Consider the following 144179-nt stretch of genomic DNA (forward strand, 5'->3'; position numbering starts at 1 on the left):
GACCGTACATTGGCAAGGAAAATGCTGGGTAAAGAGAGCCGATGTGGTGTTAGCCTTAGCTAAGCGCTCAGTCCTCCGTGCCTCCCCCGCCATATAGGTTTGGAACGACCTGAGTGTGAGTAAATAATGTCAGAATTAAAAAAAATTTTTTTTGATGAACTAACCCTAGTTTAAAGGGCTTGGGTTTGATCTCATTAGGATTGACAAATTATGAAAAAAAATGTCATTTCCATGTAGCATTTGCTCAGGATTTCTTGCCTAAAGCATGTTGGTACTTGTTGAAGACTACACCCAAATTTGCCTGGTCTGTAAATCCTCAGAGACATGAACGTGGATCTGAATGTACGTAAATCATCCTAGCATCCTGCTAGCTTCTATTATCTCTTTTATTATATCTTGTGAAAATGTTTCATTATGGAATGATCTTAATGTTAGTGATTATGGCCTACACTTTCAATATATTTTTCAATACATTCAATTACTCAGCACAAATGTCTGACAGTAGAAGTTCTTGTAGTACTGTAACATTACCCAATAGTGAATATTCCCTACTGTAGGTTCCTGTAGGCTACTTGGTGTTTGTGGTTGTAGTTTCATTAGAGTTGGATGTCATATGCATGGTCACAAACCTGTAGGATTCGATATTGGTAAGCTCTTTCAAACATGTGTCCTCTTGTCATGCCATGTGGAATGCCGTGCCGTCTAATAAATCATGGGTTATGATTTTGTGTCAGTTCTCCATTAAATGTTTTGTCTATGTATTAAATAAACTCAGCCATTGTGACTATTCAATGTCTTCTGTTGTGCATCAATGTCTGTTTACTGTTTGTTGTTTGCAAGTAACTATTGCCTAGTACATCCTGTTGGATTGCTTGGTGGGAAGCACAGCTGAGAATGGCATTTTCCAGCTACTGTAGGCTTGAATCTTATGCAGTGGTTAAAAGAATTCAAATTATGACTGGTACTTCTGGTATCACTAACCATAACTGAGCATTTAGTATAGAGAATACCGGTATGTGCCTTTTATTATTAGTGGTGTTTTCTGAGGAAAGTGTCACTATTACTGTTGTTATTTAAGGTTGTGGATTTTAAGTATTAAACTTCAGTTGCTTAACTTGTTTGTGCTACAGACATGAATGAGACCTCAAATTCTGTGGCTTATTGTGGAGATGAGGATTTTCCCTGGTGGATGATCAAATGAGCCAAAAAATATCATAGATCTACACTGAAGGAGGGTTTGAGACCATAATATCAAATCTTCTAGACACAGCAGTTGACATTTCTGGGTCAGTAAAAAATCACCCCAAACAAAGCACTGTAAAACACCCAAGAGACCCTATAATATAATTTAAAGCGTTAAGACAAGCTCATTATACAAGGGAAATAATACAGATCTTGACAATTAGGGTTGCTTTATAGTAAAAGAATGTCATGCACAATCATTTAGTTTTATTTTTCAAATTTTTTGTTTTGTTGCCACAAATCAGTTTTGATGACTTTGCAATAATTACAAAATGTTAAAATAGTAATAAAGAAAAACGAGTAAGCCTAAATGTGTTCAATTTATGTAGGTAAGGAATATAAAAGCCTGACATGGAGTGGATATGCCTTATGGAGGTCCCTTATGGGGGTCCCGCTAACAACAACTTTAACCCCAGCCCCGATCTATGTGCTCTGCCACCAGCATGAAATATTCCAAGTGGCATTTGTGGGGGGAGAAATAAATAAATAAAAACCCAGCTTCTTCGACCATACGGGCAAGTAAAGGTTTTCTTTTACTGTTTCTTTAACTTGAAGGATTATTTAGAGCAGCTATTTGGCATTTCCTACTTTGACCCATTGTGTGTCACATGCTTAAATGACATCACTCACTATCTCACACATGACAAAGACATGACATGGGTCTGTTTCAGATCCCTTTTATTAGTATAAATATCCATTTGTATTTACTTTGTCCTACTGTAAAAGTCTCTCACACTGGACTCAGTCATGGAGGAGAGCAATTTTTTTTGCTATTTATTGGGATGTCTGTTTACTTTGGTGGGATTGTTACTGTTCCTGCTGGATATAGCGCTTGACATTTGGACTGTTGTGTCATTTTATCAGGATGGGGCCTATGTGTATATGGCGGTGATGATCTTTCTGCTGCTGGGCTCTTCAGTATTGTTACAGGTGTTCAGCTGGCTCTGGTACTCTGATTCCCTGGACAAGCTTGAGACTAAGGTGGAGAAATTTGCATACAGGCATATACTGTTAAAACCACTCCACTTCCTTCAGCTCGGAGTCTACCTCAGGTCAGTGACAGATTTGCTCATACATTTTTCCTGAATATAGTCTTGTGGGGGAAAAAATTTAACTTTAGCATATTTTTATAAAGAGAACTTGTATACTTTGATTATATACTATATATACGTATATACTATTTCATTAAAGGGTTAGTTCACCCAAAAATGAAAATTCTGTCATTAATTACTTACCCTCATGTTGTTCGACACACGTAAGACCTCCGTTCATTTTCGGAACAGAAATGAAGATATTTTAGTTGAAATCTGATGGCTCTGAAAGGCCTCCATTGGCACAATGGCACTTTACACTCTCAAGACCCTTAAAAGGTACTAAAGACGTCGTTACAAAGTCCATCTCACTACAGTTCTAAAATAAATTTTATGAATCAGCGAGAATAGTTTTTGTGCGCAAAAACCCCCTAAGTAACGACTTACATAGTGATGACGATTTCAAAACAAGGTACATGAAGCTTCGAAGCGTTATGAATCAGTGAGTCGAATCAGCGGTTTGAATCGCCAAATTTCAGCAGTTTGGTGGTTTGACACGCGATCAGAATCATGATTCGGCTCACTGATTCATAGCGCTTCGAAGCTTCATGATGCCTTGTTTTGAAATCGTCATCACTATTTAAGTCGTTATTTAGGGGTTTTTTGCGCACAAAAACTATTCTCGCCGATTCATAAAGTTATTTTAGAACCACTGTAGTGAGATGGACTTTGTAATGACGTCTTTAGTACCTTTTAAGGGTCTTGAGAGTGTAAAGTGCCATTGTGCCAATGGAGGCCTTTCAGAGCCATCAGATTTCAACTAAAATATCTTAATTTCTGTTCCAAAGATGAATGGAGGTCTTACGAGTGTCGAACGACATGAGGGTAAGTAATTAATGACAGAATTTTCATTTTTGGGTGAACTAACCCTTTAAGATTTGAAGTACAATTCAAGTGGACATTCAGAACAATTAAGTGCTCATTTTCACAAGGGTAATGCTTAATAAAACAAAATGATACACTTAAAGGAACAGTTCACCAAACTCTGTCTTTACTCCCTATCATCTCAAGCTTTATATGATGAATGGCTTTTATTAAACTCTGATCCACATATACATATAGAACACATAAAATATGTCCAAAAAGAGTTTTGTTCTCACGTGTCACGCAAGCATGTTTCAGCTTCCTCGATAATCAATGAGGTTTGTTCTCGTGCCATTAAAAATATCTTCATTTGTGTTTCAAATAATGGCATGAGGGTGTGTAAATGCTGACAGAATTTCAGTTTTGGGTAAACTAACCCTTTAAAGTCAATATAAAATCTAAATTAGTTAGAGTTAATTTGTTAATCCATTTGACATTTAATCATCTCTTAACAAATGTGAATGAGACCTGATATGGAAACAGTCTGGAGGCAAATTGTTTACACATCTAAGTAAAACAAGTACTTTTAATGTAGAAAAAATTGTAAAGTTGTAAAGCTATTGTAAAGTTGTGTTGTATTTAATGTTGCTTACGTAAATCGTGTGGTCACACAGGTATGCTGGGGTGATAGAGATGTCCACAACGCATTTGCATCATCACACTAAAAGTTTCACAGAGGGTGTGGCTGACATGAACCATGACTTTCAGATGCTTCGTCTATTTGAGGCATTTTCTGAAAGTGCCCCACAACTCACACTTATGATGTGTGTAATCTTACAGAGAGGAGAGCTGGAGCTTACTACAGGTTTGTCTAAAATCCAGAACACTTCAAATCTTTCTTTCAGATTATACAGTAGTTCTCATGTGGCTCTGAACCAATTAAAGTCACTATAAAAATCCAATTCAATCAATTTGACAATTTGTATTTTTTAATATCATATTGCAGTATTTCAATGATTTATCCATGTAAATTATTATTATTATTTTTTAATTCACCCATAGTCTTTAATCAAAATAATTCTAATGCCTCTTGCAGCAACATCTCATCTCTTCTCTGATGATGTTTTCTGGGACAAGGGCGGGACAATCTGTCACTCACATGAGATCACAGCAATAGCAAATCACAATTATTCCAAAGATTCAATCAATTCCCGATGGACAAAATCAAATCCTTTTCTAATTTTTTCTTGTTCACAAAGCCATTTCACTCTGATATGTCACAATAGGGAAGAAAAGAAAATTACAACTTAAAGTTGCATGAAACTACTGTGATGTAAAAAACGTAGGATGGGACTTGATTTTGTCCATCTGGAATTGATTTGATTGTTGGATCATTGTCGTTTGCTGATTTATTCAATCTTGTGAGAGTGACAGGTTGTTGTTTTTTATAAAAAAATACAAGGGCACACAAATAAATAAAAAAAATATAATATTGTGCATATATAGGCCTAAGTAATTTAAAGAAGACACTGCCAGATACCATTGAAAATCCGAATTTTCAACTTTGATTTAATGGGGTCTTTAAATTTGAAGAACTGTGAGAATAAACCTCATTGGTTCTTGTGTGTCAAGCATGTTTACTATATTTGATAATATGCTCAATGTCTGTGCGCTGATCAATTACAGTTGTGCTCAAAAGTTTACGTACCCTGTGCAGAATCTGTGAAAATGTGAATAATTTTAATGAAATTAATTTTAATAATTTTTTTATTTAGTACTGTCCTGAAAAATATATTTTACATAAAATATGTTTATATATAATCCACAAGAATTTATAAAAAATTACCCAGTTCAAAAGTTTACATACCCATGATTCTTAATACTGTGTGTCGTTGCCTGTGTGATCCACAACTGTTTTTTTTTGTGTGTTGTTCTTGAGTCCCTTGTTTGTCCTGAGCTGTTAAACAGCCGATGTTCTCCAGAAAAATCATTCAGGTCCTGCGAATCCTTTAGTACCTTTTCAGTCAGTCATGTTCAATGTTATGTCAGAAATGAACTGAAAAATTGGGATCTCGCCTGAGATAAAGCTATTTTTTTGTCTTGTGGACAATATATATCTAATGTAAAATATCTTCACAGATTCTGCAAAGGGTATGCAAACTTTTGAGCGCAACAGTGATGTGAATAAAATACTTCATTCATCGATTCATTCAGGAGTGGCAATGTGTGTTTCTCAGAGTCTCAGTTTCAGCATGGCTGTGATTATGTGCACTCACATATTCACAAGAACACTATTACTTGTGTGATATTGTTTAATAACATGCAATGTTTTTTCATTTCAGGTTTAAAAATCCTCATATCAGCTGCTGCAATAGCCAGTACTGTAGCCATGTACCATCGCAGCATGCGTGCCTTTCAAGAAAAACGCAAGATGAGCTGCATCTCCACTATCGTCTACTTCCTGTGGAACTTGTTGCTGATCATTCCCCGTGTAACCGCTCTCGCACTGTTTTGCAGTGTATTGCCATACTACATCATAGCTCACTTCCTGTCTTTGTGGATGCTGCTGGTTTTAGGGGTCTGGAGCCAGAAAACAGATCACATGGAAAGTCCTGGTTGGGAATGGCTCTACAGAGCTACTGTTGGACTCATCTGGTACTTCAGCTGGTTTAAAGTATCAACTGGAAGCATAAAATTAAAGACTGCTCTCTATTATGTTTTCATGGGGTTGGACACAATGATGCTGCTGGGCTTCTGGTGCTGGAAGGTGTTTGAGAATGCAGGCAGCTCCTTAAATCCTTACATAGTGATTCCAACACTACTAAGTTTGTACGTTGCTGGAATTCTATTGAAAATTATATACTACATATGTTTTCATCCTAACTGCGATGAACAGAAAGTACCTAAACCCAGTGAACAACAGAAGACAAGACAAGATGCAGGACTTTATAACATGGAGACAGACTCTCTGGATTCTTCTGAAGATACTGCAGCTCCTGTCACTGGAGTTCTGAAGAGAGGGAGGAACATGGCTGCTAATTTCTACTACTAGTTCTTGGTTCAACATTTCAAACTAAATTATTAAACGTAATTAAAGTTGTATTTATAAAAAAGTATTTATACACAGAATACCTTGTTTTGTACACAATTTTATTTAAACTTCCTGAAAAAAATAAATACAACAGTTCTCATATCTTTAAAGTGATCTAGTTTTCTATTACCTAAATAGAATGAATAATATACATTTATTGTTTGACCCATTCCTGCATGCAACATGCTTTTAGCTTTTAAAATGTTATTGTGATCAAATCATAGACATTTAATAGCGCAAGAATGAACTGATTCTGAATGACTATTGGAGAGCACGCTTCATTATAAACAAAAAAATCTGAAATATATGGTACAAAAAAACCCATATAAAACCCAGCAGATATCTCTATATTTCAAAATATTTTTCACAACATAGTTCACAAACTCTAGTTCATAATTAATATTAAAAGATGAGTAGATTTCTACTCATAGAGCAAATATAAAAAATGCTCAGTGGAAAAGATTCAGGTCTGAAGGGGTTAAAAAAATCGATGGGGTTAAAATATTCTATGTTTTCCTGAATGTCATGTGACCATTAACTAACATCATACCGTGAACTTAATTGTGTTATTATTTACTTCATTTTATTATTGACCTAACTTATCAATTAAATTAAAACTTACACTTACACTTAACACTTGTATTAAAATCTCAGTTGCTTTAAGCAAACATATTAGGTCAAAGAGGTTCAGCTGACAAAAAAATCAATTGGGCAATCCCTGCATTGCTTGTAAATAAGAAATGACATGAATTTGTACATTTTACAGTTATGTGTTTGTAAGCCTTCCAAAGACAGTAATACATGTACATGACTCACTGAGTGATAAATTAATGATAACGTGCTTGTCAGGAGCTGTCAGGAGTTTGGTCACATACTTAAAGGAGTAGTTCACTTTAAAATGAAAATGACCCCATGATTTACTCGACCTCAAGCCATCCTAAGTGTATATGGCTTTCTTCTTTCTGATGAACACAAGTTATAGACACAGAGTTATATTAATAAATATCCTGACACTTCACTTCATAATGGCAGTGACGGGGTCCATTGAATGTGGAAGACAGTCTGCCGGAAGCTATATATTTGACTTTATAAAGTTTTAAATATAGATATTTTTCTTACAAAACCCCCATCGATTCGCTTCAGAAGGCCTTTATTAACCCCCTGGAGCCGTGTGGAGTATGTTTATTATGGATGGATTTGCTTTTTTGAGCTTCAAACTCACCATCACTGCCATTATAAAGCTTGGAAGCGTCAGGATATTTTTTTTATATAACCCTGATCATCAGAAAGAAGAAAGTAATGGCTTGAGGGTAAGTAAATCATGGGGTAATTTTCATTTTAAAGTGAACTACTCCTTTAAGTGTCTTCACTCACTATCTCACTCATAACTTGTTCAAAGTCATGGCATGGGAGGAGTTTATATGTGAGTATAGTTGACTTTCTCTTTCAGTTCTTTTTTCACAGACGGAGGTTTTTGTATTTACTTTGTCATGCTGTAAAGCGCTCTCACACTGGACTCAATCATGGAGGAGAGCTTCCCTTTTCATTACTCTTTATTGGAATATCTGTTTACTTTGGTGGGATTGTTACTTTTCCTGCTGGATATAGCGCTTGACATTTGGACTGTTGTGTCATTTTATCAGGATGGGGCCTATGTGTATATGGCGGTGATGATCTTTCTGCTGCTGGGCTCTTCAGTATTGTTACAGGTGTTCAGCTGGCTCTGGTACTCTGAGTCCCTGGACAAGAAGCTTGAGACTAAGGTGGAGGAATTTGCAAACAGGTATATACTGATAAAACCACTCCACTTCCTTCAGCTCGGAGTCTACCTCAGGTCAGTGACAGATTTGCTTCTCAATTATAGTCAAGTACTTTACATGTACTTTAGTATGTTAGTCAACACATCAAAATAAGTGTACTTATTTAAAGACTTATTTAACTTATTTTGTACTTATTACAACAAAATATTATTAAAACAATTATTTAAATATACTTTAAAGTAAAACTTTGACGTTGTTACAATCTGCACTTTTAAAGTGTACCTAAGTGTGTTAAACAGTCATGAATATGTATAACTTTAAGTACACTTAAGTGGCCTCCATCTTTTTTAATATACTTTTAAGATTTGAAATAGAAGTGCACATTCAGTACAATAAGCACACATTATTCATAAAATTATGAACACTTAAAGGGATAGTTCACCCAAACTCTCTTTATTTACTCACCCTTTATATGATAGACTGATTTAATTGAGGCTTTTATTCACATATGATCAACATATACATAGGGCACATCAAATATGGCAAACAGAGTTTTGTTTTCGCAAACACTTTTCAGCTTCTGCAACAATCAGTGAGGTTTTTTCTTGTGTCATATAATTTGTAATTTGTATTTTGAAGAAACGGCATGAGAGTAAGTGAATGACAGAAAGTAATTTTTGGCTGAACTAACCCTTTAAAAATAAAAAATAAACAGAGCTATTTCTTAATCCTTATAGAGGGTATGCACATGACGTCACCGTCAGTCGGAGTGATTGCGGTTACAGCCCCTGAGTGGCAAAAAAACGAGAGCAGCATTGGTTTTCATCTAAAACAGCAAAGAGCTTTGAGATTGACTGTAAAAATAGATTTGACAAGAAATCTGAGCTATATTTTTAAAGACTGCCGAAAGCTACAGAAAAAAGACACAAACGGAACTACATGAAACTCATGTAACTGGCCACACCTTATTTCTACTCGTTACAAACTGGACTCCAGGCAGCGAAACATGGATTTGCAGTTATCATTTTGTGTCAATATTTTGAATTTTGGGTAAATCATACCCTTGTCATGAGTTGGGTTTGGTCTCTCTCTCTCTCTCTCTCTCTCTCTCTCTCTCTCTCTCTCTCTCTCTCTCTCTCTGTCTACATGTACTCAGCTGTTTGCGATCTCAATCAGCGTTTGTGCTGATTGCTCCGCACCTGCTCCTTCTCTACCCTAATTCTCTCTGCTATTTCACCCCGCTGTTCCCTCTGCTTCCCTGTCGGATTATTCCTTTCATGTCCTGTCTGGTGCTGCTCGTCATACCTGTTCTCTGCCCAACCATCCCGCTGTTTTGTGGCTGCCTGCCTCCCTGCTGCCGGCGGTTCGGTGTCTGACGCATGGGGAGATAGAAGCGCTATCAGCCTGTCCGCTATGGAGCTCTGATCTTGAATACTTTGAATATCGCGTCCTACCGTTCAGGCTCGGCAACGCTCCTGGAGTCTTTCAGGCTCTGGTTAATGACGTCCTGAGGGACATGTTAAACATTTTTGTTTTCGTTTATCTTGACGATATACTTATTTTCTCTGCTTCTCTTCAGGTTCATGTCCAGCACGTCTGTCGTGTGTTACAACGTCTCTTAGAGAACATCTCTTCGTTAAGGCTGAGAAGTGCACGTTTCACGCGAAGTCCGTGACATTTCTGGGTTCCGTGATATCAGCTGAGGGTACCCGGCGAAGGTGCAAGCCGTTACTGAGTGGCCCGTTCCCGAGTGGCCCGTTCCCGAGTCTCGTATTGTGCTCCAACGATTTTTGGGGTTCGCAAATTTTTATCTCCGCTTTATCCGAAATTTCAGTCAAGTAGCCGCGCCCTTATCTGCGCTCACCTCATCCAAGTTGTGTTTTTCCTGGTCAATGGTTGGAGGGCATGACGGTTCCGTTCATTGTTTGGACAGACCATAGAAACCTAGAATACATTCGTTCTGCTAAGCGATTGAATGCCCGGCAGGCTCGTTGGCCTCTTTTCTTTGGTTGTTTCAACTTTTCTATTTTCTATCGACCCGGGTCTAAAAACATAAAACCAGATGCTCTCTCGACAGTTCGGTTCGTCAGGGGCCACTTACACCAAAGAGACGATTTTACCCAATACCTGTGTGGTCAGAGCTGCCGTCTGGGGAATTGAATCGGTGGTTAAGAGAGCACTCACTGGTGTCGCTGTTCGTTGTCCCGAAGGAAGATTACCGTAAATCCTCTAATATAGGCCCGGGCCTTTATTTTACTCAAGCGCATCGCGGTCCAGGCCTTTATTGGAAGGAGGCCAGAATTAGAGGCAGGCCTCAATTTCTATTTGAGCAAATCAAACTACCAGTAGAATGACTAAAAATTAGATTTTGCGTCTATTTCAACCTATAAAATACTAGGTTCATTTATTGAAAACGTACAGTTACCATAACATTATGGTATGCATACAGAACATTAACAACAAATACCGGTAATTCAGGCTAAATTCCAGTGTAGAAATATGGTAACAAAAACGTAGCAAACATAGGCTACCGGTAGTGCATTGTAAACACTTAACCATACACGGTGATAATTAGGTTATTGATTCATAACAAAAGGCAACAGACACCTTACCGCTCCAAAGTTTAACCATTCCTGTCTCGTTTGGTTTGAAGTTATAAAAAAAAAAATCCTCCAATTCTGTTTAATCCTCGTCCTCCTCAGTTTCCTCCTCCTTTTCATCTCTCCCTGTAAACTCATCATCACTCGCGCCAGCCTCTACAACAAGTTAATTATTGTACAGCTCCTCTTCGTCCTCCTCATGTTCCGCTGACCGCTGCGCGTCTGTTCTCATCCTCGCGCCGTAAACGTTAGCCTACCGGACCCGGTGACTGAAGTCTCACGTGCGAGTCAAGAGAGGTGATCAATCCCAACCTGAAAAAAGTCATTTCAGGGAGGTATCTCTCCTAAAATTATGTAGATCACTTTTACTATTTACATAAGCTGCTTATACTACTATTTATGTAAACTGCTTTTATTTATATTTCATTGCAACTTTAAACAGGTCTAAGGAGTTTGTTGTTTTCATGTAGCCTTGGCAACTAGCCGACCTGAAAAATATGCACATGAAATGAAACTTGTTTAACTCAACCATAACATGTTAGTTACAAACTGTAGAGCGTGCAAGATTGTCATTATGTTTATACTTTATACTTTCGTTTTTTGGGGCGAGAGATAAAAGCCCGAAGAGATAAAAGCCCGCCCACACTGACAATTGATTGGTTGACTTACCGAAACAAGCCAATCAGGACGCTCTCCGTCTTACATGCGCTTCATTAGGTGCACACTAGCACACACACGTAAGGTTTCTCGCTCTCTCTCCCTCTCTGCCGTACGCGCGTGCACAGTTTGTGTCTCGCATGCGCGCTCTTGCTCGCTCGCTCTAGATTGCGGGAGAATTTTACTAATTTGCGGGCATCAGGGAGCTGCTATAAATATGCGGGAGACTTGGGATGTCTGGGTGATTGACATGACCAGTACCCTGTGGTACTTGCATGTTACTATCACATGCAAGCATAATGTTGAGGCCTGCCCAGAAAAACGTTGGTTCTAATAATAGCCCCGGCCGCTATTAGAGACCGGCCTTTATTTACCTTCGGTGACAGCGAGACCGGCCAATGTTGGAGACCCGGCCGCTAATGGAATACAGGCCAATATTAGAGGATTTACGGTATTCGTTCCCGATTCTGCCCATCAGGCGGTACTGCGCTGGGGCCTTTTCCTCCAAATTGACCGTTCACCCTGGGGTTAGGGGTACTGTAGAGGCCATCAATCAAAGGTTTTGGTGGCCCACAAGAGTACACGATATCCATCATTTTGTTGCTTCCTGTCCTGTCTGTGCCCAGACCAAGTCAAGTAATTCTCCTCCTTCTGGTCTGCTTAGATCCCTTCCTATTCCGTCTCGTCCGTGGTCTCATATTGCTTTGGATTTTGTGACGGTCTTCCTCCGTCTAAGGGAAACACGGTCTTACGGTCGTTGATCGCTTTTCTAAAGCCACTCATTTTATCACTCTTCCTAAGCACCCTTCTGCCAAGGAGACTGCACAGGCTGTTGGCAGCCATGTGTTCAGGTTGCACGGTCTACCCTCTGATGTTATCTCTGACAGAGGTCCACAGTTCGGCAGATTGAAGCCTCCGCTGGTCTGTCCTCGGGATTCCACCCTCAAACTAACGGGCAAGCCGAACGAGCTAACCAAATTCTCGGTTGTTTATTGCGCAGCTTGGCGTTTCAGAATCCCGCCACTTGGTGCGAGCTACAGTCCTGGGCAGAATACGCTCACAATTCTTTACCATCGTCCTCCACTGGCTTGTCACCATTTCAGTGTTGTCTGGGGTACCCTTGATCTCGTCTCAGGAATCTGCAAGCTCCGTTCCCTCGGTGCAGGCGTTTATTCTGCAATGTAAACGCACCTGGAGAAGGGTGAGAACCACGCTCCTTCAAAGCCATGAGTGCATGGTCTGCGGCCAGAAGGTGTGGCTTTCCACTCTTAACTTGTCCCTTCAATCCGCCTCTCGCAAATTAGCGAGATTGAACCTTTTTCCATTGTCAAGGTGCTTAGTCCAGTGGCTGTGCGTCTTAGATTACCCCGTTATTTACGACGGGTCCATCCCGTATTCCACGTTTCTTGCATTAAGCCTGTTATTCGTGCTCCTTCTCGCCCCAACCCCGCGCCAGTTCTTATCAAAGGTTCCCCTGTTTATAGGGTTCGTAAGCTGTTGGAAGTTCATCCCCGAGGACGGGTTCACCAGTTTCTGGTCGATTGGGAGGGGTATGGCCCGGAGGAGAGGAGCTGAATTCCGGCCCGGGACGTCCTGGACCACTCGCTCATCGAGGATTTCTTTCGCACCCGCCAGTCCTCCTCCTCGGGAGCGCCAGGAGGCGCTCGTTGAGTGAGGGGTACTGTCATGAGTTGGGTTTGGTCTGCCTCTCTCTCTCTCTCTCTCTCTGTCCACCTGTACTCAGCTGTTTGCGATCTCAATCAGCATTTGCGCTGATTGCCCCGCACCTGCTCCTTCTCTACCTCTACCTTCTCTGCTATTTCATCCCCCGCTGTTCCCTCTGCTTCCCTGTTGGATTATTCCTTTCGTGTCCTGTCTGGTGCTGCTCATCATACCTGTTCTCTGCCCAGCCATCCTGCTGTTCGTGGCTGCCTGCCTCCCTGCTGCCGGCGGTTCGGTGTCTGACGCATGGGGAGATAGAAGCGCTACCAGCCTGCCCACTACGGAGCTCTGATCTTGCACCCTCAAGTTAATGACTTTACATTCCCTCCAGTTCAGCGTCCTTCGCACAGCTGACTGCCTTTGTTTCCTTCTTCAATAAACTGTTTGAATTGCTATCGCTCTTGGGTCCTCTGTTTGCACTGACAACCCTATATATTGTATTGACAACTCATCAATTAAATATTTACCATCTTATATTCTGCATAATTAGATGTGTAAGAATTGGGATGGGAAGGTTTAAATAAAGTTAGATGGTACGCATTGAGAGGTTAAAAAAAGAACGAGAAGCGAGAGTACAGGGGAGTTAGAGAAGAGGTGATGTACGATGTAATCAGGTGGAACAATTCAGAGAGACGGTTAAGGAAATGTTGAAATAAACACTGAGTTTTGAGCAGAAGTCTTGGTCTGATTCCTCTATCCAGTGGCCACGACAGTGTAACGAGGTATGTAGATATGGGAAGGAGGCCGGAACCGGTGAATGTTTGCCGCGCAAACACATAATAAAACATCAACAAAACACAACGTAAAGTCCAGGCCTGGGGCCTCATTTATAAAACTTTGCGTAGGATTTGCGCCAGAAGTGGCGTACGGATGAAACATAGGACGTGTGTACGCACCGAAATATTCGGATTTATAAAACCGTGCGCACGCACATCCTACGCAGTTTTCCCTTAATAAATCACAATCAATTCTAAATGTAGCGCAGCTTTTGCGGCTTCATGTCACGCCCATTGTTGCCCATAAATAGTCCGTGAAACGCCCACAAGTTAATATTCATCGATTGCGAAATCATGGCAAACACAGAGAGGAAATCAAAAAAACGTAACTTATGAAATTATCGTTGGCGAGGTGGAAAAGAGGAGAAAAATATTTTTTGGAGGGCACAGTGTGGGCATTACTAATGCCAAAAAGGCACTTGAGGTGCAAAAGGTTGCAGACGCCGTAAATGCTGTAGCCTCACAACCTCGGACCGTGGCCGGAAAAAAAAGAAATGGTCGGACATCAAAGTCGAGGCAAAAAAGTGTCTAGCACTTCATCGCCAGAGTGTGTCTGCCACGGGTGGGGGAAAGGGGACACCGGAGCTGACCCCTCTTGATGAGAGACTGGCGGCAATTATTGGGGAATCCCTATTAATCCCTCTCCCTATTATCTACATGGAAATGGGAAATAGTTCAGTGCAAATGTAATTTCTTGCAGTTTTCTGAATGGTTGAGACATACGTCATATGTTATTTTATCGAAAATAAAACAAACTAAAGGCATTTGCATGAATACCATGATTCCGTAGCTGATGAAGAAATGTTTACTATGAAAACAACTTTCCCCAGTGGACAATTAATACATCTATCTATCTATTTATCTATTTATCTATATATCTCCCTAATTATCTATCTATCTGTCTATCTAATTGCATCTATATCTGCTCCGCCAGATGGACACATTGACGAGAATATCAGTTTTGTACATTATTTCGTTCTGTTTACCATATTATTTATGAGGATGAATTGCATAACATGCCAATATTGTTGCAGAACATATTTCACTTTTTTTTTTTTTTTTTGCATTTCTGTTGTAATTTTCGTTTGATTTTGTTTGTTTTACACTGCAGATCGATCAAACGGGTGTTCGTGTAGGCTGTTAATTGTAATACTTGCTTTGTGAAGTCTTCAAGTTATTTATGAGAGGCAGTATTTCTTATGGTTCGACCACTCGGTTCATGGACTCGAGGCTTCTGACCTTTTTGCCATTTCTTTTACACAACGGTCTACAGTTTCACACACTTTCACGTGTTTCTTCCATCTGCCGACGGTGTCGCCATTTCTCATTTCACCCGTTTTTGTGCGTACGCCTGGGTCAGAGCTTGCGTGAAGGACCGCACATTTTCCTGTCAAGTTTGCTTTTTTATAAATACCAATTATTGCGTAGGTAGCGGCGTACGCCTTCTTTTGTGCGTACGCAACGTTTATAAATGAGGCCCCTGGTCCTCTCTCGTCCTTCACTGTCGTCGTTCCTCTTATGCGTCCGAGCTCCTCCGTGAGACACAAGACCAGTTGGTGCGCAGCTGGCACTCATTATCATCACGCTAGAGCCCTGCATTTCTGCCTGAGCCCGACGGGCCCCGACTTTTTTAGGCCCTTGGGCCGGGCTTCGGGCCAATTTTCCCGTCATACCTCAAACATGGGCCGGGCTTAGGGCCTTTTCAGGCTTCTCCTTCATTTTATATTTTAGACAGTCAATAATTAAAAGAAACAATGAGGTGTGCTGCGCTGGTGGAAACAAAGAGACCATGATATCGCGAGTCCGCAACTGTCAAGACGCAAACTGCCACAAGTGAAACTGAAAATAAGCTAAGTCTTAGATGCTCAAAAACACAACCATCTTCATTTAAACTAATGAGACTAAAGGCTCTTACCAGTGCTTAGGTCGCTCGTTCTCATATTGCGGTCTTTGATGTTGAAATGAGCTGATGAATAAAATGCTCATATCGGTTGCTTTCGTTGACGTGAACTCCGTTAAAGGTCCCATGGCATGAAAATTTCATTTTATGAGTTTTTTTAACATTAATATGTTCCCCTAGCCTGTATATGGTCCCCAAGTGGCTAGAAATTTTGATGGGTGTAAACCGAGTTCTGGCTGTCTTTCTCTGCCTTTGAGAAAATGAGAGCTCAGACGAGTTGATCTGAAATTTTCTGTTATGACGTCATACCAGGAAAGGTTACCTCCCCCTTCCTCTGCTTTGCCCACACAGAGCACTCGGAGAAAATGGATTCAGTTTATGTCAGCACAGGCTTTACAAACAGACTTTACGATATGGATTCGACAGCACCGCCACAAACAGTGAGTAACAGTGTTCATTAATGCTTGATCTGTGATCAGTGATTTCTGATGTGTAGCTAGTCATTCAAGTTCACTCAGACTTTCTTTCTAGATTGTTTAATGATCGCCGTCTTGATGCCCTAAGCGTAATGCATCAGTGAATCAAGCCAGTGACTATCGTTTCGGGCAAACGATCGTTTCTGTTAGTAGCATGAAATAAATCCGTTTTTTAAGTGATTAAACGTCAGAAAGCGATCAAAGAACACTCTTTATAATGTCCGGAGCAGTCAATCACACATCGCGAGTGTATCTGCACACTTGCCCAAACTGCCATTATAATGAATGACGCTGTTATGCTGTACAAAGCTCTTACTGTATTCATGTCCATGTCGTGTTTGCTGTTTAGTTGTGGTGAAAGCATTTTGTGAGAGAAAACGCGTTGCAATGAGATCACTGCATTCACGCAATCAACAGACTGCCTGTGTACTCATTAATGCTCATCACTGCAGCTTTTCATGTGATAGGAATAGATCATAAAATAATGCTATAATCCACACTTTGATGATTCGTTCATCTCGACGGCTGTAATGGTACATTACATGTGTTACAAAGGTGGAAGATAGAGAGTCGACGTGACTGGGACTGTTCATTCTCAGATACAAATAAGCTCACGCTAACAGCACAGCGCTCTCAACAACTCAGTAGGCCTACGTTACAATAAATGTAGCGGACCCCGTCAGAATGATGGCTAGACTTCACTGATGTTTCAGGAGTTTATTGAAACCGTTTATCTCCAAAAATCAGCTTAACAAAAAACAAAGAAGTGCACATAAACACCTCGTACACAAACTCTCTCTCCATAGCATTATCAATAACAAACAATACAGCGAAATACACAAACATACTCATTACAAATGACAGTAAACAAGCACATACACACCTATTGTCTTTTCGGGGGGTGCTAAACAAACTGTAAACTTTAAATCTGCTTAAACCCACTGAATGATGAACCGCAAGCTCACACGAGCGCTCCCTCTTTTTTTAGAGCGCTCCCTCTTTTTTTATAGCGCTCTGTAGACTGCAACACCCGTCAAAATAAAAGTCCCTACTTATTTACACAGATAATACAGACCTAAAACCTATTTAAACGCACAGAAATGTCAAAAGTGTACACAAAAACAAATTATAAGATATATTACAATGAAGTCTGTTACAATAAAACTTCCTCCAGCTCTCCATGGTTCACCAGTGCGCAGTCAGTCTCTCTCTCTCATGAATGCAATGCCTGCAGTGCCTCGCTAAACCAAGCCCCCTCCACAACATAATCTAACACTCATTTCAAATGCAAAGATGTCAGCCAATCACAACAGTGGGCGTTTTCACTGAAGTCTCACAGCAGACACGCCCCTTGAAACAGAGCATTCAAGCCAGAGGGGTAATAACAGAATAGAAAAAATGCCTTTTATTTCTAAATTATGACATTTTTTTATGTAAAAATCATACTAACAATATTAGTACACAATAGAAAAATGCCATGCCATGGGACCTTTAAATGTGCATATTGCGCGGGAATTGAAGATCGGATTTATATTCATTTTGCGGAGAGGTGTAAGGTAAGACAACCTGCATGTTTTTTTTATTTTTATTTGTTTAGATTGTGTAGCCGTTTCGTTTGCGTGCGCCGTTGCGATCTGCCTGCCTCATCTTGTCAAAAATGCCTTTTTACTGTGATGGTGGTGATAGTAGGCTAAACGTTTAAACGATGCTTTAAGGGTTTTATATGGGTTTTATAAGCAAGACAAGTCAAGTGTTGGCCGCTTGGTCGTCACTTTAAAAAGTAAAAACTTTAATTTAATAAACAAAAAAAATGCTTCAAACGTTTTTCTAAATTAACTTAATAAAGAAACGAAACGAAATATAGCCTAACTACTTTGACAAGTGTTGATTTGAGAGGCTAAAGCGTTGGGTTAACTCACTGTCGGCCGCTGGCTGCTTGGTCATCACTTTAAAGAAGAAAAACTTTAATTTAACAAACAAAAAAATGCTTCAAAAATGTTTCTAAATTAACTTAATAAAGAAACAAAACGAAATATAATTACTTTGACATTAAAAACAAAACTGAACTATTTTAATGGCTGCAACTAATGTGTAATAGGGAGGATGAAAAAAAAACACGGGCTCCAGTCAGACTCGGGCTGATAATTTTGATGAGCTGTCGGACACGGGCCGGGCTAGGGCCTCAGCGTCTCGGGCCAGGGCCGGGCTAGGGCCTAGTTTTGAGTCCTGTGCAGGGCTCTACATCACGCCACCGGCCTCGCCCCGTTCTCACGGTCCCTCGGCCTCGCTGCTTGCCACAGACAGAACAGTAGAGGCATTGTTAGAGTCTCTAATGAACAGTGTTGTGCGTGAACGAGTTCAAAAGAACGCGTTCATTGAACACGCTCATTTTTTCGTGAACGTTGAACTGAACGCAACACATTTTTTTAATAAAGAACTTGAACGTGAATTAGTTCACATTATGTGTCATGAACGGCAGACATCACTGTAAATGAACGTTGGAATTTGTTTTCCATTGAAAACTGAGTGACATCTGTTTTCTCTTTTGAAACGCAACGAGAGAAAGTTCCTCCCTCCTGTATTCTCGCTGGTGCCGCTTAAATCATGTATCACCAGACAGAAATGGTTTTGACATTGTGTGCGCAATGCATTGCGGGCAACGTAGTGTCCGGCTGAGAATAGTTGAATAGCATACTGGCTTCCGCACAACGTTACCCGTGATGAATTGCAGCAGAGCGGGGTAGGCATAGCAACGCCGCGTAGCAGGCAACGACGAGAGCGCGGAGGGCTAGAGGAGCGAGAGAGAGAGAGAGAGAGACAGACCAAAGACGAGAGTGAGAGAAAGCGCTGCAATTTAAAAAAAATGGCTAGTGGAAGTGATGGCACGGAGACGGACACCGATTCTCCTTATGAACATTTAAAACAATTTTACACTCTTGCAAACCAAGACAAAATAAAGTTTTTTGTGCCTTTGAGTTTTGCCTTCATTACCTTCATTCAAGAGTTTTGCTAATTTCATACACACACATATGTATATATAATATCATATATATCAAATAATATATAGGCTACATATTTCATATTATATATTCTTTTTTTAATTAAATGCTGGTAGATTTCATTGCACTAAGTATAGAACTGGTCTACCTTGTCTGTACTGCTGCAAGTTTCATCACCTGGTAAGAAACCCACAATTGCAGTGTCATGAGCAAATGTCTACAATGAGCAGCTTCAAAGAACGTATAGTGATTTCTAGCTCGTAGTGTGAAAAAAAGTATTTATTTGAATATCTCACGAAAAAAGTAAAATGAACTGAACTTTGAACTAGTTCAGAATTAAAATTGTGAACTTTGAACGTGAACTGTTCACTTTGAGCATGTATGAACTGAACTTGAACTAGTTCAGAAAAGCTGTGAACTGGCACAACACTGCTAATGAATGCGTACTAGTTTCAGCTGTACCCACCTCCACTGCCGCCAGCACACCAACCTTTACCAGATGTTTCAACGGACAATGCTAGAGACATTTTCCCTGCACCATCCTTGGTACAGCCCCCCCGAATGCCAACTTCAATGGTGGGAGTACCTACTGGTGACCCACTGTCCCCTACCACACAGTCATCCACACCACATGTACATCCAAGGTTACGTCGAATGGCGGCTTACTTAAAAGACTTTCAATTGTACTAAGTGGTGTACTTTGAATGTACTGATGTGACATGTTTCTGCCATTATACAGTAGGCGTAGCATAATGTTTTTATTTATATATATATATATATACCACTACGTTGGTTACAGTTTTTTTTTTTTTTCGCTTTGGTACTATTTTCACAAGCAAGGTGTACATTTTCGAAACTCTTAGTACTAATATCAACATATAATCAAAAGTGCACTTTGAAATGAAGAAAGCTTTGTGTAAGGGGAGAGAATATACAGTTTGTACAGTATAAAAACCATTACGCCTATGTATACACTGTGGGTGTGAGTGTGTGTGTGAGTGAACATAGAGCAGAATAGAGTATAAGGGATGGATAAGACAGATGGCATCAAACACAGCATTTTACATTACAGCATGCATGCCATGTGATGTTGTAAAAAGATTACCATGGTAGAGACTGCTGCATTACTGTAACTCACCCTATACAGTAGATTCAGTCTTATGGTACAGTGAGAACAGTTAATGTATTGGCAGCAAACTCTCATGGCCATGTCGTAACTTCATCACACCTTTTGAAAAGATACTATTACAAACATTATGGATTCAATTACATAAGTTAGGTAATGTAAGTGTATTTCTTATGTGGCATCTGATCAGTTTGGATTTTGTACTAAGAGTCTTGAAAATCTACACCTTGTGAAAATAGTACCAAAGCGGATACAAAAAAACCCTGTAACAGTATAATGGGTTCATTGTTCTCAGGTTATACAGCTGGGGGAAAAAATACCCAAGTGTATATACACTCACCTAAAGGATTATTATGAACACCTGTTCAATTTATCATTAATGCAATTATCTAATCAACCAATCACATGGCAGTTGCTTCAATGCATTTAGGGGTGTGGTCCTGGTCAAGACAATCTCCTGAACTCCAAACTGAATGTCTGAATGGGAAAGAAAGGTGATTTAAGCAATTTTGAGCGTGGCATGGTTTTTTGTAGCCTGGCTCCGTCCTCCTACGTATTTCCGCGGTATATGCTTAGGTTTTCCTCTGAACAATTTTTTACCGGTCCAATCAGCGAACAGAGGGAGTGGCTGATAGCGATGACATTGATGTCGTGCGCTCGTTTGAGTTATAGTTCAGTAATGGCGGCGGTGAAAGATGCGAGTGTGTGGCACTGCTGACGAATGTCCAGAAGTTAAAGCCGGATTGTGGCGAGGTGGACGAGCGAGCGAGACATGGGAGGAGCGAGCGAGATCGGTGTGCGTGATTGAGAATGAGACACACCGGTCTCGAGTCCTCTCATGAGGGAGCACGGAGTCAAATAAGGACGAGCGACACCGGTGAAGGACGAGAGAGGACCAGGCCTGGATTTTAAGTTGTGTTTTGTTTACGTTTTGTTATGTATGTGCGCGGCAGTCGTCCGTGAGGGGCTGCCGCTTTTACTTTCATTTTGTGTTTATTATTTGATTAAAAGTTGTTAAACGTTCACCGGTTCCCGCCTCCTTCTTCCCTCCGTTACACGGAGCAAGAACAATCACTGCTGAGTTTTGTTGGTGGTCATGATGTTGGGGTCCGGGAAAAGGTTTTTTCAGCTCGCTCCATTAGTGGTGAAGGAGTTGGCTGAAGCCGTCCGTCTCCCACCACCCGTGAAAAAACCCCAGGCTGAATTACCGACTGCTTTTGACAAACACCAAGGTCGTGTGGTAATGTAATTGCTCTCTGAATCCACATCTCTGCGTTTTCAAGAATATATCACTTCAAAATTCACTGTTTATATCCTTTTAAGACCCCTGCAGAGCACCGTGCGGTTGTGTGCGCTGTATTTTGGATGCATTTCTAGACTTGTATTTCTTTAAATGCTGGCAAGTGTTTACAAGAGCAAAATATTTAATCACCGCTCAAAAAATAAAAGAAGAAAAGCACGTAAACATTTGAATTGGGCTGTTATTTACGGCAGCATTTATTCTTATCATACCAAGCATGTGACATTTTATGTACAGCATATACAATCATGTTATGATTGCACGAGATATGCACCACGAGAGCAGCGCGTTCCGATCACAAAACTCTCCTCTCCACCGTGAATAAATAACAATCCGAATGCACAAGGTTTTATCACTGACACTGTGAGAATCAAAGGCGAACGGCGCGTGACATACGTCACAACCAAACGTTAGCGATTGTTTAGGCAGATCCAGAGTGACTCTTGGCAGATCCAATAGTTTTAAACTTTAACAGAGTTCCCGCCTTCAAGGAAGTAAACGCTTGTCAATGGAGAGTGGCCAGACTTTCTGTACAGATGAAATGTACGAGAGTCTGGTAAGACCAGGAAACCATAAACCTATTATGGTGCCAGACGGGCCGGTCTGAGTATTTCACAATCTGCTCAGTTACTGGGATTTTCACGCACAACCATTTCTAGGGTTTACAAAGAATGGTGTGAAAAGGGAAAAACATCCAGTATGCGGCAGTTCTGTGGGCGAAAATGCATTGTTGATGCTAGAGGTCTGAGGACAATGGGCCGACTGATTCAAGCTGATAGAAGAGCAACTTTGACTGAAATAACCACTCGTTACAACCGAGGTATGCAGCAAAGCATTTGTGAAGCCACAACACGCACAACATTGAAGCGGATGGGCTACAACAGCAGAAGACCCTACCGGGTACCACTCATCTCCACTACAAATAGGAAAAAGAGGCTACAATTTGCACGAGCTCACCAAAATTGGACAGTTGAAGACTGGAAAAATGTTGCCTGGTCTGATAAGTCTCGATTTCTGTTGAGACATTCAGATGAATCAGAATTTGGTGTAAACAGAATGAGAACATGGATCCATCATGCCTTGTTACCACTGTGCAGGCTGGTGGTGTAATGGTGTGGGGAATGTTTTCTTGGCACACTTTAGGCCCCTTAGTGCCAATTGGGCATCGTTTAAATGCCACGGCCTACCTGAGCATTGTTTCTGACCATGTCCATCCCTTTATGACCACCAAGTACCCATCCTCTGATGGCTACTTCCAGCAGGATAATGCACCATTTTACAAAGCTTGAATCATTTCAAATTGGTTTCTTGAACATGACAATGAGTTCACTGTACTTTGGGATGTGGTGGAACGGGAGCTTTGTGCCCTGGATGTGCATCCCACAAACCTCCATCAACTGCAAGATGCTATAGCAATATGGGCCAACATTTCTAAAGAATGCTTTCAGCACCTTGTTGAATCAATGCCACATAGAATTAAGGCAGTTCTGAAGGTGAAAGGGGGTCAAACCAGTGTTGCCTCTGGCTTGGCGTGCTCAGTTGGGGACACTAAATTTTTCAACTAAACATCGAAATAAATCTAATTAATAAACTAAATTAACCATTTAAACTAAATTACTGATCTAATTATTGATCTAAAGCCCACACTGTCACTGTATGATAATTGAAATGAACTGATGACATCAGCGTTTTCTCCAGAATGGCTATACAGCTGAATAAAATTGCGCTGCATTATTTTCCTGTTTAACACTGTAAAGCTGCTTTGAAACAATCTACATTGTTAAAAGCGCTATATAAATAAAGTTGACTTGACTTGACTTCAAACACAGTATTAGTATGGTGTTCCTAATAATCCTTTAGGTGAGTGTATATATATATATATACAGTGAGGAAAATAAGTATTTGAACACCCTGCTATTTTACAAGTTCTCCCACTTAGAAATCATGGAGGGGTCTGAAATTGTCATCTTAGGTGCATGTCCACTGTGAGAGACATAATCTAAAAAAAAAAATTCAGAAATCACAATGTATGATTTTTTAACTATTTATTTGTATGATACAGCTGCAAATAAGTATTTGAACACCTGAGAAAATCAATGTTAATATTTGGTACAGTAGCCTTTGTTTGCAATTATAGAGGTCAAACATTTCCTGTAGTTTTTCACCAGGTTTGCACACACTGCAGGAGGGATTTTGGCCCACTCCTCCACAGAGATCTTCTCTAGATCAGTCAGGAGTTTGAGCTCCCTCCAAAGATTCTTTATTGGGTTTAGGTCTGGAGACTGGCTAGGCCACGCCAGAATCTTGATATGCTTCTTACAGAGCCACTCCTTGGTTATCCTGGCTGTGTGCTTCGGGCCATTGTCATGTTGGAAGACCCAGCCTCGACCCATCTTCAATGCTCTAACTGAGGGAAGGAGGTTGTTCCCCAAAATCTCGCGATACATGGCCCCGGTCATCCTCTCCTTAATACAGTGCAGTCGCCCTGTCCCATGTGCAGAAAAACACCCCCAAAGCATGATGCTACCACCCCCATGCTTCACAGTAGGGATGGTGTTCTTGGGATGGTACTCATCATTCTTCTTCCTCCAAACATGTTTAGTGGAATTATGACCAAAAAGTTCTATTTTGGTCTCATCTGACCACATGACTTTCTCCCATGACTCCTCTGGATCATCCAAATGGTCATTGGCAAACTTAAGATGGGCCTGGACATGTGCTGGTTTAAGCAGGGGAACCTTCCGTGCCATGCATGATTTCAAACCATGACGTCTTAGTGTATTACCAACAGTAACCTTGGAAACGGTGGTCCCAGCTCTTTTCAGGTCATTGACCAGCTCCTCCCGTGTAGTTCTAGGCTGATTTCTCACCTTTCTTAGGATCATTAAGACCCCACAAGGTGAGATATTGCATGGAGCCCCAGTCCGAGGGAGATTGACAGTCATGTTTAGCTTCTTCCATTTTCTAATGATTGCTCCAACAGTGGACCTTTTTTCACCAAGCTGCTTGGCAATTTCCCCGTAGCCCTTTCCAGCCTTGTGGAGGTGTACAATTTTGTCTCTAGTGTCTTTGGACAGCTCTTTGGTCTTGGCCATATTAGTAGTTGGATTCTTACTGATTGTATGGGGTGGACAGGTGTCTTTATGCAGCTAACGACCTCAAACAGGTGCATCTAATTTAGGATAATAAATGGAGTGAAGGTGGACATGTTAAAGGCAGACTAACAGGTCTTTGAGGGTCAGAATTCTAGTTGATAGACAGGTGTTCAAATACTTATTTGCAGCTGTATCATACAAATAAATAGTTACAAAATCATACACTGTGATTTCTGGATTTTTTTTTTTTTAGATTATGTCTCTCACAGTGGACATGCACCTACGATGACAATTTCAGACCCCTCCATGATTTCTAAGTGGGAGAACTTGCAAAATAGCAGGGTGTTCAAATACTTATTTTCCTCACTGTATATATATATAATCACATGGGTATTAGGTAGATAGGTAGATCAGGTAGAACAAAATCCTAATGGCCTCAATGTTGGCTATTGTAAAGTTTTGTTGCATGAAGTGTTGCTTAAGTAAATGCATGTACCTTGTGGTCACAGGTATGCTGGGGTGATAGAGATTTCCACAACGCTTTTTCTTCAAAAAACGAATAGTTTCGCAGAGGGTGTGGCTGTCTACCTGAACCATGACCTTCAGATGCTTCGTCTATTTGAGGCATTTTCTGAAAGTGCCCCACAACTCACACTTATGATGTGTATAATCTTACAGAGAGGAGAGCTGGAGCTTATTACAGGTCTGTCTCAAATCCAGAACACTTCAAATCTTTGTTACTTTCAGATTCTATTTCTCATGTGTCTCTGTCTCTGAGCCACTTAAAGTCACAATGAAATCAAATTTGCAGTATTTATTATAAACGATTTATCCATGCAAATTATTAGTATAATTATTATTATTTTAAATTCTCTCGTAATCTTTAATCAAAATAAATTCCCCTCCCTCTTGCAGCAACATCTCATCTCTTCTCTGGGGACGTGTTTACTGGTGTGAAGACGGGACAATCTGTCACTCACATCTATATGCATTAAGAAAAAAATAAATAATGTGCATGTATAAATCATTTACAGAAACCACTGCAATATAAAAAAAATCTGAATTGTCAATTTTGATTTAACGGTGACTTTAAATTTTAAGAACTGTGAGGACAAACCTTGTTGGTTCTTGTGTCAATCATGTTTACCATATTTGATGTGCTCTATGTCTGTGCGCTGATTATATGTGAACAAAAAAAAAACAAATTCCAAACACTGATTCATTCAGCAGTGTCAATGTGTGTTTCTCAGAGTCTCAGCATCAGCCTGTGATTATGTGCATCAATCGCATACCCTTATGAAAAATAAGTTTATTCAAGTGTTCTATTAGTCTACTTCTTTTAAACTAAAAATAAGAAAGTATACTTTCAGTGTACTTTTTGTACTTCTCAGAAAAATACTTAACATTGCACTTACATTTACTTGACTTCTAAATTTAAAAACTTAAAAAGTCGAAGTATATTTGGCCTATACTTGTATTCAATTTTTTGATCGTGATATACTTAAAAGAACAATTAAGTATTTAAAGTATACTTGACTTGTAATTGTGTTTAATAATTTGATTGTGTAGCCTATTAAATATACTTTTCTTTTTACAGTTTTACATACAGTCATATCAAACTTACATTGGTTGATAATATTGATTAGAATATTGATATAAAACAGTTCCTAATTCTGTGTATCTGAATTTTTGTGTAGGCTAGTCCACAGGTACTGTACAAAACTGTGTGATATAATATGTTAAATGAAATGTCGAACCCATGAAGAGGAAACTTATGTGAAGCTTTGGGGGTGTTGTTGGACTTAATCTACTCCTTCTGTGTTTTGATCATCGTTCTGAATCTGATCAAGGCATAGTCTTTGACAAACATGCAATTTTCTCAACTTTTTGTTTAAAATGTTGACTTTTCTTAGTTCAGACACAGTACACATGAGAAACCTATTTGTGCACTTAAAGTTTACTATACTGTTACACTTATAGTACACTTAAACCTATACTTTTATATACTAAAAGTGGGCCAATTTAGTCCCAAGCAGTTTTGAAATATACACTGTAAAAAATAAAAACGGAAAATGTACTGGTAATTTTCTACCAGGACATTATTTTCCGGAAATTTCCATTAACCCTAATACACAATATAATGCAATGCGTCATTCAAAATACAAGTAAAACACCTGTAAAAAAAACAATTCGGAAAATTCCTTCATATTTAAACAGTAAATTGTGCCCTATTTTTACAGACTTTTTTTTTACAGTACACTTAGTTTACTACTAGTACATTGATATTAGTATACTTACTACATAAAGTATACTTAAAATATACTTGAACATTACTTAAGTATAATTAATAAAATGAACTTGAAGTATACTTCTTTTTCGTAAGGGGAAGAACAGTGCTTGTATGATATTTTTTAATAAAATGCAATGGTTTTTTGTTTCAGGTTTAAAAATCCTCACATCAGCTGCTGCAATAGCCAGTACTGTAGCCATGTACCATCGCTGCATGCGTGCCTTTCTTCCTAAAAAACGCAAGATGAGCTGGATCTCCACTATCGTCTACTTCCTGTGGAACTTGTTGCTGATCATTCCCCGTGTAACCGCTCTGGCACTCTTTTGCAGTGTATTGCCATGCTACATCATAGCTCACTTCCTGTCTTTGTGGATGCTGCTGGTTTTAGGGGTCTGGAGCCAGAAAACAGATCACATGGAAAGTCCTGGTTGGGAATGGCTCTACAGAGCTACTGTTGGACTCATCTGGTACTTCAACTGGTTTAACGTATCAGCAGCACGCACAAAATTAAAGACGGCTCTCTATTATGGTTTCATGGGGTTGGACACAATGATGCTGCTGGGCTTCTGGTGCTGGAAGGCGTTTGAGTATTCAGGCTGTTTGAGGTCCTTAAGTCCTTACATTGTGATCCCAACACTACTAGGTTTGTACGTTGTTGGAATTATTTTGAAAATTATATATTACAGATGTTTTCATCCTAACTGTGATGAACAGAAAATAGCTATACCCAGTGAAAAACAGGAGACAAGACAAGCTGCAGGACTTTATAGCATTGAGGGGACGGATGACATAGATGGTAGGGCTGCAGCCCCTGCTCAACATGTCACTGGAGTTTTGAAGAGGGGTAGGAACATGGCTGCTAATTTCTACTAGTTCTTGGTTTAACTCAACAAATAATAAAAAATTATTAATGTACATTTCCTCCCCCCCCCCCCCATTCCTGCACGCAAAATGCTTTTAGCTTCTTGTTTGCTTTATGTTCAAATGCTTTTTATGCTTTATGTTCAAATCATACACGTTTGATGGAGCAAGACAGGTAAACTGAACTGATTCTGAATGACTATTGGAGAGCACACTACATTATAAACAAAAAAAAACAGCATCTGTGGTTTCCTGAACATTTTAGGTTTTATGGAATTAACCCTCTATGGTACGGTGTTGCCTCCAGGCAACATAGTCTATTTTAGTTTATTTTGAATAAAAAAAAAAGCAATTTATTGGTCAAACCTATCTCTGGGAAGAAGAACTCAAATACTAATCAATGAAAGTGCAAAAAATTTGTCACATGACCCACAGGGCTCCATTTTGTGTCCTGTTTCAGCACATGTGCACAGGTCACATGGCTCCATATTTTCTCCAATGAAAAGTGCATTTTTCACTAATTTCTGGCCAGTTAATCACCCACAAAAAATATGAGTCACATTCACTGGTAAGTAAAGAAGTATTTTCAAGAACTTTACATTATATATCATCAAATGTTTTAGAGTAAATTACAAAAAACTGTGTGTTGCCTCAAGGCAACATTGTACCATAATGGAATCGCATAAGGCCATACCAGACACACTAGGGTGGATACAAATATAGTATATTTGTAAGGAAAAGAGCTAGAATTCTCTACATTTATTTGCATTTTTGCATGATTTTGTAATGCACATATACGATTAGTAATTCACATACTATAACTGCACATATTGTTGATCTGTACATTTTCTATAGCATTTAAAAAAGGTATATAACACAACTGTTGAGGGTGAGGATGAGGTGTCATGTGATGAGGAAGATGAGGTCATAGTGACAATCCGGCAGGGAGAGATCGAAGATGGAGATGAGGATGAAGATGGATATGATAACTTGATATGATAACTTGACACGATAACTTGATATGATAACTTGACATGATAACTTGACATGATAACTTGATGTGATGGTTTGGTAATACTTGTGTTCCACGATGGTACAATGTTGCCTGAGAGCAACAGCTGAATTTGAAATGTTACTTTTTATTAAATGACATTTGTAATACATTATAAACTGGACAAATGTGTTTGTTCAGGTGTCTGGTTAAAGAAATTGATGTTTTAAATAAATATATTTCTTTTTTCTACATGAAAATGTCAAATGTTTAAATTTGTCCGTTGTGGTACAATGTTGCCTTGAGGCAACAAACGTAAAAAATAAAAAAAATAAAAAAACGTTATGAAAATTTTTATTGTTATTGTTATAGTGTCCTATTTTAAGCAGGAAATACACCACAAATATTTTTTTTCTCATTGAAATCATATTGCGTACCATAGAGGGTTAACTTACATTTACAGTTAAAAAACAAACAACAACAACAAAATACTATTCACATTTTCAGATGCTATCGGTGTAAACTATACCATCATTGAAACATTGTGAAAAAGAAGTGCAGTTAATTGATAAAATCTTTAAAAAATTAATAAATCTGTATTTGCAGATATTATATATATATATATAAGAGATATATATAAAATAAGTCAAGTGTACTTAAAGATTACACTTTCATGATTACACTTCTTAGCACTTACTGTAACACTTTTAACAAGTGTTTTAGTAATCTTTTGTCATGCTTTAAATAAAGTACATATGAAAGACATATTTAAAAGACAATAATTATGAATTCACATATAAATATATGTACCGAAGTCCTAGTGAAGTTCAGATAACTACATTTAATATAAATTCTAACTATAATACGTTTGCATTTAATTGCAACTAACATGCAACTAAATCCAAAAACATTACACGGCTCTTTTAAAGTATATTACTTCTGTAATAAGCATTTAATGAACTTCACTTACACAAAACCATAAACAGTTTAGGTACAGATATTTGCTTCTTCAGCCAGTTTCAGTTTGAATATGCCAGATGTTCTCCTGCTAATCTAAAAGCGTAATTCCAGGGCTAGATCGAGCACTTATTCTCTGGCTAAAAGAGCCATTATATCCCTTGATTGCCTATGCATTAGTAACAAATCCCAAAATCTCATGATACAGTCACATATCTTCAATTAGGTGTAGATAATAGACAGTATACAGGGAATAGATCATTGTTTTTTTCCTTAAAAATAGAGGACATAGAAGAAGAAAAAAAAAAGCCCCAGGAGAGCATTTTTGAGATTCATAATAACAGAATCTGATTGGCTGGGTTATGGAGGAAAATTATTCATCCAGAGATTAAATCAGCGCACATCATAATACCAAACTTAAAGAAAATGACAGATAACAGATAACAGTATTGGCCTATGAGTCAAAGTTAACACTTCACCAGAAAAACAAACAATACAAACATATGTTTGTCATATTACATATGTGACCCGTGCTGGCAAAATGAGTCACAATGATTCAAAATATTTTCCAAAATGTTATTTTTTTTATTTTTCTTTTCTATTAAAAACCTTCAAAATGATGTATGATTTGTAGGAAAAAATTACCCAGCTACACCTGTTTGAAGTCGATATAGTCAGCAGAGTCCGTTTTGAGTTTTTTGAAGGTTCCAAAACAAAATCACCTAGCAACCAAAAATTGGCACACACCAAGTCAAAACCAAATATCTACAGGAAAAATATATATTAAACTTTTTTCCATGATACCACAATTATTTGATTAACATTAAAGGCACAATATGCTTCATTTTTGTAATAAAATATCCAAAAAAACACTAGCACAGTATGATATATTTCATGCAGTTGTGTACCTACAATTTCCCAAGGATTTGTAAATACAGAGAAATTTCAATTTTAAATAATGTCTCGTCCCTTGTCATTGTCAGTGACATAATATCTGCACTATCCTCGGTTTCTGCTTGTTGAAACCATGGCAACACACATGGACAAATGTGAAAGTGGTGGTTATACAGCATTTAGCACGCCGCTGTTGTGTCGTCATCATGGATCACGATTATTCATTGTCGAGTACAGAAAATTCCCCCAAAAAACATAAGCGTAGATCAACTAAGGCAAGCAGGCTTTGAGACAATAACATAAAACAAGGATCAATGTCGGTGTAGCGTTTTCAAGAGAGAGCTTCGGGACAAACTTGGACTTGTTTTAATAGACAGGTAAGCAAATATTTTTGTAATTCCATGTAATTCTGTGTGGGTTATGCTAATGAAATTACACATACAGTTAAATTGCACTTTTTTTTCGAGTCCAACTCCATACCGAGAAAAGAGATCCTCTGCCTGGGGGAGAGTTTGGGAGAATCGAGACATGGAAGTATGCGTCCTTCTGGTCGATCGCTACAAAACAGTCTTGGGGTTGAATGCATTCGAAGATGCATTTCTGTGTCAACATCTTGACCGGGAGATTGTGAAGGGCCGATTCATGGGCGCAGATCCAAGATTGGTCGTAACCCATCACCTTTCTTGGGCGTCTGCTAAATGCATAAATGGAAATGGAAATGGAAATGGAAAATGAAGTAGGGGCTGTAAAATCCTGTCTTCATTTTGGCTGGAGGGACCAGCTCTATTGCGTCCTTCGCCAGTAGGACTGCGATTTCTGCCCGTAAGACAGGAGCATCTTTGTCCTGCACTGAGGTGAACTGAATGCCCCTGAACTTGAGGGGGGCGCCTGGTCTGTCCCTCCCGTCCCGCCCCGCCCTGGTCAGTCCCTCCCATCCCGTCCCGCCCTGGTCATCTGCTAGGGGTTTGATTGGCCGGACCAGCCCTGATGTCTCACTCCCTTCCTGGTCCCTTCAAGGGCTTTTTGGACTTGCCCACCTGCTTTGTCTGTTCCCCATCTTCCTCCTGATGTGTTTTGTGTTTTCTGGTGGAGCGTCTGGTAGCCGCTCCGCAAGGAAGGGGTAATGTCACATGTCTGTCTTGTCTTGTGTAGCACATGTCTTGTATTTGTCATTTCTGGTCATGTGCTTGTGTTTGTCATGTTTGGTGTGAGCACATGGCTTGTCATGTGTTCCTTGTGTCATGTGCTCTGTCTATTGTCTTGACCCCACCCCTCTTGTTATCTGATTATTGGTTAATTTGTCCCACCTGCCTTCCCTCATTACCTGCCTTGTTTTGTTCCCTATTTAATCACCTTGTGTTTGCAGTCCTGTGCTGGATCATTGTTTTCTGCTCCCTGCTCCCTGCCTTGCTTCATGTCCTGGTTCCTTGTGTATGTATATTTTGGTTTTCCCCCTTGTGGGTGTAAAATGAAAGACCGATCCATATTTAATCTCTGGAAGCCGGGCTAAGTGAGCAAGCATTGTTACTGCACTCCTGTCAGGTAAGGGGTGTGGGATGCCTCCAAAATCCAAACACATAACTGAAATCAAGTGTTTAGCGACACATCAGACATCCCTAGGCCAGACCCTTAGTCAGGCACGTGCAGAGGGGGGGGCTTTGGGTGCTCGAGCCCCTGCCCTTTTTCAAAATGAATCAAAAGTGCCCCTCTCAGACAAATATCAATGATAATATCGTGGTCAACAAAACTAAATAAATGTGATTATTATAACATGACAATGTATACAATAGTAACGAACGGCTCAAAAGTCGGACAATTTCTGTTGAGGCGTTGCCATAACGCGTTGCTATGGATCGCGTGCGTTTTGATTGACAGCTGATTTTCCTCTGTTCGGAAGCGGCTCTCGAGCCAAATATGGTCCAGAGAGTGTGTGGCCTTACGGGGAAAAAGTAAACCAATATTTTTTTTCATCCATAATCAGAGCTAATGTGTTGATTTAATTACAAATCTATATATTATATATTTTAAAGTATTACACAATTCACCAATGCCCGTTTGTCATGTATATACACCAACCAATCGTGATCTGGCAAAGCAAGTTCAAAGTCCATTGGGCGATGTGAAGCGGTAATTTTCTGTTCTTATTCATAAATCGGTTGAAAATTACATGGACAGAAGAACTAACGTTTGTGGAACGATTTCCTGCGGTTTGTCTCATTTTATAAATTGCATCACTGACAAAATGGATTTTAACAGACAACAAACAAATCCCTGCACAAAACCACAGCAGCAGCAGCAGCAAACATCGCATTAATGGTAAGTGTTAAATTCACTTGTATTTATGTATATTGATACACCGTTTACCATTTCATGAAACTATCAAAGTTAACAAAAACCAAGTGCCACCGGCATACAGGCCTATTATGTGAAGATACGTGAAAGGACTTTATTATATTACCATTTTTGAATATTATGCAGCATTATGAAAGTCTCTCTATGTTCATTAAGCCTGCATTTATTTGATAAAAAACAGCAATATTGTGAAATATTATTAAAATAATGTTTTTCTATTTTAAAATAATTTAAAATATAATTTATTCCTGTGATCACAGCTGTATTTTCAGCATCATTACTCCACTCTTCAGTGTCACATGATCATTCAGAAATCATTCTAATATGAGGATTTAATGTCAATGATTGAAACTGTGATACTATTTTCAAGATTCTTTGATTAATAAAAAGTTAAAAAGAACATAATGTAATAAAATTTCACAATATTAGGCTACTGTTTTTTTCTGTATTTTTGATTAAATAAATGCAGGCTTGATGAGCATAAGGATATATATATATATATATATATATATATATATATATATATATATATATATATATATATATATATATATATATATATATATATATATATATATATATATATATATATATATATATATATATATATATATATATATATATATACATATTGCCCCTTTTTTACATTTGAGCCCCTGCCCCTGAAGAACTCTCTGCACGGCCCTGCCCTTAGTCACCACTCAGAGACCAAATACAAACTTTAGAAAACATTAAAGAAGAAACTATTGATTAAGCAATATCATAACTGAAAAGAATCATTAAAAATAGTTATAATAATATAGGAGGATAAATATTGATTAAGGCTTTGATTATGCATTTAATTCGGATATACAGTATATATAGGTTTATTGAAGTGGCAGTGGATTTCAGAATCCAACCTTTCATTGTCCTATATCCTAACAAACCATACCATCAATGGAAAGCTTATTTATTCAGCTTCAGCTTCAGATTTGGTATAAATCTTAATTAAAAAAAATGTACCCTTATGACCGGTTTTGTGTTCCAGGGTCATATCTAGATTCAGTAAAAATGAAACGTGATCTATGGTAAACCCTGTAGCTACCATCTGAAAACAGATATCAAACAGGCCACATCTGTGATCCGTTTTAAGAACTGAAATAAATGCATAATTTTTTGGCGGCATCTAAAAGCATGTAATCTGCCATCTCATAAGTACCAATATCCTGACCATTGGAATGAGCGCAAGTCGAAATGATTCCAACTTACTTTTCAGCCCATTAAAAAGAATGCTAAATGGTTGTTCCTTTTGTGAATCCAGTTACATTGAAGATGATAAAGCTACATCCTTTTTCCAAGAGAAAGATGCAGTGAGAATGGAAGACAGAGTTTTCCTCCTTTCCGCGCATATAGTGGTGTTTTGTCCCAGTGAAAGGTTCAACCTAAGGGGAGGATAGACCAATGGTTCAACCATTGAGGGAGTGGAGGGCTTGTGAGATTGTGTCGTGTCACAGATAAGAAGGACTCCTTATACATGAGAACAGGGAATGAGACGCAGTGAGATTGTGTCGTGTCACAGATAAGAAGGACTCCTTATACATGAGAACAGGGAATGAGACGCAGTGAGATTGTGTCGTGTCACAGATAAGAAGGACTTCTTATACATGAGAACAGGGAACGAGACGCAGTGAGATTGTGTCGTGTCACAGATAAGAAGGACTTCTTATACATGAGAACAGGGAACGAGACGCAGCGTCTCGTTCCCTGTTCTCATGGAACTAAGGCTACATACGTAACAGAGACGTTCCTTTTCGAAAGGGAACTCGCGCTATGTCAGCTGACACCATTAAAGCGACACATCATATGACAATTTAGGTGGCAGGGTTGGAGCTCTCAGTGTCCTCTCCCACCCAGATGCGAGATTGCAAACATCCCGTTAATCGGCGGCGACGACACATACCCATATTTTCTCATCCTCCCAACATCAGCGACATACCGCTGATGTCATACCGCTGATGTCAGTGAACATGAGCCAAACATGGGTTATTCCATGCCCCCTCGATCTAAATAGGAAAATCAGGAAGGAATGAAACCCCAACTGAGCCGATGATTTATGGCTGGGGAGAAATCGATTGTTTAAACGAGAGATCTCTCCTCTAACGCGCCAACGTGGCAGCCGTAGCCCGCCTGCAGTGCGTTTCAGAACATTCAACGGTTCAGCATACACAGTCGGGATGGCTGAGAAGATTAATCTCCCTTCACACCGCCATCCCAAGAGCACTTGCAGATAAATCTCGTCAGCCGCCAGATCATCAGAGGGAAGAACGCCTTCCCGTGACGATCAGCGAGCTCTATCCGAGAAACCTGTGACGTGCGTCCGCGCTCAGCCTCGGCATGAGCAGGACCGCATCTTCAGTCTCGGATGCCAAACCCTCTTCCCTCAGGAAGAGAACCAGACAAGAGCGGAGCGATCTCGGATTGACAAACGCTCACATTATACAGACAAACAAACAACTCCATAAGAGCTGACTGTGCATGCTCTTGATCCCAGGCAGAAAAACACACATGTGTATAAAATAATGAATTTGGATTACCTTCAGCATTCAGACAGAACAGTCCCTGAAGATGAAAAAGTGGTGACATGTTTGCATGTTCGCCCTTATATACTTCCTGGTCGCACCTTGATAACATCATAGGCTGTCGCCGGTCAATAGGATTGCCATGATTCGATAGTAGTTCAGACACCTGTCACGCTGGAGGCGTTCCCCCGTAGAACATTCAAAAGTAAGTCAGTAAGAATAAAAAAAAAAATTATTATACTTTAAACTGATCTAAAGCGACAGTAAAGACATTCATATTCATGTGTTACAAACGATTTCTATTTCAGATAAATGCTGTTCTTTTGAACTTTCTATTCATCAAATAATCCTGAAAAAAAGTATCACGGTTTTCACAAAAATAGGAAGCAGCACAAATGTTTTTAACCACGATAGTAAGAAATGTTTCTTGAGCAGCAAATCAGCATAGACATATGATTTCTGAAGGGTTATGTGACACTGAAGACATGATGTAATGATGCTGAAAATTAAGCTTTGCCATCACAAAAATAAATGACATTTTCTACATGTTTTCAAATAGAAAACAGTTATTTTAAATTGTAATTATGTTTCAGAATATTCGTTTTTACATCAAATCAAATAAATGCTTCCTTGGTGAACATAATAGAATTTTCAAAAATATCTTACTGACGCCAAACATTTGAAAGGTACTGTACCTCAGTGGTATTTTTTGTAGCTTGACAGCCCCTGGTCACTATATAGGAAACAGCAGTGTGAACATTCTTTATTCTTCAACATTCTCCTTTTGTGTTCTGCAAGTCTGGACCATCTGGCTTGGGAATGACATGAGGGTATGAATTTAAATTTTTGTTAAACCAAAAATGCCGCTGTAGATATTCTCAATGGGAAAGACGTCACCAAGGCCATAGAGAAGCACTTTAGCTAAAGCAGGAACCAGTTGAGTGGTGGTAACCAGAATATTCATACATCTGCCTCTGTGAACAAAAACCCACAAAAATGAGACAGATGCAGTAGGGCTGGGTATCGGTACAGATGTCAATTCAATTTTATTCCAATTGAGAAGAATTTAATTTCTATTAGATTCTCAATGTGATTCTCAATTCGATTAAATACACCGCCTGGCCAAAAGACAAGTCGCTGTTTGGATTTAAATGCTAGGCAAGCGTGTCTATGATTGGATCATTATTGCAGTGATTATTATGTTTCTATGTTATATGTTTGGCAACAGTTCTTCTAACCCTAATTGACTAGGTGTGTAGCTTTTCATTTCTTAAACCAAGACACATCATGGCCACATTCCAGGATGACAATGTCAAGATGCATCAGAATCATTTTCACACATGAATTGGCACCTCTGAGTATAGACCTTAAATTCATTGAAAGTTTTTGGGATGTGTTGGAGTAGACTTTACAGAGTGCTTGACTGTTGCATTGTCAATACAATTTCTGGATGGAAATAAAAGTTGTGATGTTATTTTCATCAGAGGGGCATCATATATTTTTTATTTTATATATTATATATGATATGCAGTCATTTAAAATAACTACTGGACTTGGTATAATATAATATTGCTTGTTGTGAAATATATATATAAGAAATCAAAATTGGATTAGTATATGCCTTTGTCCTAAAAGTTAATCAAATTTAGATGTGCCAACTGGGGGAGAAAAAGTTTGGTCTCCGTTCATGTGTCACTGTTCTGTTTAGTTAGTTTCATTTTCATGGACATGTTATGGCTTTATGTGAGGAACAGGCCCAAATTGAAGTGGTATTGTGTTTTTTTTTTTACTTCACTCAAGTTGTAGCACTCACATGAAGCACAACTATTATGGAATCTGATTCAGTGAACGTGAATTTCAAAAAAATGCCAAAACTATTTGTATCTTTTTTAGTTGTAATAAGTTTAATCTATTGAGTTTACAGGGTTTACATAACGAAGAATCACAGAAGAAAGAAGATCAAAGAAGAATCCACTAAGAATCAATACTACTTTATTAAAAGAAACTGAAAATGAAACCATCCTATCTTCGGTTCGTAATAGGAATGTTCATGCAAAAAATAAAAGTTCTGTCATCATTACTTACCCTCATGTCATTCCAAACATGTATGACTGTTTCTTCTGTGGAACTTAAAAAATATATACTTTTTAGAAATGCCTCAGGTTTTTTTGCCCAGTTAAGAAAATGGTAAGATAATGTGCATTCTTGTGTATTTATTTACTTCATTTGTTTCCGAGTATAAGCTTGTTCTGCCTGTTTGGTTGCTTGACAGCAGACTGTATTGACCAAGATTTATAGGAAGCACTGCTAGGCATACAGCTACTGTTGGTTTAAACCTTATGCACAGTGTTCGAATTGTGTCAAAGCTCTTGGGGGGTATTTGATTGTAGCTGAATACCACGGAAAAAAATCAACACGCTACACTTTCTTCATAAGTTGAATACGGAAGGCAGTCCGCTGGAAGCTAGTTTTTTTACTTTATAACGTGTTAAATATGGATAATTTTTTTGACAAAAACCAATCGATTCGCTTCAGAAGGCCTTTATTAACCCCGTAGAGCCGTGTGGATTAGCCTACTTTTATAATGGAGGTGTGCACTTTTTTGGTCTTTTTTGGCCATTCACTGCCATTATAATACTTGGAAGAGCCAGGACATATTTTAATATAACTCAGATTGTATTCGTCTGAGAGAAGAATGTCATGCACCTGGCTGGGTTAGTAAATTATGGTATAATTTTCATTTTTGGGTGAACTATCCCTTTAAAGGTCCCATGGCATGAAATTTTCATTTTATGAAGTTTTTCAACATTAATATGAGTTCCCCTAGCCTGAATATTGTCCCCAAGTGGATAGAAATGTTGATCGGTGTAAACCTGAGTTCTGGCTGTCTTTCTCTGCCTTTGAGAAAATGACAGGCCAGACGAGCCAATCCTGAAGTCTCCTGGTTTGACGTCCAAGCAGGAACGGTTACCTCCCTTTCCTCCGCCCAGAGAATCTGGCACGCCCATGCAAACGCTCGCGAGATCATGGGTTGTGAACGAGTGAATGCTGGCAGTTTCTCAGTGTTTGGATGTACAAATGAAAACAGAAGTCTTTCTTCAGTTCCTTCTGATCTGTGATCAGTGATTTCTGATGTGTAGCTAATTATTTATTATTCGTGCACACAATGCGGCTTCTCTCTCTCCCGACAGAACGGTGTTTTCGTGTTTTCTATCTTGTGAGTCAGTGTTTTTGTACGTCCTCGTCGCGTCTATCGGTTCTAAAATGTGCATACAGTCGTTTCTGCTCAACATTAGCAGAGTAACATCTTTAGAGATAAACCTCACACACGCCGAAGCTCGGGCTGCACTGGCCGGTGGCCTTCAACATCCCCGACCCCCAGTACTGCATCTGGCCCGCAGCGGAGGCACCAAACGCGGCGTGAGATTAAGCAGAAGGGGGGTAAGCGTGAGCATATCCGGGCTAGCCAGCCTAGCCCCACAATAAACTGGATTACATTCGATTACTGCTGTTGTGTCTTTGTTTGCGCTGTGTACTCAACACTCAACACATTATTTTAAAAATAATGGTATTATCAACACTTACTTTTAACTCGTTCATCTCGACAGCTGTAATGGTACTTTGCATGTGTTACAAAGTTGGTAGAATAATGATGAAGACGGACTCGGTGTGACTGGGACTCGTGTTTATTCAGAACTCTCAGATACAAACACAATAAACTCGCGCTGACTGACAGCGCTCTCATAACTCAGTAGTTACTATAAATAACTTTGTTAGCAATCGCTGAGCTCAGTCTCTGGTACATTAGTGATGTCCGGTTCGCGAACGATCTTTCTTTTGAACCGGTTCTTTTTAGTGAACCTAATTAGTTCACCAAATCGGACTGAATCGTTCTAAACGGTTCGCGTCTCCAGTCAGCGCTGATCCATAATTTACTAACTTTCTGACATGAGTGACAGTCCCTCCGACTAGAAATAGACTAATAACCTGAAGTATATGCTGTAACTACAACAGTTCAGACATGCTGAGAACTGATGTGAAGTGAACTCAGGTCCATCTGTCTCTCTGGCAGCAGCTCGTGCCTGCTCGTGCCTCGTAGACCTCGTTAAACCACGCCCCCTCCGCTCATTTAAAATGCAAAGATGTCAGCCAATCACAACAGTGGCCGTTTTTACTGAAGTCTCACAGCAGACACGCCTCTTGAAGCAGGGCATTCAGCCACAGGGCAAACAGCAGTATAGAACAAATACCTTTTATTTCTAAATTATGACATTTTATGATGTAAAAGTCATACTGACAATATAAGTACACCTCAGGAAACATTATAAAATAATAGAAAAATGCCATGCCATGGGACCTTTAAGTTATAAATAATAACAAAGAAAAAGAAAAGAAGGCACAGTATTATAGCTTCTTTAGTACAACAACCATTTGGGCAAGTAAAGGTTTTATTTTTCCGTTTACTTGAAGGATTAGAGCAACTATTGGAATTTCCCACTTTGAAAAATGGTGTGCGTGTCTAGTCACATTCCACTCATAATAATCATTCAAAGACATGACATGGGAGGAGGAGTTATGTGTTGGAGTATAATTTACTTTCTCTTTCAGATTTTTTTAACAGAACATATATATATCCACGTGAAAAGGAGGTTTTTGCATTTACTTTGTCATGCTGTAGGGGTCTCTCACAATGGACTCAATCATGGAGGAGAACTTCCCTTTTAATGTATTGGAATATCTGCTTTCATGGGTGGGATTGTGCTTTTTCCTGCTGGATATAGGGTTTGACATTTGGACTGTTGTGTCATTTTATCTGGATGGGGCCTATGTGTATATGGCGGTGATGATCTTTCTGCTGCTGGGCTCTTCAGTATTGTTACAGGTGTTCAGCTGGCTCTGGTACTCTGAGTCCCTGGACAAGAAGCCTGAGACTAAGGTGGAGGACAAAAAGCTTGAGACTAATGTGGAGGATAATAAGCTTGAGACTAATGTGGAGGATAATAAGCATGAGACTAATGTGGAGGGTAATAAGCTTGAGACTAATGTGGAGGGTAATAAGCTTGAGACTAATGTGGAGGATAATAAGCTTGAGACTAATGTGGAGGATAATAAGCTTGAGACTAATGTGGAGGATAATAAGCTTGAGACTAAAGTAGAAGAGAATAAGCTTGGGACTAAAGTAGAAGAGAATAAGCTTGAGACTAATGTGGAGGATAATAAGCTTGAGACTAATGTGGAGGATAATAAGCTTGAGACTAAAGTGAAGGATAATAAGCTTGAGACTAATGTGGAGGATAATAAGCTTGAGACTAATGTGGAGGATAATAAGCTTGAGACTAAAGTGGAGGATAATAAGCTTGAGACTAATGTGGAGGATAATAAGCTTGAGACTAATGTGGAGGATAATAAGCTTGAGACTAATGTGGAGGATAATAAGCTTGAGACTAAAGTGGAAGAGAATAAGTTTGAGACTGAGGTGGAGGAATTTGCATACAGGCATACACTGATCAAACCACTTCACTTCCTTCAGCTCGGAGTCTACCTCAGGTCGGTGACAGATTTGCTTCTCAACTTTCCTTGAATAGTCTTGTGGGATAAAATGAATGTAATGTTTTTAAACACTTCACTGCATGTTAATTGTAATTAAATGAACATCCATTATAGTTTAAATTTACATAAAATCTTTTTTCATAAAAAAAATGCATAATTATTTTTTTATTTGTTTGAAATATGGTTAAAGTTTACTGCTGAATGTTCTGACAAGCCTTTATGGCAAACTAAAATATACTTTAATGTCATTTTTATTAACTTGAATGTCATATATTTTAATATATTTGTAATTACACATTTGGGTAACACTTTAGAATAATGGTCATCAATAAGTAACTATGCAAGAAGTAATGCAGGACTCATGCGTACTACATTAACACTGCAGCTACTACTATTAACTAATATAGAAACAATCTTAACTAAAGTACAGTAAAATACCATTACATTACAGTTTTTGGAGGTGAAAAAGAACGTCATTGTAAATTGACATTCCCAGAATTCCCTGCGTGAAACTTTACATTTGACTTATTTTTTTTTTTTCGAATCAGTTATGAACATTAGGGTTTCATGTTATCTAATGTTGTTAAATTAATGTTTGTTGCAATTTCATTTTACCATGATGGTGTTTAGTGTTTGTGTGAATGACACCTTCCATTTATTAATATTGTCCTTCTAAAAGCTGCATGTGATGGGCTTTTGACTCTCATAACCAAGGTTTGGTGGTTGTTAGTATCAAAGGTACATAACAGATATTAGTATTTCAATAGATTGGTAATTTAACATTATTTCAGTTAATGAAATATGTTTGGTTTTTTTTACCGTAAATTTAACTTACATTTTTACAGTGTACACGTAATTATTACAATATAAACCTTTAAATTATACGGTTTTGAACTGTTAAATAGACAGTCAACTAAGTGCTGTCCTGTAAAACCTAAAATGTTGCTACCGTACAGTTTTTTTTACAATGTAGATAACACTTGAGTAATTAGTGATGCATTTTATGACCACTTGAGAGTAAAAAAAGACAATTGCTCACATGTTGTGATTAGTAATTAATAAGTAATTCTTTATAATTTGTCATAGCTATCTAGTGTCCTTAATGATGCCAATCTCATTCAGTAATTGATTACCTTATATTCGATATTACTTACTGATTAGTTAAACTTGTTTCCATATTAGTTAATAGTAGAAGATGAAGTGTGTAGTACTACTCAATAGTCCTGCATTACTTCCTGCATAGTTACGTATTAAAGACGTACCATTATTTTAAAGTGTTACCCACATTTGTAAAGATGAAGTTTCAATTTAGCAATATTTAAAATATATTAACTATGTTGAATAACACACTACAGTTAGATTTATAATCAAGTACAAGGTTTGTTTTCATGTCATTAGAAATATCGTCATTTGTGTTTCGAAGAACAGTATGAGGGTGAGTAAATGATGACAGAAAATCATTTTTAGGCGAACTAACACTTTAAAAATAAACAATAAATCAAAGTTAAACATAGCTATTTATTAATCCTTATCGAGAACAATTAATACAATCTGGAGTCAAACCGTTTACACATTTAAATAAAACAAGTACTTTGTAATGTGGGCCTAGAACAAAATCCAAACGGTGGCCTCAATGTTGGCTGTTGTAAAGTTTTATTGTATTTAATGTTGCTTAAGTAAATGTAAGTATCTTGTGGTCACAGGTATGCTGCAGTGATGGAGATTTCCACAAGGCATTTTCTTCCAGAAGGAAAGAGAAAGGTTAGGGCTGACCCGGACCCTGACTTTCAGATGCTTCGTCTATTTGAGGCATTTTCTGAAAGTGCCCCACAACTCACACTTATGATGTCTATAATCTTACAGAGAGGAGAGCTGGAGCTTATTACAGGTCTGTCTCAAATGTCCAGAACACTTAAAATCTTTTTTTCTTTCAGATTATAGTTCTTATGTGTCTCACTCTAAAAAAAAAAATGGGTTATTTGGAAACCCAGCGCTGAGTAAATATTGGACAGAACACATGCTTCATATTTTAACCCAGCTTGTTGGGTTTTATACACTAACTCATTTGCTGGCATATTTTTTGACATAGTGGGTCAAAATTTTATATAATAAAAATATCTGTTTTATATACAGCTCTGAAAAAAATTATGAGGCACTTAACATTTTTTTTTTTTCCAGAGCTGTATATATATACAGTATATATTAAAAAAGTTACATCAAATGTCTAGGTTACTAATGTAACCCCCATTCCCTGGGGTCTTACCTGGGAGCCCAATCACCTCCAAGTGGTAACAAAACGAACCAAAGGACATTGGCCAGTGAGATTTGCATACATACGGGTATAAATAGTACCAGCATTACTAACTTAATGTTGAGGAGCCGAGAAAGGGATCCCGGTTATTCAGCAGTGGTTTAAGGTTGTGGCAGGGAGACAAAATGTAACAGGGTTACATTAGTAACCTAGACGTTACATCGGACTGGCATCATGGGTTCCATATGGAAAGTGCCATAGCCACTGAACTGTGTTGCATGCTGGCAAGCTGCCGTGTGCCCTTTTGGCAACTGTTTTCACAATGTCCTAACCTACCCAGCGCCCCATGTATGCCAGAGGAGGTAGTCCTCTGTACCGAAGGGGACGGAAGGGATGGGATTTACACTGGGGATGGTCGAAGCTGCTGTTCCTACCCCAGGGAAGAGTGCTTCCAAACTCAATTCCCAACGGTTTTCAGCCATGACAAAAAGGCTGATGAAGCGGGGCAGTGCTACATATGGAAGATCTCTGCGGTAGGTCCTATCTAGCCAGGGAGGAGCTACTACCGAGCAGAGACATGCCAGAGCAGAGCCGCGCAGGGAAAGACAATACACATATGGGATTACCGAGTGGGTATCACATCAGAAGAAATCGGCTCCACTCAGAGATTGTAGAATCTTGCAAATGTGTTAGGTGTCGCCCAGCCCGCAGCTCTGCATATGTCTGCCAGAGAGACACCGTGCGCCAACACCCAGGAGGAAGCAGTGAGCTCTCACCCCAAGGGGACATGGCTTGCCTTGGTACTGATACGCCAAGGTGATGGCATCTACTATCCAGTGGGCCAACCACAGTTCGGAGACAGCCTTTCCCTTCTGCTGACCTCCAAATCAGACAAAGAGCTGCACTGAGCATCTGAAGCTCTGTGTACGGTCCTCCTGGGGGAGCGCTTGAATGTCCACCACCAGGTCCCGAAAGGGAGTGGTGGGAATTTTGGGCACGTATCCCAGGCGAGACCCCATGACATCAGTCTGACGTAATGTTGGACGTGACTGACTGAATGGGCAACAGCTTTACCTTGTGCCATCTCATCTGTCAGACATTCAACCCGTCAAACGCATAGCGCTACAACAGCCACATAGCGCACTAGACCAACAGGGCTCCTATTGTAGTCAGTGGCGTACACGACAACTTTTGTACAAGACAGCAATGTTGCGTCGTGTTTCTTTCATCCCTGGTTGCGCATTTGTTTGGCGGGAGATGAAACTTCAATGGTGGCGCCTCGTCAGATATTGAGATATTGTTTAACAACATGCTATGATTTTTCGTTTCAGGTTTAAAAATCCTCACATCTGCTGCTGGAATAGCCTTTACCGTAGCCTTGCACCATCGCAGCATGCGTGCCTTTCAAAAAAAATGCAAGATGAGCTGGATCTCCACTGGCATCTACTTCCTGTGGAACTTGTTGCTGATCATTCCCCGTGTAACCGCTCTCGCACTCTTTTGCAGTGTATTGCCATACTACATCATAGCTCACTTCCTGTCTTTGTGGATGCTGCTGGTTTTAGGGGTCTGGAGCCAGAAAACAGATCACATGGAAAGTCGTGGTGGGGAATGGCTCTACAGAGCTACTGTTGGACTCATCTGGTACTTCAACTGGTTTAAAGTATCTACAGGAAGCATAAAATTAAAGACTGTTCTCTATTATGTTTTCATGGGGTTGGACACAATGATGCTGCTGGGCTTCTGGTGCTGGAAGGTGTCTGAGTATGCAGGCAGTTTGAGCTCCTTAAATCCTTACATAGTGATCCCAACACTACTAGGTTTGTACGTTGCTGGAATTCTATTGAAAATTATATACTACATAAGGTTTCATCCTAACTGCGATGAACAGAAAGTACCTAAACCGAGAGAACAACAGAAGACAAGACAAGCTGCAGCAGTTTATAACATGGAGACAGACCCCCTGGATTCTTCTGAAGATACTGCAGCTCCTGTCACTGGAGTTCTGAAGAGGAGGAGGAACATGGCTGCTAATTTCTACTACTAGTTATTGGTTCAACTTTTCTAAGACCCCACCCCAATTTTATCATAAATTATTAAATGCAATAAAGTTTTATTTAGACCAACAGTATTTATACACAGAATACCTTGTTTTGTACAAAAATAGCTAATTTTATTTAAACTTTCTAAATAAATAAAAAATTCTCATCTCTTTAAAGCGATCTAGTTCTTTTTTTTATCTAAATAGAATGAATAATATAATGACCTATTCCTGTATGCAACATGCGTTTAGCTTTTAAAATGTAGTTGTGTTCAAATCATAAACTTTCAATAGAGCAAGACGGGTAAATTGAACTGATTCTGAATGACTATTGGAGATCCAACTACACTATAAACAAAAAAAATCTGAAATGTATGGTACAAACAAACATACAATAAATAAACAAACAACTGTGGTTGCCAGAACTTTACTGTAAAAAGGGTAAAGCAACATTTTAGGTTTTATGGTTTTAAATTAAATTTACACTCAAAAAACATCTTTCAGGTATAAATAATAACAATGGCATCAATTTTGCCATACCAATTCGAGCCCGATTCAGACCCTGAGAATGTTTATGAACAAAAATGTTTTTTTTTTTGTCCTTTGTTTACATCATAGCAACAAAAACCTTATAATTGGAACAGTTAAAGGATTAGTTCACTTCAAAATGAAAATGTCCTTTTAATTCACTCACCCCCATCTCATCCAAGATGTTCATGTCTTTCTTTCTTCAGTCCAGGATTTTTCTCCACATAATGGACTTCAATTTTAACCAACGGGTTGAAGGTCCAAATCAATGCAGTTTCGAAGGGCTTCAAAGGGCTCTACACGATAGCAGTTGAGGAATAGGGTGTAATCTAGTGAAATGATCGGTCGTTTTCTAAAAAAATATATATATATATTATATACTTTTTAACCACAAATGCTCGACTTCGGTGGTCTGCTTTTGCACGATGTATGACGTCAGTACGTCGTAAAGGTCACGCCCATGACGTAGGTGGAAGTACCGTCCCAGTGTTAACAGGGTCATGAACTGGCTTTTCAATTTTTTTTATACTGTTGTCTGAGGTCAACTTATGACGTTCACGTGGTTTTTACATTCAAAAACATTATAATGAATAAGTAATAGGCTATTTTCTACCCTGGTTTTGAGCCTCTCTCATGGAACGCTCGGTTTTTATGGGCGTGCTGCGCTGAAGACTTGGAATTAAACACCCACTGCTATGATTGGATAACAGTTTTGCATAATAATGAGTTTAGACTCCCCCGCGAGTACACGTGAGGAATTGTTTTGAAGCATGTGGGGAAACGTCAATCGGAATGATTCGCCCACAGGGCTCGCAAAATGTCTTTATCAAACAAACACAATGATTTATCTCTCATCCACCCGCAATTAATTAGAAAGTTCTTTTTTACTACTTGGCCCGCCCGATCGGTGGATATAACAGCAAACCGTGCATCACTAACACACGCACACACGTACACATGCACAAGCCTCACTGTAGAGTCAGACAAATCGGCATGATCAAAACTTCCGCAATTGTATTTTTCCTTCAAATATCAAGGCAAGAGAGTGAACGATGCACATCAAGAAAGGAATGTTATTTCACTATTTAAGATAGCCCGTCAGCAGACCGGTGATATGTTTTGGTTGCCTGTCTGGAAAACACAAAGCCCCGTCCCGGGCTTTGCAAGCCCTGGCCCAAACATGTCCGAGTCTGATCACGAATCGCAGCACAATGAACCAACACCTCCTCAAATAAAGGATTCTCCAGCCTGTGACAGCATACTAAGTTATGTTCAGTTACACACTTACACATAGTCAATAAATATCAAACGATATGCAACAATGCATAAAAAAAAGTGTGGTGCTTCATTCATTCATGTAATCTCCCCCTGTCTGCAAATCCAGTTCACAAAATCTGTGGTGAAATGAAGGAACAAACGCGCAATGTCTTTTTCACGTGAACTGGATATTCATTATGCATTCATAATATTGGAATCCGAATGAAACTTATGCAGCATGTTTATTGCTTGGAAGTTCAATATGGGTTCAATAGGTTTAGCTCCACGTGGGCCCATGTTATTTATCTATAACATGTCAGGCACAAGTGTGTGGGCGGGGCTACAGAATCAGGCGTTCGGCTTGTTTGGTTAAGGCGGCGTTTCACCACACTCTTGACGTCACAGCTTGGCACATTCTGAGATTGAGCGTTTGCTGTGTCTATAAAAGCTTTTCTTTGGCTAACAAGAAAGTTTTCAGCTCTGAAACTTACAGGATATTCTTTTATTACCATGACCTTTTATATATCAAAAGCTCAAGGGAAAGTTGATTTCTCAATTCATCACCCCTTTAATAAAGCCCCACACAACACAATAATTATGATGCTAGTAGCACAATCTGATAGGTATAGCATTTTTTTGCCTGTCGAATTGTGCTACCGGCATTGTACTCTTAGGCTCTATAAGTTTGTCCTCCATAAAATGTGCAGGACAAAGATATAACAACACATTTTAACCACGGTTTTCTAAGTTTGTCCGCATTAGGAACACCCAACAAAGGGGTGGAAAGAAACAGTGTCTCTTTGACATGGCAACAACACGCTACTAAAGCAGGTCATCTTTTTCTTCTCTAGCAGCTCAACCAGGCCTCATCCCCTTTTGCCTATTCCGTGGGCGTGGATTATTATTTTAAATGAGTGACATTGCGACTTCACAAGATCCGGAAGAAGTGTGTTGTAGTCCCAACAATCCGTTTGTTGTAGGTCTTGAAAAGCGCTTTCTGTTAAAGTGAATATCTCCCTTTGTAGTGGACTTTGAGTTTTGTAACCTTTGTGATCTTTTGTTATGCTCAAACAGCAACATTACACACTAACTAAAGTTGTAATTTGTAATGTAATCGAGATTTTAAAAGTAATATATTTTAAATTACAGTACACTTCATCCATATTTCAAAGACAATAATTATAAATTTACATTCAGTGGGGAGAACAAGTATTTGATACACTGCTGATTTTGCAGGTTTGCCCACTTACAAAGCATGTAGAGGTCTGTAATTTTGATCAGGTACACTTCAACTGTGAGTGACGGAATCTAAAACAAAAATCCAGAAAATCACATTGTATGGTTTTTAAGTAATTAATTTGCATTTTATTTTATTGCATGACATAAGTATTTGATACATCAGAAAAGCAGAACTTAATATTTGGTACAGAAACCTTTGTTTGCAGTTACAGAGATCATACGTTTCCTGTAGTTCTTGACCAGGTTTGCACACACTGCAGCAGGGCCTCCATACAGACCTTCTCCAGATCCTTCTGGAGCAATACGGTCTTTCAGCTCCCTCCAAACATTTTCTATTGGGTTCAGGTCTGGAGACTGGCCACTCCAGGAGCTTGAGATGCTTCTTACGGAGCCACTCCTTAGCTGCCCTAGCTGTGTGTTTCGGGTCGTTGTCATGCTGGAAGACCCAGCCACGACCCATCTTCAATGCTCTTACTGAGGGAAGGAGGTTGTTGGCCAAGATCTCACGATACATGGCCCCATCCATCCTCCCCTCAATACGGTGCAGTCGTCCTGTCCCCTTTGCAGAAAAGCATCCCCAAAGAATGATGTTTCCACCTCCATGCTTCACGGTTGGGATGGTGTTCTTGGGGTTGTACTCATCCTTCTTCTTCCTCCAAACAGTTTAGACCAAAAAGCTCTATTTTTGTCTCATCAGACCACATGACCTTCTCCCATTCCTCCTCTGGATCATCCAGACGGTCATTGGCAAACTTCAGACGGGCCTGGACCTTTCGTGTGCTGCAGGATTTTAATCCATGATGGCATAGTGTGTTACTAATGGTTTTCTTTGAGACTGCCCCACGAGGTGAGATCTTGCATGGTGCCCCAGACCGAGGGAGATTGACCATCATCTTGAACTTCTTCCATTTTCGAATAATTGCGCCAACAGTTGTTTCCTTCTCACCAAGCTGCTTGCCTATTTTCCTGTAACCCATCCCAACCTTGTGCAGGTCTACAATTTTATCCCTGATGTCCTTACACAGCTCTCTGGTCTTGGCCATTGTGGAGAGGTTGGAGTCTGTTTGATTGAGTGTGTGGACAGGTGTCTTTTATACAGGTAACAAGTTCAAACAGGTGCAGTTAATACAGGTAATGAGTGGAGAACAGGAGGGCTTCTTAAAGAAAAACTAACAGGTCTGTGAGAGCCGGAATTCTTACTGGTTGGTAGGTGATCAAATACTTATGTCATGCAACAAAATGTAAATTAATTATTTTAAAAATCATACAACTGTCTCTCACAGTTGAAGTGTACCCATGATAAAAATTACAGACCTCTACCTGCTTTGTAAGTAGGAAAACCTGCAAAATCGGCAGTGTATCAAATACTTGTTCTCCCCACTGTGTATGTACTGAAGTCCTACTTAAGTGGGTTTAAAAAGCATCCAAAATTTCAGATAACTGCATGTAATATAAATTTAAACAATAGTACATTGACATTTAATTGCAACTAACATACAATTAAGTGTCCAAAAACATTACACTGTGCATTTAAAGCATATTACTTCTGTAATAAGTATTCTTTTTAAAAAATATGCTAAAGAGATTCTGAGTCAGAGATAAACAAGTAGGCCAGCCTCAAAATATTTAATGAACTTCACTTACACAAAACCATAAACAGTTTAGGTACAGATATTTGCTTCTTCAGCCAGTTTTAGTTTGAATATGCCAGATGTTCTCCTGCTAATCTAAAAGCGTAATTCCAGGGCTAGATCGAGCACTTATTCTCTGGATTAATAGAGCCATTACATCCCTTGATTGTCTATGTATTAGTAACAAATCCCAAAATCTCATGATACGCATCTTCAATTAGGTGTAGATAATAGACAGTTTATAGGGAATAGATTTTTTTTTTTCCTGAAAAATGCAGGGAACGAAGTAGGACATAGAAAAAAAGCACCAGAGGAGCATTTTTTGGAGATTCAAGTGAAGAATAACAGCATCTGATTGGCTGGGTTATGGTGGGAAATGATTTATGCAGAGATGAAGTCAGCACACATCAAAAGTACCAAACTTAAAGAAAATGACATAACAGCATAGGCCTATGAGTTAACACTTCACCAGAGAAACAAACACATGTTTGTCATACTTCAGCAATTCCCTTTAAGATAATACATTTACTGAATGGTGATTATATTTAAAAGGCACAATATAAATATGTACAGGAAAAGAAACACACAGACACACACACATCTATGCAAACAAATGAAGAGTACACATTCTTAATTGTCAAAGCTGCTTGAGTAAAAATGCTTTTTCTTCAGGCTCAGTAATGTTCAGTCACAATCTCACAGCAGCCGGGAATATTAGACCCAACCTGCTCGTAAAACCACCTTCAACCAACATTGAAACAATCATTTACCACTGACCAGAAATGTATTGCACACTATCACACAGTTTTTTTTCCCAAACATGTATGAACTAAAGAAAAAGGTCACAGGCTGGGGCCCTGTAGCTTCAAATCCATGGGTAATTTTGGCTTTATGCAAGAGGTAATATTACAAAAATCTCACTCATCCACATGACTTGCCACGGGACAAGAATGCAGTTAGTTCACGTGGCTCGTAATTGCATTATTGACATTTAACAGATACATTTCTAATGGGATGTATAATTCCAGGAGTTTAAGTTTCCCTCAAAACAACACCTTTATATTGGATTAAAAAAAAAATAGCTCAAACAAAAATTCTCATAATTTATTCAAACAAATGTCAAATGTCGATTTAAACATATATAACTTTCTTCAGTGAAACACAAAATAGGTCTTAAGCTACTCTTTTCCATACAATGAAAGGGAGTATAGATTTTGCTACTGCAATCCAAAAGTCTTTTGAAGTCATCAACTGCCTCAAATTTAAGAAGAAATTCATTGAAAATCCTCCCCTCTGTCATAGCTCTGAAATCTCAAATACATTTGTGTCCATACAAATACAGCATGTCAAGAAATGTCAAGTTTGAGCCATTGATTCAGTCTCATAACTGAATTAGACTTGAGAGCTACAGCAAAGGGGAAGGCTGTTTGTGTATAACTTAGGTTAGTCATAAAATGAAATAGGATTTAGGCATGTTGCTCATCAAATGACTTTAATCATTTTACATGCTAGACATATTTGACTTATGATCGTTATTTTATGGTGATTTTTGGAGTTCAAAAGCCCCCATTCCCATTTAAATGTCATTGTATGGAAAAGAGCAGCGTGAACATCTTCCTAAACATCTCCTTTTGTGCTTCACGACAGAAAGTCAGTAATACAGGTTTGGAGCAAAAGTAACGTAAAAGGTGACAATTATCATTTTTGGGTGTTTACATCTTTCAAGAAAAAGGGACAAAATGTACAGAAAGAAATGTGGTTTCCATTAGGCACTCTCTAATTTGTAATATTGCCCAATTTAAAGCAGAAATGAAGTGTGTATGAAGGGTAAAATGCATGTAGACCCCTGGAACTGAGGAAAATTCATATATAGATACAGCAAAAATGAAATGTGATCTATGCTAAACCCTGTAGGTACCATCTGAAGACAGACATTAAACGGGCTACGTCTGTGATCTGTTTTAAGAACTGAAAAACTGCATAATTTCTTGGAGGCGTCTAAAAGTATGTAACCTGCCATCTCATAAGAACCAATATCCTGACCTTTGAAATGAGCACAAATCAAAATTACTACAACTTTCTTTTCAGCCCTTTAAAAAGTTTGAAAAAAAAAAACTAAACAAAAAAGAGACAACTAAGTTCACTCCTAAGTTTCTGTGCCAGTGCAGACTTTTGGTCATGGGTTGTTCCTTTGGTGAATCCAGTTACATTGAAGATGATAAAGCTACATCCTTTTTCCAAGAGAAAGATGCAGTGAGAATGGGAGACAGTGTTTTCCTCCTTTCCGCGAGTACGGTGGTGTGTTGTCCCAGTGCAAGGTTCAACCTAAGGGGAGGATAGCTGCCATTGAGGGAGTGGAGGGCTTGTGAGATTGTGTTGTGTCACAGATCTTCTTGAGTGTTTGTCTATGACCGCTAATGTTCCAGACTCTACTTCAGCTTCTCCACGGATGCAATGGATAAGGATGGGTGGATGGGACTGCTGATGGGTGCAAACGAAGAGATCCATGTCTTACCTCCAACTCCATCTATAAGAAGTCCAGTTCAAGAGCTTGGTGAAGGGAAATCAGGTCTCCATGAGAAGAGATTCGCCAAAATGGCATGTTGTGCTAAACAGTGATAGTGCAAACTGATTAGATCACAAATACATAGATCAAATTTAAGAGAATTGCCCAATAAAAACTTATTAAAGTGTAAATCAATATAATTAAGCAACACTTGTGAACCAGTATATCAGGCCTATTGAACTTGGAGTCAAAATATTACTTAAAGGGATAGTTCACACAAAAATGAAAATTAGCCCATGATTTACTCACCCTCAAGTCATCCTAGGTGTATATGACATTCTTCTTTCAGACGAATAAAATCTAAGTTATATTACATAAGTCCAGGCTAATCCAAGCATTAGAATTGGATTAATAGTTGCTGTTTTTGAAGTCCATAAAAAGTGCATCTGTCCGTCAAATAATGTGCTCCACGCGGCTCCGGGGTGTTAATAAAGGCCTTCTGAAGCGAATCGATGCGTTTGTGTAATAAAAATATCCATATTTAAAACTTTATAAAGTAAACTGTCGGCCGACTGCCTGCCCTGTTCAATTTATGGAAAAATTGTTGAAAGTTCCCCTGCCGATCGAAAGACTAACGCGACCAGGTCCGCTCGTCATGACGTCGCGTGCACATCTTGAGTTTCACTTTCAACATTCAACACTTTTCCACGGAAGACGGTCGGCTGGAACTTTACTTGATAAAGTTTTAAATATGGATATTTTTATTAGACAAACGCATCGATTCGCTTCAGAAGGCCTTTATTAACACCCCAGAGCCGCGTGGAGCACGTTATTTGACGGACAGATGCACTTTTTATGAACTTCAAAAACAGAGCAACTATTAATCCAGTTCTAATGCTTGGATTAGCCTGGACTTTTGTAATATAACTCCGATTTTATTCGTCTGAAAGAAGAATGTCATATACACCTAGGATGACTTGAGGGTGAGAAAATTATGGGCTTATTTTCATTTTCGGACGAACTATCCCTTTAATGCACTAGCATTCAAAAGTATGGGGTCAGTAAGATTTTTTTGGCCCTTTCAATCAGCACAGATGCATTACACGGATCAAAAGTAAAGACATTCATGATGTTACAATAAAATATTGTTTAAAAATTAGGTCTGTCAAAAGACTAATCACGATTAATCGCATCCAAAATAAAAGTTTGTGTTTACATAATATAGATGTGTGTGTACTCTGTTAATTATTATTTATATATAAATACACACACAAGCATGTATATATTTAAGAAATATTTGCATGTATATACTGTATATACATTTATATAATCTATAATATATATAAATATAAATGTTTTATATATAAAAATAATATTTTTTTCTTAAATATATACATGCTTGTGTGTGTATTTATATATAAATAATAATTAACAGAGTACACACACATATATTATGTAAACACAAACTTTTATTTTGGATGCGATTAATCGCGATTCATCTTTTGACAGCCCTATTAAAAATAAATGCTGTTCTTTTGAACTGTCTATTCATCAAAGAATCTTGAAAAAGTATCACGGTTCCCACAAAAATATGAAGCAGCCCAAATGTTTTCAACCACGATAGTAAGAAATGTTTCTTGAGCATCAAATCAACATATTAGACAAATGATTTCTGAAGGGTCCTGTGACACTGAAGACATGAAGTAATGATGGTTTTGCCATCACAGGAATACATTACATTTTTAAATATATTCAAATAGAAAAGTTATTTTAAATTGTAATAATGTTTCACAATATTACAGTTTTTAATGAATTTTGCAATCAAATAAATGCTGTCTTGGTGAACATAATACTTTTCAAAAACATCATACTGAATCCAAACATTTGAAAAGTAGTGTAACTCCGGGTGTACTTATGTAAATAATTTGGATCAGAATTAAAAAAAAAAAAGTTTGAAAACCCATGATTTGCAGTATCATCACTTCAAATTGTGATGTGATTACATTGACAGAATTATGCAATATATCAAAATGCTGGTATTGTACCTGCTTTGCTGCAAACTCTTCATCACGGCCGTCCCCTATAACAACATAGGTCACTTTCTTCCCAAAGCGAGCGATGATGCGTTCAAAGCAGCTCTCTTTTCCTGTTAAGAGAAGAGTCATTCAGAGTTACTCTAACAAACGTGAGCTATACTACGTGTAAATTTACCCTTGTGCTCAGTTTCAGTTTGATACCACCGATTTTAAAAAGGAGAGTTCACTCAATGAACATACTGGCATCATTTATTATTAACCCTCATGGTTGTTCAAAACCATATGACTTTATACACTGGAACAACTAGGTGAAATTTCAAAGAATATTGTATAATGGAAGTGGATGAGCCTTTATTCCAAGTGCTATGTTTTAGGTCTTCTGAAGACATATGACATCTTATGGTATTCGGTCTTATTCCATACCCATGTTTTACAGAGATTTTTTTTTTCTTGTCAAATGGAAATATGCGGAAAGGATTGTTTTCAAAGTTTTGACAGCTGAAGGTTTGTCAAAGCGGTTGTGGTTTAGTTTACATTTTTTGGTATAGGAAACAGTAGTGTGAACTAGTGTTAATTTCGTCAGACGAGACGAGACTAAATATGTTCGTTAACGACCTTTTTTTCCATGACGAAGACGAGACGATGACGAGACTGCACCAATGTCCAAAAACACTGACTAAGACTAAATTAACATGCATTATTGTTGACGAAAAAGGACGAGACTAAAATGTTTTGCATAAAATAAAAACTAAGATAAAATCTCTCTTCATTTTCGTCTACAATTGTCTCTACTTTTTCATCATGAGATGAATATTCAGCTGTTCAAAATATTCCGAAAGAGTTCCCGCTGTTGCTGGAGTACAGGTCTCTCTCTCAGACTCCGCCTGTCATCTCGCGGCCGCGCGCGTGTGGTCACGTGGTTCCCGGAGCGCTCAACACTTCTAGCGCTGTGTCAGTATATTTGAATGGCTTAAGCCGCGTAAGTTACACAACAGCTTCACTTTACAGGTGTTTGCAGCAATTTTTGGTAAACCGTACAGCATAGTGTGCGTCAGCCACATTTACAGTATCATTTTATTAGGGAGAGTGGTAGAGATGCAACATTGTTAACATTAATTTTAATGTTTTTCTTGTATTTAACCCTCAGGTATTCTTTACTAATTAAGTCACACTTATACTCATTGGTGGTCAAATGTGACCATACACCTTAACTATTTTAAAAATAAATAGCCTATATTTTAATTCAATAATATTTATTGAATATTTTGAGGAGATCTTTTGGTACTAAATACTATTTGTGCAATACTTATGGTCCATTAATGACCACTTAAAATATTTTTCTTCTAATATTTTTATTATTTATATTACAATTAGTGTGTTAATTAAGGTTAAAATAGAGAATTCCACTGCAAAGAGGTAAATTAGAGCCATTTTGTGGCTGGAAAAATAAAAAAATTCACTTGTAATGCCATTACCCACTGGGTGCCTGTATGGCTCTTTAATAATACACATGTAGTCTAGTTGCTCAAAAAAGTATTGCAGATCATAACTGCTTACTTATTTGTGAAATTTTGAAATGTTAATAATAGTGAATAGTAAAGAATGCAAGCAAATATAATATAACCCCAAAAAAGTGTAAAAAACGTATTGTTCCTTATATGTACAGTAGGCTATATACATATGAATTCATACTGAATCAAGATCGAAATCAATATTTGTGCCCATCGTCTCATAAGCTAATGCTGATTTTAGGTATGTATGCTGCAAATCAACCAGTTAGCTATGGTGTTGTTGCACATTATGCAGGTTATATATATTTTATGTAACTTATTTTGCCACAAAATATATTGAGTTTTCCTTTGACTAAAGCTAGACTAAAATGACTAGACTTTTGGTCGACTAAAACTTGACTAAGATACCTTGAGTTGTCTTTTGACTAAAACTAGACTAAAATGACAAGACTTTTAGTCGACTAAAACTTGACTAACAAAAAAAGATATGTGAATGACTAAATATGACTAAAACTAACAAGGACATTTGGCACAAGACTAAGACTAAGACTAAATTAAAAATAGGTGACAAAATTAACACTAGTGTGAACATTCTTTATTCTTTGACATTCTCCTTTTGTGTTCTGCAAGTCTGGACCATCTGGCTTTGGAATGACATGAGGGTCTGAATTTTTGTTAAACCAAACCGGTTACCTATTTTAGTGGCGCTGTAGATGTTCTCGATGGGAAAGACGTCACCAAGGCCATAGAGAAGCACTTTAGCTAAAGCAGGAACCAGTTGAGTGGTGGTGACCAAAATATTCATACATCTGCCTCTGTGAACAAACACCCCCAAAATTAGAACATTGTCAGCGTGTACACTACATTTAAGAGCCGCACTGAGAAACCTGTTTAGCGTGTTGCTCTAGCACTTCACAAACAGCAAGCCTAGAGGAGGATCTGAGGATTTCCTATGAATCATACATGTTCTGAGAACAGAGAGAGGTGCAGTAGGGCTTCGGTACAGATGTCAATTCAATTTGATTCCAATTCACAAAATCTCAATTAAATTCTATTCGATTCTCAATGTGATTCTCAGTGTGATTCAATGAATATACACTGCCCGGCCAAAAGAAAAGCTGCAGTTAAAAGTCTATGATTGGATCATTATTGCAGTGATTATTATGTTTCTAGCATGTTATATGTTTGGCAACAGTTCTTCTAACCCTAACTGATGGAGTGTGTAGCTTTTCATTTCTTAAACAACCAAGACACATCATGGCCATATTCCAGGATGACTATGTCAAGATTCCTCAGACTCAAATTGTGAAAGAATGGTTGGGAGGGAGCGTGAAGAATCATTTTCACACATGAATTGGCACCTGTACACACCTTAAATTCATTGAAAGTCTTTGGGATGTACTGGAGTCGACTTTACAGTGTGCTTTGCATTGTCAATACAAGACCTTGACCAAAAATGTACACACCTCTTGATGGAAATAAAAGTTGTGATGTTATTCCCATTAGAGGTGCATCATTAAAAAATAAGTTATTTGAAAAATGTTACCCAGCCCTAAGATGCAGGTTGAGTGAGTCGTACCTTGACTGAATGAGCAAGAGAGATTTGAGGGCAGTGCTCCGCCAGGCATCTGTAATGGTCTCGATCTCGGAGCGCAGCCTGAGCAGTAGGTCTCTCTTCATTGGGCTCAGCAGACCTACAAAAACAGCAATGTTGCCTTTAAAATAAATTATATATGATATGTAGTAATTTAAAAATACTACCAGACTTTGTATATTATAATATCACGTCACAAAATTGGATTAGTATACTCCTTAGTCCTAAGAGTTCATGGTGCTGACTAGGGAAAAAAATTTTGGTCTCTGTTCATGTGTCTAAACACTGTGTAAATTGAAATGTGAATATCTTGTATACACTGCAACTACATTTACTGATGTGACCAAGGTAGATTTCAGTATCTCACATGTACTGGACAATAAAGAGATTGTGAAATATACTTTTGGTAGATGTAGACAATTAAAATGTAGGCTTGCAGTGGCGCATACAATATCTACCCCCAATTGAATGAATATGTCCTCCATTCAGTTTAATATAATATGATGATTTGCTGCTCAAGAAACATTTCTTATAATTTTTGTATTATTGTTGAAAACAGTTGTGCTGCATAATATTTTTATAACCCTAACCCTTTTTTTTTCCAGGATTGTTCAATCAATGGCAAAGGAACAACATTTATTTATAATAGTTACAGAATTAAAGTGTTAATTTATTTTAAAAAATCATATTGACCTCAAACTTTTGACTACTAGTGTATATATCAACAAAGTAAATAAGCAGCGCTTCATTTCATGGGGTCAATGAACTGAGAACACACAGCTAATGCTGCATTCTCATTCCCACTGTGGTGTAAAACACCGCTATGGCTTCAGTCAGTGTTCTGTGCATAAGCTATAGCATGCTGGAACATTAAACCAGTTATTCCACAAATGTCCCACTGTCAGTTCAATCAGACAGCACACATGAGGCTGTCATGAACTTCGTTCCAATATTCTTGATTAGATATCAACCAAATATGAGGAACAAGGCAAGACAGAGGAACTACTACTCAACTAAGTAAAGTAACAGCACCACCTTGTGCATGATATCTACATGGTTTAAAAAAATAAAAAAAACACATTTAAGGCTTTCTAATGCCTGCATAAATACAATTAATACTGTATGTGTGGGGTAGGGCAATGTCTAACATCTTAAACCCTAAAATGACATCATGAAATGAAAAACAAAAAGTTTTATGAAATGAAAAACAAAAAGTTTTATAAAATGATAAACATAACATTCAGCTTTAAACCAGTTGTAAGAAAAGGGATAAGTCAAAATGATAAATTATTATATTTAAAATATATGTTTAGATTTTCAGAAAGCACATTTTCTTGAAATGGTAATTAAGACTTTTCTTATACCATTGAAAGATATTTAAGATAATGATAAAACTGAATTTAAGACTTTTTTTAAGGACCCGCAGGGACCCTGTCTGTGTGAACATGCAGGGGTGAGGGGTTTGAAATAGAGATACAAGACACACTCTCACCTCCCACATTTCCTTGAAATCCGTTGTAGATCTCTTTGAGACGACGATATCTGAAAGCCAGCTTACGCATCCACTCTACTCCTCCCTGAACCGCTGCGGTGGAACCCGGACCACCACCCGCACTAGGCCCGCTAAAGCCATCGCTAGAGAAGTTGTAGTTGCTAAACCAGAATAGATGTGTTAATATAGATTCTGCAAAAAAATAGCTTTTACACGTAGCCTTTGTCATAAATGTAAAAGCAATATGCTTGTTTTGAGGATATAAGTAAAACACAATTGAAAAGCAATTTACTGGTGTAAGAAGTTGCTGGAAAGCTCATCACAAAATCTGTTTCATTACCTCAAATCCTGTCCATTGTCATCCGAGGCAACGTCATCAACATGGACTTGATCACATTCCTGTTTTGACAGCAGAGGTTATTTAAATGAGCAAACTGAACAGACAGCAAACTGACCTTTGTGTTACTCTACACTTACCTCCAGATCATTAAAGAAGAGATGCGTGTCTGCAAGCTCAAAGATCAACTCCTCCATCTGAAGACCCAGATTGAGAACTGTTGCTGGGTCCTGAATAAATAAAACCATCCCAGAAAACAGCAAGAATGTGTGATGAGAAAAAAACCCAGAAGATCAACAAATCAATCTCAGTAGCTTATATATATATATAAAAAGGAATTTGCTGTACCTTGCCAAACTTCTGTGCAAATGAACCAGTAAGAAGAGAGTGGAAAATAATAATGGTTTCATCCAGATCCCACAAGAAGATACGCTGAGAAAATAAAAAGAGTACTTTTTCATGATTGTTGCACTTGGCTTCAAATTTTTGGCTACGCATATTCTTCAAAATATCTTCTTTTGTGTTCAGCAGAAGAAAGAAATGCATACAGGTTTGGGTGAGATATCCCTTTAACGGGTCAGAAAGCAATGCAAGTAAAAGTGAATATTTCAGTGCTTTTGCAAGGGGTTTCTATTTGGTTCCTCTTTGGCATACCTTTTTTAGAGGTTAGAGTAGGTCTTTAAAACAATGCAAGTTGCTGCATTACCTCAAGGTCATTGTCTGTGGACTGGGAACCGTCTGGTTTCTTGGCTTTGCCTTTAGCTTTGCTAGGAGGGTTTTTGCGGTTGGGCTCGTCCTGGTCTTGTGCTCCTGTGGGAAGGGCCATCCCAGCAGGCAGAGCCACACCAGTTGGGAGCGTCACACCTGGGGATGCATCTGAGGGAAAGAGCAAAATTATGAACTGCAGTGAGAGCCAGAAAAATGAGGGGCATTAACAATGACAACATGATCTAGACCAGGACTGTACAGAGCAACAGGAATTTACTATTAAAACGTTTACTGGAAAAAAGGTTTACTCAGAGGGAAGATAACACACCTGTTGTGTTGGGCAGGTTTGCAGAGGCACTGCCTTCTGTCTTAATGGCTGGATACCCAGGTGCCACTACACCTGCTCCATCCCTATCATTGCTGGGCAGCCCAGCGGACAGGTAACTGGGAGGAGGAACATAGTACTGGGAGAACTGACTCTGGTTAAGAGAGTTGTAATTTGAAAACTCCTAAAAAAAATAAAAAGGGGACATCAGAAATGCGACCACTCTTAAGAAATAATCTGCAGCGTTCATATAAATTACAATCAAAGTTCATTGTTTGTTCAACAAAAAGCAACCAAAGCAGACTGATAGTTTCAAGATTTTCTTTCCAAATGTAAAACAACCTACTGTTCTGAACCACAGTCTAATAAGTCTGTCACAATTTACTGGTTGAAATGCTTTTTCTATTTTTGAATCACTTTTTGAATAACACATCATAATCATGATGATTTAGCATTTTTAATGTAAAAACAACTTGTTCTACACAGTATAATGTCTTAGTCATGATATCTCCCACATACCTCAGCTAACTAAATGAGCAGACTTCTACAGACTTACGGAAATTGTTGCTCAAGTGAGACAACCTGTGTAATTCAATCTGTCTTCAACTTAGGTCAAATAAAGTGTTCATCTAATCCAAGAAGCATCAACAGCATCCTCATAAGAGTATCTCTGCCCTCTGTCCAGTATTGAGTTTCTTCCTCCCTCAACTGCAGATGAACTCACCTGATGTGTGCCAGTGGCTGTGGTCACGGCAGTTCCTGGGGGGATGTTAGTGTACACACTGGATGTAGTGAAACAGGAACCTGAGTTGGGATGAAGAATAATTATACAGAATGTCAAAAAGTCATGCAGTGAACAGCTCAGTCCTACAAACTATTGGCAATCATGATAAATATCACAGAATGAAATGCCGTATGAGTGTTAATGAAAAGGTTTTGGCGGATGGAACTGGACAGGTCTTTGTCCTCAACGGTCCCATATTGATAAGATTGTGAGGTGCAGAGAGCATGTAGAGACACACAGAGCAGTAGCAGGCTTGCCTTGGCTGGGGTAGGAGTAGTGGATCTGGTTGGGTTGGGTTGAGGTATAGGCTGAGCTGAAGCTGAGAAACCCCGTCTGGCCAACAGAGGGCGCCTCGGGCAACTGCGACTCTGTCTTTAAGCCCGGCCACATGGAGCCTGAGGCCGTGCATGGATAGATGGCAAAGAGAGGGCAAAGAGTGGAGGAGGGAAGGGATGCAGAGACGAAAGTGGTGATTAGAGGGAGGTTAAGAACAGGATGTAATGTAGACGTGAAGTGATCTGACTGCCAGCGTCCAGTGTGAATGCAGAGTGAGGGTTTAAGTGGAATGAGTTTGGGTGAAGTGTTCTAATTTAAAGCACAGACGGCAACTAGGTGAAGCACAGACCAAATGGTGGCAGTCCGTACGTCTGGCCGGACTGAGGAAAGCCGCTGTATACGGTCGACTGGCCCAGGGAGGGGAAAGCCACTTGACTGGCGTATGCAGTGACAGCCGTGCTGAAGAATAATGGAGGAGAGTTAATAGCTGAACGTTCAAAAACACTACTGTATTTAGGGAGGCTGCTATAGACTTCAGTCTGGGTAGACAACATATTTAATTTGACGAAAAAAAAAAATGAAGGTGCAGTCCGTTCAATATGTGGTATGATCTTAGTCAACATGAATTCAAAACTGACACTATTTACTTTCTCAATACATGTTCCTGGTATTTTGACCAATTCATATGTGCATGTTATTTTAAAGAGAAAAAAATGTGTTTGGCTTTAAAAACTTTCATTAAAATGTCATAACTTTCACCTCATTTTTTTTTTACACAAAATTTGCTTGAAGGGGTGATGAATTGAGAAATCAACTTTCCCTTGAGCTTTTGATATATAAAAGGTCATGGTAATATAAGAATATCCTGTAAGCTTCAGAGTTGAAAACTTCCTTGTTAGTCAAAGAAAAGCTTTTATTGACACCAGGCCCATCAAACGAGAGATCTCAGAATGTGCCAAGCTATGACGTCAGAGTGTAGTGAAGCACCGCCTCAACAGAAGAAGAACAACGCCTGATTCTGTAGCCCCACCCACCGACTCGTGCCACTAACAAGACACAGGCCTACATGGAGCTAAACCGGATAAAATTTCTAAACATACCGCAAAAGTTTAATTCGGATTCCAATATTATGAATGCATGGACTTTATTTTTAATGAATATCCAGCTGACGTAGGGAAGACATTGCACGTCTGTTCTTTCATTTTACCGGATTTGTTTGTAAACAAGAGACTGGATTTGCAGACAGGATGAGATTAACCACACTTATGTGAGTAAAAATGGTTTGTGTGATAGTATTGCATTGTTACAGATCGTTTGATATCTATTGATTATGTGTACGTGTCTAACTGAACATTAGCACGCTGTCAAAGGCTGAAGAATTCTTTATTTGTGGTGTTGTTGGTTCATTGCGAATCGGGATCAGACTCGGACATGTAAGGGCTAGGGCCCGCAAAGCCCAACGTCCCGGGGCTATGTGTTTTCCACATGGGCTATCAAAACGTAAGCCCGGCCTGTCCACGGGCTATCTTAAATAGTGAAATAACATTCCTTTCTTGATGTGCGTTCACTCTCTTGACTTGATATTTGAAGGAAAAATACAATCTTGGAAGTTTTGATGTGTGTGTGTGTGTGTGATGCACGGTTCGCACTTATATCCACCGATCGAGCAGGCCAAGTAATACACAAAATAACATTCCAATCAATCGCGGCTGGATGAGAGATAAATCATTGTTTGTTTGAAACAATTCCTCATGTAGCCTACTCACAGGGGAGCTGAAGCTCATTAAATATGCAAAACTGTTATCCAATCCTAGCCGTGGGCGTTTACTTTCAAGTCTTCAGTGCGGCACACCCATCAAAACCCAGTGTTTCTTGAGAGAGAGAGCCTCAAAAGCAGGGTAAAAAATAGCCTATTACTTATTCATTATGATGTTTTTGAATGTAAAAACCACGCAAACGTCATAAGTTGACCTCAGACAACAGTATACATTTTTTTTTAAAAGCCAGTTCATGACCCCTTTAAAATATTTTAGGCAAGCAAAGAGGGTCAATTATGATCCCATATTAATTCCAAATGACAAGCTTATTAAACACTGACTGACTGTATTTAAAAAAAATTCCTAACCCGTTTTAAGATAACTTTCAGTACTTACTTGCTTCCTTGGTAGATCTGTGAGGTATATTCAGCGGCTGTGGTTGTGGTGAGGTCTTTGCTCGTCACTGCTGTTAAAAATAGGGATGTTTTGGTACAGCGGCATTATGCTTTAAATAATGTCGGAGCAAGACATATCCTGTCCTGATATAGTAAATGGGCCTTACCATTGTGAGTATATGCATTTTCTGTGACACAGCCCTGAGATCTTGATATCGTCTCTTGATTGGACTGTTCTGGACCCCCAGGCACTGCTGGAGACATTGAGGGTGCGGATTATATTTACATGTCAAATACATGTAGGGGGCACTACAGTCTTTTGACAATCCTCAACATCTCTAAAATAACAAGTGTTTCAATCAGAGGAAGTAGCCATCAATTCAATAAAGCAATTATAACTGCAAAGTATATTTAGAATGTGTAATATAAAAAGCAAAACAGTAAAAATGATCAAAGTATGTTTTCACACCGTTTTTATTTTAGTATATAATTTTAGAATTTATTTGAACCAATATAATGCATAGTAATAAACAGCAATAGTTACATGTTTTTTTACTAAATGATTATGCAAAGAAATTTGTATTTTGAACCAATTAGATCGTATGACAGTATAAAAAAAACTTAAAAAACATAGATTGATGATGCCTTGATTTCGCAGAGCTTTTATTAAGCCGCAGATGACCGCTTCCGCTTCTTCTGCTCATGCGTATGTGGAGTAACACAGTGCTGTTTTATCATATTAGATACATTTGAGTGTGTTGAAAGCAGGGCTCCGAACCGGTTCAAGGAATGAAAACGAAAACCGGAAACGAACAAAATTTTAAGAGGAACAAAAACGAAAACGAAATCAAGGCAAGGCAAGTTTATTTGTATAGCACATTTCATACACAGTGGCAATTCAAAGTGCTTTACACAGAAATGAAGTTAAAATAGTTATAATTGAATAAAATAAAAATATATATAGTATAATAGTTATAATAGGAATTAAAAAGGAAATTAAAAGGAAATAAAAATAAAGATGAAATCCCCTATCTGGGGTGGAAGATAATGGAGAGTCAGGTTTACTTTAAAAATATTTGTCAGGTAACTGTTTTCAGACAGTACCCTTACAGACAAATCTTCTTGGCCTAACTTGAGGGCGTTCTCTAGATGTTTTACCCGCCAGAGCAGATCTAAACGGGTCTTCCTCGCACCGGAGGGAGTACTCAAAAAATATTTCGATTTATCGCTCCCCTGTCTCTCAAACTCTTCCACCCAGACAGCCTTAACAAAATAAAAAATAATTAAAAATAAAAGTATATATAAAAAAAAAACTAAAAATAGAACAGGGTTAAAATTAAACACATAATTAAAGTGCAAGCAGTTCGGACAAAGCACAGAGCTCATTGAGTAAATGCATAAGATAAGGTGCAATCAGTCGGATGTACAGTGGCATAGCTCATTCAGTAAATGCACAGCTAAACAGATGTGTTTTGAGTCTGGATTTGAAAGTGGCTACTGTTGGAGCACATCTGATCTGTTCAGGAAGCTGGTTCCAGCTATGGCTGGCATAATAGCTAAAAGCAGACTCTCCTTGCTTTGAGTGAACCCTTGGTATTTCTAATTGACTTGATCCTGATGATCTGAGTGATCTGTTGGGTTTGTATTTAATCAGCATATCTGCAATGTATTGAGGTCCTAGGTCATTTAGTGATTTATATACAAGTAATAGTACTTTAAAATCGATCCTAAATGTAACTGGAAGCCAGTAAAGATCTGAGGACTGGTGTGATATGGTCATATTTTCTGGTTCTGCTCAGGATCCTGGCAGCAGCGTTCTGTATAAGCTGCAGTTTTCTAATGGTCTTTTTGGGAAGGCCAGTGAGAAGACCATTACAATAGTCCACCCTGCTGGTGATAAAAGCATGAACGAGTTTCTCTAAGTCTTGCCTGGAAATAAAGCTTCTAATTCTTGCAAGATTTTTCAGATGATAGTAAGCTGATTTAGTTATTGCTTTGACATGACTACTGAAACTCAGGTCTGACTCCAAAATCACACCAAGATTCCTGACTTGATTTTTTGATTTTAGACCTTTAGCCTCAAGATATGCGTTCACCTTGAGAATTTCATCTTTGTTTCCTAATGTAGTGATTTCAGTTTTGTCTTTGTTTAACTGAAGAAAGTTTTGGCACATCCAACTGTTAACTTCATCAATGCATTTACATAGAGAGTCAAAAGAAATCAAAATCAATTTGAATCGTTCTGAACAGAAACGTTAATTTGAAATGACCATTAACCGGTTAATAACGTTATTTTATCGTTGTCTTTAATATTTTAATTTGCCAGTGACCAATCATGAATTGAGTAGTACGGCATGTGACGTTGACGGATCAAGCGTGAGTGAAATGCCCGCGCACCAGTCATCTATGAATCTACCAGTAACGCAAGTCAGTATGAGCGCGCATTTTCATTCCTCAAGTACATTTCTTTCCCCGCTGAGGTCTACTATGAAAGCGCAGGTATTGGAGGACATTCTTTTCGTATGTTTAAATAAGCAGTACGGACTTTAAGCTCAAATAGACTGATTTAGGAGTTTGTGGATTCTGTTTAAGCCTATCCAAGTAGGCTATAGCATCTATCAAACATTTTTCCTATAACGTTAGTCTTTCAAATTGCCAATACAGCTCAATGTTTTCTCTATAGATGGTTGATGCTTCGTATTAAATGGTATGTTATAGGGCTGCACGATATGAGGAAAAACTGCGATGTGCGATAACATTGTTTAATATTGCGATGACGATATGACTTGCGATAAATATTCAAATGTGAATGTTAGCTATACTGTTCCCATGTCTTAGTGCTTTAATAGGTCGTGTTCAGTGTTGGGCAGTAACGGAATACATGCATCACGTATTCAGAATACATATTATGAGTAACTGTATTCCGTTACAGTTACAATTTAAATAGTTGATATTTAGAATACAGTTACATTGTTGAAATCAATGGATAACATTAACCATAGCCTACTTCTCTGTTTCATGAGTTTATTTACTCTCTAAATAAATTAAGGCAACTCAATGCATTTCTCAGAACGCCCCAATATGAAAACGAAAAAATGCACGGTTTGCGTGATCAGTCACAATGGAGTCGGAGAGGAGCAGCGGGAGCTGGAGGTAGAGTTGGAGCCAGAACAACAGAGACAGGGCAAGAAATCGTTTCTATCTTGGAAATTCAAACAGCATTTCATATTAAAGAAAGAGAAGGGAGAACGAAATATAACACGGCAGTGCAACTGTGCAGTGCGGCTATACACGCACGCACGTACATCTATATATTTTTTTATATAGCCTATATTATAAAGCTATATAAATTCGTTATATATTCGTTAAATATAGCTATTATTCATTTATATTTTTTATTTATAAAAAATATAAACGAATAATAGCTATATTTAACGAATATATAACGAATTTATATAGCTTTATAATATTATTTACGAAAAACGAAAAAACTAAAAAAATTATATAGGTATATCTATATATAAGGCTCAAACATGCGTGTTTATTTTAGTAGGCCTACTCCCGTCAGTGAAACAACAAACTACAGTCTGTAAAACATTTAAATAAATATCTGTAAATAATCGAAATATAAATAGTATAAGTTAAATATTAGTTAAAGAAAAAATTTGTTTATATTTCCTCACAGACGTGCGTCATATGCCTTTGCGCTGAAAGGGATGACACGAGCAGGAAAGAAGCATCGTTTTCTAATATCTTAATGTTTTCTCCTGATGTTCCAAAACTGATCGGCTACTTGTAGTAAAATGTGAAGAACGAAATTATCTTCCACAGGGTCAAGAACTGAGGCTTTGTTTGATTATGCGCTTTGAGAGAAAGCGAAACTAAAAATCTCCGGCGTGTATGAAATACGCTATACACATAAACTTGACCAAGTCTAATAGCAGCACAAACTGTGTTAAATAAAGTAAAGTTTGAAGTAAAATGTATTTGTCCTACTCCGTTTTCTACTTTACCACAGTAAATGATGCGAATATAGGCTACTCCTAAATTAATCAAACGAGGAAGACACGTTTAATCCCCTGTGAGAGACGTAAATGAGGATTTGGGGAAACAAATAAGAGATTCCATGTCCTGTAGAATAAAATGGAGTAAGCCTATTGTTAAATCCGAGGAAAATCGTGTGACCAGATAGCAAAACGCAAGCTTCCTCTCTCGTTCGGCATGAATCCTTATGTTTCCATTGCTGCGATGTAACATTTAATTGCAAACATATTATTTATTTTGTAAATGAAGCTTTGTGCTTCACTCGTGTCAGTAATATTCACGTAAAACAGCATTCACAAACAAAAAAAGGTGTTTTGGCCGAACACTGCCGGTGCTTCTGCTTAGTTGACGTGCAACTTTCCATTCTCCTATGCGCTGATTTACCAGCCCAAGAGCCGATGGCCCCGTTGACGGCAGCTAAATATTTTATAATATATGTTTAGTAAGCAGGATTTGATGGCCGCATTCCTAGACTTATAAAATGCAATTCAATGTGGAAGTAATCCAAGTATTCAGAATACGTTACTCAGATTGGCGCATGTAATAAACTTTTTTCCCTTATTCATCGTTTCAGGCTGTCGGTTGCGATGTGTTCATCGCGCGAGTTCATATCGTGATGACGATGAAAATTCGATGTATCGTTCAGCCCTAGTATGTTATATTGCATTAAATGATCAATGAATTTGATTATGTGATGCAAGGACGTGTTGCGCAGTGTTTGCTTTGAAAATACCAGTTGCGGTGCATTAAAAGAGCAATGGTTATCCAGTTTATTTATTCTTTATTCATGCAATTTTTAAAACAAGTAGTGTTGAAAAAAAGTTATGTACAAAGAATGTTATCACTCTTCTGAAAATAATTAGGCATAAGAGGGCCACTTTCAATAGTCTAACGCTCCATTAAAACAGGTCAATATTTGTCCCGCTGTTTATGCTTTGTAATTAATGCATGTATTTCTGTTGTGGTTTTAAAAATGTTATGAAATAAATATTCAAGTTTAATTACCATGTTATATTACAACGTTATATTATTATTGAGTGAAAATAAGTCTATTCATAGTTCTATACATATTTGTTTAAAGTATAGGCTAACTTAAAATAACGTTATTAACCGGTATTTTTTAAAATCAAACCGTTTTCGGAACAGTAATGTTTATTGAGGAACGCAAAAACGGAAACGCTATAATATCGATTCTGCTCGGAGTGAACCGATTGATATTTTTTTCCGTTTTTAAGCCCTGGTTGAAAGTTATGTTAATGCTACTCTGTGCGTTCACTCTGCGGCTACAATGAGACACTTGTTGCACACTGCAGTAAGCTAGATCAATATTAGGCATAGTAAAACTTGGTAGTCGCGGTAAATCAAGAAAACGAGATTTAAACTAAGAGTAACTGTGTTGCGCTATACAACGATTAGTTTTCTGTCAATGAATTCATCCAAACAGTTGCTCACCTGTCTAATAAAACACATAATTTATTAAAGTGTCTTTGGTGTTTCAATGGTTTTTACAAAATAAAACTCGAGGGTAATGCGGGTATGATGTCATTGATAGGAGATGCACAGACACGGTCCTTGTCCTGGTTAAAATTGCTTATTTCTCTGGATTTAAACATTCTTGGAAACATTTAGGATAATGAAAGTACACAAGTCAACAAAATATATAACACTGTTCTAGTGGTTTTTGGATATTGTAATCCAAAAATCTTACATATTGTGCCTTTAACATTCAATACACATGCATTAAGAATAAAACAAGAAGGGTATAGGCTTATGAAATAAAGACAAAACTTGAACATTGCAGTTGCTTGCATTTCTCTGCGATTGGCTTGTCAGTATTGCGTTATTACAATATTCTGGTTATTACAACAGCCCTATAAAGAGTCAACAAAATATATTTTATATAATTGCCCTGCCCAACACACACATGCATCTTGTACCACCCTAAAATAAACTAAGTATGATGAAAGCAAATAACCTACTTACGTAAGTGCAAGTGAGCAACAGATGATGGTGGATATGAATTGACTTCTGACTGTGCTGTTGATTCGTCTCGGTTAGGGGAGTCACTGCAGTCATTAGCAACCACACTGCAAAAAAAAAAACGACTTTTAGAACCTTGTCCTGTTGTTCTTTTAATGTATAACAACACATCAATGAATAATGAAATGAGCCTCTAAATTGAGGTTTGAAAATTGTCTGCTTCCAGAATTCTTTAGTTCTGTGCACAACTCACAAGTGGTTAAAATACACAGTGACTGTATCCATTCTGATACTAAATTCTGATTCTGTCTGACATTTTGTTAGATAATGAATTGTGACTGAAGATTGGCACTTATCCAAAAAAATATCATGCTTTTAACTCTGACAAGACACTCTTTGTTCTTTCTCTTTCCCCTTACTTGTTCAAGGGCACAACAGTAATAAGAGCAAGATTATGATCTTATATCCAGTTCCTTGATCTGTACTGCTTAGAATGGCATCTTCACATCCTAGCAGTCTAATGGACTGCATTTATATAGACTACCTTAACTACTATGGCAGAGCCGATATGCAGACAGGCTACATATAAAAATCTGAAATGCACCACACCTCATAACGAATATGCATATGAACTTACTGTGAATCACCCTCCTGACTCACTTCTGGATCATGCCGAGCTTTCTTAGTCTATTCAAATCAAAACAACAGAGAAAAAGAGCATACATTTATTATATCAGGCCTCTCATCAGGTTGGTTTACAGTGGTTGATAGCATTTGACATTATAATGTGAAGCACTTCATGCAGTGACAGCAGCATCCTGCAGTCTGACATGCAATACACAATCTCAAACTATTAATTTAGGGATGTCCGCAACAACTAATTTCATTAAAGTTTAAAGGGAAATTTTACAGACTGTACTGGACATAAACATGACTGCAGTGAGCACCTTTGATAGCGCCTTACGAGCTAAGCTTCTTGTACGTCTTATTGCAGACTCAGAACTCCAATAATAACCAACTGCAGAACCGCAGAGCCATACGGTTGCAACAGGACAGCAGTGCCAGGCCAGCAACACGGCACAATATCAGCTTGTGATTCCATCCGCTGAAGAGGTGCTTTTCTATGGCAAGGAACTTCTGTCAGGCTCGCCCCACACTTTGAGAACCACTGATTTAAACAACGTTCGCCATTAAAGATATATTTATTCAAATCAACTGAATCAATAGGCAGCGCAAGACCAATACATTCAAACCTAATAGCCTATTTTAAACAGATTTCTTCAAATAAAAGTTAGTCCACATTGGCCAGCACGTTAAGGTAATGTTGTCCGTTACCAAGGCAGCCACTTGCGTGTCCAGATTGGAAGGCGCTTCTAGTATATGAAAAGTATCTGTACACATGACAGGCAGCAAATACAATATTTACATTTGTTTTTACTAAAAACGTTAAAGCTTGTAAAAACAGAATTTTTAATGATTATGCAAAGAAATTAGTGTTTTGAACCATATGGACAGCATGAAAGAACTGCAGTGTACTCACAGGTAGCTCAGGTACCTCTTGCGACTCGTCCATGGCTGTGAAAGAGGACGTCTTCACCGTCCGCCCTAGTAAATCTGCGCCGTCAGTCTCTGCAGTTGCCGCTGCTTCTGCTTCGGCCAAGGCCCTGAGTGAAAGACATAAGCCAACATCGTGAGACATCTTTATATATGCTCTCCACCTCACTGGGGTTGATCCTTGTCAGTTGAGTGTGTGCGCGATCACGGTGCTGAGCATCATGGGAAAGTCAGGGGGAAAAGTGTGGCTTGCGGGGCCTAATCCCACTGTCACCCTCGTGGCAGGTGAGCTCGGCACCGGCACGTGAGGCGCCCCCACAAAAGCACCAGATGTTTCCCCCGTACCCTCCCACTCTCCAGCGCACATGCCTGGATTATATGGCCGCCTCTCCTTACATGTATACTAACCTACATTTGGTGAAAACTAGGAAGCTTGTATTCTTTCCTGATTGTATCAAAAAGGCATTAGGTGTTTCTGCACAAGCTGTCACATCCAAAGCGTGGACAAGGATAAGATCTAACCTAATTTTATTCGCCTCATGCCTTTGTTTGACTGCATTTATATAATTGGTATATGAACCAGGAAAGGGAGAAAGCAGGTCAGACTCTCACTTACACTTGAGCCAATTTAGCAGACGCTTGCTAAAGCTTCATTCATGTAAATATGAGACTACAATGTTTAGTAAAACACGTGAAGCCCTACGCGATGCTTATGCAATGTCCAGCCTGATGTCCCAGGAACGTGATGTGTAAATGGAAAATGTGGAATAAAACAAGAACCAAAAAACTTAAACACTTTTTGAAATAAATTTTGAAATTTGGTCAACTTACACAGACCATCTATAAAGGGATTGTTCACCCAAAAATTTTTATTCAGTCATCATTTAATCACCCTCATGTCACTCCAAACCCGCTTATGACAAAAATATTCTGTCGTTGCTCTTACAATAAAAGTCAATGTCCAAAACAACATTGGACCATTGACTGTCACTGTACAGACAAAAACAAACAAACATTATTTTATGCTCTACAGAGGAAAGAAAACCATACATGTTTGGAATGGCATAAAGGGAGATTGGTTATTGACAATTACATTTCAATTACATTTTATTCTTTTTTTTTCATGATTAAATGTTTTAATTATTACTATATTAGTGCAAATAGAGGAAAACTTGTAAATATCATTATTCCATGTGTTCATTTTGTAAAAAAAAAAGTTTATTTGTACCTACATTTTACTCTATCATACTTGTATTAAAGGGGGGGGGGGGTGAGCGCGCGCGACGATAGCGAGAGAGCAAACGCTCGCCCGTTAACGCACTGTGCTCGGCTTTATGGAAGTCATCGCCTGCGCGCTGCAGTCACAGGAATTCACGAAATCAACTAGGGCTGCAGCTATCGATTCTTTTTGTAATCGATTAATCTAGCACTTAATCGATCGATTAATCGGATAAAACATTTGTGTGTGTGTTTTTAAACAACCAAAACAAATAATGCATAACGAAAATGAAGAGAAAAGCAATTTAATTTATTAATATGCAAAACAGGTTTCATGCTGTAATCTAGCCCTGACATCAAAGTAAATATCTTTTATGTAGATTTCTACACCTGCAGCATTTACCATTAGGATACTAACAAATAATATATAATTTCTGGGGTGAGCCTATTCGCCATGGTAACCTAGCAACCTGTGTGTGTGTGTGTGTGTGTGTGTGTGTGTGTGTGTGTGTGTGTGTGTGTGTGTGTGTGTGTGTGTGTGTGTGTGTGTGTGTGTGTGTGTGTGTGTGTGTGTGTGTGTGTGTGTGTGTGTGTGTGTGTGTGTGTGTGTGTGTGTGTGTGTGTGTGTGTGTGTGTGTGTGTGTGTGTATGCACGCGTGCCGTGTGTGAGGCTTCATTGCAGTTTGGTACGGCAGAAATACATACATTCATTTTCAATAGAACGCTGCATTTGGCTTGCATCACTTGCATTGCAGTGCATTTTAGGGGAAGCATACGTTCGAAAAATCGCGTCACAACATAACGTCCCGGTGTATACAGTGAATGGATGCTGAAATTATTGTTGTGTGGCTACAAAAAAGTTTAAGCTTATGTGATACATTGCCACGATTGGTCTGACTGTCGCGTGAGAGAGACGAGGGTGCATGCGTGTGTGTGTGAAGGGGTTCTTTTTTTGGGCTATACTCTCTTGTAATTGAACGTGAATACGTTTACTACTTAAAAACATCAAAGCTAAACATCATATCTAGTCAAACCGCATCACGACATAGCTACAAATACAGTATGGGATAAAAATCAGCGAACATCAATGTATAGGCTAAGGCTACGTTACCATTGAAGTCGTACTGCTGTGGAATGCCAGGTCTACTTTGCAGTAGACACATTGCACCTTGTTCTCTTCTTTTTTAAGAATGTAATGATCCCAAACTTTAGACATTCTCTGCCGTTTATGGATATCTTTACTCTCCGCCATCGCGCCAACTAAATTCAAAATGTATCACGAGCTATGGTGTGCTTCCTGAACATTGAACAGCGGTCCGTGTGAATCAGATCCCTGCACGTATAGTGCGCGTCATAGGAATTTAACGAGGCTTCGAGGCAGAATTTTTGCCTCGAGGAATTTTTGTAATCGAGTTAATCGAGTAACTCGATGAATCGTTTCAGCCCTAAAATCAACAATGTCACCAAAGATGTGTGTTTTTAGTTGTTAGGGCAAGACAACCCTGAACAGCTTCCCAAAGAACTCAGCGATAATGGGACAGTGGATGGAGTTTGTTTTTCCGGAGCAGCAACAGAGTTGTGCAAGTGCTTTTGTTTGTTCCCTGAATTTTGGCGACGATTGTTTTATAAATATAATAAAACTAAATACTTTTGATATTTTTGACAGAGATATGAAGGATGCAATACTACTCTATAGGCACTCAAGATTGACATGAGATTGACTGAAACTGAGTGTTTCACCCCCCCTTTAAGCATTTTAATTTAATTGGCAATAATTACTTTTTGATCAAAAAATCTTTAATTAAAGTTTATATAATTGGCATTGTACACAATAAATATTGTTGGTGCGATTATGAGTGCACAACACACATGCACGCGTGTTCACAAGAGCACCACGACACATGCGTGTTGAGCTGACGCGAGAGCAGACGTTGCGTGAATGCGTGTTGGAGATGAATGTGTTGTAAATAAAGTGGCAATTTATGTTTTTTGTGCAAACAAAGCATAAAATTGAGGTTAAACCACTTGGATTACTTTAATTATGTCTTTTTACTACTTTTCTGAGGCTTGTAAGTGGTAGTTGCGTAGGATGTCAATGGAGGGACAAAAAGCTCTCATTTCAATAAAAAAGATCATCATTTGTGTTCCGGAGATGAACAAATGTCTTATGGGTTTGGAACAACATGAGGGTGAGTAATTAAGGACAGAGTTTTTATAAATTGTAATAAAGTTTGCAATAAAAATCTAAATACAAAAACATAAATTTAATTTCAGCTTCAGGCTCCTAGTTTTCAATACATCTCAGTCAATGTTTACATAAACTATTACTTATGCATGTATAAAATCAACTTAATTTAAATAGTTTGCTATCTACAGTTAATAATTAATTTATAATTAATTTAACAAATTCAATCATTACAAGGCTAACATGATTGAATTAAAATATAAAGAATGTAATTACATTACCTTTTGAGTTCAGTAACATTTTTGTCATGTTTTTGAAAGAAGTCTCTTTTGCGCACCCGGACTGCATTTATTTGATCAAAAACCAGAAATTCATTTATATATTTTTTTTATTTAAACTGTCATATATATGATCATATGACATGATCCCTGTAATATTATAAATGGCTTTACTGTATCTTTTCATCTTTGCTGAACAAAATAACAAAAACAATCTTACTAACCTTAAATTTAAAACATATACCACTTAATCTGCATTTAGAAATTATGACAAAAAGCAATTCGTATTTTTGAATCTTACGGTTTTATGCATTTTACTTAGCTTTAGTTTTTAAAACATCTAGGGTGTCAGATATACATATATAGGTCAGCTCAGCTAGAATCATTAGACTGTATGAGCTGGCGGATCTGTAGGCATAGAATTGTGCTGACAGTACACAGTAAAGCATAAACCTATCAAACAAAACACAATAGTAGGAGGATAACAATAGCAGGAGGCTTTAGTAATGTAAGTTTAACGACATGCTCAACATACATTGAACAACAGTGACTCAAGGACGGCTGTCCAGGGAAGGTGGGGTTCTCACATCTTATTCTCTCTAGTAATGCGTTACAAAGACAACATTTTGCTCCCATAACGCCGAAAAGTGCTGCCTAGGTAGGAAGATCAATAGTATTTGAGACACAGCCAATGTTTCTCTCCAAAACTGTGGCTAGTTCACCGGAGATGTCCAACATACCACACACGTTAAATGTGGTCATGTTTGGACACACGCATATCCCTGCTGGCGCACATAATATAAGAGAAGAAACATAAACTGTTTTCCATTGGCCGCTGTGTTCATGTAGCGTTTAGCACAGTTTGAGCAGTTAGCCAACGTGTGTTATTTAGCTTGCGGCTCACTGACCTTACCATTTCACACTAAACCGCTCATTAAAGCACTCAAATTCACAGTGCATGACACACAAATGGGAAAGAAACTCTTACCATCTCACCAAGTGCTACTTTCGAGGAAACTTTATGTTTCCTTGAACTGAAATTCCCTCGGTGGGGCGCCGTGTGTTGTTAGGGACAACTATTTGGCAGGAAGTCGCTACAATGCCCAACGCGCATGCGCATAAACGACAAGCGCTCCTTCTTTAGAACACAGTAAAGAACACAATTGTGTGTGGGGGGTCACATGATCAACAAGTGTTGCCTTAAAGGGTTAGTTCACCCAAAAATGAAAATTATGTCATTAATTACTCACCCTCATGTCGTTCGACACCGGTAAGACCTCTGTTCATCTTCAGAACACAAATGAAGATATTTTTGTTGAAAGCTGATGGCTGAGAAAGGCTTCAGATAGGCCTCCATTGGCATTCCGTACATTTACACTCCCAAGACCGATAAAAGGCACTTAAAACGTCGTTAAAATGTCCATCTCACCACAGTGACTCTACAATAATTTTACGATGTGACGACAATAGTTTTTGTGCGGAAAAAAAAATCGAAATAACACCTTTATCCAACTTGTTCTTGTCTTCCGTGTGTGCCTCCACGACGCATGCGCGAGAATTATTACGCAGATCCGGCGTTCGGACACATGACCCAGAAGCGATTTGTTTACAAGCAGAGAAAGACGCGCGTATCTAAGCTGTTGAATTCTACATTGATCGTGCTTTAGGTCTCGGCGTAGTGCTCAAAATGGGGTTAAAGTGTGCATTTCATGGATTCCCGAACCCCGGCGCTACGTCATATTCCCGCGCATGCGTCGTGGAGGCACACACGGAAGACAAGAAGAGGTTGAATAAAGTCGTTATTTTGATTTTTTTTTGCGCACAAAAACTATTGTCGTCGCATCGTAAAATTATTGTAGAGTCACTGTGGTGAGATGGACTTTGTAATGACGTTTTAAGTGCCTTTTATGGGTCTTGGGAGTGTAAATGTACTGAATGCCAATGGAGGCCTATCTGAAGCCTTTCTCAGCCATCAGCTTTCAACAAAAATATCTTCATTTGTGTTCCGAAGATGAACGGAGGTCTTACGGGTGTCGAACGACATGAGGGTGAGTAATTAATGACATAACTTTCCTTTTTGGGTGAACTAATCCTTTAATCAGAGATGGCTCTCCTTCTTTCTCTTCTTTGCCCTCGTTGTCCCCTGCCTCTCCCTCCTACTCCTCTTGCTCTCTAGCATCCTTTGTTCAAAACAGGTAATCTGACCTTTGTATAGGCAATTAGTGTTTGCACATAATGAGGAGTGTGTGTGACCTGGGGCACGTTCAAAGCTCAAACCGGTGAGCAACGTTTTGCTACGGTTTCCGGTTGAACGTCATGTTTACTGGAAACGGTGTGCAATGGGTTTGAGATACGTTTTCTCTCGTTTGGTGGGTGTGTCAAATATGTCAGCCCAATCAGCAGCAACATGTATATAAACCATGCGGTATTAAAGAGACAGCTCGCACAATGGGTCGAAGTAAAGTTGTTTACAAATGTGTCCACTGCAGCTCAGTATACCCAACAATTGAAGATATTAGAAGACGTGATTGTCGTTTTATAGAGTTTTATAGTACAAATATAGCATATCAACATGATGATGTAGTTGTTTATATTTTAAGCTTCATTGCAAGGCAAGTTTATTTATATAGCCTACCAAATTGCATACACAATGGAAATAAGTGCTTTACATAAAAATGAGAAAGAAAATACAAGGTATTAAAAAGTAAGAACTGGAAATGAAATGATTTAAATTAGAATTGATTACCAGGAGATAAAAAAAATGGGATGGGGATGTTCTCTTTTATTCTTGACGGCAAGGGCAGTGATTGCATGTATTTTGCAGTAGCTATTAAGCACGTATTTATATCGATTTCATCAGGCTCCGAAAATTCTTCAAAAAGAACAAAGAATGGCCTTCTCAGCTGCCATTGTTGCAACACTTGCGTCATCAGAACAGGGTGTTCAATGCTGCACCGTTTCCGTTTAAAAAACGTTTTGCAATGTTTTGTCGGGGCCGAACGCAGCCCTGGTGAATAAGTATTTTGATTGGTTGTGTTTAGAAAATCAAAGCAAGTCACTTCCTGTTCGATTTTTGTGTTTTAGGTAGAGAATTGTGTGTAGCGTTTTGAAAAGTGTTTTATGCAATTGAAAACTGAGTCAAAGGCTGAGAAATAGCGTATGGTTTTGGAGATATTTATGTGTAGTTTTGCACATTGAGTGAGGGGTTTCAAAAATCGTGTGACATGAAAAGATTTTGTGTGTAAGCAGTTGGAAAAAAATGTAATATAAAATGCTTAAGGATATCCATTTTGATGCACTGGTTTTCCCACGGTACCAGAGGAACTCCAGACATTTCCGGCAACCTGGTGCGCTATCTGGGATGTTCCTGTGTTGACAAATTAACAAACAAAAATAACTTTATTCAACAATTTCTTCTCTTCCGTGTCACTCTCCTACGTGATTCATGTAAGCACCGCAACACATGCATGTGGTGCTCAGCCAATGGTGAGCCGCTGTTCTGCTTTAGAACCTGGGAGTGCTGCACTGTTAATAGCACAACAACTTGAATAATGTAAGATTAGATTAGATTCAAGTTTATTGTCATTACACATGTACAAGTACACTGCAACGAAAAGAGAGTGACAGGGAAGAGAAGATATTGTTGAATAAAGTCATCATTTTTGTTTGTTTTGAAGTACTGGGATAAAAGTTTATAGTTCAACACTGATGTCTATGGTAATAGGGCTCGGGCGTATGACGTCATTACTTTGCGTGGCGGCCATGTTGATGGCCTCATTTGCTGCTACTCGGACTACTGCGCACTGTTTATAGACGTGCTCCCTCTCAGTCGTGTGTCTTAATTTGGCGTTATTATTGGAAACCATGGTAAACCGTCGGCTCGCTTGGATCGCGCTTGTAAGACAAACTGTTACCTGGGGATATGGTGTTGGCTGATCGCGGCTTTGACATAAGACTTATGTGTGCCGAGGTAAAGATCCCTGCTTTCACAAAAGAACGCTGTCAGCTGGATGCAAGAGATGTGGGGAGCACAAGAAAAAATGCCCACCTCCGAATTCACGTGGAAAGGGTGATTGTAACCGTCCGCAACAAGTACACTATTTTGTCAGATAAAGTACCGATTCACATGGTGTTGCCAAGCAAGGACGAAGACATGACATTCCTCTATAAGATTGTGTATGTATGTTGTGCTCTGACAAACATGAGCCCTAGCGTTGAAATAAAATAAATGTGCATTAAATACAGCCATAAGTGTCTGTTGCATCCATATCCACAATCTTCAAAATAAATATACTTAAATCAATATAATGTGCAAAAGCAAGAAGTGTCACACAATCGCAATAACCGTGTAATGTGCAAAAGCAAGAAGTGTCACACAATCGCAATAACCGTATAATGTGCAAAAGCAAGAAGTGTCACACAATCGCAATAACCGTATAATGTGCAAAAGCAAGAAGTGTCACACAATCAGATATTTTTCAGTGTTTATTTGCAAGTAGTGCAACCCGAGAACACAGAACGGTGCAGAATGCTTCAAGGTAAAAGGTTAACGTTACATAGGCTTCATGATCTGCAGCTGCTGAACCCATCCATTTGTGAACTGCAAATTTCATATAAATCCAAACCGTTAATAGTTCCAATTTTGTCCATATACCGGTCCCTGGCTTCCCTATTTAACGTATCCCGGTAAATTCCACATCCTTTTCGGGATTTTAACATAGTTTTTCTTTCTCCCAACTCTGCTTCTCCTCGTTCGATTTGCTGTATGTTTACATTCGCGAGGCCATCAACATGGCCGCCACGTCCCAGAATGCAACGCAGCGCCCGAGCCCTATTATCAAAAAAGTTATCACCTTTTGAAAACGGCAACTGTATCGATTACATTGTTTCGCCACTAGGTGGAGACAAATGAAGGTATCTATCTACCGACTGTATCTATCTACAGTCTGTAAGTGTATGATTCAACTTTTCCCTATGCTCTAGTGTTGAAAAAGATCACAATCTTTTAAAGATGAATCGTGTAATGTTAGTCCTGCTGTCTTATACTCTATCTCTCTCAGCACTGATATCTGAGGCCAAGTTTTTATGAGTAGCGCGAGGGCTTTTTAGTGCATTCATTACTATATGTTTAATAAACAAAGTTCGGGAGGAACACGTTCAAATTGCCTATCCAATCAGTACGAGATGAGGCCTACAGCCAACTCAGGTTCCTCAACAGTTTCCTGCATCCCACCACCACCCGTCTCCTCACACTTTCTTGCACTATCCTAATCAGAAGATGTAAACCAATCAAATGCGTGTGTCTCACGGCCAATGCGTGAGAGTTGGCAGCTCTGAAATCTAATCTAGAAAAATGCGTCTGACACCAGCAGAGAGGTGTAACGAGAAGCATGCAACACCAGCAGAGAGGTGTAAGAGTACTCCAGCGCTCCACCATTTCGGATGTAAGGGAAGTATACACCTGTTTCCTCACTCATAACTCTTCAGGAAACTTCCTTGCTCCTCATTCCTTGCTTCCTCGTGGTACAATTAGAGAATTTAGATGGCTGAGTTTAATTGGTTTCCGGGTCACGGGCTGGAGTACGGGTTTGCTTATATCAGAGGTGGACAGAAGTTACACACTTTTATTCCATGATAATTCGTGTCACGTGACGTAATATTCATTCATTGATTATATGTGGCTGCCCACCACAATATCATTTTCTGAATGGTTTAGATTTAAAGCAGCACTAGGTAACTTTTCAACCTTTATAATATATTTTCAAACCTCTTGTGATGATACATCGACTTACAATAGGTTGAATGACACGTCTGCCATAGCCTGACGGGGTCTGTATCGTTTTTAATTGTCCTTTTAAACTTCGGGTTTCGGGTAGTAACCCGCGAACAAAAAGATGTATAATCAATTTGCTCTATTAGACAAAACCATTCCTCTACATAGTGCTTTAAAATTGTGTGTGTGTGTGTCTGTAGGATATACTGTATACAAAGCGTCATAAAGATGCATTTTGTCTTAATAGACAGAATTAATTATCAACCTTATCAAAGGCAAGAAAGAAAAAAAAAAGAAAAAAAAACAATACTACTCAAATGCTAATGCAGAGAGAGTGTTTTCTGTGATGTGTGTGTGTATATATATATATATATATATATATATATATATATATATATATATATATATATATATATATATATATATATATATATATATATAATATATGATTATTATTTATTTAATTTTTTGTTGTTGCAATTTTTGCTTTGTACGCGGCAAAATTTTGGTTGGCCCCACCAAATCTCACTCTAAGTTTTTTTGAAAAGTTGGCAGCTCTGCTCGTCTGTACTTTATGGATGGAGTTAGGCTGGCTGTTAAATTGCATCTGTACATGCAAGGAGAACAGTACAATGGGTGACCCTCTTTTAGCGCATGTCATTATGGGCTTTTTGAGACTGACACCTGCAGACTCTTTTAACAAATGTTTATTTAATTATAATTGCCTGGGGACAGTAAGGTAATGTTAAAGGAAAGTAATGGATCAAAAGTGGAAAGACACAAAAGATTTCTATTTCAGATAAATGCTGTTCTTTTGAACTTTCTATTTATTAAAGAAAAAAAATGTTTAATAAAATAAATGGGAAACAGCAAATCATCATATTAGAATGATTTCTGAAGGATCATGTGACACTGAAGACTGGCGTAATGATGCTGAAAATACAGATTTGATCAATAAATTACATTTTAAAACATTCAAATACAATTTTTTTTATTTAATCATTTTACAATGTTACAGTTTTTTTATCTAATGTAGCCTTGGTGAGCAAAAAAAAGACTTATTTAAAAAAATACTACTGAACTTTTGAGTGGTTGTGTGTGTATTAATTATTGTCATATATTAATAAAAAAAATTATATATATGCACACAAATTATATAATTATTACAATTATTTTGTTTGTGTATATAGTGGCTTTACTGTCATGGTAAAAAACAAATATGTAAATGTGTACAGACAGATTTAACGGTGCATATGTATATTTGAGTAGAGTCTGCTGATGTGTAAAGTGTCTTTCTCTGTCCATCTAGACGCTGTTTTCTTCAGTCCTTCTGTAGCAGCCGTTGACATCAGTAATGACAAGTCAGTGATGCTGTTATAGATGTTTCCCTCAGTGAAGAGAGCTTGATGATTTCTACACACACATACACAAGTTTCCTCTTCTAAACTCTTTGACTGAACCTGTTCATTGGACAGTCTGTTCATAACCGGTAGATCACGACCCTGAAAATGGGCTGCAGGTCGATATCATGTTCAAAACGGAGCACTGAATCCAGTTTGAGAGTCTAAAGCAGATCACTCTTTAAACTGGCCTTCAGGAAATCAAGCTCACAGTTCAGTCAAAAATGAAAATTGTCATAATTTACTCGCACACATGTCGTTCCAAACCTGCAAGAAGATATTTTGAAGAATGTTTAAAAATGTTTGTGTCCAGACAATGAAGTCAGTGAGGTCCAAAAAACATTAGACCACATTGACTTAAAATGGACAGAAAAAAACGCCACATTTTTCAGAATATCTTCTTTTATGTCTGGTGAAAGATCCCTTTAATAGATCAGAATAATATATTGCCTTTTGTCTTTATATATATTAAAACATAATCAGACATTAAAAATGAAACTCAGACAAATGATAACTTCAATAAAATGTATTTATTGTAATTGTATTGTAACATTTTGAGAGTTTTGAGATTTGATTGTTGATTAGATTGAAAAAACTAAAGCAATGTTTGATATATAGGTTTAGTTTTTCAGTATGTTTCATTTTTATTTTAGTAAGGCTTTGTTTGAAAAATGTTAAAACTTTGTTACATATTTTGGTTTCTTAAATGCGTTTAGACACAGAAGTAAATATAGATTAATTTCAGCTCTTTCTAAATGTGTGATTTTGCGTAATTACATATTTTAATCAACTCACAGCTCTAGTTTTTATGTTTAACATGCAGATTTTGATTATTGAAACACAAATAAGTGCATTATAGAGCTTCTTTTTTATTAATCTCTGGTTTATGAAGTTCAGATTACTGTGACAGTGTTTACATGTTATGAATAGTAATGGTTGTATTTAAATAATTTAATAATTTTCTCCGCTCTAATCGCCAGTGTTTACATGATCATGATTTATTTCATGCATACAAACTTTTAAGAAATTATATTATATTAAATTGTCATGTTATATTATATTATATTATATTATATTATATTATATTATATTATATTATATTATATTATATTATATTTCATAATCTTCTGCTGCTTCCCTCTACGGTCCAGTCCTCAAGTCTTCTGTTCTCCAACCCTGTCTGCAAAATAGAGAATAGTTAACCTCCAGCTAAGTCATCTACTACCTGACCGCTGATATACTCACCATTGACTCCATCTCCGCTGTTCTCCAGAACCTGCAAATAAAGAACTGTTTTGCTACTCACCTTGTTTGTCCTCTTCTGTTACATGACTATTATATTATATTATTTCTGGGCCTCAAATTTGATTGGCTTAGTGCTGTAGAAAGAACGCAGTTTTGTCGCACACCTTCACTAATATTAAACCAGTCTGTGTTTCCTCATTCTGTTCGATTACTTCCACCGATCCTTCTGCGACTCCCACATATATAATCAGTGTGAAGTTTCTTCCATTCAGATGATTGAGATGATGTTGCCGTTGTTGCTCATGAGACTGTGATCTTCTGCCAGGAACATCAGGCCAATCTGTCCAGAATCAGGTGGTTTGTCTTGGTCTGGCATCTCAGCTGAGACCTGTCCACTATGAGTGACCCTAGCAGGAGATCTGAAGTACCAGTGGTGTAGCTCTCAGCATCACTGATGCACACAAGCCCTCACAGCACGTCAAGCTGCAAACCATGTGAGGGACCCTAACCTACCCTAACCTTACTGTTTAACAGCAACCGCATATCAACCGACCAATCAAAACGTCCTGACAGCCATGTAGCAATGCACAAAAAAAAACACTCCGAAAAGTCCAGCAACTGCACGGCAACACGCTAACAACAGCTCAGAAAACCTTGGCAAATGCATTCCAACACACAGGAAACCACCAAAAACATCCTGACAGCCACTTAGCAACACATTAAAAACCACTTGGAACAACCTTGGAGGAGTCGCATAACAACACAATGACCAAAAGCATCTTAACAATCTTACAGCAGTGTGCTAAAAATCACTCTGCAAACTATAAACGTACTATTTAAATATAAACTTACTCTATAACTATATACAATATTTACATACGTAGGCCCCGCTGTGCGATACACCAGCCTCCATGTGACACTGGGATGACTCAGTGTCTGGGCTTCTTTCTTCGGGGTTCCTCGGGCAGCGGCTCTTCACTGATGTCCACGTGGATTTGTGGAGCCAAGCTTCTACCGGGTGTTGAGAAGCTCTCAGTGATGAGGATGCGTCCATCAGGCTGCTCTGTCTCCACCATCGAAGGGCAGCTGAGGGTCTCCCATAGGCGCTGCTTGATCTTCCTTCCCAGCGCAAGACTGTAGGGACGGCGGCGACCACCGCTTGTCTTCATCATGGGCTCCACCACAGAGCGGTAAATCTCCTTGTAACCCTCCACACTGTAGCCATGGATGGAGATAGGCTCTTCCTGCTGACACAGAGGTACCGGGCACACTTCCACCGAAGACACTGAGGCTGCTGGGAGGATGTCGGGAAGGACAGCGGCGTTCTTCAGGTAGCGCTCTTCTAAACCCCTGGGTCTTCGTGCTTTCACAGAGATGGAGCTGTAAGTGTGGTCCAACCTGATTACAGCTGCCAGCTGTGAAAGCTCACTGGGGTCTTGAATGGAAGAGTCGCCCTCCACCCTCAGGTGTGCGGGAAGAGCCCTTGTTCTTCTCGAGCGACGCTGTTCCATGCTGATGACTGAAGAGCAACTTCTCAAATTAGACAAATTGATCAAACTTGGAGAGTTGTGAAGAGCTTGTAGCGAGTATGATCTTCAAGGCTTCAGCAAAAGTTGTGTTGATTTCAAAAAACAACAGTTGCTGTACTGACAATATTCAGGCTAATTTAAATGTAAACAACACTTGATATCAGCAGTATATATATATATATATATATATATATATATATATATATATATATATATATATATATATATATATATATATATATATATACCTCACCAAACTGATTTCGAACAGGCTTCTTAGGCAGCGTAATAGTTTAATGATCTACAACAATATAGAGTGAGTTTTGGTGAAAACTAAGTGAATATTTAATACTACATTAGTAATTTCTTGCTAGAAATTGCATAAAAAATCATAAACGTTGGTCAAAAACTGGCACAGAATCACTGAAAAAAATAAAATCAGGTCTCCAATTGAAAATGTTCTATTGATCACATCTAAAATTTTTAGTTGGCCAATTTGAATTTCTTAATCAATTAAATTGCATCAATTCACAGAAATTCAGTTTGGCCAACTAAAAAATGTAGATGTGATCGGTCAATAGAAAATGTTCAATTGGAGACCTGAATTCTTTTTTACAGTGTTGGAATGCAGAGGATTGTGGGATATCAAAGACAGCGAAGGATAGATCTATGCTGCCTTTAAAAATCAATCAGATGAAGGTATCGCAGGAGATAGGAAGTGAAGGTATTTTGGATCCGGATGTTCCTTGATGCCTTCCTACCCTGGATTGCATTTCTGAAGACAGCATTTTTAAGTTTTCGGACGCAGCCGTGGTGTCTGTAATTTGTGATATCTGGCAAGTGGCAAACTTTCATCTGGAGCTTTAATAAGGAGAACATGCTCTCGTTTGAGGGAAGAATTCAGTAGAGAGAAGAAAGAGAGCAGCACATGTATGCAGACTAAGCAGCAGCTCCTGTTAATGCCAATTGTTCAGGAGTTATTAAAGTTTGGATTATACACACTAACCGCATTTTTATTTTCCTTTATTAGCAATATATCAATGCTGACTAATAGGGCTGTGAATCTTTCTGAACCTCACTGTAAGGGAACCCGCGGTGTATGTAGTTAGAAATGGCTTATTCTAAGGTAATAAAAACATAACGGTTCATTATGTAAGGTCTTTATACACCACTGAATACATTGTTATGTATATTATATTGTATTTCTGTCAATAGATCCTCATAAATATTACACACTGCACCTTTCAAGGAGCTTTTATAAACATACCTTAGAAGAAAAACATTACTGGTGTGCTTCTTGAGACAAAACAATAGCACTGACATATTTTAAGATATGTCAGTTCAAGTTGATTTCAGTTAAAACAGCTCAAACATGTATTTTATATTATAATTAATATTATAATTTTTAGAGGAATTAAAATATAAATAGTCTAGTGGGGTGGGGCATCTTACCCTGCCTTTTAAGCTACTTTTGTAAGGGTAGGCCTACACAGAGGCTGCACACAAGTAGGCTATGTGTAAAATAAATGTAGGCCTACAACAAGCGTCAACGCTAAAACAAGGCCTGCATCTCAATGCGCATACTATCCATCATAGTATGTGACATTAGTAATATTCAATACTATATTTAGGGCGGACTTGAATAAAATGTAAATTTTTATTTTTTTCTCACCTATGTAACAACATTCTGAAAGCACAGGGTTACGCTGTTTTAGTTTAGCGTTTATAGTTTTAGTTTTTCAGTACAAATTGTTTTTATTTTAGTTTTAGTAAAGCTTTGTTTGTGCACAATTTGGATGCACATTTGGATGCAAATAAGTTTGTTACACAGCTCCTGCTTTAATAAACTCTGGTTTATGTGATCATGTGCCTAAATTTAGTGAAAAGTTGAACTTGGTTACAAGAGTGCAGAAGAAGGAATGCAGCCTTCTCGTACACATACTAATATCAAACCATTCTGTTTTTCCTCATTCTGTTCGAACAGTTGCTTCCAATGATCCATTGATGACTTTCCTCATATATAATAAGTCTGAAGTTTCAACCATTCAGGTAATTCTGGTGTTGTAGCTCTGGTCACAAGATTGTGATCTTCTTCCAGGAACATCAGGCCAATCTACGCTGTCCAGAATCAAGTGGTTTGTCTTCGTCTGGCATCTCAGCTGAGACCTGTCCACTATGGGTGTTCTGCTTCAAGTTTACTTGTCACTTGTATTTTGTATATTTGTTCTAGTTTTGGCGCCACCTAGTGGCAGTTCGCTAGAAAAATAAGTGATCACATTTCACCAGTTAGCATCTCCTCAATCTTTGGATGTGATCCTTTGTTTTGCGTTTGTAGAAGCATCATCTGTAAGTTAATTCTTCATTATAAAATGCTTGATGTTACGTATTTGCATATATTTGTGATAAGTTTATTCAAAGCTTTGATTTAGTGTAATTTGTGATAGCCTTTAGCTATTAGCTTAGCCTTTGTCTGATATAGCACTTGATGTGTTAATTTCAGTCTACTAAGATGACTACTCTTTGGCATGAATATCTGTATTTGTTGCTATTTTCTTGGTCATCTGATAATCCCATTTATGTAAATTGATTACAATGGATTAATTTGGGGTATTTTCAGACAAGAGTTTGAGAACTACATGAATATTCTTTAGTCATTGGATAATTGTTCTGGTTATTGTTTATTTGCTGTTTGTTTACAGTTTTACTCCTTATTCATAATGTACTTGGCATCTTATTAAACGACAAAGACTAAGATGAATCCTGACTCGTCTGTACTTTATGGATGGAGTTTGGCTGGCTGTTAAATTGCATCTGTACATGCAAGGAGAACAGTACAATGGGTGACCCTCTTTTAGCGCATGTCATTATGGGCTTTTTGAGACTGACACCTGCAGACTCTTTTAACAAATGTTTATTTAATTATAATTGCCTGGGGACAGTAAGGTAATGTTAAAGGAAAGTAATGGATCAAAAGTGGAAAGACACAAAAGATTTCTATTTCAGATAAATGCTGTTCTTTTGAACTTTCTATTTATTAAAGAAAAAAAATGTTTAATAAAATAAATGGGAAACAGCAAATCATCATATTAGAATGATTTCTGAAGGATCATGTGACACTGAAGACTGGCGTAATGATGCTGAAAATACAGATTTGATCAATAAATTACATTTTAAAACATTCAAATACAATTTTTTTTATTTAATCATTTTACAATGTTACAGTTTTTTTATCTAATGTAGCCTTGGTGAGCAAAAAAAAGACTTATTTAAAAAAATACTACTGAACTTTTGAGTGGTTGTGTGTGTATTAATTATTGTCATATATTAATAAAAAAAATTATATATATGCACACAAATTATATAATTATTACAATTATTTTGTTTGTGTATATAGTGGTTTTACTGTCATGGTAAAAAACTAATATGTAAATGTGTACAGACAGATTTAACGGTGCATATGTATATTTGAGTAGAGTCTGCTGATGTGTAAAGTGTCTTTCTCTGTCCATCTAGACGCTGTTTTCTTCAGTCCTTCTGTAGCAGCCGTTGACATCAGTAATGACAAGTCAGTGATGCTGTTATAGATGTTTCCCTCAGTGAAGAGAGCTTGATGATTTCTACACACACATACACAAGTTTCCTCTTCTAAACTCTTTGACTGAACCTGTTCATTGGACAGTCTGTTCATAACCGGTAGATCACGACCCTGAAAATGGGCTGCAGGTCGATATCATGTTCAAAACGGAGCACTGAATCCAGTTTGAGAGTCTAAAGCAGATCACTCTTTAACCTGGCCTTCAGGAAATCAAGCTCACAGTTCAGTCAAAAATGAAAATTGTCATAATTTACTCGCACACATGTCGTTCCAAACCTGCAAGAATATATTTTGAAGAATGTTTAAAAATGTTTGTGTCCAGACAATGAAGTCAGTGAGGTCCAAAAAACATTAGACCACATTGACTTAAAATGGACAGAAAAAAACGCCACATTTTTCAGAATATCTTCTTTTATGTCTGGTGAAAGATCCCTTTAATAGATCAGAATAATATATTGCCTTTTGTCTTTATATATATTAAAACATAATCAGACATTAAAAATGAAACTCAGACAAATGATAACTTCAATAAAATGTATTTATTGTAATTGTATTGTAACATTTTGAGAGTTTTGAGATTTGATTGTTGATTAGATTGAAAAAACTAAAGCAATGTTTGATATATAGGTTTAGTTTTTCAGTATGTTTCATTTTTATTTTAGTAAGGCTTTGTTTGAAAAATGTTAAAACTTTGTTACATATTTTGGTTTCTTAAATGCGTTTAGACACAGAAGTAAATATAGATTAATTTCAGCTCTTTCTAAATGTGTGATTTTGCGTAATTACATATTTTAATCAACTCACAGCTCTAGTTTTTATGTTTAACATGCAGATTTTGATTATTGAAACACAAATAAGTGCATTATAGAGCTTCTTTTTTATTAATCTCTGGTTTATGAAGTTCAGATTACTGTGACAGTGTTTACATGTTATGAATAGTAATGGTTGTATTTAAATAATTTAATAATTTTCTCTGCTCTAATCGCCAGTGTTTACATGATCATGATTTATTTCATGCATACAAACTTTTAAGAAATTATATTATATTAAATTGTCATGTTATATTATATTATATTATATTATATTATATTATATTATATTATATTATATTATATTATATTATATTATATTATATTATATTATATTTCATAATCTTCTGCTGCTTCCCTACGGTCCAGTCCTCAAGTCTTCTGTTCTCCAACCCTGTCTGCAAAATAGAGAATAGTTAACCTCCAGCTAAGTCATCTACTACCTGACCGCTGATATACTCACCATTGACTCCATCTCCGCTGTTCTCCAGAACCTGCAAATAAAGAACTGTTTTGCTACTCACCTTGTTTGTCCTCTTCTGTTACATGACTATTATATTATATTATTTCTGGGCCTCAAATTTGATTGGCTTAGTGCTGTAGAAAGAACGCAGTTTTGTCGCACACCTTCACTAACATTAAACCAGTCTGTGTTTCCTCATTCTGTTCGATCAGTTACTTCCACCGATCCTTCTGCGACTCCCACATATATAATCAGTGTGAAGTTTCTTCCATTCAGATGATTGAGATGATGTTGCCGTTGTTGCTCATGAGACTGTGATCTTCTGCCAGGAACATCAGGCCAATCTGTCCAGAATCAGGTGGTTTGTCTTGGTCTGGCATCTCAGCTGAGACCTGTCCACTATGAGTGACCCTAGCAGGAGATCTGAAGTACCAGTGGTGTAGCTCTCAGCATCACTGATGCACACAAGCCCTCACAGCACGTCAAGCTGCAAACCATGTGAGGGACCCTAACCTACCCTAACCTTACTGTTTAACAGCAACCGCATATCAACCGACCAATCAAAACGTCCTGACAGCCATGTAGCAATGCACAAAAAAAACACTCCGAAAAGTCCAGCAACTGCACGGCAACACGCTAACAACAGCTCAGAAAACCTTGGCAAATGCATTCCAACACACAGGAAACCACCAAAAACATCCTGACAGCCACTTAGCAACACATTAAAAACCACTTGGAACAACCTTGGAGGAGTCGCATAACAACACAATGACCAAAAGCATCTTAACAATCTTACAGCAGTGTGCTAAAAATCACTCTGCAAACTATAAACGTACTATTTAAATATAAACTTACTCTATAACTATATACAATATTTACATACGTAGGCCCCGCTGTGCGATACACCAGCCTCCATGTGACACTGGGATGACTCAGTGTCTGGGCTTCTTTCTTCGGGGTTCCTCGGGCAGCGGCTCTTCACTGATGTCCACGTGGATTTGTGGAGCCAAGCTTCTACCGGGTGTTGAGAAGCTCTCAGTGATGAGGATGCGTCCATCAGGCTGCTCTGTCTCCACCATCGAAGGGCAGCTGAGGGTCTCCCATAGGCGCTGCTTGATCTTCCTTCCCAGCGCAAGACTGTAGGGACGGCGGCGACCACCGCTTGTCTTCATCATGGGCTCCACCACAGAGCGGTAAATCTCCTTGTAACCCTCCACACTGTAGCCATGGATGGAGATAGGCTCTTCCTGCTGACACAGAGGTACCGGGCACACTTCCACCGAAGACACTGAGGCTGCTGGGAGGATGTCGGGAAGGACAGCGGCGTTCTTCAGGTAGCGCTCTTCTAAACCCCTGGGTCTTCGTGCTTTCACAGAGATGGAGCTGTAAGTGTGGTCCAACCTGATTACAGCTGCCAGCTGTGAAAGCTCACTGTCTTGAATGGAAGAGTCGCCCTCCACCAAGAATCCCCTCAGGTGTGCGGGAAGAGCCCTTGTTCTTCTCGAGCGACGCTGTTCCATGCTGATGACTGAAGAGCAACTTCTCAAATTAGACAAATTGATCAAACTTGGAGAGTTGTGAAGAGCTTGTAGCGAGTATGATCTTCAAGGCTTCAGCAAAAGTTGTGTTGATTTCAAAAAACAACAGTTGCTGTACTGACAATATTCAGGCTAATTTAAATGTAAACAACACTTGATATCAGCAGTATATATATATATATATATATATATATATATATATATATATATATATACCTCACCAAACTGATTTCGAACAGGCTTCTTAGGCAGCGTAATAGTTTAATGATCTACAACAATATAGAGTGAGTTTTGGTGAAAACTAAGTGAATATTTAATACTACATTAGTAATTTCTTGCTAGAAATTGCATAAAAAATCATAAACGTTGGTCAAAAACTGGCACAGAATCACTGAAAAAAATAAAATCAGGTCTCCAATTGAAAATGTTCTATTGATCACATCTAAAATTTTTAGTTGGCCAATTTGAATTTCTTAATCAATTAAATTGCATCAATTCACAGAAATTCAGTTTGGCCAACTAAAAAATGTAGATGTGATCGGTCAATAGAAAATGTTCAATTGGAGACCTGAATTCTTTTTTACAGTGTTGGAATGCAGAGGATTGTGGGATATCAAAGACAGCGAAGGATAGATCTATGCTGCCTTTAAAAATCAATCAGATGAAGGTATCGCAGGAGATAGGAAGTGAAGGTATTTTGGATCCGGATGTTCCTTGATGCCTTCCTACCCTGGATTGCATTTCTGAAGACAGCATTTTTAAGTTTTCGGACGCAGCCGTGGTGTCTGTAATTTGTGATATCTGGCAAGTGGCAAACTTTCATCTGGAGCTTTAATAAGGAGAACATGCTCTCGTTTGAGGGAAGAATTCAGTAGAGAGAAGAAAGAGAGCAGCACATGTATGCAGACTAAGCAGCAGCTCCTGTTAATGCCAATTGTTCAGGAGTTATTAAAGTTTGGATTATACACACTAACCGCATTTTTATTTTCCTTTATTAGCAATATATCAATGCTGACTAATAGGGCTGTGAATCTTTCTGAACCTCACTGTAAGGGAACCCGCGGTGTATGTAGTTAGAAATGGCTTATTCTAAGGTAATAAAAACATAACGGTTCATTATGTAAGGTCTTTATACACCACTGAATACATTGTTATGTATATTATATTGTATTTCTGTCAATAGATCCTCATAAATATTACACACTGCACCTTTCAAGGAGCTTTTATAAACATACCTTAGAAGAAAAACATTACTGGTGTGCTTCTTGAGACAAAACAATAGCACTGACATATTTTAAGATATGTCAGGTCAAGTTGATTTCAGTTAAAACAGCTCAAACATGTATTTTATATTATAATTAATATTATAATTTTTAGAGGAATTAAAATATAAATAGTCTAGTGGGGTGGGGCATCTTACCCTGCCTTTTAAGCTACTTTTGTAAGGGTAGGCCTACACAGAGGCTGCACACAAGTAGGCTATGTGTAAAATAAATGTAGGCCTACAACAAGCGTCAACGCTAAAACAAGGCCTGCATCTCAATGCGCATACTATCCATCATAGTATGTGACATTAGTAATATTCAATACTATATTTAGGGCGGACTTGAATAAAATGTAAATTTGTATTTTTTTCTCACCTATGCAACAACATACTGAAAGCACAGGGTTACGCTGTTTTAGTTTAGCGTTTATAGTTTTAGTTTTTCAGTACAAATTGTTTTTATTTTAGTTTTAGTAAAGCTTTGTTTGTGCACAATTTGGATGCACATTTGGATGCAAATAAGTTTGTTACACAGCTCCTGCTTTAATAAACTCTGGTTTATGTGATCATGTGCCTAAATTTAGTGAAAAGTTGAACTTGGTTACAAGAGTGCAGAAGAAGGAATGCAGCCTTCTCGTACACATACTAATATCAAACCATTCTGTTTTTCCTCATTCTGTTCGAACAGTTGCTTCCAATGATCCATTGATGACTTTCCTCATATATAATAAGTCTGAAGTTTCAACCATTCAGGTAATTCTGGTGTTGTAGCTCTGGTCACAAGATTGTGATCTTCTTCCAGGAACATCAGGCCAATCTACGCTGTCCAGAATCAAGTGGTTTGTCTTCGTCTGGCATCTCAGCTGAGACCTGTCCACTATGGGTGTTCTGCTTCAAGTTTACTTGTCACTTGTATTTTGTATATTTGTTCTAGTTTTGGCGCCACCTAGTGGCAGTTCGCTAGAAAAATAAGTGATCACATTTCACCAGTTAGCATCTCCTCAATCTTTGGATGTGATCCTTTGTTTTGCGTTTGTAGAAGCATCATCTGTAAGTTAATTCTTCATTATAAAATGCTTGATGTTACGTATTTGCATATATTTGTGATAAGTTTATTCAAAGCTTTGATTTAGTGTAATTTGTGATAGCCTTTAGCTATTAGCTTAGCCTTTGTCTGATATAGCACTTGATGTGTTAATTTCAGTCTACTAAGATGACTACTCTTTGGCATGAATATCTGTATTTGTTGCTATTTTCTTGGTCATCTGATAATCCCATTTATGTAAATTGATTACAATGGATTAATTTGGGGTATTTTCAGACAAGAGTTTGAGAACTACATGAATATTCTTTAGTCATTGGATAATTGTTCTGGTTATTGTTTATTTGCTGTTTGTTTACAGTTTTACTCCTTATTCATAATGTACTTGGCATCTTATTAAACGACAAAGACTAAGATGAATCCTGACTCGTCTGTACTTTATGGATGGAGTTTGGCTGGCTGTTAAATTGCATCTGTACATGCAAGGAGAACAGTACAATGGGTGACCCTCTTTTAGCGCATGTCATTATGGGCTTTTTGAGACTGACACCTGCAGACTCTTTTAACAAATGTTTATTTAATTATAATTGCCTGGGGACAGTAAGGTAATGTTAAAGGAAAGTAATGGATCAAAAGTGGAAAGACACAAAAGATTTCTATTTCAGATAAATGCTGTTCTTTTGAACTTTCTATTTATTAAAGAAAAAAAAATGTTTAATAAAATAAATGGGAAACAGCAAATCATCATATTAGAATGATTTCTGAAGGATCATGTGACACTGAAGACTGGCGTAATGATGCTGAAAATACAGATTTGATCAATAAATTACATTTTAAAACATTCAAATACAATTTTTTTTATTTAATCATTTTACAATGTTACAGTTTTTTTATCTAATGTAGCCTTGGTGAGCAAAAAAAAGACTTATTTAAAAAAATACTACTGAACTTTTGAGTGGTTGTGTGTGTATTAATTATTGTCATATATTAATAAAAAAAATTATATATATGCACACAAATTATATAATTATTACAATTATTTTGTTTGTGTATATAGTGGCTTTACTGTCATGGTAAAAAACTAATATGTAAATGTGTACAGACAGATTTAACGGTGCATATGTATATTTGAGTAGAGTCTGCTGATGTGTAAAGTGTCTTTCTCTGTCCATCTAGACGCTGTTTTCTTCAGTCCTTCTGTAGCAGCCGTTGACATCAGTAATGACAAGTCAGTGATGCTGTTATAGATGTTTCCCTCAGTGAAGAGAGCTTGATGATTTCTACACACACATACACAAGTTTCCTCTTCTAAACTCTTTGACTGAACCTGTTCATTGGACAGTCTGTTCATAACCGGTAGATCACGACCCTGAAAATGGGCTGCAGGTCGATATCATGTTCAAAACGGAGCACTGAATCCAGTTTGAGAGTCTAAAGCAGATCACTCTTTAACCTGGCCTTCAGGAAATCAAGCTCACAGTTCAGTCAAAAATGAAAATTGTCTTAATTTACTCGCACACATGTCGTTCCAAACCTGCAAGAATATATTTTGAAGAATGTTTAAAAATGTTTGTGTCCAGACAATGAAGTCAGTGAGGTCCAAAAAACATTAGACCACATTGACTTAAAATGGACAGAAAAAAACGCCACATTTTTCAGAATATCTTCTTTTATGTCTGGTGAAAGATCCCTTTAATAGATCAGAATAATATATTGCCTTTTGTCTTTATATATATTAAAACATAATCAGACATTAAAAATGAAACTCAGACAAATGATAACTTCAATAAAATGTATTTATTGTAATTGTATTGTAACATTTTGAGAGTTTTGAGATTTGATTGTTGATTAGATTGAAAAAACTAAAGCAATGTTTGATATATAGGTTTAGTTTTTCAGTATGTTTCATTTTTATTTTAGTAAGGCTTTGTTTGAAAAATGTTAAAACTTTGTTACATATTTTGGTTTCTTAAATGCGTTTAGACACAGAAGTAAATATAGATTAATTTCAGCTCTTTCTAAATGTGTGATTTTGCGTAATTACATATTTTAATCAACTCACAGCTCTAGTTTTTATGTTTAACATGCAGATTTTGATTATTGAAACACAAATAAGTGCATTACAGAGCTTCTTTTTTATTAATCTCTGGTTTATGAAGTTCAGATTACTGTGGCAGTGTTTACATGTTATGAATAGTAATGGTTGAATTTAAATAATTTAATAATTTTCTCTGCTCTAATCGCCAGTGTTTACATGATCATGATTTATTTCATGCATACAAACTTTTAAGAAATAATATTATATTAAATTGTCATGTTATATATTATATTATATTATATTATATTATATTATATTATATTATATTATATTATATTATATTATATTATATTATATTATATTATATTATATTTCATAATCTTCTGCTGCTTCCCTCTACGGTCCAGTCCTCAAGTCTTCTGTTCTCCAACCCTGTCTGCAAAATAGAGAATAGTTAACCTCCAGCTAAGTCATCTACTACCTGACCGCTGATATACTCACCATTGACTCCATCTCCCGCTGTTCTCCAGAACCTGCAAATAAAGAACTGTTTTGCTACTCACCTTGTTTGTCCTCTTCTGTTACATGACTATTATATTATATTATTTCTGGGCCTCAAATTTGATTGGCTTAGTGCTGTAGAAAGAACGCAGTTTTGTCGCACACCTTCACTAATATTAAACCAGTCTGTGTTTCCTCATTCTGTTCGATCAGTTACTTCCACCGATCCTTCTGCGACTCCCACATATATAATCAGTGTGAAGTTTCTTCCATTCAGATGATTGAGATGATGTTGCCGTTGTTGCTCATGAGACTGTGATCTTCTGCCAGGAACATCAGGCCAATCTGTCCAGAATCAGGTGGTTTGTCTTGGTCTGGCATCTCAGCTGAGACCTGTCCACTATGAGTGACCCTAGCAGGAGATCTGAAGTACCAGTGGTGTAGCTCTCAGCATCACTGATGCACACAAGCCCTCACAGCACGTCAAGCTGCAAACCATGTGAGGGACCCTAACCTACCCTAACCTTACTGTTTAACAGCAACCGCATATCAACCGACCAATCAAAACGTCCTGACAGCCATGTAGCAATGCACAAAAAAAACACTCCGAAAAGTCCAGCAACTGCACGGCAACGCGCTAACAACAGCTCAGAAAACCTTGGCAAATGCATTCCAACACACAGGAAACCACCAAAAACATCCTGACAGCCACTTAGCAACACATTAAAAACCACTTGGAACAACCTTGGAGGAGTCGCATAACAACACAATGACCAAAAGCATCTTAACAATCTTACAGCAGTGTGCTAAAAATCACTCTGCAAACTATAAACGTACTATTTAAATATAAACTTACTCTATAACTATATACAATATTTACATACGTAGGCCCCGCTGTGCGATACACCAGCCTCCATGTGACACTGGGATGACTCAGTGTCTGGGCTTCTTTCTTCGGGGTTCCTCGGGCAGCGGCTCTTCACTGATGTCCACGTGGATTTGTGGAGCCAAGCTTCTACCGGGTGTTGAGAAGCTCTCAGTGATGAGGATGCGTCCATCAGGCTGCTCTGTCTCCACCATCGAAGGGCAGCTGAGGGTCTCCCATAGGCGCTGCTTGATCTTCCTTCCCAGCGCAAGACTGTAGGGACGGCGGCGACCACCGCTTGTCTTCATCATGGGCTCCACCACAGAGCGGTAAATCTCCTTGTAACCCTCCACACTGTAGCCATGGATGGAGATAGGCTCTTCCTGCTGACACAGAGGTACCGGGCACACTTCCACCGAAGACACTGAGGCTGCTGGGAGGATGTCGGGAAGGACAGCGGCGTTCTTCAGGTAGCGCTCTTCCAAACCCCTGGGTCTTCGTGCTTTCACAGAGATGGAGCTGTAAGTGTGGTCCAACCTGATTACAGCTGCCAGCTGTGAAAGCTCACTGGGGTCTTGAATGGAAGAGTCGCCCTCCACCCTCAGGTGTGCGGGAAGAGCCCTTGTTCTTCTCGAGCGACGCTGTTCCATGCTGATGACTGAAGAGCAACTTCTCAAATTAGACAAATTGATCAAACTTGGAGAGTTGTGAAGAGCTTGTAGCGAGTATGATCTTCAAGGCTTCAGCAAAAGTTGTGTTGATTTCAAAAAACAACAGTTGCTGTACTGACAATATTCAGGCTAATTTAAATGTAAACAACACTTGATATCAGCAGTATGTATATATATATATATATATATATATATATATATATATATATATATATATACCTCACCAAACTGATTTCGAACAGGCTTCTTAGGCAGCGTAATAGTTTAATGATCTACAACAATATAGAGTGAGTTTTGGTGAAAACTAAGTGAATATTTAATACTACATTAGTAATTTCTTGCTAGAAATTGCATAAAAAAAATCATAAACGTTGGTCAAAAACTGGCATAGAATCACTGAAAAAAATTAAATCAGGTCTCCAATTGAAAATGTTCTATTGATCACATCTAAAATTTTTAGTTGGCCAATTTGAATTTCTTAATCAATTAAATTGCATCAATTCACAGAAATTCAGTTTGGCCAACTAAAAAATGTAGATGTGATCGGTCAATAGAAAATGTTCAATTGGAGACCTGAATTCTTTTTTACAGTGTTGGAATGCAGAGGATTGTGGGATATCAAAGACAGCGAAGGATAGATCTATGCTGCCTTTAAAAATCAATCAGATGAAGGTATCGCAGGAGATAGGAAGTGAAGGTATTTTGGATCCGGATGTTCCTTGATGCCTTCCTACCCTGGATTGCATTTCTGAAGACAGCATTTTTAAGTTTTCGGACGCAGCCGTGGTGTCTGTAATTTGTGATATCTGGCAAGTGGCAAACTTTCATCTGGAGCTTTAATAAGGAGAACATGCTCTCGTTTGAGGGAAGAATTCAGTAGAGAGAAGAAAGAGAGCAGCACATGTATGCAGACTAAGCAGCAGCTCCTGTTAATGCCAATTGTTCAGGAGTTATTAAAGTTTGGATTATACACACTAACCGCATTTTTATTTTCCTTTATTAGCCTGGGACTGACAACGCAATATATCAATGCTGACTAATAGGGCTGTGAATCTTTCTGAACCTCACTGTAAGGGAACCCGCGGTGTATGTAGTTAGAAATGGCTTATTCTATTCAATTCAATTCAATTCAAATTTATTTGTATAGCGCTTTTCACAATACACATTGTTTCAAAGCAGCTTTACAGAAAGTGCATTTCATAGATGTACAGTAAAAATGTTAGAAAGACAATGTTAAAGAATAATGTTCGAAAAAGTTAATCAATCGTGTATTAATTTAGGCCATAACAACGCTGGCGTTGAGTCGTCTCTTCACAGGCGTGGAGTCGTCTCATCACAGGTGTCGGGGCATCCGAAGTCTCCATGAGAGGCTGGATACAAACTGGAGCTGATGAACTATTTACCTCGGGACTAGTGTCCCGAGATAATAACAGAAAAGCAGATGGGAAATGATTAGCGTAGCTGCTGTTCAGAATATTATATTAATGCTTTTGATCCGATTTAACTGTAGTATAAAAAGATAATTATAATGTGAATGCTTGGCTAAAGAGATGCGTCTTTAATCTAGTTTTAAACTGGGACAGCGAGTCTGAACCTCGAACAATATCAGGAAGACTATTCCAGAGTTTAGGAGCTAAATGTGAAAATGTCCTCCCTCCTTTAGTGGACTTAGATATCCTAGGAATGACCAGAAGCCTCGAGTTTAGTGATCTTAAAGAGCGCGATGGATTGTAGGGCGATAGAAGATCCGTTAGATACACTGGAGCTAAACCATTTAGGGCTTTATAGGTTAGTAGCAATAGTTTGTAATTGATACGGAACTTCACAGGTAACCAGTGTAGAGATGATAAAATTGGTGTTATATGATCATATTTTCTTGACCTAGTAAGAACTCTAGCAGCCGCGTTTTGGACTAACTGTAGTTTGTTTATTGAGGATGCAGGACAACCAGCTAATAAAGCATTACAGTAATCTAGTCTCGAGGTCATGAATGCATGAACTAACTTTTCTGCATCAGAAATAGATAGCATGTTACGTAGCTTAGCAATGTTTCTAAGATGGAAAAATGCCGTTCTTGTAACATATGAAATATGATTTTCGAATGTCAGGTTGCGGTCTATTATAACACCCAGGTCTTTTACTGTAGTGGATAAAGTGACAGGACATCCTTCCAAGGTAAAATTGTATTGCGAGAGGTTTTGTGGGCAGTTTTTTGGACCAATAAGTAACACCTCCGTTTTATCTGAATTTAATAGCAGAAAATTACACGTCATCCAGTATTTAATATCTTCAACACACGCTGTCAGTTTAGATAATTTAGCGTTTTCATCCGGTCGTGATGAAATATATAATTGAGTGTCATCAGCATAACAGTGGAAATTAATTCCATGTTTTCTTATAATATTACCAAGCGGCAGCATATATATAGAGAATAGCAGAGGGCCTAACACGGATCCTTGCGGCACCCCATAGTCTACTGACGTCATCTTTGATTTTTTCCCATTTAGACAGACAAAATGGTAGCGGTCTGATAAGTACGATCTAAACCAGTTTAATGCCTGTCCCTGAACACCAGTATAATTTTGAAGTCGATCTAAGAGTAGTTTATGATCTATGGTATCAAACGCAGCACTAAGATCGAGTAGAACTAGTATTGAGATACAGCCTTGGTCAGAAGCTAGAAGTAAATCATTTGTGATTTTAACGAGTGCAGTTTCTGTGCTATGATGCGGCCTGAATCCTGATTGAAATTTTTCATAGATATCATTTTCTTGCAAGAAAGCGCACAATTGAGCGGACACAACTTTTTCTAGTATTTTAGACATAAATGGAAGATTTGAAATTGGTCTGTAATTTGCCAGGTTATTATGATCTAATTGTGGCTTCTTAATGAGAGGTTTTATGACTGGTAATAAAATTATAAGGTAATAAAAACATAACGGTTCATTATGTAAGGTCTTTATACACCACTGAATACATTGTTATGTATATTATATTGTATTTCTGTCAATAGATCCTCATAAATATTACACACTGCACCTTTCAAGGAGCTTTTATAAACATACCTTAGAAGAAAAACATTACTGGTGTGCTTCTTGAGACAAAACAATAGCACTGACATATTTTAAGATATGTCAGTTCAAGTTGATTTCAGTTAAAACAGCTCAAACATGTATTTTATATTATAATTAATATTATAATTTTAGAGGAATTAAAATATAAATAGTCTAGTGGGGTGGGGCATCTTACCCTGCCTTTTAAGCTACTTTTGTAAGGGTAGGCCTACACAGAGGCTGCACACAAGTAGGCTATGTGTAAAATAAATGTAGGCCTACAACAAGCGTCAACGCTAAAACAAGGCCTGCATCTCAATGCGCATACTATCCATCATAGTATGTGACATTAGTAACATTCAATACTATATTTAGGGCGGACTTGAATAAAATATAAATTTTTATTTTTTTCTCACCTATGCAACAACATACTGAAAGCACAGGGTTACGCTGTTTTAGTTTAGCGTTTATAGTTTTAGTTTTTCAGTACAAATTGTTTTTATTTTAGTTTTAGTAAAGCTTTGTTTGTGCACAATTTGGATGCACATTTGGATGCAAATAAGTTTGTTACACAGCTCCTGCTTTAATAAACTCTGGTTTATGTGATCATGTGCCTAAATTTAGTGAAAAGTTGAACTTGGTTACAAGAGTGCAGAAGAAGGAATGCAGCCTTCTCGTACACATACTAATATCAAACCATTCTGTTTTTCCTCATTCTGTTCGAACAGTTGCTTCCAATGATCCATTGATGACTTTCCTCATATATAATAAGTCTGAAGTTTCAACCATTCAGGTAATTCTGGTGTTGTAGCTCTGGTCACAAGATTGTGATCTTCTTCCAGGAACATCAGGCCAATCTACGCTGTCCAGAATCAAGTGGTTTGTCTTCGTCTGGCATCTCAGCTGAGACCTGTCCACTATGGGTGTTCTGCTTCAAGTTTACTTGTCACTTGTATTTTGTATATTTGTTCTAGTTTTGTCGCCACCTAGTGGCAGTTCGCTAGAAAAATAAGTGATCACATTTCACCAGTTAGCATCTCCTCAATCTTTGGATGTGATCCTTTGTTTTGCGTTTGTAGAAGCATCATCTGTAAGTTAATTCTTCATTATAAAATGCTTGATGTTACATATTTGCATATATTTGTGATAAGTTTATTCAAAGCTTTGATTTAGTGTAATTTTTGTGATAGCCTTTAGCTATTAGCTTAGCCTTTGTCTGATATAGCACTTGATGTGTTAATTTCAGTCTACTAAGATGACTACTCTTTGGCATGAATATCTGTATTTGTTGCTATTTTCTTGGTCATCTGATAATCCCATTTATGTAAATTGATTACATTGGATTAATTTGGGGTATTTTCAGACAAGAGTTTGAGAACTACATGAATATTCTTTAGTCATTGGATAATTGTTCTGGTTATTGTTTATTTGCTGTTTGTTTACAGTTTTACTCCTTATTCATAATGTACTTGGCATCTTATTAAACGACAAAGACTAAGATGAATCCTGACTCGTCTGTACTTTATGGATGGAGTTTGGCTGGCTGTTAAATTGCATCTGTACATGCAAGGAGAACAGTACAATGGGTGACCCTCTTTTAGCGCATGTCATTATGGGCTTTTTGAGACTGACACCTGCAGACTCTTTTAACATTTAATTATAATTGCCTGGGGACAGTAAGGTAATGTTAAAGGAAAGTAATGGATCAAAAGTGGAAAGACACAAAAGATTTCTATTTCAGATAAATGCTGTTCTTTTGAACTTTCTATTTATTAAAGAAATTTTTTTTTTTAATAAAATAAATGGGAAACAGCAAATCATCATATTAGAATGATTTCTGAAGGATCATGTGACACTGAAGACTGGCGTAATGATGCTGAAAATACAGATTTGATCAATAAATTACATTTTAAAACATTCAAATACAATTTTTTTTATTTAATCATTTTACAATGTTACAGTTTTTATCTAATGTAGCCTTGGTGAGCAAAAAAAAGACTTATTTAAAAAAATACTACTGAACTTTTGAGTGGTTGTGTGTGTATTAATTATTGTCATATATTAATAAAAAAAATTATATATATGCACACAAATTATATAATTATTACAATTATTTTGTTTGTGTATATAGTGGCTTTACTGTCATGGTAAAAAACAAATATGTAAATGTGTACAGACAGATTTAACGGTGCATATGTATATTTGAGTAGAGTCTGCTGATGTGTAAAGTGTCTTTCTCTGTCCATCTAGACGCTGTTTTCTTCAGTCCTTCTGTAGCAGCCGTTGACATCAGTAATGACAGGTCAGTGATGCTGTTATAGATGTTTCCCTCAGTGAAGAGAGCTTGATGATTTCTACACACACATACACAAGTTTCCTCTTCTAAACTCTTTGACTGAACCTGTTCATTGGACAGTCTGTTCATAACCGGTAGATCACGACCCTGAAAATGGGCTGCAGGTCGATATCATGTTCAAAACGGAGCACTGAATCCAGTTTGAGAGTCTAAAGCAGATCACTCTTTAACCTGGCCTTCAGGAAATCAAGCTCACAGTTCAGTCAAAAATGAAAATTGTCATAATTTACTCGCACACATGTCGTTCCAAACCTGCAAGAATATATTTTGAAGAATGTTTAAAAATGTTTGTGTCCAGACAATGAAGTCAGTGAGGTCCAAAAAACATTAGACCACATTGACTTAAAATGGACAGAAAAAAACGCCACATTTTTCAGAATATCTTCTTTTATGTCTGGTGAAAGATCCCTTTAATAGATCAGAATAATATATTGCCTTTTGTCTTTATATATATTAAAACATAATCAGACATTAAAAATGAAACTCAGACAAATGATAACTTCAATAAAATGTATTTATTGTAATTGTATTGTAACATTTTGAGAGTTTTGAGATTTGATTGTTGATTAGATTGAAAAAACTAAAGCAATGTTTGATATATAGGTTTAGTTTTTCAGTATGTTTCATTTTTATTTTAGTAAGGCTTTGTTTGAAAAATGTTAAAACTTTGTTACATATTTTGGTTTCTTAAATGCGTTTAGACACAGAAGTAAATATAGATTAATTTCAGTACTTTCTAAATGTGTGATTTTGCGTAATTACATATTTTAATCAACTCACAGCTCTAGTTTTTATGTTTAACATGCAGATTTTGATTATTGAAACACAAATAAGTGCATTACAGAGCTTCTTTTTTATTAATCTCTGGTTTATGAAGTTCAGATTACTGTGGCAGTGTTTACATGTTATGAATAGTAATGGTTGTATTTAAATAATTTAATAATTTTCTCTGCTCTAATCGCCAGTGTTTACATGATCATGATTTATTTCATGCATACAAACTTTTAAGAAATAATATTATATTAAATTGTCATGTTATATATTATATTATATTATATTATATTATATTATATTATATTATATTATATTATATTATATTTCATAATCTTCTGCTGCTTCCCTCTACGGTCCAGTCCTCAAGTCTTCTGTTCTCCAACCCTGTCTGCAAAATAGAGAATAGTTAACCTCCAGCTAAGTCATCTACTACCTGACCGCTGATATACTCACCATTGACTCCATCTCCCGCTGTTCTCCAGAACCTGCAAATAAAGAACTGTTTTGCTACTCACCTTGTTTGTCCTCTTCTGTTACATGACTATTATATTATATTATTTCTGGGCCTCAAATTTGATTGGCTTAGTGCTGTAGAAAGAACGCAGTTTTGTCGCACACCTTCACTAATATTAAACCAGTCTGTGTTTCCTCATTCTGTTCGATCAGTTACTTCCACCGATCCTTCTGCGACTCCCACATATATAATCAGTGTGAAGTTTCTTCCATTCAGATGATTGAGATGATGTTGCCGTTGTTGCTCATGAGACTGTGATCTTCTGCCAGGAACATCAGGCCAATCTGTCCAGAATCAGGTGGTTTGTCTTGGTCTGGCATCTCAGCTGAGACCTGTCCACTATGAGTGACCCTAGCAGGAGATCTGAAGTACCAGTGGTGTAGCTCTCAGCATCACTGATGCACACAAGCCCTCACAGCACGTCAAGCTGCAAACCATGTGAGGGACCCTAACCTACCCTAACCTTACTGTTTAACAGCAACCGCATATCAACCGACCAATCAAAACGTCCTGACAGCCATGTAGCAATGCACAAAAAAAACACTCCGAAAAGTCCAGCAACTGCACGGCAACGCGCTAACAACAGCTCAGAAAACCTTGGCAAATGCATTCCAACACACAGGAAACCACCAAAAACATCCTGACAGCCACTTAGCAACACATTAAAAACCACTTGGAACAACCTTGGAGGAGTCGCATAACAACACAATGACCAAAAGCATCTTAACAATCTTACAGCAGTGTGCTAAAAATCACTCTGCAAACTATAAACGTACTATTTAAATATAAACTTACTCTATAACTATATACAATATTTACATACGTAGGCCCCGCTGTGCGATACACCAGCCTCCATGTGACACTGGGATGACTCAGTGTCTGGGCTTCTTTCTTCGGGGTTCCTCGGGCAGCGGCTCTTCACTGATGTCCACGTGGATTTGTGGAGCCAAGCTTCTACCGGGTGTTGAGAAGCTCTCAGTGATGAGGATGCGTCCATCAGGCTGCTCTGTCTCCACCATCGAAGGGCAGCTGAGGGTCTCCCATAGGCGCTGCTTGATCTTCCTTCCCAGCGCAAGACTGTAGGGACGGCGGCGACCACCGCTTGTCTTCATCATGGGCTCCACCACAGAGCGGTAAATCTCCTTGTAACCCTCCACACTGTAGCCATGGATGGAGATAGGCTCTTCCTGCTGACACAGAGGTACCGGGCACACTTCCACCGAAGACACTGAGGCTGCTGGGAGGATGTCGGGAAGGACAGCGGCGTTCTTCAGGTAGCGCTCTTCCAAACCCCTGGGTCTTCGTGCTTTCACAGAGATGGAGCTGTAAGTGTGGTCCAACCTGATTACAGCTGCCAGCTGTGAAAGCTCACTGTCTTGAATGGAAGAGTCGCCCTCCACCAAGAATCCCCTCAGGTGTGCGGGAAGAGCCCTTGTTCTTCTCGAGCGACGCTGTTCCATGCTGATGACTGAAGAGCAACTTCTCAAATTAGACAAATTGATCAAACTTGGAGAGTTGTGAAGAGCTTGTAGCGAGTATGATCTTCAAGGCTTCAGCAAAAGTTGTGTTGATTTCAAAAAACAACAGTTGCTGTACTGACAATATTCAGGCTAATTTAAATGTAAACAACACTTGATATCAGCAGTATGTATATATATATATATATATATATATATATATATATATACCTCACCAAACTGATTTCGAACAGGCTTCTTAGGCAGCGTAATAGTTTAATGATCTACAACAATATAGAGTGAGTTTTGGTGAAAACTAAGTGAATATTTAATACTACATTAGTAATTTCTTGCTAGAAATTGCATAAAAAAAATCATAAACGTTGGTCAAAAACTGGCATAGAATCACTGAAAAAAATTAAATCAGGTCTCCAATTGAAAATGTTCTATTGATCACATCTAAAATTTTTAGTTGGCCAATTTGAATTTCTTAATCAATTAAATTGCATCAATTCACAGAAATTCAGTTTGGCCAACTAAAAAATGTAGATGTGATCGGTCAATAGAAAATGTTCAATTGGAGACCTGAATTCTTTTTTACAGTGTTGGAATGCAGAGGATTGTGGGATATCAAAGACAGCGAAGGATAGATCTATGCTGCCTTTAAAAATCAATCAGATGAAGGTATCGCAGGAGATAGGAAGTGAAGGTATTTTGGATCCGGATGTTCCTTGATGCCTTCCTACCCTGGATTGCATTTCTGAAGACAGCATTTTTAAGTTTTCGGACGCAGCCGTGGTGTCTGTAATTTGTGATATCTGGCAAGTGGCAAACTTTCATCTGGAGCTTTAATAAGGAGAACATGCTCTCGTTTGAGGGAAGAATTCAGTAGAGAGAAGAAAGAGAGCAGCACATGTATGCAGACTAAGCAGCAGCTCCTGTTAATGCCAATTGTTCAGGAGTTATTAAAGTTTGGATTATACACACTAACCGCATTTTTATTTTCCTTTATTAGCCTGGGACTGACAACGCAATATATCAATGCTGACTAATAGGGCTGTGAATCTTTCTGAACCTCACTGTAAGGGAACCCGCGGTGTATGTAGTTAGAAATGGCTTATTCTATTCAATTCAATTCAATTCAAATTTATTTGTATAGCGCTTTTCACAATACACATTGTTTCAAAGCAGCTTTACAGAAAGTGCATTTCATAGATGTACAGTAAAAATGTTAGAAAGACAATGTTAAAGAATAATGTTCGAAAAAGTTAATCAATCGTGTATTAATTTAGGCCATAACAACGCTGGCGTTGAGTCGTCTCTTCACAGGCGTGGAGTCGTCTCATCACAGGTGTCGGGGCATCCGAAGTCTCCATGAGAGGCTGGATACAAACTGGAGCTGATGAACTATTTACCTCGGGACTAGTGTCCCGAGATAATAACAGAAAAGCAGATGGGAAATGATTAGCGTAGCTGCTGTTCAGAATATTATATTAATGCTTTTGATCCGATTTAACTGTAGTATAAAAAGATAATTATAATGTGAATGCTTGGCTAAAGAGATGCGTCTTTAATCTAGTTTTAAACTGGGACAGCGAGTCTGAACCTCGAACAATATCAGGAAGACTATTCCAGAGTTTAGGAGCTAAATGTGAAAATGTCCTCCCTCCTTTAGTGGACTTAGATATCCTAGGAATGACCAGAAGCCTCGAGTTTAGTGATCTTAAAGAGCGCGATGGATTGTAGGGCGATAGAAGATCCGTTAGATACACTGGAGCTAAACCATTTAGGGCTTTATAGGTTAGTAGCAATAGTTTGTAATTGATACGGAACTTCACAGGTAACCAGTGTAGAGATGATAAAATTGGTGTTATATGATCATATTTTCTTGACCTAGTAAGAACTCTAGCAGCCGCGTTTTGGACTAACTGTAGTTTGTTTATTGAGGATGCAGGACAACCAGCTAATAAAGCATTACAGTAATCTAGTCTCGAGGTCATGAATGCATGAACTAACTTTTCTGCATCAGAAATAGATAGCATGTTACGTAGCTTAGCAATGTTTCTAAGATGGAAAAATGCCGTTCTTGTAACATATGAAATATGATTTTCGAATGTCAGGTTGCGGTCTATTATAACACCCAGGTCTTTTACTGTAGTGGATAAAGTGACAGGACATCCTTCCAAGGTAAAATTGTATTGCGAGAGGTTTTGTGGGCAGTTTTTTGGACCAATAAGTAACACCTCCGTTTTATCTGAATTTAATAGCAGAAAATTACACGTCATCCAGTATTTAATATCTTCAACACACGCTGTCAGTTTAGATAATTTAGCGTTTTCATCCGGTCGTGATGAAATATATAATTGAGTGTCATCAGCATAACAGTGGAAATTAATTCCATGTTTTCTTATAATATTACCAAGCGGCAGCATATATATAGAGAATAGCAGAGGGCCTAACACGGATCCTTGCGGCACCCCATAGTCTACTGACGTCATCTTTGATTTTTTCCCATTTAGACAGACAAAATGGTAGCGGTCTGATAAGTACGATCTAAACCAGTTTAATGCCTGTCCCTGAACACCAGTATAATTTTGAAGTCGATCTAAGAGTAGTTTATGATCTATGGTATCAAACGCAGCACTAAGATCGAGTAGAACTAGTATTGAGATACAGCCTTGGTCAGAAGCTAGAAGTAAATCATTTGTGATTTTAACGAGTGCAGTTTCTGTGCTATGATGCGGCCTGAATCCTGATTGAAATTTTTCATAGATATCATTTTCTTGCAAGAAAGCGCACAATTGAGCGGACACAACTTTTTCTAGTATTTTAGACATAAATGGAAGATTTGAAATTGGTCTGTAATTTGCCAGGTTATTATGATCTAATTGTGGCTTCTTAATGAGAGGTTTTATGACTGGTAATAAAATTATAAGGTAATAAAAACATAACGGTTCATTATGTAAGGTCTTTATACACCACTGAATACATTGTTATGTATATTATATTGTATTTCTGTCAATAGATCCTCATAAATATTACACACTGCACCTTTCAAGGAGCTTTTATAAACATACCTTAGAAGAAAAACATTACTGGTGTGCTTCTTGAGACAAAACAATAGCACTGACATATTTTAAGATATGTCAGTTCAAGTTGATTTCAGTTAAAACAGCTCAAACATGTATTTTATATTATAATTAATATTATAATTTTTAGAGGAATTAAAATATAAATAGTCTAGTGGGGTGGGGCATCTTACCCTGCCTTTTAAGCTACTTTTGTAAGGGTAGGCCTACACAGAGGCTGCACACAAGTAGGCTATGTGTAAAATAAATGTAGGCCTACAACAAGCGTCAACGCTAAAACAAGGCCTGCATCTCAATGCGCATACTATCCATCATAGTATGTGACATTAGTAACATTCAATACTATATTTAGGGCGGACTTGAATAAAATATAAATTTTTATTTTTTTCTCACCTATGCAACAACATACTGAAAGCACAGGGTTACGCTGTTTTAGTTTAGCGTTTATAGTTTTAGTTTTTCAGTACAAATTGTTTTTATTTTAGTTTTAGTAAAGCTTTGTTTGTGCACAATTTGGATGCACATTTGGATGCAAATAAGTTTGTTACACAGCTCCTGCTTTAATAAACTCTGGTTTATGTGATCATGTGCCTAAATTTAGTGAAAAGTTGAACTTGGTTACAAGAGTGCAGAAGAAGGAATGCAGCCTTCTCGTAGACATACTAATATCAAACCATTCTGTTTTTCCTCATTCTGTTCGAACAGTTGCTTCCAATGATCCATTGATGACTTTCCTCATATATAATAAGTCTGAAGTTTCAACCATTCAGGTAATTCTGGTGTTGTAGCTCTGGTCACAAGATTGTGATCTTCTTCCAGGAACATCAGGCCAATCTACGCTGTCCAGAATCAAGTGGTTTGTCTTCGTCTGGCATCTCAGCTGAGACCTGTCCACTATGGGTGTTCTGCTTCAAGTTTACTTGTCACTTGTATTTTGTATATTTGTTCTAGTTTTGTCGCCACCTAGTGGCAGTTCGCTAGAAAAATAAGTGATCACATTTCACCAGTTAGCATCTCCTCAATCTTTGGATGTGATCCTTTGTTTTGCGTTTGTAGAAGCATCATCTGTAAGTTAATTCTTCATTATAAAATGCTTGATGTTACATATTTGCATATATTTGTGATAAGTTTATTCAAAGCTTTGATTTAGTGTAATTTTTGTGATAGCCTTTAGCTATTAGCTTAGCCTTTGTCTGATATAGCACTTGATGTGTTAATTTCAGTCTACTAAGATGACTACTATTTGGCATGAATATCTGTATTTGTTGCTATTTTCTTGGTCATCTGATAATCCCATTTATGTAAATTGATTACATTGGATTAATTTGGGGTATTTTCAGACAAGAGTTTGAGAACTACATGAATATTCTTTAGTCATTGGATAATTGTTCTGGTTATTGTTTATTTGCTGTTTGTTTACAGTTTTACTCCTTATTCATAATGTACTTGGCATCTTATTAAACGACAAAGACTAAGATGAATCCTGACTCGTCTGTACTTTATGGATGGAGTTTGGCTGGCTGTTAAATTGCATCTGTACATGCAAGGAGAACAGTACAATGGGTGACCCTCTTTTAGCGCATGTCATTATGGGCTTTTTGAGACTGACACCTGCAGACTCTTTTAACATTTAATTATAATTGCCTGGGGACAGTAAGGTAATGTTAAAGGAAAGTAATGGATCAAAAGTGGAAAGACACAAAAGATTTCTATTTCAGATAAATGCTGTTCTTTTGAACTTTCTATTTATTAAAGAAAATTTTTTTTTTAATAAAATAAATGGGAAACAGCAAATCATCATATTAGAATGATTTCTGAAGGATCATGTGACACTGAAGACTGGCGTAATGATGCTGAAAATACAGATTTGATCAATAAATTACATTTTAAAACATTCAAATACAATTTTTTTTATTTAATCATTTTACAATGTTACAGTTTTTATCTAATGTAGCCTTGGTGAGCAAAAAAAAGACTTATTTAAAAAAATACTACTGAACTTTTGAGTGGTTGTGTGTGTATTAATTATTGTCATATATTAATAAAAAAAATTATATATATGCACACAAATTATATAATTATTACAATTATTTTGTTTGTGTATATAGTGGCTTTACTGTCATGGTAAAAAACAAATATGTAAATGTGTACAGACAGATTTAACGGTGCATATGTATATTTGAGTAGAGTCTGCTGATGTGTAAAGTGTCTTTCTCTGTCCATCTAGACGCTGTTTTCTTCAGTCCTTCTGTAGCAGCCGTTGACATCAGTAATGACAGGTCAGTGATGCTGTTATAGATGTTTCCCTCAGTGAAGAGAGCTTGATGATTTCTACACACACATACACAAGTTTCCTCTTCTAAACTCTTTGACTGAACCTGTTCATTGGACAGTCTGTTCATAACCGGTAGATCACGACCCTGAAAATGGGCTGCAGGTCGATATCATGTTCAAAACGGAGCACTGAATCCAGTTTGAGAGTCTAAAGCAGATCACTCTTTAACCTGGCCTTCAGGAAATCAAGCTCACAGTTCAGTCAAAAATGAAAATTGTCATAATTTACTCGCACACATGTCGTTCCAAACCTGCAAGAATATATTTTGAAGAATGTTTAAAAATGTTTGTGTCCAGACAATGAAGTCAGTGAGGTCCAAAAAACATTAGACCACATTGACTTAAAATGGACAGAAAAAAACGCCACATTTTTCAGAATATCTTCTTTTATGTCTGGTGAAAGATCCCTTTAATAGATCAGAATAATATATTGCCTTTTGTCTTTATATATATTAAAACATAATCAGACATTAAAAATGAAACTCAGACAAATGATAACTTCAATAAAATGTATTTATTGTAATTGTATTGTAACATTTTGAGAGTTTTGAGATTTGATTGTTGATTAGATTGAAAAAACTAAAGCAATGTTTGATATATAGGTTTAGTTTTTCAGTATGTTTCATTTTTATTTTAGTAAGGCTTTGTTTGAAAAATGTTAAAACTTTGTTACATATTTTGGTTTCTTAAATGCGTTTAGACACAGAAGTAAATATAGATTAATTTCAGTACTTTCTAAATGTGTGATTTTGCGTAATTACATATTTTAATCAACTCACAGCTCTAGTTTTTATGTTTAACATGCAGATTTTGATTATTGAAACACAAATAAGTGCATTACAGAGCTTCTTTTTTATTAATCTCTGGTTTATGAAGTTCAGATTACTGTGGCAGTGTTTACATGTTATGAATAGTAATGGTTGTATTTAAATAATTTAATAATTTTCTCTGCTCTAATCGCCAGTGTTTACATGATCATGATTTATTTCATGCATACAAACTTTTAAGAAATAATATTATATTAAATTGTCATGTTATATATTATATTATATTATATTATATTATATTATATTATATTTCATAATCTTCTGCTGCTTCCCTCTACGGTCCAGTCCTCAAGTCTTCTGTTCTCCAACCCTGTCTGCAAAATAGAGAATAGTTAACCTCCAGCTAAGTCATCTACTACCTGACCGCTGATATACTCACCATTGACTCCATCTCCCGCTGTTCTCCAGAACCTGCAAATAAAGAACTGTTTTGCTACTCACCTTGTTTGTCCTCTTCTGTTACATGACTATTATATTATATTATTTCTGGGCCTCAAATTTGATTGGCTTAGTGCTGTAGAAAGAACGCAGTTTTGTCGCACACCTTCACTAATATTAAACCAGTCTGTGTTTCCTCATTCTGTTCGATCAGTTACTTCCACCGATCCTTCTGCGACTCCCACATATATAATCAGTGTGAAGTTTCTTCCATTCAGATGATTGAGATGATGTTGCCGTTGTTGCTCATGAGACTGTGATCTTCTGCCAGGAACATCAGGCCAATCTGTCCAGAATCAGGTGGTTTGTCTTGGTCTGGCATCTCAGCTGAGACCTGTCCACTATGAGTGACCCTAGCAGGAGATCTGAAGTACCAGTGGTGTAGCTCTCAGCATCACTGATGCACACAAGCCCTCACAGCACGTCAAGCTGCAAACCATGTGAGGGACCCTAACCTACCCTAACCTTACTGTTTAACAGCAACCGCATATCAACCGACCAATCAAAACGTCCTGACAGCCATGTAGCAATGCACAAAAAAAACACTCCGAAAAGTCCAGCAACTGCACGGCAACGCGCTAACAACAGCTCAGAAAACCTTGGCAAATGCATTCCAACACACAGGAAACCACCAAAAACATCCTGACAGCCACTTAGCAACACATTAAAAACCACTTGGAACAACCTTGGAGGAGTCGCATAACAACACAATGACCAAAAGCATCTTAACAATCTTACAGCAGTGTGCTAAAAATCACTCTGCAAACTATAAACGTACTATTTAAATATAAACTTACTCTATAACTATATACAATATTTACATACGTAGGCCCCGCTGTGCGATACACCCGCCTCCATGTGACACTGGGATGACTCAGTGTCTGGGCTTCTTTCTTCGGGGTTCCTCGGGCAGCGGCTCTTCACTGATGTCCACGTGGATTTGTGGAGCCAAGCTTCTACCGGGTGTTGAGAAGCTCTCAGTGATGAGGATGCGTCCATCAGGCTGCTCTGTCTCCACCATCGAAGGGCAGCTGAGGGTCTCCCATAGGCGCTGCTTGATCTTCCTTCCCAGCGCAAGACTGTAGGGACGGCGGCGACCACCGCTTGTCTTCATCATGGGCTCCACCACAGAGCGGTAAATCTCCTTGTAACCCTCCACACTGTAGCCATGGATGGAGATAGGCTCTTCCTGCTGACACAGAGGTACCGGGCGCACTTCCACCGAAGACACTGAGGCTGCTGGGAGGATGTCGGGAAGGACAGCGGCGTTCTTCAGGTAGCGCTCTTCCAAACCCCTGGGTCTTCGTGCTTTCACAGAGATGGAGCTGTAAGTGTGGTCCAACCTGATTACAGCTGCCAGCTGTGAAAGCTCACTGGGGTCTTGAATGGAAGAGTCGCCCTCCACCAAGAATCCCCTCAGGTGTGCGGGAAGAGCCCTTGTTCTTCTCGAGCGACGCTGTTCCATGCTGATGACTGAAGAGCAACTTCTCAAATTAGACAAATTGATCAAACTTGGAGAGTTGTGAAGAGCTTGTAGCGAGTATGATCTTCAAGGCTTCAGCAAAAGTTGTGTTGATTTCAAAAAACAACAGTTGCTGTACTGACAATATTCAGGCTAATTTAAATGTAAACAACACTTGATATCAGCAGTATGTATATATATATTAGGGCTGGGCAAATTAACGCGTTAACGCGGGCGATTATTTTTTTCAGCTTAACGCAATTAAAATATTTAATGCAAATAACGCAGCGTCCGTTTTTATATCCATTTTTGCTGCGTTACATGATCATCACGCTCTTATTCTTGTAAATGCTTCCAAGCGTGACATGACACAAGAGAACGCGCTGTATGCCAATGTCCTGTGTGTGTGTGTGTGTGTGTGTGTGTGTGTGTGTGTGTGTGTCAGTGTCCTGTCTGTGTGGATGCGTCTCATGTCAGCTAATCAAGGGACACACACACACACACACACACACACACACACTCGACTCATAGATAGACTCGCGTCAGTTTCCTGCTCACATCGAGTTCTCTTTTGCTCTTGAACAAACAATAACACATAGGATTTTGAGTATTCTCATATTAGGAGTCTTAAATTAGTTAAATAACGTCTTAAATGAACTTAAAGAGTTGTGAGGAAATGAGATGCGCGGGACAGCGCGTGAGATCCGCGGCTGTTCTTAAAGTGACAGGAGCACTGATGATGCCTGTCATTAATGTTCATCAAAGAACAACGGGAACAGAGAAAATTTTAGCTTTAATGATGATTCATCTATATTTAATTTATTATTTATGCAGCTAAGAAAGATAACTATTACATTTTTGTATATGTATAACAGGGAAGGCAATGGGTAAACATAACATTTATTATTTTGGGTTTATGTAAATATTGTTTTAAGTTCACTTAAATTAAAAGTTGTTTTTTTTTAAAGCCTAATAAATGTTGAAATTGGGAGCTTTCAGTTATACTGTAATGTAACGTCATTAATGTTTCATAGACACTTTAGTATCAGTGATACTGGCCTTCATTCATAAAAATATGACAATACAACACATATTTAAAATATGCTGTCTTTAAATTGTTTATACATTAATTTGGAGAGTAACTGAAATTATTACAATATCAAAATATTAAAAACGTAAAATATTAAAAACCTGCGATTAATCGCGATTAATTACAGAAAAAAGTGCAATTAATTAGTTAATTTTTTTTAATTGATGCCCAGCACTAATATATATATATATATATATATATATATATATATATATATATACCTCACCAAACTGATTTCGAACAGGCTTCTCAGGCAGCGTAATAGTTTAATGATCTACAACAATATAGAGTGAGTTTTGGTGAAAACTAAGTGAATATTTAATACTACATTAGTAATTTCTTGCTAGAAATTGCATAAAAAAATCATAAACGTTGGTCAAAAACTGGCACAGAATCACTGAAAAAAATAAAATCAGGTCTCCAATTGAAAATGTTCTATTGATCACATCTAAAATTTTTAGTTGGCCAATTTGAATTTCTTAATCAATTAAATTGCATCAATTCACAGAAATTCAGTTTGGCCAACTAAAAATGTAGATGTGATCGGTCAATAGAAAATTTTCAATTGGAGACCTGAATTCTTTTTTACAGTGTTGGAATGCAGAGGATTGTGGGATATCAAAGACAGCGAAGGATAGATCTATGCTGCCTTTAAAAATCAATCAGATGAAGGTATCGCAGGAGATAGGAAGTGAAGGTATTTTGGATCCGGATGTTCCTTGATGCCTTCCTACCCTGGATTGCATTTCTGAAGACAGCATTTTTAAGTTTTCGGACGCAGCCGTGGTGTCTGTAATGTGTGATATCTGGCAAGTGGCAAACTTTCATCTGGAGCTTTAATAAGGAGAACATGCTCTCGTTTGAGGGAAGAATTCAGAAGAGAGAAGAAAGAGAGCAGCACATGTATGCAGACTAAGCAGCAGCTCCTGTTAATGCCAATTGTTCAGGAGTTATTAAAGTTTGGATTATACACACTAACCGCATTTTTATTTTCCTTTATTAGCCTGGGACTGACAACGCAATATATCAATGCTGACTAATAGGGCTGTGAATCTTTCTGAACCTCACTGTAAGGGAACCCGCGGTGTATGTAGTTAGAAATGGCTTATTCTAAGGTAATAAAAACATAACGGTTCATTATGTAAGGTCTTTATACACCACTGAATACATTGTTATGTATATTATATTGTATTTCTGTCAATAGATCCTCATAAATATTACACACTGCACCTTTCAAGGAGCTTTTATAAACATACCTTAGAAGAAAAACATTACTGGTGTGCTTCTTGAGACAAAACAATAGCACTGACATATTTTAAGATATGTCAGTTCAAGTTGATTTCAGTTAAAACAGCTCAAACATGTATTTTATATTATAATTAATATTATAATTTTTAGAGGAATTAAAATATAAATAGTCTAGTGGGGTGGGGCATCTTACCCTGCCTTTTAAGCTACTTTTGTAAGGGTAGGCCTACACAGAGGCTGCACACAAGTAGGCTATGTGTAAAATAAATGTAGGCCTACAACAAGCGTCAACGCTAAAACAAGGCCTGCATCTCAATGCGCATACTATCCATCATAGTATGTGACATTAGTAACATTCAATACTATATTTAGGGCGGACTTGAATAAAATGTAAATTTTTATTTTTTTCTCACCTATGCAACAACATACTGAAAGCACAGGGTTACGCTGTTTTAGTTTAGCGTTTATAGTTTTAGTTTTTCAGTACAAATTGTTTTTATTTTAGTTTTAGTAAAGCTTTGTTTGTGCACAATTTGGATGCACATTTGGATGCAAATAAGTTTGTTACACAGCTCCTGCTTTAATAAACTCTGGTTTATGTGATCATGTGCCTAAATTTAGTGAAAAGTTGAACTTGGTTACAAGAGTGCAGAAGAAGGAATGCAGCCTTCTCGTAGACATACTAATATCAAACCATTCTGTTTTTCCTCATTCTGTTCGAACAGTTGCTTCCAATGATCCATTGATGACTTTCCTCATGTATAATAAGTCTGAAGATTCAAGATTTCAAGAGTTTTATTTGTCACATACACAGTTATATACACAATATACAACTGGCAGTGAAATGTAAACAGGTCCGCTCCATGGACAGTGCAAATAACAGTTACAAGAAATTAAAATAGAAATAGAATAAAATTAGAATAAAAAGTATTAACATAAGTAGAATTATAAATAAATCAAGTAAAAGATAAAAATAGGAAATAAGATAAAAATAAAAATATAAAGATTAAAATATAAAAATATAAAAAAAAATAAGTGGATATGATAAGTGAGATAAACTGTAGACTTAGAAATAAGTGGTTAACATAAATATATATATATGTATATATAAAGAAGTGTAATGTGCAAGGTTTATTACAGGTTGTTACATAGTAGTTAGAAGTTGTTACATAGAAGTTTCAACCATTCAGGTAATTCTGGTGTTGTAGCTCTGGTCACAAGATTGTGATCTTCTTCCAGGAACATCAGGCCAATCTACGCTGTCCAGAATCAAGTGGTTTGTCTTCGTCTGGCATCTCAGCTGAGACCTGTCCACTATGGGTGTTCTGCTTCAAGTTTACTTGTCACTTGTATTTTGTATATTTGTTCTAGTTTTGTCGCCACCTAGTGGCAGTTCGCTAGAAAATAAGTGATCACATTTCACCAGTTAGCATCTCCTCAATCTTTGGATGTGATCCTTTGTTTTGCGTTTGTAGAAGCATCATCTGTGAGTTAATTCTTCATTATAAAATACTTGATGTTACATATTTACATATATTTGTGATAAGTTTATTCAAAGCTTTGATTTAGTGTAATTTTTGTGATAGCCTTTAGCTATTAGCTTAGCCTTTGTCTGATATAGCACTTGATGTGTTAATTTCAGTCTACTAAGATGACTACTCTTTGGCATGAATATCTGTATTTGTTGCTATTTTCTTGGTCATCTGATAATCCCATTTATGTAAATTGATTACATTGGATTCATTTGGGGTATTTTCAGACAAGAGTTTGAGAACTACATGAATATTCTTTAGTCATTGGATAATTGTTCTGGTTATTGTTTATTTGCTGTTTGTTTACAATTTTACTCCTTATACATAATGTACTTGGCTAAACGACAAAGACTAAGATGAATCCTGACTCGTCACTTGGCAACACTGCTTCCAGTTCCCACCCGTGAACTCGTACTAGATCGATGTACTCCCAGTTACGAGTTTTGACGTCACATAGCCCGCGAAGCAACAATGGCAGCCCCTTACGGATGCAGTGTTTATGAAGCAAATATACAAATAACGTAAAATAAAAGGTATAACAGCTTTTCTTGCCGTCTGCGCTGTTTTTCTCCTCTGTTTCCCTCAAATAAGCAAGGAGTAAGCACCTTTGGCGATAGAAATGATTGTAAATGAGCATACACCCCGTACGGTCCGACATGCTTTGTTTACATCTAACTACCACACAATTCCTTGCGCTCAGGCAGTTTGGCGTGACTTTGCCTGGAACACTACAAAGTCGTGAGTCGTGGTTTGAAGTTGTAATTGACGGGCTCAAAAACCTGCCTGGAATAAGTCTTAGACCATAGCATTGCTTTATATGGACTGATTTTATGGTAGGTATTGAACTTTAGTGATATTAAACTTCACTGTATGGAAAAGATTTCAAATGTGTAAAAAAACATTATTAGGGCCCAAGCCCAAAGGGCGCAGAGCCCTATTGTTCTTCCTCTGTTTCTTATTATTAGGGCCCAAGCCCAAAGGGCGCAGAGCCCTATTGTTCCCCTAAGGATTATTAGGGCCCAAGCCCTGAAAGGGCGCAGAGCCCTATTGTTCTTCCTCAGATTATTCTTTGTTTTTTTTTTTTTTTTTTTTTTTTTTTTTTTTTTCGACTTCTCGGGTACTTTTGGGGCACTTAACATGCTCGAAAACTCTTGAAACTTCGCACAGGCGTCGGAATGCGCGGCCATCAGAGCCGGGCTGAAGCTGGTACCCGGGCGTGGCAGGGGGACTCGACAGCGCCCCCTAGAACACACTTAGAAACTTGGTCCATGTATCAAACACACTTGCACGTACATGTATGAAACTCGGTACACATATAGACCTCATCGGGCCAAACAACTTTCGTGCTCATAGTTATGCGTCAGCCCAACAGGAAGTGAGCTATAATGGGTTGTTCGGAAAACCCATGCTCTGGAATTTAATATACTCCTCCGAGGCCATTGTTTCGATCATTGCCAAACTCGGTCAGCATGAAGTGAACATATCCAGGATGCTAAATTGCGAGCGGATTTTTGATATCTCAAATGGTTTGGCCGTGGCGAAGCAACGAATTTATGGCGAGAAAAGGGAAACAGGAAGTGTGTTATAACGTCAGCAAACATTGACTGATTTGGATGAAACTTCAGCTGTGTGTTCGTTGTAAGAGGCCGATCACATGGATATGACTTTTGTGAGTCAAAGTTATAGCGCCACCAACTGGCAGCAGGAAGTGTGTCACTTTCAAAAATGCTTTGAATCACCATCTTATTTTCACCCCATTTACTTCAAACTTCATCAGTATAATGTGAAAACATGACAGATAGAGACGTATGAAATGGATTCCTGAAATTTCAAATACTGTTGCCATGGCAACGTGTCAAAGTTTAATAATCTTTTGGCTGTTTTGAGGCTCTTAGCATGCTTGAAATTGCTTGAAACTGCTTGAAACTCAACACACACATCAGAGATGTCAGTCAGTACACATTGGCAAAGCATCAGAAATGGGCGGGGATGAGGGCCTCTCTAGCGCCACCTTTTGACAAAAGTGGGGGGGTTAGTTTTATCTTCAGTCACCAAACTCGGTACATATATTGTTCTCTTCGAGCCGGACAACTTTCTAATTTACAGTCATTAGCTCCGACCAACAGGAAGTCAGATATTTTGGTTTTAAGGTGAATATTTATGTAATTCAGGGTCTGAGTTTTTACGTTCTCCTCGTAGGCGATTTATTCAATCTCCACCAAACTCGGTCAACATGAAACAAAGATACGGAAGATGCTAAAATGCGAACGAATATTGGATATCTCAAACGGTGTTGCCATGGCGAGGGATTAAATAAGGACAAAAAAAGTGGAACAGAAATTGTCTCATATCTTGTAAAATAATATTTTGATTTAAATTAAATTAAGATTGTATGTTTGGTAATTGAACTTAGATTAATTTAAAATGACTATACTATTTTTCAGATGAATATATATATTTATTTTAAATATTTTTTTAAATAATCAATTCTGTATCTGTCTGTGCTGCTCTCCCCTCAATGAACACAAGATGGCAGCATTGTATTAGTTTTGAAGCAGGATAAAAAAAAAACTTGTTTCTCTCTCTCGTTTATGTGATTTATGAGGACACAAATTTGTATAATGACATGGGTATTACACTGGTATTACAACGTGTATGTGTGTGTGTTTAAAAACATACTAAAACAATGTTTTATTAACCACTAAAGGGTGGCAGTGTTGTGTTATTTTTTAAACTCTCTTTCTGTGTGTGTGTGTGTGTGTGTGTGTGTGTGTGTGTGTGTGTGTGTGTGTGTGTGTGTGTGTGTGTGTGTGTGTGTGTGTGTGTGTGTGTGTGTGTGTGCAGGCCCGTCGCGACAAGGCAGGCAAACCAAGCAATTGCTTGGGGCCCCGAGCTGGCCTGGGGCCCCAAGACAGCGACAGGTTAAGAATAAAATGAAACGACAAACTGTGTGAGCGCCCCATTGATAGTCAATGCAGTAAAGTGCAATGACACTGTTATCGGGATCCCCCTTAAGGGGCCCCTCTCAGAAGTCGCTGACAGCAGCCAGCCAACCACGCGATCTCTGCTGCGGCAAAATACAAAATCTTCGGATTTTAAGCGGAATTTTATGCTTCAGGAAGCCAGAAAAGAAAAAACAGAAAGGAAGAAGAGGATAAGAAAAAACAAGATAGTGGTATGTGATAAATTACACTGGATAAAATAGCTCTACTTGTCTTGTACAAAAAAAGTGTAAGTTTGCAGCAGGTAGGCTAGCAAAAATATGTTTATGTTAGCTATCGTTACCTGCCTGACGGCAAATGCTGCTTGTAACGAACAGTTAGTGCAACTTTTTTTTCGAACAGACGGAATGACATGAGATTGCTATAGCTTTGTAATAGGTTTTGATGAAAGTGGCATAGCATGCTCTACTAACTATTATTTATGCTATGCATAAATAACCTGGAATAGTTAATATAGCTTGCTATATTAACAATTATTATAAACATTATTTAACCAGAAAGAGGCAGAGGAACATGATTTTTTTCATAGCTTATCTTAACGTGCTAGTGTCGGGATATATACGGTAGTGACAGTTTATGCAAATATGACATTATTTTTATGAGTTACCAATAGATCTTGAACAATTACTTTATTCTGTGGCAATTTTTACACTATTACATTTTGAAGTACAGTATCAGGACAACCCACATGTTTGACTGGTACTGTTTACATGTTTTACTGGTACTGCCCACGTTTTACTGGTACTGTTTATTAACTATTTAACAAGGTATTATAGTCATCGGTTGCAACTTTATAATAACCATCCAGATAATGTTTATAGACAGTTTACAAAACAACTAGTAACCCTTAAGTATTCCCAAAGTGTTAGGAATATCTGGTCCGTCTATCTATGTAAAAGTAATGTTTATAGATGTTTAAAAAATGGTTACTTAAAGGTTTAAAAAAAAAATTAATGATACAGTGGTGTTTTTTGCAAATGTTTTCAAATTTTATGCACAGTATATGCAACAACAGTATTTGCACTGTAAACCTTTTTATTAATATAAAGTGTGGGTGAACTTAAACTGTATGGCTATGCTGCGGTATGCTGTGTGTGTGTGTGTGTGTGTGTGTGTGTGTGTGTGTGTGTGTGTGTGTGTGTGTGTGTGTGTGTGTGTGTGTGTGTGTGTGTGTGTCAGTGTCCTATCTGTGTGGATGCGTCTCATGTCAGCTAATCAAGGGACACTGACACACACACACACACACACACACACACACACACACACACTCGACGCATAGATAGACTCGCGTCAGTTTCCTGCTCACATCGAGTTCTCTTTTGCTCTTGAACAAACCATAACACAGAGGATTGTGAGTATTCTCATATTCGAGTCTTAAATTAGTTAAATAACGTCTTAAATGAACTTAAAGAGTTGTGAGGAAATGAGATACGCGGGACAGCGCGTGAGATCCGCGGCTGTTCTTAAAGTGACAGGAGCACTGATGATGCCTGTCATTAATGTTCATCAAAGAACAACGGCAACAGAGAAAATTGTAGCTTTAATGATGATTCATCTATATTTCATTTATTATTTATGCAGTTAAGGAAGGTTTGATAACTATTACATTTCTGTATAACAGGGAAGGCCATGGGTAAATATAACATTTATTATTTTGGTGATTTAGGTAAAATGGTTTAAAAAAACACAGCAGAACCACAGCGCATCTGATATGACTGGCATAACGCTGGCGAAGTTAGGGACCGTCTGCAAAGTTACATACAACATTGAAACGTGTATAACGTTACCAAACTTCACTAGCATTTAAAGAGAATGACAGTCATAAAACTGACTGTAAAGTGATCATCTAGGTGTCAGGTATGATGCACACATTTTGATATTTAATAAAATAAACTGTCAAATCATATGGAAATATGGATATGCATTATTTCTCTAGGATACTGTTTGGGCTCTAACACAAAATATGCTAGATTTAAATGCATCATAGCTGAACACTGATGAGAATATTTCTTGAGAATATATTTACAGAGATAATATTAGAGATTATATTTACGACAAATTATTATTATTTATGCGTTATGCGTTGCTATTGACGACGGCCATTAAGTAAAGAAATTCCACAGAATCTAGCTTAAAAAAGTGCTTAGAGCTGCTTTAGTTATTTGTTGTTTGTTTAATTTCAAATATAAAACTTGTTGAAATGTTTTAAGTGTGTGCATCTGTTCTTTTTGAACACTTTCATCTTGTTTGAACAAAACCGTGATAATATTGATAACCGTGATAATTTGGGTCACTATAATCGTGATGTTAAATTTCCATACCGTTTCATCCCTACTTTAGTGTGAATAAGTAAAAAAGAACTACAAACACCTTGAATTAAATACTGGCCTTCTGGACTTACAAAATTTTGAGCAGGAAAATATAACTTTTATCTATTTTATCCTATGATATTAAAATTAATCTAAATTTAAATTACATCATGGGTGTGGCTTGTGGTGATAGTGGCACCAGTTGCTGCGGTAAATTTGGCACATTCGAGCGATTCTAAAATATTCTCCTGTTTAAATGCATATTGCCTGCCGTGCACAGTTAAGCTGATGCCACCGGCGTGGCGGTGCCACCGGCTTGGGCCCGTCATCGCTGCTCGCAGCTTTAATTCTTTGTTTTTTTTTTTATTTGTTTTTTCGACTTCTCGGGTACTTTTGGGGCACTTAACATGCTCGAAAACTCTTGAAACTTCGCACGGGCGTCGGAATGCGCGGCCATCAGAGCCGGGCTGAAGCTGGTACCCGGGCGTGGCAGGGGGGCTCGACAGCGCCCCCTAAAGTGGGGTCTGAAAACTTGGTCCATATATCAAACACACTTGCACGTACATGTATGAAACTCGGTACACATATAGACCTCATCGGGCCAAACAACTTTCGTGCTCTAAGTTATGCGTCAGCCCTACAGGAAGTGAGCTATTATGGCTTGTTCGGAAAACGCATGCTCTGGAATTTAATATACTCCTCCGAGGCCATTGTTTCGATCATTGCCAAACTCGGTCAGCATCAAGTGAACATATCCAGGATGCTAAATTGCGAGCGGATTTTTGATATCTCAAATGGTTTGGCCGTGGCGAAGCAACGAATTTATGGCGAGAAAAGGGAAACAGGAAGTGTATTTTAACTTTTGCAAACATGGACTGATTTGGATGAAACTTCAGCTGTGTGTTCGTTGTAAGAGGCCGATCACATGGATATGACTTTTGTGAGTCAAAGTTATAGCGCCACCAACTGGCAGCAGGAAGTGTGTCACTTTCAAAAATGCTTTGAATCACCATTTTATTTTGACCCGATTTATTTCAAACTTCATCAGTATAATGTGAAAACATGACAGATAGAGACGTATGAAATGGATTCCTGAAATTTCAAATACTGTTGCCATGGCAACGTGTCAAAGTTGAATAATCTTTTGGCTGTTTTGAGGCTCTTAGCATGCTTGAAATTGCTTGAAACTGCTTGAAACTCAACACACACATCAGAGATGTCAGTCAGTACACATGGGCAAAGCATCAGAAATGGGCGGGGATGAGGGGCTCTCTAGCGCCACCTTTTGACAAAAGTGGGGGGGTTAGTTTTATCTTCAGTCACCAAACTCGGTACATATATTGTTCTCTTCGAGCCGGACAACTTTCTAATTTACAGTCATTAGCTCCGACCAACAGGAAGTCAGATATTTTGGTTTTAAGGTGAATTTTTGGTTAAATCGGGGTCTGAGTTTTTACGTTCTCCTCGTAGGCGATTTATTCAATCTCCACCAAACTCGGTCAACATGAAACAAAGATACGGAAGATGCTAAAATGTGAACGGATTTTGGATATCTCAAACGGTGTTGCCATGGCGAGGGATTAAATAAGGACAAAAAAGGGGAACAGAAATTCTCTCATATCTTGTAAAATCATATTTTGATTTCAATTAAATTAAGATTGTATGTTTGGCAATTGAACTTAGATTAATTTTAAATGACTATACTATTTTTCAGATGAATATATATATATATTTTATAAATATTTATTTGTATAATGTATTGTGCCTGTGTGTGCCCTCCCCTCAATGAACACAAGATGGCAGCATTGTGTTAGTTTTGAAACAGGATAAAAAAAAAATATTCCATCTCTTCAAGGATTTGTCTGTGTGTGTGTGTGTGTGTGTGTGTGTGTGTGTGTGTGTGTGTGTGTGTGTGTGTGTGTGTGTGTGTGTGTGTGTGTGTGTGTGTGTGTGTGTGTGTGTGTGTGTGTGTGTGTGTGTGTGTGTGTGTGTGTGTGTGTGTGTGTGTGTGTGTGTGTGTGTGGGGACTGGTAATCCCTGATGTTGGGTGCTGCCCCTTTAAGGACGTTGTTCCGGTGAGCGCAAGTGATGTGATCGTGCAGGAAGAAGTGCAGGGAAAAACAAACTGAACTTAGAGAACTGAGTGAGAAAGCCATGTTGATCTCAAATGAAGATTTGAACATTTAATAATTCCAGCTAAAACTATTATCTTACATTATATTCCCAGCGTGGTGAGTAGTGTTATGTTGTTTAAGTGTTGTGATGGTTTGTGTATCACTATGAAGATCGCTATTTGCGATTAGCGCCTAAACGCCTATATGTTATTTGTTTTGTTTTAGACATTTACAGTTTGTATTGCCTGTAAAATATGTTGCATTTAGTTAAACAAAGTTTAATGCTTAGTACACAAAGCTGATGTTACAATGTTTTAGAAACGTATTTGGTGATGTGAACATTACTAGATAATAATTGTGAATTGTTTTGTGTTTGCAGTTTGACCACACACGCACACACATAAATGTGCACAAATACTCAACTAAAGTACCACCAAACTCGGTCAACATGAAACGGAATGACTATACTATACTTTTTTAAGACCTTCTCAAAATATTTAAAGACCTCATCGGCGATGAGAACTACTGTTGAGCAATAAAATAAAAATATATAATCATAAGCTATAACAAAAATATATATTAAATTAGGTGAGTGGATAGTTAAAAAAATTTGCAATTACAAAAAGTAATTCTTGAAAAAACATCTCTGGACTAATTTTATAAAATCTAAAAATGTTAATGAAAAGGTACAAATTACTTTGTGTTCTTATTAAATACATTTATTAAAAAAAACAATTTATATTTAATTTATATATGAATGTAAATAATTATATGGGCCTACACAAATAATATAACATTTCAAGATTTATAGTTTATTGTAAACGTAATGTGCAGCTCTGTAAAGGGGCAACAAATATATGATAGATACGTGAGAACAAGATTTTTTTTAATCATCTTTAAGTGCACAAAACTATGAAAATATATGAAAGCGTGGCACAATGCGCTTATGCGCATCCCGGGTGCAGAATGATGCGCTTAAAGCAACATGGAGTCAGAGGGCGCAGTGCACCGCGAGTGCACATTAAAAAGTTCACGGCATAAAGAAACGATGAGCGTTGAGCGCACAAATCCTAGTCTACTATGTATATCGGTCGGTTTCTTCACAGTTTTAAATTCCGGTTATTGTGCGTGTGATGCCTTGTGTTGTCACCCGGGTAGGGAGCACAACATCGTTCAGAAACCGCTAGATAAACTCCAGGAAGATAAATTATTTTATCTGCATATCAAGTATTATAACGGGAATATATCATCTTGGAGTGAGCTTTACCGAGCAGCTGACTGACTGTAACCAAACACGACGCGCAGTTTGAATGCTGAACGGAGAATGATGGACAGCTACAGCGGAGGAAAGACATTCAGCTATGGAATGGCTTTAGATGACTTTGTACTAGCAAATCATAAAATACTAATAAAGATTGCTGAAAGATCATGTGACAATATATATTTCTGATGATTATTTAATTACCACGACATGCCTAATCTGAGCAAGTGACTGCCTGTCTTGAGTTTTGTCGACAGACGGAGGTGGCACGAAATGTGACGGATGCGGCCGCTATGCAGGAAAAACCATAGAAAAACCCTGCGGCCATTGTTTAAACTCATCCTACTCCAACCAGGAGTCCGCAAATTTACATTTCCCCATTTCGGAGTCTGTTTCGCAACGTGTGGAGGGCGACACATCACCTAACCGCGCATTTCGCAAAATACGTGACATCACCCATAGACGGTGTGCACGCCCGAGCTGATCTCACTGACATATCACTATTCAGACAGGACTAGTTTTCTAAATTATATTTGAGTTACAATTCTCATCACCCAACATCTGTGATTTCAAATATATTCAAAATAATGTTTTCAGAGATTGAAGTAAAAAAAACTTTCTCCCACCATTTAGATTTTAGATTTTATTTCTTTTTGTTGTTAAAATCTTGTGAATCTTGTTCAATGTGCAGATTGCCTCTCTCTCAGTCCTTCCCCTCCCCCCTCACTCTCAGGCTCACCCTGGGTGTGTGTCAGTGATGCGCGGGTCAATGTATAAACAACCCGCACCCGACCGACGTTTTCAACTAACCCGCCCGCAACTCGGACCGCAAAAAAAAAGAAGAAAATATTGTACCCGACCCGCTTCCTGACCCGCATTTTTTAAAAGTAGTAAATGCTCATCGTAGCTCATTGGGCCATTGAGAAAATGTTTCAGGCCCTGGCGTGGTGCGCTCAGAGGTGCAGCAGCGAGAGCAGGAAGTTCTTGAGGCGGCCCATCATTTTCCATTTCAGCTCCAGATGCATATTATTGATGAACGCGATGTTTATGTTTCGAACCGGCTTGAAGAATTCATCAGCCCACATTTGGAAAACATTTGGAAAAGTGTGAAAGCCCTTAGGAGCGCAAACTGTTATTTTTCTGAATGCTGTATGATATAGCCTAGTGTTAGGCTTGATTTATTCATTTATTTCGTTTAATTTTCTTAACAATTAAGATGCTGCATGTGTTTATCCAGTCTAATCGAAGTGTGCGTCTCTCCCCCGACTTTCCCAACAAAAATCCCGCCCCCTCTCAGAAAATACATAAAACTGACTTTAAATGCGTTTAAAAGTAGCCTATTAAAATGGTACAATGGCATTGCTCAGTTCAACGTTTTGGGAAATCGGGCATTTTGTCCCGCGTCAGCATTTATTCAAAAGTTAATAACGCTCAACATTCAAAAGGTAAATAAGGATTTATTGACGATCCGACCGACCGTGACCCGAATATCATTAAAAATATTTTTGGATGACTCGTAACCGCGGGTAACCGCGGGTGGCCGCGGGCACCCGCTCATTTTGGATCAACCCGCGCATCACTGGTGTGTGTGTGTGGGGTCTCTCTCTCACCCTGTGAGTTTGTGTGTGTGCCTTTCTCTCTTGATGATGATAATTTACCCCTTTCATATCATAGACTATCACAAATAACTATCACTTGTGAATAAGTAAAAAAAGAACTATACAAATACCTTGAATTAAATACTGGCCTTCTGGACTTATAACATTTTGAGCAGGAAAAGATAACTTTTCACATATTTGAAAGAGATCTATTTCATCCCATGACATTAAAAATCATCTACATTTAAATGACATCATGGGTGTGGCTTGTGGTGATAGTGGCACCAGCTGCTGCGGTAAATGTGACATATTCGAGCGATTTAAAAAAATTATCCTGTTTAAATGCATATTGCCTGCCGTGCACAGTTATGCTGATGCCACCGGCGTGGCGGTGCCACCGGCTTGGGCCCGTCATCGCTGCTCGCAGCTTTAATTATTAGGGCCCAAGCCCTGAAAGGGCGCAGAGCCCTATTGTTCTTCCTCAGATTATTCTTTGTTTTTTTATTTTTTTTTTTTTTTATTTTTTTTTTTGACTTCTCGGGTACTTTTGGGGCACTTAACATGCTCGAAAACTCTTGAAACTTCGCACAGGCGTCGGAATGCGCGGCCATCAGAGCCGGGCTGAAGCTGGTACCCGGGCGTGGCAGGGGGGCTCGACAGCGCCCCCTTAAGTGGGGTCTGAAAACTTGGTCCATATATCAAACACACTTGCACGTACATGTATGAAACTCGGTACACATATAGACCTCATCGGGCCAAACAACTTTCGTGCTCATAGTTATGCGTCAGCCCAACAGGAAGTGAGCTATAATCGGTTGTTCGGAAAACCCATGCTCTGGAATTTAATATACTCCTCCGAGGCCATTGTTTCGATCATCGCCAAACTCGGTCAGCATGAAGAGAACATATCCAGGATGCTAAATTGCGAGCGGATTTTTGATATCTCAAATGGTGTGGCCGTGGCGAAGCAACGAATTTATGGCGAGAAAAGGGAAACAGGAAGTGTGTTATAACTTGTGCAAACATTGACTGATTTGGATGAAACTTCAGCTGTGTGTTTGTTGTAAGAGGCCGATCACATGGATATGACTTTTGTGAGTCAAAGTTATAGCGCCACCAACTGGCAGCAGGAAGTGTGTCACTTTCAAAAATGCTTTGAATCACCATCTTATTTTCACCCCATTTACTTCAAACTTCATCAGTATAATGTGAAAACATGAGAGATAGAGACGTATGAAATGGATTCCTGAAATTTCAAATACTGTTGCCATGGCAACGTGTCAAAGTTTAATAATCTTTTGGCTGTTCTGAGGCTCTTAGCATGCTTGAAATTGCTTGAAACTGCTTGAAACTCAACACACACATCAGAGATGTCAGTCAGTACACATGGACAAAGCCTCAGAAACGGGCGGGGATGAGGGGCTCTCTAGCGCCACCTTTTGACAAAAGTGAAGGGCTTCGTTTCATCTACAATCACCAAACTCAGTATATATATTGACCTCATCGAGCCGGACAACTTTCTAATTTACAGTCATTAGCTCCGACCAACAGGAAGTCAGATATTTTGGTTTGAAGGTAAATTTTTGGTTAAATCGGGGTCTGAGTTTTTACGTTCTCCTCGTAGGCGTTTTATTCAATCTCCACCAAACTCGGTCAACATGAAACAAAGATACTGAAGATGCTAAAATGTGAACGGATATTGGATATCTCAAACGGTGTTTCCATGGCGAGGGATTAAATAAGGACAAAAAAGGGGAACAGAAATTCTCTGTCTGCTGCTCTCCCCTCAATGAACACAAGATGGCAGCATTGTATTAGTTTTGAAGCAGGATAAAAAAAAAACTTGTTTCTCTCTCTCTCTCTCTCTCTCTCTCTCTCTTGTTTGTGATTTATGAGGACACAAATTTGTATAATGACATGGGTATTACACTGGTATTACAACGTGTATGTGTGTGTGTTTAAAAACATACTAAAACAATGTTTTATTAAAATGTAACCAAATAGCTTTAAAATAATCATACTATTTTTCAGATCAATATATTTATTTTATTTAATATATTTCTTCTGAATATTTATTCTCTGTCTGCCCTCCCCTCACTAAAGGGTGGCAGTGTTGTGTTATTTTTTAAACTCTCTTTCTGTGTGTGTGTGTGTGTGTGTGTGTGTGTGTGTGTGTGTGTGTGTGTGTGTGTGTGTGTGTGTGTGTGTGTGTGTGTGTGTGTGTGTGTGTGTGTGTGTGCAGGCCCGTCGCGACAAGGCAGGCAAACCAAGCAATTGCTTGGGGCCTCGAGCTGGCCTGGGGCCCCAAGACAGCGACAGGTTAAGAATAAAATGAAACGACAAACTGTGTGAGCGCCCCATTGATAGTCAATGCAGTAAAGTGCAATGACACTGCTATCGGGATCCCCCTTAAGGGGCCCCTCTCAGAAGTCGCTGACAGCAGCCAGCCAACCACGCGATCTCTGCTGCGGCAAAATACAAAATCTTCGGATTTTAAGCGGAATTTTATGCTTCAGGAAGCCAGAAAAGAAAAAACAGAAAGGAAGAAGAGGATAAGAAAAAACAAGATAGTGGTATGTGATAAATTACACTGGATAAAATAGCTCTACTTGTCTTGTACAAAAAAAGTGTAAGTTTGCAGCAGGTAGGCTAGCAAAAATATGTTTATGTTAGCTATCGTTACCTGCCTGACGGCAAATGCTGCTTGTAACGAACAGTTAGTGCAACTTTTTTTTCGAACAGACGGAATGACATGAGATTGCTATAGCTTTGTAATAGGTTTTGATGAAAGTGGCATAGCATGCTCTACTAACTATTATTTATGCTATGCATAAATAACCTGGAATAGTTAATATAGCTTGCTATATTAACAATTATTATAAACATTATTTAACCAGAAAGAGGCAGAGGAACATGATTTTTTTCATAGCTTATCTTAACGTGCTAGTGTCGGGATATATACGGTAGTGACAGTTTATGCAAATATGACATTATTTTTATGAGTTACCAATAGATCTTGAACAATTACTTTATTCTGTGGCAATTTTTACACTATTACATTTTGAAGTACAGTATCAGGACAACCCACATGTTTGACTGGTACTGTTTACATGTTTTACTGGTACTGCCCACGTTTTACTGGTACTGTTTATTAACTATTTAACAAGGTATTATAGTCATCGGTTGCAACTTTATAATAACCATCCAGATAATGTTTATAGACAGTTTACAAAACAACTAGTAACCCTTAAGTATTCCCAAAGTGTTAGGAATATCTGGTCCGTCTATCTATGTAAAAGTAATGTTTATAGATGTTTAAAAAATGGTTACTTAAAGGTTTAAAAAAAAAATTAATGATACAGTGGTGTTTTTTGCAAATGTTTTCAAATTTTATGCACAGTATATGCAACAACAGTATTTGCACTGTAAACCTTTTTATTAATATAAAGTGTGGGTGAACTTAAACTGTATGGCTATGCTGCGGTATGCTGTGTGTGTGTGTGTGTGTGTGTGTGTGTGTGTGTGTGTGTGTGTGTGTGTGTGTGTGTGTGTGTGTGTGTGTGTGTGTGTGTCAGTGTCCTATCTGTGTGGATGCGTCTCATGTCAGCTAATCAAGGGACACTGACACACACACACACACACACACACACACACACACACACACTCGACGCATAGATAGACTCGCGTCAGTTTCCTGCTCACATCGAGTTCTCTTTTGCTCTTGAACAAACCATAACACAGAGGATTGTGAGTATTCTCATATTCGAGTCTTAAATTAGTTAAATAACGTCTTAAATGAACTTAAAGAGTTGTGAGGAAATGAGATACGCGGGACAGCGCGTGAGATCCGCGGCTGTTCTTAAAGTGACAGGAGCACTGATGATGCCTGTCATTAATGTTCATCAAAGAACAACGGCAACAGAGAAAATTGTAGCTTTAATGATGATTCATCTATATTTCATTTATTATTTATGCAGTTAAGGAAGGTTTGATAACTATTACATTTCTGTATAACAGGGAAGGCCATGGGTAAATATAACATTTATTATTTTGGTGATTTAGGTAAAATGGTTTAAAAAAACACAGCAGAACCACAGCGCATCTGATATGACTGGCATAACGCTGGCGAAGTTAGGGACCGTCTGCAAAGTTACATACAACATTGAAACGTGTATAACGTTACCAAACTTCACTAGCATTTAAAGAGAATGACAGTCATAAAACTGACTGTAAAGTGATCATCTAGGTGTCAGGTATGATGCACACATTTTGATATTTAATAAAATAAACTGTCAAATCATATGGAAATATGGATATGCATTATTTCTCTAGGATACTGTTTGGGCTCTAACACAAAATATGCTAGATTTAAATGCATCATAGCTGAACACTGATGAGAATATTTCTTGAGAATATATTTACAGAGATAATATTAGAGATTATATTTACGACAAATTATTATTATTTATGCGTTATGCGTTGCTATTGACGACGGCCATTAAGTAAAGAAATTCCACAGAATCTAGCTTAAAAAAGTGCTTAGAGCTGCTTTAGTTATTTGTTGTTTGTTTAATTTCAAATATAAAACTTGTTGAAATGTTTTAAGTGTGTGCATCTGTTCTTTTTGAACACTTTCATCTTGTTTGAACAAAACCGTGATAATATTGATAACCGTGATAATTTGGGTCACTATAATCGTGATGTTAAATTTCCATACCGTTTCATCCCTACTTTAGTGTGAATAAGTAAAAAAGAACTACAAACACCTTGAATTAAATACTGGCCTTCTGGACTTACAAAATTTTGAGCAGGAAAATATAACTTTTATCTATTTTATCCTATGATATTAAAATTAATCTAAATTTAAATTACATCATGGGTGTGGCTTGTGGTGATAGTGGCACCAGTTGCTGCGGTAAATTTGGCACATTCGAGCGATTCTAAAATATTCTCCTGTTTAAATGCATATTGCCTGCCGTGCACAGTTAAGCTGATGCCACCGGCGTGGCGGTGCCACCGGCTTGGGCCCGTCATCGCTGCTCGCAGCTTTAATTCTTTGTTTTTTTTTTTATTTGTTTTTTCGACTTCTCGGGTACTTTTGGGGCACTTAACATGCTCGAAAACTCTTGAAACTTCGCACGGGCGTCGGAATGCGCGGCCATCAGAGCCGGGCTGAAGCTGGTACCCGGGCGTGGCAGGGGGGCTCGACAGCGCCCCCTAAAGTGGGGTCTGAAAACTTGGTCCATATATCAAACACACTTGCACGTACATGTATGAAACTCGGTACACATATAGACCTCATCGGGCCAAACAACTTTCGTGCTCTAAGTTATGCGTCAGCCCTACAGGAAGTGAGCTATTATGGCTTGTTCGGAAAACGCATGCTCTGGAATTTAATATACTCCTCCGAGGCCATTGTTTCGATCATTGCCAAACTCGGTCAGCATCAAGTGAACATATCCAGGATGCTAAATTGCGAGCGGATTTTTGATATCTCAAATGGTTTGGCCGTGGCGAAGCAACGAATTTATGGCGAGAAAAGGGAAACAGGAAGTGTATTTTAACTTTTGCAAACATGGACTGATTTGGATGAAACTTCAGCTGTGTGTTCGTTGTAAGAGGCCGATCACATGGATATGACTTTTGTGAGTCAAAGTTATAGCGCCACCAACTGGCAGCAGGAAGTGTGTCACTTTCAAAAATGCTTTGAATCACCATTTTATTTTGACCCGATTTATTTCAAACTTCATCAGTATAATGTGAAAACATGACAGATAGAGACGTATGAAATGGATTCCTGAAATTTCAAATACTGTTGCCATGGCAACGTGTCAAAGTTGAATAATCTTTTGGCTGTTTTGAGGCTCTTAGCATGCTTGAAATTGCTTGAAACTGCTTGAAACTCAACACACACATCAGAGATGTCAGTCAGTACACATGGGCAAAGCATCAGAAATGGGCGGGGATGAGGGGCTCTCTAGCGCCACCTTTTGACAAAAGTGGGGGGGTTAGTTTTATCTTCAGTCACCAAACTCGGTACATATATTGTTCTCTTCGAGCCGGACAACTTTCTAATTTACAGTCATTAGCTCCGACCAACAGGAAGTCAGATATTTTGGTTTTAAGGTGAATTTTTGGTTAAATCGGGGTCTGAGTTTTTACGTTCTCCTCGTAGGCGATTTATTCAATCTCCACCAAACTCGGTCAACATGAAACAAAGATACGGAAGATGCTAAAATGTGAACGGATTTTGGATATCTCAAACGGTGTTGCCATGGCGAGGGATTAAATAAGGACAAAAAAGGGGAACAGAAATTCTCTCATATCTTGTAAAATCATATTTTGATTTCAATTAAATTAAGATTGTATGTTTGGCAATTGAACTTAGATTAATTTTAAATGACTATACTATTTTTCAGATGAATATATATATATATTTTATAAATATTTATTTGTATAATGTATTGTGCCTGTGTGTGCCCTCCCCTCAATGAACACAAGATGGCAGCATTGTGTTAGTTTTGAAACAGGATAAAAAAAAAATATTCCATCTCTTCAAGGATTTGTCTGTGTGTGTGTGTGTGTGTGTGTGTGTGTGTGTGTGTGTGTGTGTGTGTGTGTGTGTGTGTGTGTGTGTGTGTGTGTGTGTGTGTGTGTGTGTGTGTGTGTGTGTGTGTGTGTGTGTGTGTGTGTGTGTGTGTGTGTGTGTGTGTGTGTGTGTGTGTGTGTGTGTGTGTGTGTGTGGGGACTGGTAATCCCTGATGTTGGGTGCTGCCCCTTTAAGGACGTTGTTCCGGTGAGCGCAAGTGATGTGATCGTGCAGGAAGAAGTGCAGGGAAAAACAAACTGAACTTAGAGAACTGAGTGAGAAAGCCATGTTGATCTCAAATGAAGATTTGAACATTTAATAATTCCAGCTAAAACTATTATCTTACATTATATTCCCAGCGTGGTGAGTAGTGTTATGTTGTTTAAGTGTTGTGATGGTTTGTGTATCACTATGAAGATCGCTATTTGCGATTAGCGCCTAAACGCCTATATGTTATTTGTTTTGTTTTAGACATTTACAGTTTGTATTGCCTGTAAAATATGTTGCATTTAGTTAAACAAAGTTTAATGCTTAGTACACAAAGCTGATGTTACAATGTTTTAGAAACGTATTTGGTGATGTGAACATTACTAGATAATAATTGTGAATTGTTTTGTGTTTGCAGTTTGACCACACACGCACACACATAAATGTGCACAAATACTCAACTAAAGTACCACCAAACTCGGTCAACATGAAACGGAATGACTATACTATACTTTTTTAAGACCTTCTCAAAATATTTAAAGACCTCATCGGCGATGAGAACTACTGTTGAGCAATAAAATAAAAATATATAATCATAAGCTATAACAAAAATATATATTAAATTAGGTGAGTGGATAGTTAAAAAAATTTGCAATTACAAAAAGTAATTCTTGAAAAAACATCTCTGGACTAATTTTATAAAATCTAAAAATGTTAATGAAAAGGTACAAATTACTTTGTGTTCTTATTAAATACATTTATTAAAAAAAACAATTTATATTTAATTTATATATGAATGTAAATAATTATATGGGCCTACACAAATAATATAACATTTCAAGATTTATAGTTTATTGTAAACGTAATGTGCAGCTCTGTAAAGGGGCAACAAATATATGATAGATACGTGAGAACAAGATTTTTTTTAATCATCTTTAAGTGCACAAAACTATGAAAATATATGAAAGCGTGGCACAATGCGCTTATGCGCATCCCGGGTGCAGAATGATGCGCTTAAAGCAACATGGAGTCAGAGGGCGCAGTGCACCGCGAGTGCACATTAAAAAGTTCACGGCATAAAGAAACGATGAGCGTTGAGCGCACAAATCCTAGTCTACTATGTATATCGGTCGGTTTCTTCACAGTTTTAAATTCCGGTTATTGTGCGTGTGATGCCTTGTGTTGTCACCCGGGTAGGGAGCACAACATCGTTCAGAAACCGCTAGATAAACTCCAGGAAGATAAATTATTTTATCTGCATATCAAGTATTATAACGGGAATATATCATCTTGGAGTGAGCTTTACCGAGCAGCTGACTGACTGTAACCAAACACGACGCGCAGTTTGAATGCTGAACGGAGAATGATGGACAGCTACAGCGGAGGAAAGACATTCAGCTATGGAATGGCTTTAGATGACTTTGTACTAGCAAATCATAAAATACTAATAAAGATTGCTGAAAGATCATGTGACAATATATATTTCTGATGATTATTTAATTACCACGACATGCCTAATCTGAGCAAGTGACTGCCTGTCTTGAGTTTTGTCGACAGACGGAGGTGGCACGAAATGTGACGGATGCGGCCGCTATGCAGGAAAAACCATAGAAAAACCCTGCGGCCATTGTTTAAACTCATCCTACTCCAACCAGGAGTCCGCAAATTTACATTTCCCCATTTCGGAGTCTGTTTCGCAACGTGTGGAGGGCGACACATCACCTAACCGCGCATTTCGCAAAATACGTGACATCACCCATAGACGGTGTGCACGCCCGAGCTGATCTCACTGACATATCACTATTCAGACAGGACTAGTTTTCTAAATTATATTTGAGTTACAATTCTCATCACCCAACATCTGTGATTTCAAATATATTCAAAATAATGTTTTCAGAGATTGAAGTAAAAAAAACTTTCTCCCACCATTTAGATTTTAGATTTTATTTCTTTTTGTTGTTAAAATCTTGTGAATCTTGTTCAATGTGCAGATTGCCTCTCTCTCAGTCCTTCCCCTCCCCCCTCACTCTCAGGCTCACCCTGGGTGTGTGTCAGTGATGCGCGGGTCAATGTATAAACAACCCGCACCCGACCGACGTTTTCAACTAACCCGCCCGCAACTCGGACCGCAAAAAAAAAGAAGAAAATATTGTACCCGACCCGCTTCCTGACCCGCATTTTTTAAAAGTAGTAAATGCTCATCGTAGCTCATTGGGCCATTGAGAAAATGTTTCAGGCCCTGGCGTGGTGCGCTCAGAGGTGCAGCAGCGAGAGCAGGAAGTTCTTGAGGCGGCCCATCATTTTCCATTTCAGCTCCAGATGCATATTATTGATGAACGCGATGTTTATGTTTCGAACCGGCTTGAAGAATTCATCAGCCCACATTTGGAAAACATTTGGAAAAGTGTGAAAGCCCTTAGGAGCGCAAACTGTTATTTTTCTGAATGCTGTATGATATAGCCTAGTGTTAGGCTTGATTTATTCATTTATTTCGTTTAATTTTCTTAACAATTAAGATGCTGCATGTGTTTATCCAGTCTAATCGAAGTGTGGGTCTCTCCCCCGACTTTCCCAACAAAAATCCCGCCCCCTCTCAGAAAATACATAAAACTGACTTTAAATGCGTTTAAAAGTAGCCTATTAAAATGGTACAATGGCATTGCTCAGTTCAACGTTTTGGGAAATCGGGCATTTTGTCCCGCGTCAGCATTTATTCAAAAGTTAATAACGCTCAACATTCAAAAGGTAAATAAGGATTTATTGACGATCCGACCGACCGTGACCCGAATATCATTAAAAATATTTTTGGATGACTCGTAACCGCGGGTAACCGCGGGTGGCCGCGGGCACCCGCTCATTTTGGATCAACCCGCGCATCACTGGTGTGTGTGTGTGGGGTCTCTCTCTCACCCTGTGAGTTTGTGTGTGTGCCTTTCTCTCTTGATGATGATAATTTACCCCTTTCATATCATAGACTATCACAAATAACTATCACTTGTGAATAAGTAAAAAAAGAACTATACAAATACCTTGAATTAAATACTGGCCTTCTGGACTTATAACATTTTGAGCAGGAAAAGATAACTTTTCACATATTTGAAAGAGATCTATTTCATCCCATGACATTAAAAATCATCTACATTTAAATGACATCATGGGTGTGGCTTGTGGTGATAGTGGCACCAGCTGCTGCGGTAAATGTGACATATTCGAGCGATTTAAAAAAATTATCCTGTTTAAATGCATATTGCCTGCCGTGCACAGTTATGCTGATGCCACCGGCGTGGCGGTGCCACCGGCTTGGGCCCGTCATCGCTGCTCGCAGCTTTAATTATTAGGGCCCAAGCCCTGAAAGGGCGCAGAGCCCTATTGTTCTTCCTCAGATTATTCTTTGTTTTTTTATTTTTTTTTTTTTTTATTTTTTTTTTTGACTTCTCGGGTACTTTTGGGGCACTTAACATGCTCGAAAACTCTTGAAACTTCGCACAGGCGTCGGAATGCGCGGCCATCAGAGCCGGGCTGAAGCTGGTACCCGGGCGTGGCAGGGGGGCTCGACAGCGCCCCCTTAAGTGGGGTCTGAAAACTTGGTCCATATATCAAACACACTTGCACGTACATGTATGAAACTCGGTACACATATAGACCTCATCGGGCCAAACAACTTTCGTGCTCATAGTTATGCGTCAGCCCAACAGGAAGTGAGCTATAATCGGTTGTTCGGAAAACCCATGCTCTGGAATTTAATATACTCCTCCGAGGCCATTGTTTCGATCATCGCCAAACTCGGTCAGCATGAAGAGAACATATCCAGGATGCTAAATTGCGAGCGGATTTTTGATATCTCAAATGGTGTGGCCGTGGCGAAGCAACGAATTTATGGCGAGAAAAGGGAAACAGGAAGTGTGTTATAACTTGTGCAAACATTGACTGATTTGGATGAAACTTCAGCTGTGTGTTTGTTGTAAGAGGCCGATCACATGGATATGACTTTTGTGAGTCAAAGTTATAGCGCCACCAACTGGCAGCAGGAAGTGTGTCACTTTCAAAAATGCTTTGAATCACCATCTTATTTTCACCCCATTTACTTCAAACTTCATCAGTATAATGTGAAAACATGAGAGATAGAGACGTATGAAATGGATTCCTGAAATTTCAAATACTGTTGCCATGGCAACGTGTCAAAGTTTAATAATCTTTTGGCTGTTCTGAGGCTCTTAGCATGCTTGAAATTGCTTGAAACTGCTTGAAACTCAACACACACATCAGAGATGTCAGTCAGTACACATGGACAAAGCCTCAGAAACGGGCGGGGATGAGGGGCTCTCTAGCGCCACCTTTTGACAAAAGTGAAGGGCTTCGTTTCATCTACAATCACCAAACTCAGTATATATATTGACCTCATCGAGCCGGACAACTTTCTAATTTACAGTCATTAGCTCCGACCAACAGGAAGTCAGATATTTTGGTTTGAAGGTAAATTTTTGGTTAAATCGGGGTCTGAGTTTTTACGTTCTCCTCGTAGGCGTTTTATTCAATCTCCACCAAACTCGGTCAACATGAAACAAAGATACTGAAGATGCTAAAATGTGAACGGATATTGGATATCTCAAACGGTGTTTCCATGGCGAGGGATTAAATAAGGACAAAAAAGGGGAACAGAAATTCTCTGTCTGCTGCTCTCCCCTCAATGAACACAAGATGGCAGCATTGTATTAGTTTTGAAGCAGGATAAAAAAAAAACTTGTTTCTCTCTCTCTCTCTCTCTCTCTCTCTCTCTTGTTTGTGATTTATGAGGACACAAATTTGTATAATGACATGGGTATTACACTGGTATTACAACGTGTATGTGTGTGTGTTTAAAAACATACTAAAACAATGTTTTATTAAAATGTAACCAAATAGCTTTAAAATAATCATACTATTTTTCAGATCAATATATTTATTTTATTTAATATATTTCTTCTGAATATTTATTCTCTGTCTGCCCTCCCCTCACTAAAGGGTGGCAGTGTTGTGTTATTTTTTAAACTCTCTTTCTGTGTGTGTGTGTGTGTGTGTGTGTGTGTGTGTGTGTGTGTGTGTGTGTGTGTGTGTGTGTGTGTGTGTGTGTGTGTGTGTGTGTGTGTGTGTGTGTGTGTGTGTGTGCAGGCCCGTCGCGACAAGGCAGGCAAACCAAGCAATTGCTTGGGGCCTCGAGCTGGCCTGGGGCCCCAAGACAGCGACAGGTTAAGAATAAAATGAAACGACAAACTGTGTGAGCGCCCCATTGATAGTCAATGCAGTAAAGTGCAATGACACTGCTATCGGGATCCCCCTTAAGGGGCCCCTCTCAGAAGTCGCTGACAGCAGCCAGCCAACCACGCGATCTCTGCTGCGGCAAAATACAAAATCTTCGGATTTTAAGCGGAATTTTATGCTTCAGGAAGCCAGAAAAGAAAATAGAGAAAGGAAGAGGAGGATAAGAAAAAACAAGATAGTGGTATGTGATAAATTACACTGGATAAAATAGCTCTACTTGTCTTGTACAAAAAAAGTGTAAGTTTGCAGCAGGTAGGCTAGCAAAAATATGTTTATGTTAGCTATCGTTACCTGCCTGACGGCAAATGCTGCTTGTAACGAACAGTTAGTGCAACTTTTTTTTCGAAAAGACGGAATGACATGAGATTGCTATAGCTTTGTAATAGGTTTTGATGAAAGTGGCATAGCATGCTCTACTAACTATTATTTATGCTATGCATAAATAACCTGGAATAGTTAATATAGCATGCTATATTAACAATTATTATAAACATTATTTAACCAGAAAGAGGCAGAGGAACATGATTTTTTTCATAGCTTATCTTAATGTGCTAGTGTCGGGATATATACGGTAGTAGACAGTTTATGCAAATATGACATTATTTTTATGAGTTACCAATAGATCTTGAACAATTACTTTATTCTGTGGCAATTTTTACACTGTTACATTTTGAAGTACAGTATCAGGACAACCCACATGTTTGACTGGTACTGTTTACATGTTTTACTGGTACTGCCCACGTTTTACTGGTACTGTTTATTAACTATTTAACAAGGTATTATAGTCATCGGTTGCAACTTTATAATAACCATCCAGATAATGTTTATAGACAGTTTACAAAACAACTAGTAACCCTTAAGTATTCCCAAAGTGTTAGGAATATCTGGTCCGTCTATCTATGTAAAAGTAATGTTTATAGATGTTTAAAAAATGGTTACTTAAAGGTTTAAAAAAAAATTAATGATACAGTGGTGTTTTTTGCAAATGTTTTCAAATTTTATGCACAGTATATGCAACAACAGTATTTGCACTGTAAACCTTTTTATTAATATAAAGTGTAGGTGAACTTAAACTGTATGGCTATGCTGGTATGCTGTGTGTGTGTGTGTGTGTGTGTGTGTGTGTGTGTGTGTGTGTGTGTGTGTGTGTGTGTGTGTGTGTGTGTGTGTGTGTCAGTGTCCTATCTGTGTGGATGCGTCTCATGTCAGCTAATCAAGGGACACTGACACACACACACACACACACACACACACACTCGACGCATAGATAGACTCGCGTCAGTTTCCTGCTCACATCGAGTTCTCTTTTGCTCTTGAACAAACAATAACACAGAGGATTGTGAGTATTCTCATATTCGAGTCTTAAATTAGTTAAATAACGTCTTAAATGAACTTAAAGAGTTGTGAGGAAATATTTGAAAGTAATCTATTTCATCCTATGACATTAAAAATCATCTACATTTAAATGACATCATGGGTGTGGCTTGTGGTGATAGTGGCATCAGCTGCTGCGGTAAATGTGACACATTCGAGCGATTAAAAAAAATTATCCTGTTTAAATGCATATTGCCTGCCATGCACAGTTAAGCTGATGCCACCGGGGTGGCGGTGCCACCGGCTTGGGCCCGTCATCGCTGCTCGCAGCTTTAATTATTATTATTATTATTATTTTATCGACTTCTCGGGCACTTTTGGGGCTCTTACCATGCTCAAAAACTCTTGAAACTTAGCACACACATCGGAATGCGCGGCCATCAGAGCCGGGCTGAAGCTGGTACCCGGGCGTGGCAGGGGGACTCGACAGCGCCCCCTAAAGTGGGGTCTGAAAACTTGGTCTATATATCAAACACACTTGCACGTACATGTAAGAAACTCGGTACACATATAGACCTCATTGGGCCAAACAACTTTCGTGCTCTAAGTTACGTGTCAGCCCAACAGGAAGTGAGCTAATATGGGTTGTTCTGAAAACACATGCTCTGGAATTTAATATACTCCTCTGAGGCCATTGTTTCAATCAGTGCCAAACTCGGTCAGCATGAAGTCAAGACACAGAGGATGCTAAATTGCGAGCGGATTTTTGATAACTCAAACGGTTTGGCCGTGGCGAAGCAACGAATTTATGGCGAGAAAAGGGAAACAGGAAGTGTGTAATAACTTGTGCAAACATTGAATGATTTGGATGAAACTTCAGCTGTGTGTTCGTTGTAAGAGGCCGATCACATGGATATGACTTTTGTGAGTCAAAGTTAAAGCGCCACCAACTGGCAGCAGGAAGTGTGTCACTTTCAAAAATGCTTTGAATCCCCATCTTATTTTCACCTGATTGACTTCAAACTTCATCAGTATAATGTGAAAACATGACAGATAGAGACATATGAATGGATTCCTAATATTTCAAAAAATGTTGCCATGGCAACATGTCAAAGTTTAATAATGTTTTTGGATGTTTGTGTGCCCTCCCCTCTATCACCACAAGGTGGCAGTGTTGTATTATTTTTGAAACTCCCTTTCTCTGTATGTGTGCTTGTTAATGTGATTCATGAGGACACAAATGTGTATGATGACATGGGTATTACACTGGTATTACAACGTAGTGGTTAATGTGGACATGAACTATGACACTATATCACTACAGGACTAATTTTCTAAATGACATTTGAGTTACAATTCTTTTCACCTGACAGCCGTGATTTCATGTACTCATTCAGACAGAACTCTTTTTTAAAACAGAGTGTGAGTGTGTTTTCTATACATGTGCTTTACAGAAGGTCATGTGCTGTGTTTGCAAAGATCACTTTTGACACATTTGTCTTTAAATTCATTATTTACTGACATAGTTCAAATTTATATAAAAAAAAAAAATTCACATTATTTTCTACAAGTGTCTGTTTATAAGTGTCTTTTTTCACAGAAAGTTTGTTTGAACGTGAATATTTGTATAATTCAGTTTCTGAGTTTTTACGTTCTCCTCGTAGGCGATTTATTCAATCTCCACCAAACTCGGTCAACGTGAAACGGAAGCTTAACGCATTAAAAATATTTAACGCAAATAACTCAGCGTCCGTTTTTATATCCATTTTTGCTTAGCGTTACATGATCACGCTCCTATTCATGTAAATGCTTCCAAGCGCGACAAGACACAAGAGAACACGCTGTATGCCAATGTCCTGTGTGTGTGTGTGTGTGTGTGTGTGTGTGTCAGTGTCCTGTCTGTGTGTGTGTGTGTGTGTGTGTGTGTGTGTGTGTGTGTGTGTGTGTGTGTGTGTGTGTGTGTGTGTGTGTGTGTGTGTGTGTGTGTGTGTGTGTGTGTGTGTGCAGGCCCGTCGCGACAAGGCAGGCAAACCAAGCAATTGCTTGGGGCCTCGAGCTGGCCTGGGGCACCAAGACAGCGACAGGTTAAGAATAAAATGAAACGACAAACTGTGTGAGCGCCCCATTGATAGTCAATGCAGTAAAGTGCAATGACACTGTTATCGGGATCCCCCTTAAGGGGCCCCTCTCAGAAGTCGCTGACAGCAGCCAGCCAACAACGCGATCTCTGCTGCGGCAAAATACAAAATCTTCGGATTTGAAGCGGAATTTTATGCTTCAGGAAGCCAGAAAAGAAAAAAGAGAAAGGAAGAGGAGGATAAGAAAAAACAAGATAGTGGTATGTGATAAATTACACTGGATAAAATAGCTCTACTTGTCTTGTACAAAAAAAGTGTAAGTTTGCAGCAGGTAGGCTAGCAAAAATATGTTTATGTTAGCTATCGTTACCTGCCTGACGGCAAATGCTGCTTGTAACGAACAGTTAGTGCAACTTTTTTTTCGAACAGACGGAATGACATGAGATTGCTATAGCTTTGTAATATGTTTTGATGAAAGTGGCA

General features: G+C 38.1%; 3 protein-coding genes across 9 annotated transcripts; 2 read left to right on the forward strand and 1 right to left on the reverse strand.

Annotated features, from left to right (window-relative positions):
• Positions 1-1989: 1989 nt before the first annotated feature.
• LOC307133432 (uncharacterized protein) lies at positions 1990-27856 on the forward strand (the record flags this gene model as incomplete). Its single annotated transcript, XM_079828518.1, has 6 exons — positions 1990-2294; positions 3812-4002; positions 5480-6188; positions 7730-8062; positions 25149-25342; positions 27081-27856. The coding sequence occupies 6 exons, from the start codon at positions 1990-1992 to the stop codon at positions 27800-27802; spliced, it is 2454 nt and encodes an 817-aa protein (XP_079684644.1). The 3' UTR covers positions 27803-27856.
• A 12388-nt stretch (positions 27857-40244) lies between these two features.
• On the forward strand, positions 40245-45552 carry LOC307133433 (XK-related protein 8-like; the record flags this gene model as incomplete). The annotated part of the gene is made up of 4 exons (XM_079828519.1): positions 40245-40478; positions 41019-41089; positions 42796-42980; positions 44675-45552. The coding sequence occupies 4 exons, from the start codon at positions 40245-40247 to the stop codon at positions 45388-45390; spliced, it is 1206 nt and encodes a 401-aa protein (XP_079684645.1). The 3' UTR covers positions 45391-45552.
• A 4456-nt stretch (positions 45553-50008) lies between these two features.
• eya3 (EYA transcriptional coactivator and phosphatase 3) lies at positions 50009-76135 on the reverse strand. Of its 7 annotated transcripts, none has more exons than XR_013817458.1 (20): positions 76008-76133; positions 71325-71448; positions 70422-70471; positions 69788-69891; positions 63928-64011; positions 63762-63831; positions 61958-62067; positions 61590-61727; positions 61273-61352; positions 60552-60732; positions 60222-60391; positions 59864-59947; positions 59656-59745; positions 59519-59577; positions 59179-59339; positions 57672-57786; positions 56786-56907; positions 54591-54691; positions 51651-52647; positions 50018-51222 (listed from the first exon to the last, which is right to left on the reverse strand). XR_013817458.1 is itself a non-coding variant. In XM_079828777.1 (19 exons), exons 2-19 carry the CDS (start codon positions 71355-71357, stop codon positions 52567-52569), a joined length of 1833 nt encoding a protein of 610 aa, XP_079684903.1. In that variant the 5' UTR covers positions 71358-71448; positions 76008-76133; the 3' UTR covers positions 50017-52566. The 7 variants fall into 7 exon arrangements, 5 of the variants coding, with proteins under 5 accessions (XP_079684906.1, XP_079684903.1, XP_079684902.1 ...); XR_013817459.1 differs by having other exon boundaries at positions 63928-64014; XM_079828777.1 differs by having other exon boundaries at positions 50017-52647.
• Positions 76136-144179: the final 68044 nt, after the last annotated feature.

The sequence above is a fragment of the Gobio gobio genome (assembly GCF_949357685.1).
Source record: "Gobio gobio genome assembly, chromosome: 11".
Taxonomy (NCBI): Eukaryota; Metazoa; Chordata; class Actinopteri; order Cypriniformes; family Gobionidae; genus Gobio; species Gobio gobio.

Excerpts from the sequence above, each read along its gene's own strand:
- eya3 (XM_079828776.1), bottom strand. The coding sequence starts at position 71,357 with ATGGACGAGTCGCAAGAGGTACCTGAGCTACCT. Across the intron at positions 61,728-61,957 it reads GTACGGACTGCCACCATTTG|GCTCCATGTGGCCGGGCTTA; the intron begins GTCTGTGCTTCA and ends GCACGGCCTCAG. Across the intron at positions 59,948-60,221 it reads CCACAGACAATGACCTTGAG|CGTATCTTCTTGTGGGATCT; the intron begins GTAATGCAGCAA and ends TTATTTTCTCAG.